Source organism: Coregonus lavaretus, assembly GCF_964263955.1.
Source record: "Coregonus lavaretus genome assembly, contig: HAP1_SCAFFOLD_1630, whole genome shotgun sequence".
NCBI lineage: Eukaryota > Metazoa > Chordata > Actinopteri > Salmoniformes > Salmonidae > Coregonus > Coregonus lavaretus.
In genome coordinates this window covers 1-103,779 of record NW_028160081.1, presented here as the reverse complement: position 1 = coordinate 103,779, position 103,779 = coordinate 1, and the positions used below count along the sequence as shown (strand labels likewise).

The following is a 103,779-nucleotide window of genomic DNA, read 5'->3' as shown; positions in this document are numbered from 1 at the left end:
GACTATTTTTTGAAGTGCGAAGAACCTTTGTTTTTACATTAAATCTACTTGCCTGGAGTATTGCCTTGGGTGTTTCATTTGGGTCCAACCATACCTCCTCTGTGGCTAAGGGGTAGAACCCCCCAGCTCTCCACATCTGAGACCGGAGTTCTAGCCCAGCTTGTGACAACTTCTCAGTAAAAGGCACATGACAGCCCGCTTGGAGTTTGCCAAAAGGCACCTAAAGGACTCTAAGACCATGAGAAACAAGATTCTCTGGTCTGATGAAACCAAGATTGAACCCTTTGGCCTGAATACCAGGCGTCACGTCTGGAGGAAACCTGGCACCATCCCTACGGTGAAGCATGGTGGTGGCAGCATCATGCTGTGGGTATGTTTTTCAGCGGCAGTGTGACTAGTCAGAATTGAGGGAAAGTTGAACGGAGCAAAGTACAGAGAGATCCTTGATGAAAACCTGCTCCAGAGCGCTCAGGACCTCAGACTGGGGCGAAGGTTCACCTTCCAACAGGACAACGACCCTAAGCACACAGCCAAGACAGTGCAGGAGTGGCTACCGGAAAAGTCTCTGGATGTCCTTGAGTGGCTAGCCAGAGCCCGGACTTGAACCCGATCGAACATCTCTGGAGAGACCTGAAAATAGCTGTGCAGCGACGCTCCCCATCCAACCTGACAGAGCTTGAGAGGATCTGCAGAGAAGAATGGGAGAAACTTCCCAAATACAGGTGTGCCAAGCTTGCAGCGTCATGCCCAAGAATACTCAAGGCTGTAATCGCTGCCAAAGGTGCTTCAACAAAGTACTGAGTACAGGGTCTGAATACTTATGTAAATGTCATATTTCAGTTTTTTATTTGTAATAAATTTACAAACATTTCTAAAAACCTGTTTTTGCTTTGTCATTATGGGGTATTGTGTGTAGATTGATGAGGAAAAAAATAATTTAATCAATTTTAGAATAAGGCTGTAACGTAACAAAATGTTGAAAAAGTGAATGGGTCTGAATACTTTCCGAATGTACTGTACATAATGGAAAACTTCCCATTAAATTTCCCAGAGAATTTGGACCACTATGCGTTTACCGATTCCAATAGAAATCTTACTGTGGACTTGAAGAGCATCTCAACATGCAGCCCAGACACTTGTCCAAGGTTAGCAGAGATGACCCTTCTGCTGGTTCCTGAAGAAGCTCTGAAAGTCCTGGACCTGAAGAACTGGTCATTTTGGTAGAGCACAAAACCAATGGAGTTGTTTTTGTTTTTACTACGTATAACTGAGTGGAGTGAAGGAGAAAGAGGGGAGAGAGAGGGAGAAAGTGAGAAAGAGAGAGAGGTGGGAGAGAAAGAGAGAGATTGTTGTTCATATCAGGACTTCATATACACAACGAGCAGTTAAGCACTCTTGGTGAAAGCTGTATAAGGGAATTGAAGCTTGAGTTTATAAACTATGTTTGTAATTATACCAACATTGGCTCACCTGGTGGGAATTTGATAACAATCTGGACAACGGTAGCACCTCCTTTGTTAGCTATCAGTTCAGAGGTATTAGTGATGAGATTTATTCTGTTGGCCACAAAATTACCAGATCTTCCTGGAGGAGATTAATTTGATTTAGACATTTTAAGCTGAACAATATAGTGTTCGTTCTGTACCACAGGAGGTTGGTGGCACCTTAATTGGGGAGGACGGGTTCATGGTAACGGCTGGAGCGGAATCAGTGGAATGGTATCAAATACTTCAAACACGTGTTTTCCATGGTTTCCATGTGTTTGATGCCATTCCATTCGCTCCGTTCCAACCATTATTATGAGCCGTCCTCCCCTCAGCAGCCTCGACTGTTCTGTACTTGTCTGTAGTACAACAAATCAAATCCATACCAAACCTTATTGACCAACAGTAGAGGAGAAACATATGAAAAATAAGATTTTAAGAAGTTTAACCAGTCTGTTAACACAGATACAGTGGGGAGAACAAGTATTTGATACACTGCCAATTTTGCAGGTTTTCCTACTTACAAAGCATGTAGAGGTCTGTAGTTTTTATCATAGGTACACTTAAACTGTGAGAGACGGAATCTAAAACAAAAATCCAGAAAATCACATTGTATGATTTTTAAGTAATTAATTTGCATTTTATTGCATGACATAAGTATTTGATCACCTACCAACCAGTAAGAATTCCGGCTCTCACAGACCTGTTAGTTTTTCTTTAAGAAGCCCTCCTGTTCTCCACTCATTACCTGTATTAACGGCACCTGTTTGAACTCGTTGCCTGTATAAAAGACACCTGCCCACACACTCAATCAAACAGACTCCAACCTCTCCACAATGGCCAACACCAGAGAGCTGTTTAAGGACATCAGGGATAAAATTGTAAACCTGCACAAGGCTGGGATGGGCTACAGGACAATAGGCAAGCAGCTTGGTGAGAAGGCAACAACTGTTGGCGCAATTATTAGAAAATGGAAGAAGTTCAAGATGACGGTCAATCACCCTCGGTCTGGGGCTCCATGCAAGATCTCACCTCGTGGGGCATCAATGATCATGAGGAAGGTGTGGGATCAGCCCAGAACTACACGGCAGGACCTGGTCAATGACCTGAAGAGAGCTGGGACCACAGTCTCAAAGAAAACCATTAGTAAAGCACCATGCCGTTGTGGATTAAAATCCTGCAGCGCACGCAAGGTCCCCCTGCTCAAGCCAGCGCATGTCCAGGCCCGTCTGAAGTTTTCCAATGACCATCTGGATGATCCACAGGAGGAATGGGAGAAGGTCATGTGGTCTGATGAGACAAAAATATAGCTTTTTGGTCTAAACTCCACTCGCGGTGTTTGGAGGAAGAAGAAGGATGAGTACAACCCCAAGAACACCATCCCAACCATGAAGCATGGAGGTGGAAACATCATTCTTTGGGGATGCTTTTCTGCAAAGGGGACAGGACGACTGCACCGTATTGAGGGGAGGATGGATGGGGCCATGTATCGCGAGATCATGGCCAACAACCTCCTTCCATCAGTAAGAGCATTGAAGATGGGTCGTGGCTAGGTCTTCCCGCATGACAACGACCCGAAACACACAGCCAGGGGAACTAAGGAGTGGCTCCGTAAGAAGCATCTCAAGGTCCTGGAGTGGCCTAGCCAGTCTCCAGACCTGAGTCCAATAGAAAATCTTTGGAGGGAGGGGAAAGTCTGTATTGCCCAGCGAAAGCCCCGAAACCTGAAGGATCTGGAGGTCTGTATGGAGTAGTAGGCCAAAATCCCTGCTGCAGTGTGTGCAAACCTGGTCAAGACCTACAGGAAACGTATGATCTCTGTAATTGCAAACAAAGGTTTCTGTACCAAATATTAAGTTCTGCTTTTCTGATGTATCAAATACTTATCTCATGCAATAAAATGCTAATTAATTACTTAAAAATCATACAATGCAATTACAGACCTCTACATGCTTTGTAAGTAGGAAAACCTGCAAAATCGGCAGTGTTTCAAATACTTGTTCTCCCCACTGTATAAACTATCACTTTAAATGCCAGTATGTAGGTTCACTAGCAGTCCCACCCACCAGTCGGAGCAGTAAACTGGATCCCTACTGTGTCACTTGGTACTTGGACAGACAGGACTACCAGGTTGGGCTGAACCAAGGACACGTCACTCTGCTGGTCCAGGGAAAACTCCTCCAGGGTCTCTGTGAGTCTGGGAGAGAAACACAGAAAAACATTAGTTTACATGCACCCATGCAGACACGCTCAGACACACGTACACACATAAACTCAAACATATGCAGCACACACACACACACACCTCTGGACAGCGTCTCTCTGCTTTGCACTCTCATTCCTGGCATTCAGCAGCTGACTGATGGTAGTTACAGCTGCCACTGCGATATCCTGCAACATAATCAAAACCAGGGAATTACCCACAAGTGTTCAAATCACTGCAATAACAACCTCACGTTTCTCTCCAGAACATGTCATAGTCACAACTTGATTCCAAAACATGTTATACCTCTGTGATATTTACAGACTGAAGCAGAGTGTTAGCTATCTGAGCTGCTGTGGTGATGTTGTCAGCTGATAGCCGCTCTGGTTGGGAGGTCAGGATCTGAGTACTGAAGGCTAGCTGTGCTAAATCACCTGAACTGCTGGAGATCTGAATAGGGAGAGAGAATGATTTTTATTTAGTGTAGTATTGTATTGTTTTTGTATAAGTGGCAGGAACATGTTGAACTGTGAGTATATTTGGATATTAAAATTGACAATACTAACTACGTGGCTCAGTTGGTAGAGCAAGGCAATTGCAACGCCAGGGTTGTGGGTTCGATTCCCACGGGGGACCAGTATGAAAATGTATACACTCACTACTGTAAGTCACTCTGGATAAGAGTGTCTGCTAAATGACTAAATGTAATGTAAAACACAAGAAAGAAAAAAAAACTGTTAAGCAGAATAAAGGAACAGAATACATGAGCTGAAGGTAAAAGCCAGTTGATACTGATCTTCAAACTGTAAGATCGACTCCTCATAATGATAACTATAACTGACCCAAAGAAAGAAGAACGCAAAATTGAGACTTGTCATAAATCAGGATCATAAATAAAAAATAATATTGACTTACATTTCCTTGAATGTCACTGAGGGTCAATTCACAGTCCAACTCCACAGGATAACCAAACATCAGAGATCCAGTGTCATTCGAACATTCTGCGAAGGCTGCTGGTAATCCGGCTGGAGGAACCAATATAAAAAGATATTCAAGATTTTGTGTTACCTTATACACCATTAATTAGGACTGTAACAGAATAATACATTTTGTCAGTTTAGGTGAATAAAAGTAACATACCACTGGCTGTATTCTCACCACACTCCTCTTTTGAATAAGCAGACAAGTCAACCATTGTTATTGGGAAGGAGAATCCATCCTTGATGGTTGAATTGCAGAAATTCTCTATCGAAGTAAAATACATTTCAACATGGACCAAATGTATGACTAAACATGAAATATCCATTCTGAATGTGAGATCCAAGGAATAGTGTTGTGGACTCTGAATGTGAGATCCAGGGTTAGGTATAGTGTAAGTGTGTGGATTTACCCTCTGAACAGGTCTCTCCGGTCCACTCATCAGGACAGATACAGTCTCCACTCTCCAGCTCACCACCATTGATACAGACCAGAGGAGGGGTTGTGGTGGGAGAGGTGGTTGTAAAATTGGTGGTGGGAGAGGTGGTTTTGGGGGTAGGGGTAGAGGTGGTGGGGAGAGTGGTACTGGTGATAGGGGTAGAGGTAGGGGCAGCAGTAGCTGGTTCAAGTTTTTCATTGATGGTTGGAACGGCAGAGGATGTGGTGAGATCCCTGTGTAGCAAAGAGACTGCCCCCCAAAAAATATTTACCTCAGTAAACCACATAAACAAGGGTACATAGTGTCAATTGCTATAAGCATAGCAGATGATCCATGTTGTTCCAGTTTCATTGTGTTTCTGCACCAGTGTAGAAATGTTTTCTACTGTACTTTATGAGAGAAAGAAGTCTTTATCACTGCCAATAAACGGTAGACATTTGATAGCAAAAGCTACTCTGTTATCAACTGTATCTGAGACCTGACAGTAGTCTATTCACAGTATGTAAACAGCTTAACAGTACATCTAAATAGTGTTTGGATAAAAATAAACTCTGAAACAATGTCTTTATTGATGTTATTGTATCCCTCGCAGCAAACAGACAAAACATCAGTCAATCATTGTCTATAAACCAAACTTTAAAATTCATAAACCAAACTGTAAAAACGGTAAAGTCATAAATTGGTAATACTCAATTGATAAGTTAAATGCGTCATACATTTTTGCACATCTGATAACTTGCCCTAACTTGATAACTTGCTCCAGAGCATTCAGGACCTCAGACTGGGGTGAAGGTTCACCTTACAAGAAGATAACGACCTAAGCACACAGCCAAGACAATGCAGGAGTTGCTTTGGGACAAGTCTCTGAATATCCTTGAGTGGCCCAGCCAGAGCCCGGACTTGAACCCGATCGAACATCTCTGGAGAGACCTGAAAATAGCTGTACAGAAATGCTCCCCTTTCAAATTGACAGAACTTGAGAGTATCTGCAGAGAAGAATGGAATAACTCCCCAAATACAGGTGTGCCAAGCTTGTAGCGTCATACCTAAGACTCGATGCTGTCATATCTGGCTAAGGTGTTTTAACAAAGTACTGAGTAAAGGGTCTGAATACTTAAGTAAAAATAATATTTCAGTTTTTTATTTTTTAGTAATCAGCAAAAATGTCTAAAAACCTGTTTTTGCTTCGTCATTATGTGGTATTGTGTGTATATTGATGAAGAACAAAAACAATGTAATCGATTTTAGAATAAGGCTGTAACGTAACAAAATGTGGAAAAAGTGAAGGGGTCTGAATACTTTCCGAAAGCACTGTATGTCATGGAAAGGGCATGTGTTCTTAATGTTTTGTCCACTCAGTGTACATCTGAACATCTTAAATCACCCTGAATAATTCAAATGTAGTGCAAGTCTTACCTGTAGCAAAGACAGCCATAATCCATAGCTCCTTCATCTCTGCTGTTTCCAGGCATGCAGTGTAAGCAGACTGCACATTATTAGGACGTCTATTGGTCTTATACTGCTCTGTTCTTCACCTGTCAGGACCAGTCAACCAATAGCATTACCCTTCTCTATGCAAAACATTCTTGGTTGCAGCTGGGAAGGTACAGAACTTGTTTCGGAAAAACATAACAACTTTTTTCCACTAGAGCAGGTGTAATTAGATTTCCTGATTAGAGGGGAATAATATTTTTGAAAAGCAATGGAACTGGCTTGGAGGTCTGGATTAGAATTTGAGGGCACTAGACGGTAGACTTCTCTTGAACAAGGTTTCCCAAACTCGGTCCTGGGGCCTACCTGGGTGCATGTTTTGGTTTTTGCACTAGCACTACACAGTTAATTCAAATAACCAACTCATCGTCAAGGTTTGGTTATTTGAATCAGCAATGTAGTGCTAGAACAAAAACCAAAATGGGAAACCCTGTTCTAGAGCATGGGTACTATGCTGAGGTGCATGTAACACAAAGCTCATCGTATACTGAGAGTGAACAGTTCCAATGAAAGGCAGTTGTTTCTAAAGGAACCATGGTAATAGGAAAGATGAACCCAACTGCAGAGATGACAAATGGTGCCTTTTAATTGTTGTGATTAATTCATGTAATTAATGAAATAGACAATAGATGCAAAGCTGCCGCAGCATACCCATTTTATTGTTATTTAACAATGTACATGTCATTTAGAAACAATGTAATTGTTGAGTGCTGTCAACATGAACATGTGCATTGACACCAGCACACAACCATATGGACTCAATCTGACCACTGCTCTTCCCTTCTCTTAACCCTTTCCCTGTTCCTTTACAGTTCTGGAAGGCTCCTCTCATTAAGGCCACATCATGCCCTGACCTAGTCATGGGGAGGTCCCAGTAATATCTCCTTCCTCCTGAAGTATACAGTCCTTCACTACTTCACCCACAAATCTAAAAACATTGGATTCACAACCGGGAACATCTCCACACCCCCGTAGATGAGCGGCGCTATGCAGAAGAACCCAGCACTGGTCATGGAGATCACCAGGTAGCTGATGTTGTTTTTGGGCAGGGCCATGAAGCTGAAGAGGGAGGGGATGATACTGAGCAGGTAGGGGTACTCCCACTGGTAGGGAGCAGCCACCACGCTGTGGGACACCAGGTTCAGCTGGCTCACTGTCACCTGGGCAGCTAAAAGGAGCCAGATCATGTGCACATAAAAAGGGCAGACGAGCCATGTCAGCCCTTCGCTCACTGTTACCAGTCAGTGTACATCCTGAGAACCCTCCGCTGATGCCAAACATGAGGGATGGATCGCACACAACAGCTCACTGAGATGTGTTCACTTACTTTGACTCTAACCGACATGCAAAATAAAAGTATGCAAAATAGAAGTATACAGTCTGTCACTATTTGCAGTCCAACCAAGGTGCATGGCCCTAATGAAGGCTCAAAGGCTGAACTCATTGTTTTTAATAATAAAGAAACACTTTTTATTGAACTGTCACTTTTTTTGGCAAAATGTATAGTAGTTCTCCAAGAATGTAGCCCTATATAATATAATATGCCATTTAGCAGACGCTTTTATCCAAAGCGACTTACAGTCATGTGTGCATACATTTTTACGTATGGGTGGTCCCGGGGATTGAACCCGGGACCACCCATTAATAATAAAGAAACACTTTTTATTGAACTGTCACTTTTTTCCCTATAATTGTGGGCAAAATGTTTAGCAGTTCTCTAAGAATGTACCCCTAAATGAACCTTATGAAACAAATGAACCTTGAATTCTTGAAATTAGACATACAGTCTATAAGCGAAAGTGAATATGCTAAAAGTGTTTTTATAAACATCTCTACCTATCTGCACATTAATGAGGAAAACCGGTGAACAGTTTAGATGGACCATTCCACTATCCATAAGAAATCCCCCTTTAGAGGAAGAGTATTGGCGCCACAACATGGCAGTTGAAGGTAGAGACAGAGGAGGCTTCGTCAACATCTAATCATATTTTATTTGTCACATGCTTCGTGAACAACAGGTGTAGACTAACAGTGAAATGCTTACTTATGGGTCCTTTTCCAACAATGCAGAGTTAAACATCAAAAATAGACATAGTGACAGAAGGAATAAATACACAGTGACATGCATACTTCAATGCATTGAGACTTACTAATGGTGGGAATGTGATACACCGCTGGGTACCTAATGAGTAGTGTTGCAAAATTCCAGTAACTTTCAATAAATTCCCTGGTTATCCAAAAATCATGGTTTGAGGATTCAGGATTTCCTGCTTATTCCTTCCTGACACAGGGAAACCTCCAACCAGGATTTTGGGAAAACCATGTAATTTATTGTAAATTCATGGACTATTGCAACCCTACTAAGGAGATATCCTAACTGTCATATATAGTGACAATAATAGTGCCTGTTGAGGTAGAGGAAAACCAAATCATATGTAAATAAGAATTAGTATAAACTCTACATCAGACTTTGTTTGAGGAGCACAACGCAGATATACAGTACAGTGTGAACTTCATAATTCCTGGTGACATCAACATCACCCCTTTAGGTCACAGTCATTCTTTAGGCAACTACTGTACTCTTGTTTTTCCTAGGTCTAGTTTAGGCTAGTATCGATTGGATATGGGCCCGCGAGCCCATTCATTCCGGCCCAGAATAATTCATTTCATTCTTCTGATTATTATATATTTTTTTTTTATCTCAAACGACAGTGAAATGACTCAAACCAAATCGAAATTGTGTTGAAATGATAATGGATCAACATTTATAGTCTCTTCACTCTGCCCAGCTTGCTAAAAGTGATCTTAACAAAACCTAGACATTCAGGCAGCCTGGAAAATTCCAAAAGCGCTGGATAGAGGACTATCTTTAGCAAATGTTGACTGTGAGGAAGTATAATATCTAAAATACATCGCTGTCGGCTCACCTGACAGGTACTCGCCACCCTGTGCCTTCTATGAGCCGGACGACACTGTAATCGCTACTCCTTCTTCCAAGCGGGCTATCATGTGCCTTTTACTGAGGAGTGGCTTCCGTCTGCAGGGATGGTTGTCCTTCTGGAAGGTTCTCCCATCTCCACAGAAGAACTCTGGAGCTCTGTCAGAATGACCACCGGGTTCTTGGTCACCTCCCTCACCAAGGCCCTTCTCTCCCAATTGCTCAGTTTGGCCAGGCGGCCAGCTCCAGAAAGAGTCTTTGTGGTTCCAAACTTCTTCCATTTAAGAATGATGGAGGCCACTGTCTTCTTGGAGACCTTCAATGCTGCAGAAATGTTTTGCATTCTTCCTCAACCTTTCATACCTCCCTCTGACATGCCTTCTTTCTTCCTCAGCCTTTCATACCTCCCCATGACATGCCTGGTTTAGTCCTCATCCTTTCATACCTCCTTCTGACATACCTGTTTTCTTCCTCAGCCTTTCATACCTCCCTCTGACATGCCTGCTTTCTTCCTCAGCCTTTCATACCTCCCTCTGACATGCCTGCTTTCTTCCTCAGCCTTTCATACCTCCCTCTGACATGCCTGCTTTCTTCCTCAGCCTTTCATACCTCCTTCTGACATTCCTGCTTTCTTCCTCAGCCTTTCAGACCTCCCTCTGACATGCCTGCTTTCTTCCTCAGCCTTTCATACCTCCCTCTGACATGCCTGCTTTCTTCCTGAGCCTTTCATACCTCCCTCTGACATGCCTGCTTTCTTCCTGAGCCTTTCATACCTCCCTCTGACATGTCTGTTTTCTTCCTCAGCCTTTCATACCTCCTTCTGACATGCCTGGTTTCTTCCTCAGCCTTTCATACCACCCCCTGACATACCTGTTTTCTTCCTCAGCCTTTCATACCTCCCTCTGACATGCCTGCTTTCTTCCTGAGCCTGTCATACCTCCTTGATCTCTGGCTGGCGAACCCTCTCATCCTTGCTGTCCCGCAGCATCAGAGCCTGACCTGCTTTGTTGCCTTGTACTACCACAGATGTAATTGGCAGCTGGAGCTTGTTGCCTGAGCTATATAGGCTGGTGGAGCAGAAGCTTTGTAGCCCTTTCCTGCAGTCAATGACCAAAAGTGCCCTCTTTGGCCTCATGGGTGGAATGTTATTAATCATTTCATAATTAATACGTTTTTCATTTTATGAGGATGAAAATCCGGTGTTTCTATGTCAAACAGTTTTGTTATATTTCAGTCTTCTGTGATGTATATAAAGTGTAATATTAGGATGGAAACTCAAAATGGCATAGATTTCAACTCTATATCTGGCATTGTACAGGTGTCTTCTTTTTTTAAGCCCATAACCATGTGTGTGTGGTGTATACTTTTGTTTGAAGGTAGATTTGTTACCAACCAAGACAACCAAGAATCACTCTGTGTGACCCTGATTTAGCCCACTGCAGTAAAAGGTTCATACATTTTAAGTGCGGCCTTGGTAAAGAACGAACGTGGCCCGCAGGGAAAATTATGTAGTTTGACATCCCTAGGCTACACTGTCTAAAGATATTTTCTGAGATATTGTGTAAAGTAGTGTAATTTCTCACAAAAAATACTGAAACAAACATTCGATTCAAAGAGAATAATCACAGTTTTATTCAAAACAGTTATATTTCAAAAAACACATACAGTATGTATATACAGTATGTGCATAGCCAAAAAATTCTTGGACAACACAACTTCTGAGGGAATTTACAGTAAAAATACATTGATACAAAATGGTGTGTATTATTCTGTATATTATAGGAAATAGTGGCGGTATATGAGATATTTTACAACAGAGGTTGAACTTGCAGCCCATCAGTTAGATGTCTGTGAGGAACAAGGTAGAAATGACAGATCAGTGTCCTGCTGTGTGTATGATTCTACTTTTTCACTTTGCTCGCCTCGCCATAGACTGTACTTCTTGGTGTGAAGAGGGATCCCAGCGCTAGAGACAGATTTCAAAGCACTTGACATCTTTTTCTTGACAATTGCTGTTCTTGCTGTGAACAGAATGAAAACCTGCAAGCCCTGTGGAGTGAAAACAAAAACACAAAGACATTATCAAGTATTTTCAGGAATAAACACGTACAAACAAAAGGTAGCGTTTCTATAAAGAGCAGCAGAATTTATTAATGTTTAGTAGGTGTCTAGTTTTCAATCATGTCTGGATTCTGTGGTACAATAGTACACTAGTCTTTATATTTAACATTTGAGTCATTTAGCAGACTCTCTTATCCAGAGCGACTTACAGTAGTGAGTGCATACATTTACTACCTGAGTGGTGGTGAGTACACAGAAGGAGATGTTGAGTATGGTGTACATGGTCTGGTTCTGTGTAATGAGCAACAGATAGCCCAGGATCCAGGAGAGACCGAGCACCACAGCCAGAGAAAAGCTACTGAGGAACTTCTTCTTCATCGATGTGTGTCTTGTACTGGGAAATATAACCAACATGCTTAGATTGCGGTCATAGACTGCTGTAATGCTGTGGTAAAATAACATTATGCTTCCAATGACTGAGTGGGTTAGAGAATGGTGCTCATCAAATTGTATAATTTGCTTACTTATGACTGAATTAATAATAAAAAAAAGCATGCATTTTATTTATAAAAAGTTTTAATTGAAAGACAATACAAAATTAACAAGCTCATTAGTAGGCATTTAAATCAAGACTGATCTTAATGACTACAACGTTCTACTTTGTGCCCCCAAAATGCCCCCTTTAATGTTACCTGGTTATATGTGGGTTGGTCTTGGATGTGGTAACTACAAAATATACCAACACCACCATGTTGAAGATAAGCATGAACGCCACAGGGATCAGGAACCCCCAAAACATTGGCAGCTTGAAGTCAAAGTTCCCCTTTGGATCGAGGGCAGCAAGCCAGCAACTGAAAGGTCAAATGAATGAGTTAGAGAGTGGGACTTTGTGACAGACAAAACAGGACACCAGTGATTTGAATAATGTGGTATAAAGTAAACATGGTGGGTGGCATAAGTAAATAAGAAACCTTTCAACACAATGGATCATTCTTTTAGCCATCGTTAAAAGAATGACAGGTAAAACAGGGAAAACCTTTTACAGTATGAGTTATAACATTTTATACAGCAATTGCCCCACATATATATTGGTAGTACAGTACAGTATAATACAATAGAGTTCAGTTCAGTTCATGTGAGCGATATCCATCACTTCCAGCTCGTGGCATCAGCCAATCAGACTGTTCCCATGCACCCCACACTCTGCCCATGCACTGACCATGCACCCTGTGATTGGTCAGATGCTCCAAGCTAGCCCAGCACTGGCTAGTCGGGTCCGCTGCATGCACTTTCTAGCGTATCAGTATTAGCCGGGCCTGAACTGTGTTTTTTTCCAGTGTCAGAGCGTAGACACATGTGCATGGGATGCGTGATTACAAAAATCATCCCCATGTGCATCTTCTCCTGTGTGTGAATAAAGTTCCTGTGTGTGTTAACTTTTTGGACTGCCTTACTCCTCTCTCACCGGGGGCGGTATCAGTGGGTCACAAACCAGGAAATACAGTGAGGGAAAAAAGTATTTGATCCCCTGCTGATTTTGTATGTTTGCCCACTGACAAAGACATGATTTTAATGGTAGGTTTACTTGAACAGTGAGAGACAGAATAACAACAAAGAAATCCAGAAAAACACATGTCAAAAATGTTATAAATTGATTTGCATTTTAATGAGGGAAATAAGTATTTGACCCCTCTGCAAAACATGACTTAGTACTTGGTGGCAAAACCCTTTTTGGCAATCACAGAGGTCAGACGTTTCTTGTAGTTGGCCACCAGGTTTGCACACATCTCAGGAGGGATTTTGTCCCACTCGTCTTTGCAGATCTTCTCCAAGTCATTAAGGTTTCGAGGCTGACGTTTGGCAACTCGAACCTTCAGTTGGTCCTCTGTAGCTCAGCTGGTAGAGCACGGCGCTTGTAACGCCAAGGTAGTGGGTTCGATCCCCGGGACCACCCATACACAAAAATGTATGCATGCATGACTGTAAGTCGCTTTGGATAAAAGCGTCTGCTAAATGGCATATTATTATTATTATTATTAGCTCTCTCCACAGATTTTCTATGGGATTAAGGTCTGGAGACTGGCTAGGCCACTCCAGGACCTTAATGTGCTTCTTCTTGAGCAACTCCTTTGTTGCCTTGGCCGTGTGTTTTGGGTCATTGTCATGCTGGAATACCCATCCACGACCCATTTTCAATGCCCTGGCTGAGGGAAGGAGGTTCTCACCCAAGATTTGACGGTACATGGCCCCATCCATCGTCCCTTTGATGCGGTGAAGTTGTCCTGTCCCCTTAGCAGAAAAACACCCCCAAAGCATAATGTTTCCACCTCCATGTTTGACGGTGGGGATGGTGTTCTTGGGGTCATAGGCAGTATTCCTCCACCTCCAAACATGGCGAGTTGAGTTGATGCCAAATAGCTCAATTTTGGTCTCATCTGACCACAACACTTTCACCCAGTTCTCCTCTGAATCATTCAGATGTTCATTGGCAAACTTCAGACGGGCCTGTATATGTGCTTTCTTGAGCAGGGGGACTTTGCGGGCGCTGCAGGATTTCAGTCCTTCACGGCGTAGTGTGTTACCAATTGTTTTCTTGGTGACTATGGTCCCAGCTGGCTTGAGATCATTGACAAGATCCTCCCGTGTAGTTCTGGGCTGATTCCTCACCGTTCTCATTATCATTGCAACTCCACGAGGTGAGATCTTGCATGGAGCCCCAGGCCGAGGGAGATTGACAGTTCTTTTGTGTTTCTTCCATTTGCGAATAATCGCACCAACTGGTGTCACCTTCTCACCAAGCTGCTTGGCGATGGTCTTGTAGCCCATTCCAGCCTTGTGTAGGTCTACAATCTTGTCCCTGACATCCTTGGAGAGCTCTTTGGTCTTGGCCATGGTGGAGAGTTTGGAATCTGATTGATTGATTGCTTCTGTTGACAGGTGTCTTTTATACAGGTAACAAGCTGAGATTAGGAGCACTCCCTTTAAGAGTGTGCTCCTAATCTCAGCTCGTTACCTGTATAAAAGACACCTGGGAGCCAGAAATCTTTCTGATTGAAAGGGGGTCAAATGTTTATTTCAATTCATAACATTTTTGACATGAGTTTTTCTGGATTTTTGTTTTGTTATTTTGTCTCTCACTGTTCAAATAAACCTACCATTAAAATTATAGACTGATCATTTCTTTGTCAGTGGGCAAACGTACAAAATCAGCAGGGGATCAAATACTTTTTTCCCCTCACTGTATGTTGAGCCGGGTCGCTCAAGTACAGTATAGTATAGTACAATACAATACAGTACAGAGAAGTAATACAGTAGTAGTATAGTACAGTATTGACTCACAATTCCTCCTGCCTGTAACCCAGTGGATCATCCACTCTGTAACTAATTCCTAAGGTGAGGGCCACCACAACCGCAGGCAGTCCTAAAGGACAGAGAATGTTGTTGTTATGTCCTGGTAGATTAGCATGCAGACATATACAGATTATATACTACACATACATCCTCTAAAGACATAACATCACTATACAAGTTGCTTTGAAGTTCTATTTTAGGCTAAATAAAATATAACCTAGCATTCGTTTTGGTTCAAGGAGCCCAGGACTAATGCCAGCCAAAGCTTCTGAAACAACTAAATATTTTATTTTTCTCCAAGCTGTCCTACCCCATCCGATGGCCACAGTATAGGCTGTGAAGTGTGACGGGCTGGTGGCCAGGCTGTTTCTGATCATCAGGAAGACATGTGTGGCGTACAGCGTGTTCCAGGTGAACGTCCCCAACAGGAAGTACTGCAGCAGGACTGTGACTGCAGTACAGGGGCCTCTGTCCCGCTCTGTGTGTGTGTCGGACGGGGGGAGAATGTTGTCCTCCTGTATTTCAGGTTTCTCCAGCTGTTTATGAGGGTTGTCCACCCCCAACATGAAGAGGAGGGTGAAGATCAGGAGACACACGCAGACGCTCACTAAAAGGACCGTTGGGTTGGTTTTGCGTGATTTCCTGGGGATAGGTGATAGACAACACTATGTTAGGGAAGTTAGATGCCTTGCTTTGGATGTGTTGGTTCATTAATAGTGGGTTTCATATTGGTTTCACCTATCAAGTCGTGTTGGATCAGACAAAGGGCTTCTTTACACTATTGAGATGCACCCAATATGTTGAATTGGTTCTGGAATACTGTAGGATCTTACCGGGTCACGATCTGGAATGTTATTGTATATTTAGAATTGGTTCTGGAACCATGTAGGATCTTACCTGGTTGCAATCTGGAATGTTATTGTATATTTAGAAATGGTTCTGGAAGCCTATAGGATCTTACTTGGTTGCGATCTGGAATGTTATTGTATATTTAGAAATGGTTCTGGAACCCTGTAGGATCTTACCGGGTCACCATCTGGAATGTTATTGTATATGTTGAATTGGTTCTGGAACCCTGTAGGATCTTACCTGGTTGCGATCTGGAATGTTATTGTTAAACTCAACCCTATGATGGACATGGAGCATCCCAATGTGGTGATCCAGTTTTGAACTTCAGCGTACTTAAAATCATTCCTGAATGACTGTAGAAAGAAAAGAAAAAAGAAAAATGTAACACTAAGTTTGTCACAGTCATACTGTATAAAGTTATCTCCCTCATGTGTCTGGATATGCTGATGTAAACTATAGGTCAGCGGTTCCCACACTAGGGGTCGCGACCTGATGTGGGTTCGCCTGATATGAAAATGGGATCGCAGGAGAATTTTCAAAATCATAAAAAAATATATATAATAGTAATTTGTATAAAATATTATAATATTGTCTTTGTATCTCAAAATCATTGTAATGTGGTTAACCTTAAAAATCTAAATGAAAATTATTCAAATCTAAAACATAAAATTCAACCAGAGAGCAAAATTCAACCAGAGAGCGCCCTTAGATCGTGGGAAAAGGCCGCACTTGACAGCTCCACTTGAATCATTCCCACTTAAGATGACCACATTTAAAATACACAAATGCGGGACAACAGGATGATTTTGTGGGACAGTGTAACCTATCCTATACCTAATTTAGAAATAGGCCAATGTATCATCGCTGTCAATTGTGAATGATAATTCTTCACGTTTTATTTTTTTGCCCGCACTATAAAAACGGTTATGTCGGTCTGCTAATACAGGACTAGTAAAGGCCCAATGTACTACTTTAGTGAAAATATGTATTATTATTATTTTGTCATTGTGATTTTTCAGGAGGTGCTGCAGCACCCTACTTCCCACTGCTATGATTATATCTTTCAGTCTAATGTGGCTGTTTACCTACTTTTCTAGCTCTTTGTAAGTAGTTAGGAGGCCTAACTATGAGATATTGTTGAACTTGCAGCCAATCAATTAGATGTTTTATACAATCTGAGAGTAACAAGGTGGAAATTAACTGTCATGAGCGCAATGTGACTGCAAGAGACAGGTTGGAATGTCTGACTGAAATACTGGACAAATCAACGTTTTTTCTACAATTGGTGGCGTTTGAATTTGTTGATAAAATGCGGGACATGATTGTTTAGTTGCGGGACAAAGGGCCAAAATGCGGGACTGTCCCGCACAATCTGGGACATGTGGTCACCCTATTCCCAGGTGAATGGCTAGGCCCACTACAGAATGAAACCACACACTATTTCAGAGATATTACCGCCACAATCAATATGGTGAAAACAAGGTGTGGGGAGGCCGAGGCACAGAAACACTAATCAATACCTTTGTCAGATAACACTGTAAAATGAAGAATTTATGCTATAGCTAGCAATCCAAATGAAACCTACAGAACCACTCAAATACTCCCCAGCTTATGCTTTCCAAATGGACGTTAGTTGTGAGGGCCGAGATGCCCATGCATATACTTTTGTTCGCTACCTGTCGGGGGATGCTATTCACGAGGACGTATTGTTCTGTCTCACGATTCTCAAGCATGAAACTGTACAGAGGATGCGCTGCATGGCTATACTGAAGAAAAACAGATTCCATGGTAACGAATGGTAAAACAACAAAAAAAAGACTTGACTTTCTGTGTAATGAAAAGAAAATGTGTCTCCTTCCCTTTGTAACTGACATATTTGGGAAACTGAACGAACTGAACGCAAGCATGCGTGGGGAAATACAAAAACATTCTACAGGTGAGTGACCGAATCAGTGGATTCAGAGGAAAGACTTCTTATTGGAGAGAAATCTGTTTGACTGTGATCCTGCCTCAGTTGACATGCCTGTAAGTGAAATCGAAAGCTTATCGAGCCGTCATATGACCGAATAATGCAGATAACGCATTTTGGTTCCTCACTCAAAGGGAATACCCTGCCGTCTCCTTCTGAGCATTAAAACTCATGGTACCCTTTGCCCTCTAATATCTGTGTGAGGCTGGATTTAGTGCACTCGTCTGCATTAAAACCAAATATCGATCCAGGTTGGAAGTGAAACCGGAGATGAGGTGGGCACTGTCAACCACACCCCCTGACTTTGAGGAGCTCTGACGCGACATGCATCATGTCTCTGATCTCATCATCTCATTAGTGGTGATGAGATAAGAGATATTATGTCAGACCACTTTGCTATTGACTGTCATAGCCCCACATTAAAAGTATGTGATGGTGAGTTGAGAAGACAATCAGAAATACTGTTAGTATGTTTTGCAATTAACTGTCATAATAAAAAAGTAAACATAGGCTCTTAATTACAAAAAAACGAATTCACATGTTTGGGGTCATGAGAGTTTTCAGATGGTGACGTGGGCCAAAAAAAGTTTGGGAACCCCTTCCATAGGTCAAAGTGTGGTCAGGAAAAGGGAGCCGAAGGCAGCTAGCTACTCACCATGAGCACAGCGAAGTTAGTGGTGTGATTACAGAAACATTGCAGGCCGTCTTCTGAGTGGTTGACTTTGGAGCAGCCATAGGTGCTCCAGTCTTTCAACGTGTAGTTCCACGACACGCAGGCAAAGTCATAGAGGGAGGCGTTGGGGACAGCCTGAGAAGTGAGAACAGAAACAAACTCTCTGTAAAATGGATAACTTAGATCAGGGGTGTCAAACTCATTCTAGTGTCTGCTGGTTTTTGGTTTTTCCTTTCAATTTAAGACCTAGACAATCAGATGAGGGGAGTTCCTTACAAGAGAGGAGCAAAAACCCACAGCCACTCGACCCTCCGTGGAATGAGTTTGACACGTGACTTAGATAATGGAAAACTTCCCATTACGTTTCCCAGAGAATTTGGACCACTATGTGTTTACTGATTCCAAGATAAATCTTACTGTAGGCTTGAAGAGCATCTCAACATGCAGCCCAAACTCTTGTCCCAGGTTAGCAGAGATTACCCTTCTGTTGGTTCCTGAAGAAGCTGTGAATGCCCTGGACCTGAAGAACCGGTCGTTTTGGTAGAGCACAAAACCAATGGAGTAGTTTGTGTTTTTATTACGTAAAACTGAGTGGAGTGAGGGAGAAAGAGAGTGAGAGGGGGTGAAGAGAAAGAGAAGGGGGAGAGAGAAAGAGAGGGGGAGGAGAGAGAGAGAGATTGGTGTTCATCTCAGGACTTCATATACATGAGTAGCTTGACTTTGCCTTGTAGACTTAACGTGGAAGCCACATTACTTCTCAATAGTTCACTTATCCATATCCCATGTGACTCAATTTGGCATTGCTGACCTGTTTTTGGCGACCACAACGAGTAGTTAAGTGCTCTCGGTGAAAGCGCTACAAGGAAATTGAAGCTTGAGTTTATATACTGTTTGCATACCAACATTGGCTCACCTGGTGGGAATTTTATGACAATCTGGACATCGGTAGCACCTCCTTTGTCAGCTATCAGTTCAGAGGTATTGGTGTTGAGATTAATTCTGTCGGCCACAAAATTACCAGAACTTCCTGGAGAAGGAGATTAATTTGATTTATAAATGTAAAGCTGAACAACATAGTGTTACTTCTGCACTAGTCCGTAGTACAGGCCTCCTGTAGCTCAGTTGGTAGAGCATGGCGCTATAAAGAAAAATGTATGCACTCACTAACTGGAAGTCGCTCTGGATAAGAGCGTCTGCTAAAATAACTAAAATGTAAAATGTAAAACAAATAAAAAAAAACGTATTGATCAACAGAGGAGAAACATTTGAAAAATGAGAAGTTTTAACCAGTCTGTCAACACAGATATAAACTATCACTTTAAATGCCAGTATGTAGGTTCACTAGCAGTCCCACCCACCAGTCAGAGCAGTAAACTGGATCCCTACTGTGTCACTTGGTACTTGGACAGACTGGACTGCCAGGTTGGGCTGAACCACCAAGGACACATTATTCTGCTGGTCCAGGGAAAACTCCTCCAGGGTCTCTGTGAGGCTGGGAGAGAAACACAGAAACACATTAGTTCACATGCACCCATGCAGACACGCACAGAGACACACGTACACACATAAACTCAAACATATGTAGAAACACACACACACCTCTGGACAGCATCACTCTCCTGTGTAATCTCCTCACTGGCATTCAGTAGCTGACTGATGGTAGTTACAGCTGCCACTGCGATATCCTGCAACATGATCAAAACCAGGGAATGACCCTCAAGTGTTCAAATCACTACAGTAACAACCTCACGTTTATCTCCAGAACATGTCGTAGTCACAACTTGATTCCAAAAGATGTTATACCTCTGTGATATTTACAGACTGAAGCAGAGTGTTAGCTATCTGAGCTGCTGTGGTGATGTTGTCAGCTGATAGCCGCTCTGGTTGGGAGGTCAGGATCTGAGTACTGAAGGCTAGCTGTGCTAAATCACCTGAACTGCTGGAGATCTTAATAGGGAAAGAGAATGATTTATATTTATTTTTTCAACAGAACATTGTATAAATGTCAGCAACATGCTGACCTGTGAGTACATTGGGATATTAAAATTGCCAATACTAACTATGTGGCTCAATTGGTAGAGAATGGCACTTGCAACGCCAAGGTTGTGGGTTCAATTCCCACACGGCAAAAGTATGAAAATGTATGCACTCACTACTGTAAGTCGCTCTGGATAAGAGCGCCTGCTAAATGACTAAATGTAAAAATAAAATGTAATCTAAAACACAATAAATAAAAAAAGAATGTTCCTCATCAACTGTTAAGCAGAATAAATTAACAGAATACATGAGCTGAAGGTAAAAGCCAGTTGATACTGATCTTCAAACTGTAAGATCGACTCCTCATAATGATAACTGTAACTGACCCAAGGAAAGAAGAACGCAAAATCGAGACTGGTCATAAATCAGGATCATAAGAATATTGACTTACATTTTCTTGAATGCCACTGAGGGTCAATTCACACTGCAGCTCCTGAGGAGGACCAAACTTCGGAGAGCCAGTGTCATTCAAACATCTTGCTGAGGCTTCTGGTAATCCGGCTGGAGGAACCAAGACAAAAAGATACTCAAGATTTTGTGTTACCTAATGCAACATTAATTAGAACTGTAACAGATGAATACATTTTTGTCATTTTAGGTGAATAAAAGTAACATACCACTGGTTGTCTCCTCACCACACAATTGTTCTGAATAAGCAGACCAGCCAACCGTTGTTCTTGGGAAGGATAAATCAGCAATGATGGTGGAATTGCAGAAATTCCCTATCGAAGTAAAATGCATTTCAACATGGACCAAATGTATGACTGCAAACATGAAATATACATTCTGAATGTGAGATCCAGGGAATAGTGTTGTGGACTGTGCATGTGACATCCAGGGTTAGGTATAGTAGTGTAGTGGTGTGTACTGTGAATGTGAGATCCAGGGTTAGGTATAGTAGTGCAGTGGTGTGGACTGTGCATGTGACATCCAGGGTTAGGTATAGTAGTGCAGTGGTGTGGACTGTGCATGTGACATCCAGGGTTAGGAGTAGTGAAGTGGTGTGTACTGTGAATGTGAGATCCAGGGTTAGGAGTAGTGTAGTGTGAACGTGAGTTCCAGGGTTAGGAGTAGTGAAGTGGTGTGTACTGTGAATGTGAGATCCAGGGTTAGGAGTAGTGTACTGTGACCGTGAGTTCCAGGGTTAGGAGTAGTGAAGTGGTGTGTACTGTGAATGTGAGATCCAGGGTTAGGTATAGTAGTGTAGTGGTGTGTACTGTGAATGTGAGATCCAGGGTTAGGTATAGTGTAAGGGTGTGGATGTACCCTCTGAACAGGTCTCTCCGGTCCAATCATCAGGACAGATACAGACTCCACTCTGCAGCTCACCACCATTGATACAGACCAGAGGAGGGATTGTGGCAGTAGAGGTGGTGGTGGGGAGACTGGTACTGGTGATAGGGATAGAGGTAGGGTAACCAGTAGTTGGAAGTCCAGTAGCATTTCGGTAACCAGTAGTTGGAGGGTCAGGGGTTAAAGGGGCAGCAGTAGCTGGAGTAGTTAAGTCAATGGTGGTTGGAACGGCAGAGGATGTGGTGAGATCCCCCTGTAGCAAAGAGACTGCCCCAAAAAATTAAAATAACTCTGTAAACCACATAAACAAGGGTACATAGTGTCAGTTGCTATAAGCTTAGGATATGATCCAGACTGTTCCAGTTTCATTGTGTCTGCAGCAGTGTAGAAATGTTTTCTACTGTACTTTATGAGAGAAAGAAGTCATTATCACTGCCAATTAACGGTTGACAGTTGATAGCAAAGGCTACTCTGTTATCAAATGTATCTAAGACCTGACAGTAGTCTATTCACCATCAAGTGTCTGCATTTAAAAAAAAGTCTGAAACAATGTCTTCGTAGACACTAACATATCCTTCGCAGCAAAAGGACCAAACATCAGTCAATCGCTGACTAAAAACTCAACTTTAAAATCCATAAACCAAACTGTAAATACTCTAAGGTCACATATTGGATATAATCAATAGATAAGTTAAATGCATCATACAACTTTGCACATCGTAAGTGAAAGCAATTTTCCTACACAGTTCTCAATCACACAAGAAAATTAACAACAGCATCATACACTGAGTATACCAAACATTAGGAACACCCCACCCCCACCCCCCCTTTGACCTCAGAACAGCCTCAATTCATCAGGGCATGGACTCTACAAGGTGTCGAAAGCATCCCACAAGGATGCTGGCCCATGTTGATTCCAATGCTTCCCACAATTGTGCCAAGTTGGCTGGAAGGTTGGCGAATCATTCTTGATACACACGGGAAAGTGCTGAGTGTAAAAAACCCAGCAGCGTTGCAGTTCTTGACACAAACCGGCACCTACTACCATACACCGTTCAAAGGCACTTAAATATTTTGTCTTGCCCATTCACCTTCTGAATGGAACACAATCCGTGTCTCAACTGTCTCAAGGCTTAAACATCCTTATTTAAACTGTCTCCTCCCCTTCATCTACATTGATTGAAGTGGATTTAACAATTTACATCAAAAAGGGATAATAGCTTTCACCTGGATTCACCTGGCCAGTCTATGTCACGGAAAGAGCAGGTGTTCTTAATGTTTTGTACACTCAGTGTACATCTGAACATCTTAAATCACCCTGAATAAATCAAATATAGAGCAAGTCTTACCTGTAGCAAAGACAGCCATAATCCATAGCTCCTTCATCTCTGCCATTTAAATACATGCAGTGTAAGCAGACTGCACATTATTAGGATGTCTGTTGGTCTTATACTGCTTTTCACCTGTTACAGAGTTTGCAGTGACATGCAGATACCAGTTAATGATTTACTATTGAAATTAAGGGGAAAGTACTGTACATTGGCTCCAACACAACCCACATTATCAACAGGATCAGTAAAGACAATGAAACAAATTCTTTGAAAATAGATCAGGTATGACAGGATGAATAAAATGGATGCACATGGATGGATACTGTGAGGACCAGCCAACCAATAGCACTGCCCTTCTCTATGCAAAACATTCTTAGTTTCAGCTGGGAAGGTACAGTACATGTTTTGTTAAACAGACCAACTTTTTTGCACTAGAGCATGTGTAATTAGATTTTTTTAAAGCAATGAAACTGGCTTGGAGGTCTGGATTAGGATTTGAGGGCACTAGAGGGTATACTTCTCTAGAATAACGTTTCCTAAACTCGGTCCTGGGATAGGAAGTGAGTTAAACAAACTGGGTGTGGGTAGACAATTCCACTTAAAGCCCCCAAAAGGCTCTGACTGCATGTGTGGGAGCCATTGCGGTCCTCCTGATGAGTTCAGATTTGTTGTGGTCCCCGACCCTATCAAAGTTGTCCATCACTGGTCTAGTGGGAGTTTCTACCATATTTATTATTCCATACCCCCGTAGATGAGTGGAGCTATGCAGAAGATCATGGAGATCAACAGGTAGCTGATGTTGTTTTTGGGCAGGGCCATGAAGCTGAAGAGGGAGGGGATGATACTGAGCAGGTAGGGGTACTCCCACTGGTAGGGAGCAGCCACCACGCTGTGGAACACCAGGTTCAGCTGGCTCACTGTCACCTGGGCAGCTAAAAGGAGCCAGATCATGTGCACATAAAAAAGGGCAGACGAGCCATGTCAGCCCTTCGCTCACTGTTACCAGTCAGTGTATATCCTGAGAACCCTCTGCTAATGCCAAACATGAGGGACGGTTCGCACACAACAACTCACTGAGATGTGATGACTTACTCTGACTCTAACCGACATGCAAAATAGAAGTTTGCAGTCCAACAAAGGTGCATGGCCCTAATGAAGAACTCTTTGTTTTTTATAAAAAATAAACACTTTTTATTGAACTGACATTTTCTTCCCTATAATAGTGTGCAAAATGTATAGCAGTTCTTTAAGAATGTACCCCTAAATGAACCTTATGAAACAAATGAACCTTTAATTATTGAAATTAGACATACATAAGGGACAGTGAGTATGCTAAAAGTGTTTTCATAAACATCTCTACCTATCTGCACATTAATGAGGAAGACTGGTGAACAGTCTTGATGGACCGTTCGACTACCCATAAGAAACCCCCCTTTAGAGGAAGAGTATTGGCGCCACCACATGGCAGTTGAAGGTAGAGACAGAGGTGGCTGCGTCAAAATCAAATCACATTTTATTTGTCACATGCTTCGTAAACAACAGGTGTAGACTAACAGTGAAATGCTTACTCATCAGTAGCTGTGCGTGGGTAAAATCACTGTGGAAGCCAAAGCCATATTACAACCTATGTGTTGTGATAATTGCGTTGTTTGCTTTATAACCTGTTAGGCCGAGACAATAAGACACAGTGGCAGAATAAATTCAACCACAACTTTGTTTTAATCACAAAACCGGATAGCTCTGTCCAGTGAAGTCCACAAAGCATATTGCGTGTACAGTAACAGACAGTTACATGACCTACAACATGGTCAAGCAAGTTAATGTTTCCGACATTTTCGGACCACTAAACAACTATTGCATTAGAACCACAGAGAGTTACTGCAAGTCGCAAAGAAAACATGAGCTGCCTCCACTATTTCAGCACCATTTCAACTTCAACATTTGAACATCATCAAATCACCTCCGTTTAGTCTAATACAGTGACAACTAAAAGATACCAAAAACAATTTAGTCCAATCAACGTACGCTAAATATGATGTGGCTGTCCATTGTTCTGATTTCTGTGTGCGTTTGTGCAAGTAGAAAACATGTTGACTCACCCTACTTTTAGAGAAACGCCAATTCCATCCTCCTCTCTTTCATGTTGAGGAAACGTTCTCACTGTCATACAGTACACGCTTTTATTTTTTGTTGTCCTAGGGCCTAGGCTATCTGGCTAAAATGCTTGCTCGCTAGCCTAACTCCATTCATGGGCAACGTTAGCTAGTTAACATTAGCCTTCTACATATTAGTTAGCTACATATTGAACTTCCATCCTCTCAGGCCAGGGGGCACAACAATGTATGAATTAATGGTTGGATCAGAATCGCCATTATAAATGATTGGTCATTACAGAGAATAAGTAAAACCACTAGTCCTAATCTTTATCTCCATCCATGGCTAATTTAGGAAAGTGCCAATTTTAGCTAACTAGCCACTAGAGGACAACAACACAACGAGATGCAACAGTTCAAATTTCTGACAATGACGTTTGCGCTCAATGGGATTTAATAGGAGTGACGCCAATATCCAAGCTGGCTTCCCTTGACACTTTTTTTTTGGTGCGGCAGTATGGATCCAGATAGCTGCCAACAGGTTTAACTTAAGTATCGTTAGGATCGTAAGAAATCCATGCCTGAAACGTAAACGTGACATTTCATCTGTGAACATACAAACACCATGTTACAATTAGGGACTAACATTTTAGGCTTGAACAAAAGTTTTGGCAGTTTCATCTCACCAACAAAAAACGTAACGACATGTGACGAGGGATACGCGAACAAGCATAACACAGTAAACCAAAACGGAAGTCAGGGAAACCAGAAATAGGTATCCTGCACGTTTTCAACTTAAAAGTCTCCATTTGTAGTGCAAACTGAGTCCACATGCTCCCGCTGGAGTAGCTGTGTGAGAAGAGCGACATGGTGCTGGGCTGCCTAAATCTCATGTAAGGATTGGGTTGTTAATTATTACTCCTCAGTTGAGTTTACTTCACATTTAGGTAGCTAATGTAATGGATTTGTTTGCCAGCGCAAATCTAGATAGCACTAGCTAGCTAATGACACGTTGCTAGCTAACTAACTAGCTTACACAGTCGATCTCGGCTAGTGGCATTTGATATGGCCTAGCAAGTTAGCTCATGTCACTGACAAACTACCAATTACCCTTATGGTAATGGACACTAGCAAGGAGGATAACCTTTCCTGTCCACAAGGTCGCCCTAGTCAAGGATTAATCCAGTACCTAGGTATAGTAATAAGTTATTGATTGGCGTTACTCATTTTTCTATTGAGTTATCAAAGAGTAAGTTAGCTCGCTAAGTATCCTGACGCAAGTTTAGCTGACATCAATAATAACCTTGTGCCACTCTGTCTTCAGGTTCTACTGAGAAATTACATATTGGAGATGCTTCAGACCAGGCTTTTGGAATTCACCTGCAATCAAGAGCTCACTTTTGTCAGTGCTTTGTCTAACGTCATTCAGATCCCTGAATACGTTTTAGGAGCTTTGACGGAACTGCTGAACCGTGTCAGAGGTCGAGAAGTTGGAACAATATCGTCATATTTGGAGACATCGATGGATTTACGAGTAAGGAATTGGTTTCCCTTATCGATTAGTACCGGAATAATGTTTGATGTTTGGTTAAATTTAGTGCATTGCCTGGCAGATGAGGTGCTCTTCTACTATACTGGTCTGAGACACACTTAACTGATTAGTGTTTTGTTTTTTGCATGCCTAAATGGTCATGTCTTGACAGTGTGGAGCGCCTGTGGCGTGACGTTTGGTCATGTCTTGACAGTGTGGAGCGCCTGTGGCGTGACGTTTGGTCATGTCTTGACAGTGTGGAGCGCCTGTGGCGTGACGTTTGGTCATGTCTTGACTGTGTGGAGCGATGTTTGGTCATGTCTTGACAGTGTGGAGCACCTGTGGCGTGACGTTTGGTCATGTCTTGACAGTGTGGAGCGACGTTTGGCCATGTCTTGACAGTGTGGAGCGCCTGTGGCGTGACGTTTGGTCATGTCTTGACAGTGTGGAGCGACGTTTGGCCATGTCTTGAAAGTGTGGAGCGCCTGTGGCGTGATGTTTGGCCATGTCTTGACAGTGTGGAGCGCCTGTGGCGTGATGTTTGGTCATCTGTGTCCTTCACCTTCTATGACGTCTTGCACACACTTGAGGAAGATGGCCTACTATGCATCTCCAGCCATGTACACATCTGTGCACACTGGGTGTTTCTTCCAAGACTGCAGGAGGCCCTGACTTGTTTCTCTGATACATAGGACAATCACCCTCTACGAGGTGAGGAGGATTATTTAAGATATTGTTTGAAGAGGTAGGGTTTCAGATGTTTTCGGAAGATGGGCAGGGACTCTGCTGTCCTAGCTTCATGGAGAAGCTGGTTCCACCATTGGGGTGCCAGGACAGAGAAGAGCTTGGACTGGGCTGAACAGGAGCTGCCCTCCCGTAGGAGTGGGAGGGCCAAGAGACCTGAGGTGACAGAACGGAGTGGGGTGTTGGGGTGTAGGGTTTGAGCATAGTCTGAAGGTAGGGAGGGGCCGTTCCTCTTGCTGTTCCGTAGGTAAGCACCATGGTCTTGAAGTGGATGCAAGCTTCAACTGGAAGCCAGTGAAGTGTGCGGAGGAGCGGGGTGACCGAGAACTTGGGAAGGTTGAAAACCAGGCGGGCTGTTGCGTTCTGGATAAGTTGCAGGGGTCTGATGGCACAAGGGGGGAGCCCAGCCAACAGCGAGTTGCAGTATTCCAGACGGGAAATGACAAGTGCCTGGATTAGGACCTGCGCCGCTTCCTGTGTGAGGTAGGGTCGTACTCTACGGATGTTGTAGAGCATGAACCTGCAGGTGCGGGTCACTGCTTTGATGTTTGCAGAGAACGACAGGGTGTTGTCAAGGGTCACGCCAAGGTTGTTGAATATTATTGCATCAAAATACTGGCCCTTTTCAATCCAATGTAGACTTGTAGAATTTTTGTCATTACTATTGGAGATTCATTTGGCAAGAAAAAAAGATAAGCACGAGGGATTACTTGACTTATAGTAAAACTTACTATGCTAAAGTTACCTAGCATTGGAACAATGGATGTAACCAGATTAGTTTGCTAAATGTAACAACACTTTCATGTCTCAAACCATTTTACTGTAACCTACTGGACTCAATTTACCATTTTAAACATTGTGAAACCCCTGCCCACCATAGCAAATTGCCTGTGTGAAGACATGATTAAACTCAGCATAGGTTCTCGTGTGCAGTTGGTAACATGACAGTTTTTGAGCAAGCACTTACTGTAGGAAAACACAAACTGTAACTAGGGATGCACACAAGACAGTCATGATCAAAGAGGACATTGATGATAAAATCTCTCCTTTCTCTTGGTAGTAAGACCACGTGAGCTTGGCCGCTCAACCACTGCATGACGGTTGGGATGGTTACTCGCTCATATTGTCGTTTGCCTTCCATTGGTCCTGAAAGACAAGATTCATTCATTTCTGGCTCCTATGCATAGTGTTTACTGTGCTGGGTTGGGCCTGAACGGCAAATATGATACATTAGTTTTCCATTGTAAAATGTAATAATTCTCTCAAACAATATTACCTGCCAAACCAAGATATCATTAAGCAAAGTACTGTAATGTAGTTGGTCACACCTGTACACTTGTTTTCCTGCATCTCATCCTCTGGCTGCATCTCATCAGTTTGACCTAAAAGACAGAATGCAGACATTAATTCATACATCTATTCATTTATTCAAAGACTCAGATGCATGGTTCTTAAGGTTGGTAAAGTGACTGCGTCACAGGTCGGGAGACAAACATCCACAAACGCATGGTAAAAACCATGCTTTAAGTAAATATGCCATTTTGTATGTCTTTACATCAACAAATCACAGAATAAAATAAATTTAGTGATGACGATTGTTTAGGGACAATGCTTACAACGTCAGTTTCAATTTTTTACTGATTATTGCTCATCGGTAGCATTTAAATAGGCGCAAGAAAAGCTGCGATGGCTGTAGAAATGTTAATCAGGGAACATTGTACCTTGTCAGGTAGCTAAAGTGACTTTTACTATAAACTATTGCTATGTAGATAGTAACACACCTTCTCCCTCATTCTCCTGTGTCTCATCTGCTGGCTGTGTCCCATCAGTTGGACCTAAGACAATGATATCGCTCACAACTCAGGAATTCAGGCTAAGATGCATGGTTCACTAAGTTTTTAACAAACAAAATGTTTAGTTTCCATAACTACATTCACAATAATTCTATGTCAGCAAGTTGTATGGCTTTGTAGTTTGTTGCTCTCTCTCACACCTGCTCCATCTTTCTCCTGTATCTCATCTGCTGGCTGTCTCCCATCAGTTGGACCTAAGACAGAAATAAGATCATTCATTCCTCAGGATTTTCTCCCAGATAAATGGCTCAGTATAAAGAAGATTGAATTGTGTTGTAGATCACAAACCTGTCGACTCAATCTCTTCAAGAAGTCCTGCATGTGGTTCATGATTTGAGATTCAAGATGCCAGTGACAAGTTCCCTTTCCACTCAGAACCGGCACAAAGCAGGATAGGAGGAAGTCAGCATCTGGCTCCTAAAGGTTCAAAACAGTTATTCAGACCTACAGTACACTAGATTTTAAGTTTACGGATACACACAACCTATGGCATGTGACTTGCATTCACTGACAAGATTAACTATCAGGTCTGAAAAAGAACCACACACACACATACGATTGGTCAAAACTCTCAGCAATTAGATTTGATCAGGCTGAAGTCCTCACTGCATGGTCTTGCCCAGGAACAAAGAGCTCTCTGCAGATGTTGGCATGTGTTTGGATGATGGCCAGCAGCTCGAACAGCTGAAGCCCTTTCCTGATCTGGTTTAGAATAGGGATCAGCCGCCAAAGTAAAACATTGAAAGTAATTAAAGACAGGAGTACTGATGAAATTGTTGTTTGATCATAAATGAACTAATAGACGTGGGGATATCATCTTAGTACAGTACCACTCCTGAGGCGCTTTGTCAGTACTGGCACTGATGTGATGATACTGACCTGACAATGCGGTCGCTGTTTCTCACAGCAATTGTGCCAGTGTATCCACAAGCCAGTATGTCACTTGTAAGCTCTGACAATGTGTTTTCAGTAGCCTCTGAAACCTGAACCAATTTCGAGTTAGTGTTGTGTCACGAATACAGAAGCAAAAACATTTTATAACTGATATAGTAAATCTTACAAGGATACTTCAGACCTTATAAAAACTCACAGCCAATCCTATTCTTAAAATCAGCTATATTAAGTAAAAAGAAAAAACATTTCAAAAGTATTACAACAGGGTCTTGCCCTTTCAATTAGGATCCTGTACTCTGCATCGGTGACATCAGCCTCTCTACGTGTAACCTGATCCATGTCTCCTGTCTCTATACTGGTAGCACCACTCACACATGAAGCAGGGGGATGGTCTTCCCTGAACCAGGCTTGCAGAGAATATTTCTCCAATGGCTCTACAATCAACCAAAATCTTAGAACGTAATTTAATGGCGTTGGATTGAAATGGGTACCCCAACAACGTTTGTAGAATTCATATAAATTATTATTTGTTATAACTACATATTTCTCAGTGCTTGAATTTATCAAAACAATGAATGTCAGAGGTGCATACATACTTGACATTTCCACTGTCTAAATCACTGATTGAGTATATTGGGTTTTTCCCCATTCCTTCAGGGCCCTCAAAAATGCACTCCTCAATCTCTGCGATAATATCTGGAAGTAGACAATCAAACCACAGGGAGAAGCTTATTTAAAAGAAGCAATTTTAGTGGTCCTTCCCATCTATATTCAATGAAAACAGACAACACATCATACACTGCTCAAAAAAATAAAGGGAACACTTAAACAACACAATGTAACTCCAAGTCAATCACACTTCTGTGAAATCAAACTGTCCACTTAGGAAGCAACACTGATTGACAATACATTTCACATGCTGTTGTGCAAATGGAATAGACAACAGGTGGAAATTATAGGCAATTAGCAAGACACCCCCAATAAAGGACTGGTTTTGCAGGTGGTGACCACAGACCACTTCTCAGTTCCTATGCTTCCTGGCTGATGTTTTGGTCACTTTTGAATGCTGGCGGTGCTTTCACTCTAGTGGTAGCATGAGACGGAGTCTACAACCCACACAAGCGGCTCAGGTAGTGCAGCTCATCCAGGATGGCACATCAATGCGAGCTGTGGCAAGGTTTGCTGTGTCTGTCAGCGTAGTGTCCAGAGCATGGAGGCGCTACCAGGAGACAGGCCAGTACATCAGGAGACGTGGAAGAGGCCGTAGGAGGGCAACAACCCAGCAGCAGGACTGCTACCTCCGCCTTTGTGCAAGGAGGAGCAGGAGGAGCACTGCCAGAGCCCTGCAAAATGACCTCCAGCAGGCCACAAATGTGCATGTGTCTGCTCAAACGGTCAGAAACAGACTCCATGAGGGGGGTATGAGGGCCCGACGTCCACAGGTGGGGGTTGTGCTTACAGCCCAACACCGTGCAGGACGTTTGGCATTTGCCAGAGAACACCAAGATTGGCAAATTCGCCACTGGCGCCCTGTGCTCTTCACAGATGAAAGCAGTTTCACACTGAGCACATGTGACAGACGTGACAGAGTCTGGAGACACCGTGGAGAACGTTCTGCTGCCTGCAACATCCTCCAGCATGACCGGTTTGGCGGTGGATCAGTCATGGTGTGGGGTGGCATTTCTTTGCGGGGCCGCACAGCCCTCCATGTGCTCGCCAGAGATAGCCTGACTGCCATTAGGTACCGAGATGAGATCCTCAGACCCCTTGTGAGACCATATGCTGGTGCGGTTGGCCCTGTGTTCCTCCTAATGCAAGACAATGCTAGACCTCATGTGGCTGGAGTGTGTCGGCAGTTCCTGCAAGAGGAAGGCATTGATGCTATGGACTGGCCTGCCCGTTCCCCAGACCTGAATCCAATTGAGCACATCTGGGACATCATGTCTCGCTCCATCCACCCACGCCACGTTGCACCACAGACTGTCCAGGAGTTGGCGGATGCTTTAGTCCAGGTCTGGGAGGAGATCCCTCAGGAGACCATCCTCCACCTCATCAGGAGCATGCCCAGGCGTTGTAGGGAGGTCATACAGGCACGTGGAGGCCACACACACTACTGAGCCTCATTTTGACTTGTTTTAAGGACATTACATCACAGTTGGTTCAGCCTGTAGTGTGGTTTTCCACTTTAATTTTGAGGGTGACTCCAAATCCAGACCTCCATGGGTTGATACATTTGATTTCCATTGATAATTTTTGTGTGATTTTGTTGTCAGCACATTCAACTATGTAAAGAAAAAAGTATTTAATAAGATTATTTCATTCATTCAGATCTAGGATGTGTTATTTTAGTGTTCCCTTAATTTTTTGGAGCAGTGTATGAGCACCTCCTTTCATTTTTTAAAAGTGCCATTATCTATCAAATGGGGCGATCATCATTGGCACTTGATGATGTTAGGAAGTGTTTTTTGAGAGCCCCGGTGTCTACACCAGGTCCTGTCAGGTAGGTGACTTTCAAGTTGCTTTCAAGTTGCTAGCTCGTAAACTTTTTTTTCTGCCTCTTCCATTGACTCAGCCCTCGTTGAAGGAGGTTCTCTCTGCTGACGCTGATCCGGAACTCTCCGTCTGTACTGACTCGCTGACTGATGCAGCTCAACACGTCACCGACACTGAAATTAAAACTATCCTGCTTACAACCTCGCAAAAGCCAGACAGTGTGTTGTAGTAGATGACAAATGCACCACTCACCCTCTAGTGATTGGGAGATATTCCCCACCTCCTGTGCAATATACCTTCTGGCACTTAGGGTAATATCTCCCGTAATTACATCTCTGGTGGGTGAGTGCCCATTCTAGCCATTGCATCCTGGAAATGTCTCAAAATTCTTGTTTGTCCCTTTATGGATTTCTTATTATCTTACCATGATATCACTTGCACATGGGGTCCATCTTGCACTTCGGTTCTACATAAAAAAGTATGTCATTATAAGGGAAAATCTGCCTTACAATCAAATCTATCTTGTGTGTGATGATGCAAGTCATTACCTCTCACAAAAACTGGCATGAACCTCAAGGTTAGCGATGGGACACATTTTCAGACAGATCGGACACGATGCCTGTACCTGTCGGGGTAGAGTTCAGAGTGAAATACACAGCTTTACTTAGCCTGGTAAACCAGACTGACCACTCCACTCACATTTTATTGCGCATAATTTGTCAGTCTGGCCTCTGTGCTTGAAACCATGTTGAGCCTAGGAGCGTTGCCAAATGAAATCACAGATAATAGGATCAGCGTCCATTAAGAACAATGACTCATGAAGTGCACGACAGCACCACTGGTCAGCCAGCAGTTAGTCAATCATGCCTAACCCCATAGCATATCAGAGCAGGCTGATGGGCCCATATACGGCAGAGCTTCTTCCAAACAGTTGTGAATAGGTGATAGGCTAGACTGATCAATGTCTCAACAATGTGAGTTCGCAAGATCAGATTGGTCTACCGGGCTAAGCAGTTAATGAAGTGACAGCGATGTATTTAACTTACCACTCTACAATCCATTACATCAGATTCCATCTCTGCCACTCCAGCAATGCTGAGATCCTTGTCTGGCTCCTGTAAGGATGCGCAACAGTGTCTGACAAAAGTTAATGTCAGTCAACATAAGCCTGGTGAATTCAAATAACAACAATAACACTGCTTTGTACCCCAGTCCCCAGTCTTACCGTACTGTGACCTGCAGACCCACAGGACTGGCAGCAGCTGTACAGGCATTAGTTTACCACACTTGTGGCAATTTGCCTCGGGCATTCTAGCAAACTCAGGTGCATCTGGTGGGAGAGGACTTGTGTCGATTTCTTCTTGAATCAGTGCAATGTAGAGAATGGTCTTTCCACCACCTGAGGCCGATCGCAGGAGTCTCCCAGAGTAGCCATCGGATTCCGGTGGGACAAGGGCAAGGTGTCTCTGGCCGGGTCCCCCTTTTTGAAAAACAAAAGAAAATCAAAATACAGGGGCCAGGGCACTACAATGCCACTGTAAGGTATGCCCCTGCTTATACGCACCTGGTATTTGAAACTAAGAAAACTCAGGCCCTGATTTACAAAGCTGTTTGCGCCTTTTTCTGGCGTAGACGAGGTGCATTTTGCCCGAGGAACGTGTGGTATGGACTAAAGAGTACATAAGCAGTTTGGCCATGGAAAGCGCAGTTTGCCAGATTCTCTCCTTTAGACATGCATTTAAGGGAGGATCGCGCAAATAACAGGTGGAGATACTATAAGTGTGGTTCTTTACATATTCCGCTGAATTCACTAAACTGACAAATTGCCATTGCCAGTTTTGTGGGAAAATATTTCCGCCTCTAAAGAGGAGGTGTAAATTGGCACAATCCTTTCACTGATTGTGGAATTAGCTGCACACTGCGAATGCTGCGCATACTCTCACCACCCCGCAGCCAAGTGACAACCTGTTGGGGTTATCAACTACAAAGTAGTAGCACATTGGGTACATCTGGCTGCTGGACCCCACTAGCCTCCATTATAGTGATAACATATGCTAAATAACCTGAATATTTATGTTTTTAACACATTGATAGGAGGGAACTATTTTTACACACAGTGAACTGTGCCTTTACCAAACAAACCTCAATGCAGTGCAATTCTTACCTGATGACTTGTAGAACAACCAACCGCCTAAGATCGAGGCTATTCTGGGGTACTTCTCTAACAGGCTTGATATCTAAAAGCAAAGAATTTGCAATCAAGCATGTTTTTCACAAGATAGGTTCCTCAATAAAACTGAATTGAATTCAATTTGTTGTGGCGAACAATGAACCATGCTGCACTTATCTCAGCGTGAGAACTCATCACAGACTGTGTTTTAACCTTTTCCTTATCCCTGCCTGCATTAGGGCAAGCTCATCTGATGTTTTGGGGGTCTTCTCAGTCTTGCAAGCCAGCAAATACACTGCGACTAATGACTAATCCAAAAAGGTTAAGACATCAAGTAAAATGAATACACTGGAAAAGACCCAACACTAATGCTAGTTTGACCCTATATGTGGATGCTGTGACTTCAGGGGTGTCCTAAATGCTAAGAGGCAAACATTGACATGTTGGTCTGCAAATAGTCCTGAAGCAAATCAAATCATTTCAAAACGTGCATGTATTATGACGTAACTACACTAGCTAAATGCCCTCCGTATAGATTTTTTTTTTTTTACCTTGCCATCTCTCAATCGACACTGTGCTGGAGTGAGGGTGGTTGTGGTGGTACAGTGTTAGGAAAAGCATTTATGTCTTTGGAAAAGGCATTAAGCAATTTCATTTCAAGGTCCAGCCTGTTGATAAAGTTCATTAGATGGCAAGGTAAAAAAAAAACGACCCTGCCACAAACAGTGCCCTTTCCTCATGCCGTTTTTCTACCATACATGAATAATAATCTTTACTGACCTTATGTTTTAGTTTGGTTTTATAACATTTTTGACTGTTTGTGTTAGCTATATCTATAATTAACATGATTCACGAGTCTTGTAACTAAAATGGCTAGCTAGCTTCTTGGACAGGCATAGAAAATCATCTACAGAGTAACAGACTGCCCAAAAAATCTAGTTAAATTGGTAGTTAGTTTATAATAGCCTACTCAACTCACCAGAGCCCTCACATTCCCACTCCAAGTTGCTGCGTCTTCGTCCATGGCTTACAGTTACAGGTGTGTAGCTACTTCTCATGCACGCAGTCGCTCCGCGCTCTAAAATAAAATTGCATTTTGATTCAAGGCTATAAGGGAATCAGAGGTCTCCTCTAAGTGCTACCTGAAGCCCGTGAATGACAAACATGACCACATCTTAGCCCATTTAATCCCATTCTTTCCCAGTACATGCCAGTATGCAAATCATATGCCATAATGACTCTATTAAGTCAAATGTATTGCTTTTTTTAAACATTCAAATGTGTTTTTATACTGCGCCCCTACAATACAAATAGAACAGAATACATTTGAAATGCTTGTCTAATGTAACTAATTGACAACTAAACATTGAAGACTTCAGAAAAGGCTAAATAAGTAAGTAACACTTAAATAGTTAATCACACATTCCAGTTCCTACCACAATGATTTTAATATTTACTTTTCGGTTGTCTCCCGTTTCTTTACATTCAGTCTTTTAAGTCCTTTAATACTGTAGAGTACTATCATGATGTGGGAGACAGCTAGCCTCCTATGAACCCACATCATCCAATTAACTACATCAACTCCCTCATACACATCATTTAATTGGCATGACCTTGGTATCCTGCTGGATAAAAGCCCCAGTTACCAATAAGTATCAGTGTAAAGGATATTCTGCTTGTCCCGCTCTGTACACAGACTACACTATAAACACCAGGCTAAATACTACATGCTACACTATAAACACTATAAGCTCCACACCTAACTGGGACTTCATCGGGTTCTCAAGTGGGCACTCCCCTTCACCGGTGTTTCGTTGATAAGCCAAACACTTTGGGGGCTTGACGGCAGAACCAGCGTCCTGGAACAACCCCCTCGATCCAACGTTCAACTCAGCCCTGACTCCCTACTGTCTGCTTGGGTCTGCCACCACTCATTCCTCTTCAGCCAGATCCAACGAGATGCCACTTCTGCCTGCTTGCCCAGCCACTAGCTTATTCCTTGCTACTCCCCAGGGCTCTCCAGAGTGATTGGCCTGTGAAGCCCCTGCAGCCGATCTCAACTGGTAGATTCCAGGCTCTCCATCCATTCTGCTGACTCAAGGATGAGGGACTGGTATTTCTCTCCTCCCAGGGCGCTGTGAGCTCGATGAGGACCACCTGCTTGGTGTCTCTAGACCAGACAACGATATCTGGTCTGAGGCTTGTGCTGGCTATCTCTGGAAATCTGAGCTGCTTCTTGAGGTCTGCCCGCATCTCCCAGTCGCCTGCTGTGGTAAAAATCCCTTTGATCCTTGTGCTTTTTGCTGAGCTCTCTCCTGACCTGAGGAAGTGGGAGAAACAGGGGCCCTGGGTGAGATGTTTCAGCTTTCTGCTTGCTTGCTCCAGTCCCGCGGCCAGCTGAGTCAGTATTTGGTAATGCCACCACCTGAATTTTCTATCGGTCCGACCTGCTTGGCAGGAGAAGAGCACATGCTCCAGATTGGCTTGTCGTCCACATAGTGTGCAGCTGTCTGGGCTGTCTGCCAACCCCGACGTGTGAATTTTTGTTGCTGAATAGAAAAACCTTGTACACAGAGCAAAGCAGAAGATTAATCCGCTGCCCTTCCATGTTCAAGATGTCTTGCCAGCTGAGTGCCCTCTCTCTCATGCTCCCCCAGCATTTTTTTCATGGCTACGACTCTGACATGCCTGCTTTCTTCCTAAGCCTTCCCAAGCTCCCTCTGACATACCTGCTTTCTTCCTCACCCTTTCATACCTCCCTCTGACATACCTGCTTTCTTCCTCAGCCTTTCAGACCTCCCTCCGACATGACTGCTTTCTTCCTCATGCTGACTAGACCGGCGCCCGCGTCCGTCCGCGTGCCCCATCGCGGGCATGTTGATTTTGTCCATCCACACCAGATGCGATCAGGACACGCAGATTGAAATATCAAAACAAACTCTGAACCAACTATATTAATTTGGGGACAGGTCAAAAAGCATGAAACATTCATGGAAATGTAGCTAGCTAGCTTGCTGTTGTTAGATAATTTGTCCTGGGATATAAACATTGTGTTGTTATTTTACCTGAAATGCACAAGGTCCTCTACTCCAACAATTAACAGATAAAACGGTAAAAGTTAGTTTTCTAGTAATCCCTCCTCCTTCTTTCGACTTTATATGGCGGTTGGCAACCAACTTTAAGGTGCATTACCACTACCAACTGGACTGGAGTGTGGACCTCAGTTAGTCTTTCAATCACCCACGTGGGTATATGTGCCTAAAAACCAATGAGGAGATGGGAGAAGCAGGACTTGCAGCGCGTCATGCGTCACAAATAGACCACGTTTCATTTTAGCGCCTGGCTACACAGACGCGCACGAGCAGTTTGGATGCAATGATTGAATTACATGTATGTGTACATTTATTTTGCAACGCTCTCACACTTAACGCAAGCATTGTGGTCAGCATGTCAGCCTTTCTGACATCCCTGCTTTCTTCCTCAGCCATACCTCACCCACAACGCACCTTTGGATCTGCTTTCTTCCAGCTTGACCTGGTTGTGCATCCCAGACCCAGCCTGTCTTGGTTTACCGACCCAACAATGTCAGCGTGTTGCAGCTGTTCCTCCTTCTCCCTGAGTGCTCCGCTGTTTTACCACTTGCGACCCGTTCTGACCTCGATTTCTGCCTGGCGAACCCTCTCATCCTTGCTGTCCTGCAGCATCATAGCCTGATGTGCTTTGTTGCCTTGTACTCCTCTACCACAGATGTAATTGGCAGCTGCAGCTTGCTGCCTGTGTTCTACAGGCCGATGGAGCAAAAGCTTCTTAATCCATTTTAAGCGCGTCCCTCCAGACCTTGGTAGTGACCAAATGTGGCCCACAGGGAACATTTGTTTGACACCCCTGGGCTATATTGTCTAAAGCCATTTTCTGAGAGATTGTGTAAAATAATGTCAAAAAATAAAAATTATAAATCACTAAAATATTGGAACAAACATTTTTATTCTCACTAAGAATAGCGGAAGAAAGATGTGCTTAAAAGAGAATAATCACATTTATTAAAAACAGTCAACTTTCATAAAGAACATATGTACATAATGTATTTACAAACATGTGCATAGCCCAAATTTTCTTTTGATACATATAAATGGTGTGTGTATTATTATAGGCAATAATGGAGGTCTATGAGATATTGTACAACAGAGGTTGAACTTGCAGCCAATCAATTAGATGCTTTATACAATCTGTGTGTAACAAGGTGGAGATCAACCCTTTAAGAGGCAGCTCAACTGAGCGGTTGACTACCAAATTAAAATGAAATTAAATGTGAATTTTGTTTTGCATATTTTATCATGCCATTTAGTAAAATGACTATGCGGTTTTCATTATTGGACTCCTATATCTTTTTAAACACACATTCAAAGATGGTTAAAAACCAGGATGTGAACGTGAGCAAAACTGAACCTCAATCACACATTTTCAGTACTAATTGTGCATTAAAAAAAAAAAATCTGTGCCAGTTAAAGGGTTAATTGGTTGATGGAATAGTGTCCAGCTGTGTGTATGATTCTACTTTTTCTCTGCGCTTGACTCGCCATAGACTGAACCTCTTGGTGTGAAGAGGGATCCCAGCGCTAGAGACAGATTTCAAAGCATCTGCCATCATTTTCTTGACAATTGCTGTTCTTGCTGTGAACAGAATGAAAATCTGCAAGCCCTGTGGAGCGAAAGCAAAAACGCAAAGACATAATCAAGTATTTTCAGGAACACACAAGGACAAACAAAAAGGTAGCGTTTCTATAAAGAGCAGCAGAATTTATTAATGTTTAGTAGCTGTCTAGTTTTCAATCATGTCTGGATTATGTGGTACAATAGCACACTAGTCTTTATATTTAACATTTGAGTCATTTAGCAGACTCTCTTATCCAGAGCGACTTACAGTAGTGAGTGCATACATTTACTACCTGAGTGGTGGTGAGTACACAGAAGGAGATGTTGAGTATGGTGTACATGGTCTCGTTCTGTGTAATGAGCAACAGATAGCCCAGGATCCAGGAGAGACCGAGCACCACAGCCAGAGAAAAGCTACTGAGGAACTTCTTCTTCATCGATGTGTGTCTTGTACTGGGAAACAAAACCAAGATGCTTAGATTGCGGTCATAGACTGCTGTAATGCTGTGGTAAAATAACAGTATGCTTCCATTGACTGAGTGGGTTAGAGCATGGTGCTCATTAAATAGTATGAATTGGTTACTAATGACTGAATTAATAAGAATGAAATGATAATGCATTTGATTTATAACAAGCTTTTTATTGAAAGACAATATGAAATTAAGAAGCTTATTAGTAGGCATTTAAATCAAGACTGATCTTTATGACTACAACGTTCTACTTTGTGCCCCCAAAATGCCCCCATTAATGTTACCTGGTTATATGTGGGTTGGTCTTGCCTGTTGTAACTGCAAAATATACCAACACCACCATGTTGAAGATAAGCATGAACGCCACAGGGATCAGGAACCCCCAAAACATTGGCAGCTTGAAGTCAAAGTTCCCCTTTGGATCGAGGGCAGCAAGCCAGCAACTGAGAGGTCAAATGAATGAGTTAGAGAGTGGGACTTTGTGACAGACAACACAGGACGCCAGTGATTTGAATAACGTGGTATAAAGTAAACATGGTGGGTGGCATAAGTAAACAAGAAACCTTTCAACACAATGTTTTAACTTTTTATATTGCTCTTGGCCAATTATTAGCATGCATTATAAACATGCACACGAACATTGATAGGGATAACCTTTTACAGTATGAGTAATACCATTTTATAAAGCAATTGCCCCACTTTAATTTAAATTGAATCTATTATAAAATAACCACAGAAGAGGAAGTAAATTGCAATACAGCACAGTACTCAGGTGTAGTAGTGGTAGTACAGTACAGAATAGTAAAATACAGTGCAGTACAGTATAGTAAAGTATAGTATACTACAGTATAGTCAGTACAGCATAGTATAGTATAGTATAGTATAGTACAATACAGTACAGTATAGTATGGTAAAGTATAGTATAGTACAATACAGTACAGTATAGTATAGTATATTACAATACAGTAAAGAGAGGTAGTACAGAAGTAGTATAGTACAGCACTGACTCACAATTCCTCCTGCCTGTAACCCAGTGGATCATCCACTCTATAACTAATTCCTAAGGTGAGGGCCACCACAACCGCAGGCAGTCCTAAAGGACAGAGAATGTTGTTGTTATGTCCTGGTAGATTAGCATGCAGACATATACAGATTATATACTACACATACATCCTCTAAAGACATAACATCACTATACAAGTTGCTTTGAAGTTCTATTTCAGGCATATTAGAGCCTGAAAATATAACCTAGCATTCGTTTTGGTTCAAGGAGCCCAGGGCTAATGCCAGCCAAAGCTTCTGAAACAACTAAATACTTTATTTTTCTCCAAGCTGTCCTACCCCATCCGATGGCCACGGTATAGGCTGTGGAGTGTGACGGGCTGGTGGCCAGGCTGTTTCTGATCATCAGGAAGACATGTGTGGCGTACAGCGTGTTCCAGGTGAACGTCCCCAACAGGAAGTACTGCAGCAGGACTGCGACTGCAGTACAGGGGCCTCTGTCCCGCTCTGTGTGTGTGTCGGACGGGGGGAGAATGTTGGCCTCCTGTATTTCAGGTTTCTCCAGCTGTTTATGAGGGTTGTCCACTCCCAACACGAAGAGGAGGGTGAAGATCAGGAGACACATGCATACGCTCACTAAGAGGACAGTTGGGTTGGTTTTGCGTGATTTCCTGGGGATAGGTGATAGACAACACTATGTTAGGGAAGTTAGATGCGTAGCTATGGATGTGTTGGTTCTTTAATAGTGGGTTTCATATTGGTTTCACCTATCAAGTCGTGTTGGATCAAACAAAGGGCTTCTTTACACTATTGAGATGCAATATTTTGAATTGGTTCTGGAACCCTGTAGGATCTTACCGGGTCACCATCTGGAATGTTATTGTATATTTTGAATTGGTTCTGGAACCCTGTAGGATCTTACCGGGTCACGATCTGGAATGTTATTGTATATGTTGAATTGGTTCTGGAACCCTGTAGGATCTTACCTGGTTGCGATCTGGAATGTTATTGTTAAACTCAACCCTATGATGGACATGGAGCATCCCAATATGGTGATCCAGTTTAGCACTTGAGCATATTTAAAATCCTTCCTAAACGACTGTAGAAAAAAAGAAAAAAAGAAATTTTAACACCAAGTTTCTGTCACAGTCATACTGTATAAAGTAATCTCCCTCATGTGTCTGGATATGCTGTGGTAAACTATAGGTCAGCGGTTCCCAAATAGGGGTTGCGACCACATGTGAGGTCGCCTGAAATGAAAATGGGGTCGCAGGAGAATTTCCAAAATCCCGCTAAAAATATAAATGAAAATTATTCAAATCTAAAACATAAAATTCAACCAGAGAGTTCCCTTATATCTTGGGAAAATACCATATTTTACCGTTGCACTTGAATCATTCCCACTTAATCTGACCACATTTAAAATACACAAATGCGGGACAACAGGATGATTTTGCGGGACAGTGTAACCTACCCGATACATAATTTAGAAATAGGCCAATGCATCATCGCTGTCAATTGTGAATGATAATTCTTCATGTTTTGCCAGTGAAATGTCCAAACTGCGTCTGATTGCCAATCGTTTGATCTCAATCAGATTCATGGGAATATGCATTTAGATCTTCTTGAATTTCATGCGCAAATTAGAGCAGATGATGTTAAGAAACTATATAGCCTTCCTGTATTTTGTTTCAATCAAAGCATATTCTGCCTAGTGACGTGCGCTGTTGAGTTTAGGCTGCAATATAATTTTTGGGGACTATTCAGCTAACCATCCTAAATCTCATGAAGTGGTGTTTTTAGTGTGACAGTAACGTTATACTATGCTATTATATGTTATGTAAAATACTAATTAATCAATACGTGATCTTCCAAAACATTGATTCAACTTTTATCTAACTTTACTAAACGAGCACCATTGTGAGAAGTGGCAGAGTGACGCTCCGGTGTCCTCTGGCAGCACTACACCCCTGCAGTCCTCTGCACCGAACGAGCAATTGAAGTGTAGCCGACTCATTTGCCTTGAACAACATTTGGTGATACAGAAACGAGAGACCACGTGTGGCTGTTTTATGAAAATCTGGGACTATTTGGCCAATGAAACATTTCAGGTTGGTCTCAGGGAATGTAATAAAGTTAGGATGGGAGACTTTTAAAACGAGATTGAGTGAAGTAGCAGCAAATACAGTATGTTGAATGAGCAACTAATGAGCATGGAGAGCCTGGGGGGATGCTGAAAAATGGTTTTTGCCTACGCTACAAACGGTTATATCGGTCTGCTAATACAGGACTAGTAAAGGCCCAATGTACTACTTTAGTGAAAATATGTATTATTATTATTTTGTCATTGTGATTTTTCAGGGGCTGCTGCAGCACCCTACTTCCCACTGCTATGATTATATATTTCAGTCTAATGTGGCTATTTACCTACTTTTCTAGCTTTTTGTAAGTACGGTAGTTAGGAGACCTAACTATGAGATATTGTTGAACTTGCAGCCAATCAATTACCGGTAGATGTTTTATACAATCTGTGAGTAACAAGGTGGAAATGAACTGATTTGAGAAATATTTGTTGACTAAAGGCCTATGTCTGGTCTTGTATTGAGCAGAATATCAGATCTCAACAAGGATTGGAGAAGTGTTTAACATCACCATGGCTACCACATCCTTATGATATTTTTTCATAAGCACAATGTGACTGCAAGAAACATGTTGGAATGTCTGACTGAAATACTGGACAAATCAAAGTTTTTTCTAAATTGGTGGTGTTTGAATTTGTTGATAAATGCAGGACATGATTGTTTAGTTGCTTGACAAAGGGCCAAAATTCGGGACTGTCCCGCACAGTCTGGGACATGTTGTCACCCTATTCCCAGGTGAATGGCTAGGCCCACTACAGAATGAAACCACACACTATTTCAGAGATATTACCGCCACAATCAATATGGTGAAAACAAGGTGTGGGGAGGCCGAGGCACAGAAACTTACATCGATGCCTTTGTCAGATAACACTGTAAAACTATGAATTTATGCTATAGCTAGCAACCAATAGGAAACCTACTGAACCACTCAAAAACTCCCCAGCTTTCCAAATGGACGTTAGTTGTGAGGGCCGAGATGCCCATTCATTTATTTTGTTCGCTACATGTCGAGGGATGCTATTCACGAGGACATATAGAGCATTAAACTGTACAGAGGATGCGCTGCGTGGCTATATTGACAAAAAACAGATTCCATGTGAACGAATGGTGGGCAAAAAAACAGACAGACTTTGTTGACTTTCTGTGTAATGAAAAGAACATGTGTCTCCTTGCCTATTTAACTGACATATTTGTGAAACTGAACGAACTGAACGCAAGCATGCAGTGGAAATACAAAAACATTCTACAGATGAGTGACCGAATCAGTGGATTCAGAGGAAAGATTTCTTATTGGAGAGAAATCCGTTTGAGTGTGTTCCTGGCTTCGTTGACATGCCGGGAAGTGAAATCGAAAATCTGATCAAGCCGTCATATGACCGAATGCTACAATCAACGAATGTTGGTTCTTGACCCAAAGGGAATAAATACCCTGCCGTCTCCCTCTGAGCATTAAAACTCATGGTACTCTTTGCCAGCTCATATCTGTGTGAGGCTGGATGTAGTGCACTCGTCTGCATTAAAAACAAATATCGATCCAGGTTGGAAGTGACAGCAGAGATGAGGTGGGCACTGTCAACCACACCCCCTGACTTTGAGAAGCTCTGACGCGACATGCATCATGTCTCTGATCTCATCATCTCATTAGTGGTGGTGAGATAAGAGACATTATGTCAGACCACTTTGCTATTGACTGTCATAGCCCCACATTAAAAGTATGTGATGGTGAGTTGAGAAGACAATCATAAATACTGTTAGAATGTTTTGCAACTGACAGCCATAGCCCCATAGCCCATCTTAATTACTACAAAAAAATCACATGGTTGTGGTCATGAGAATTTTCAGATATCAAAACGGAGTTGTGGGCCAATAACGTTTGGAACCCCTTCCATAGGTCAAATTGTGGTCAGTTAAAGGGAGATGAAGGCAGCTAGCTACTCACCATAAGCACAGCAAAGTTAGTGGTGTGATTACAGAAACATTGCAGGCCGTCTTCTGAGTGGTTGACTTTGGAGCAGCCAGAGGTGCTCCAGTCTTTCAACGTGTAGTTCCACCACACGCAGGCAAAGTCATAGAGGGAGGCGTTGGGGACAGCCTGAGAAGTGGGAACAGAAACAAACTCACTGTAAATCCTTCAGCAAAAGACACGCATTCACAGTTTTCCTCATTTAAAAAAAATAATGAAGTCAATTGTGAAGTATAACAGGTCATTAAGTAAATGTGGGAAATAAATAATTACAATTATGATAGATCGTATTATAGACAATGCAACATATGCTTCCTTGTTCGCTGGCCAAAATATACTTCCTTGTTCTAATGTCGGATAAGCGTCAATGGATAACTTAGATCAGGGGTGTCAAACTCATTCTAGTATCTGCTGGTTTTTGGTTTTTCCTTTCAATTTAAGACCTAGACAATCAGATGAGGGGAGTTCCTTACAAGGGAGGAGCGAAAACCCACAGCCACTCGACCCTCCGTGGAAAGAGTTTGACACGTGACTTAGATCATGGAAAACTTCCCATTACGTTTCCCAGAGAATTTGGACCACTATGTGTTTACTGATTCCAAGATAAATCTTACTGTAGGCTTGAAGAGCATCTCAACATGTAACCCAGACACTTGTCCCAGGTTAGCAGAGATGACCCTTCTGTTGGTTCCTGAAGAAGCTCTGAAAGTCCTGGACCTGAAGAACCGGTCGTTTTGGTAGAGCACAAAACCAAGGGAGTTGTTTGTGTTTTTACTACGTAAAACTGAGTGGAGTGAAGGAGAAAGAGGGGAGAGAGAGTTAAAAAGAGAGAGGGGAGAGAGAGAGAGATTGTTTTTCATCTCAGGACTTCATATACATGAGTAGCTTGACCTTGCCTTGTAGGCTTATTTCATACTTTACTTATCCATATCTCATGTGACTCAACTTTATTGGGCAATCTAAATATTTGGCACTGCTTACCTGATTTCGGAGATGACAAACAGTAGTTATGTGCTCTCGGTGAAAGCTCTACAAGGAAATTGAAGCTTGAGTTTATCTACTGTTTGCATACCAACATTGGCTCACCTGGTGAGAATTTTATGACAATCTGGACATCGGTAGCACCTCCTTTGTCAGCTATCAGTTCAGAGGTATTGGTGTTGAGATGAATTCTGTTGGCCACAAAATTACCAGATCTTCCTGGAGGAGATTAATTTGATTTAGCAATTTAAAGCAGAACAATATAGTGTTACTTCTGTACTTGTCTGTAGTACAACATATCAAATCCATACCAAACCTTATTGACCAACAGCAGAGGAGAAACATATGAAAAATAAGATAGAAGAAGTTGAACTAGACTGTCAACACAGATATAAACTATCACTTTAAATGCCAGTATGTAGGTTCACTAGCAGTCCCACCCACCAGTCAGAGCAGTAAACTGGATCCCTACTGTGTCACTTGGTACTTGGACAGACTGGACTGCCAGGTTGGGCTGAACCACCAAGGACACGTTACTCTGCTGGTCCAGGGAAAACTTCTCCAGGGTCTCTGTGAGGCTGGGAACGAAACACAGAAAAACATTAGTTTACATGCACCCATGCAGACACGCACAGACACACACACATAAACTCAAACATATGCAGAAAAACATACACACACCTCTGGACAGCATCACTCTCCTGTGTAGTCTCCCCACTGGCATTCAGCAGCTGACTGATGGTAGTTACAGCTGCCACTGCGATGTCCTGCAACATGATCAAAACCAGGGGATGACCTTCAAGTGTTCAAATCACTGCAATAACAACCTCACGTTTCTCTCCAGAACATGTCATAGTCACAACTTGATTTGAAAACATGTTATACCTCTGTGATATTTACAGACTGAAGCAGCTTGTTAGCTATCTGAGCTGCTGTGGTGATGTTGTCAGCTGATAGCCGCTCTGGTTGGGAGGTCAGGATCTGAGTACTGAAGGCTAGCTGTGCTAAATCACCTGAACTGCTGGAGATCTGAATAGGGAGAGAGAATGATTTTTATTTAGTGTAGTATTGTATTGTTTTTCAACAGAACATTGTATAAGTGGCAGCAACATGCTGAACTGTGAGTACATTGGGATATTAAAATTGGCAATACTAACTATGTGGCTCAGTTGGTAGAACATGGCACTTGCAACTACAGTGTTGTGGGTTCGATTCCCACGGGGGACCAGTACGAAAAATTACGAAAATGTATGCACTCACTACTGTAAGTCGCTCTGGATAAGAACATCTGCTAAATGACTAAATGTTAAAAAAGTAATGTAAAACACAATAAATAAATAAATAATGTTCCTCATCAACTGTTAAGCAGAATAAAGGAACAGAATACATGAGCTGAAGGTAAAAGCCAGTTGTTACTGATCTTCAAACTAAGATCAACTCCTCATAATGATAACTGTAAACCAAATCAAATTTGATTTGTCACATGCGCCAAATACAACAGGTGTAGACTTTACAGTGAAATGCTTACTTACGAGCCCTTTCCCAACAATGCAGAGTTAAAAAAGTATGAAAATGTGCACCCCCCAAAAAAAGGAAGTAGTAAAATATACGTTTTGGGCTCCGGACAAGGCATCGCAGTGCTAGAGGCGTCACGACGGATCCAAGTTCGATCCTGGGCTATATCACAACCGGCCGTGATCGGGACCTCCATAGGGCGGCGCACAATTGGCCCAGCGTCGTCCAGGTTAGGGGAGGGTTTGGCCGGGGGGGTTGACAAGTATGCCGTCATTGTAAATAAGAATTTGTTCTTAACTAACTTTCCTAGTTAAATAAAAGTTAAATAAAAAATTAAAGAAACACAATAAAATAACAATAACGAGGCTATAGACAAGGCGTAGTTTGACAGTTAGACAGTAGGTAGTTTGAGGTAGTTGAGTTGGTTGAGGTAATTGACCCAAAGAAAGAGGAATGCAAAATCAAGACTGGTTATAAATCAGGATCATCAAAAATATGCCTATTTACTTACATTTCCTTGAATGCCACTGAGGGTCAATTCACACTGCAGCTTGTGAGGAGTACCAAACATCGGAGATCCAGTGTCATTCAAACATCTTGCTGAGGCTTCTGGTAAACCGGCTGGAGGAACAAAGATACTCAAGATTTTGTGTTACCTAATGCAACATTAATTAGGACTGTAACAGATGAATACATTTTTGTTATTTTAGGTGAATAAAAGTAACATACCACTGGTTGTCTCTTCACCACACAATTGTTCTGAATAAGCAGACCAGCCAACCGTTGTTCTTGGGAAGGAGAACCCATCCTTGATGGTGGAATTGCAGAAATTCCCTGTCGAAGTAAAATGCATTTCAACATGGACCAAATGTAAATATACATTCTGAATGTGAGATCCAGGGTTAGGTATAGTAGTGTAGTGGTGTGTACTGTGAATGTGAGATCCAGGGTTAGGTATAGTAGTGTAGTGGTCTGTACTGTGAATGTGAGATCCAGGGTTAGGTGTAGTGTAGTGGTGTGTACTGTGAATGTGAGATCCAGGGAATAGTGTTGTGGACTGTGCATGTGAGATCCAGGGTTAGGTATAGTAGTGTAGTGGTCTGTACTGTGAATGTGAGATCCAGGGTTAGGTGTAGTGTAGTGGTGTGTACTGTGAATGTGAGATCCAGGGAATAGTGTTGTGGACTGTGCATGTGAGATCCAGGGTTAGGTATAGTAGTGTAGTGGTGTGTACTGTGAATGTGAGATCCAGGGTTAGCAGTGGAGGCTGCTGAGGGGAGAACAGCTCATAATAATGGCTGGAACGGAGCGAATGGAATGGCATCAAACTATGTGTTTGATGTATTTGATACCGTTCTACTGATTCTGCTCCAGCCATTACCACGAGCCCGTCCTCCCCAATTAAGGTGCCACTAACCTCCTGTGAGGGTTAGGAATAGTAATGTAGTGGTGCGTACTGTGAATGACTGTAAGTCGCTTTGGATAAAAGCGTCTGCTAAATGGCTTATTATTATTATTATTATTAATGTGAGATCCAGGGTTAGGTATAGTGTAAATGTGTGTTTACGTACCCTTTGAACAAGTCTCTCCGGTCCACTCATCAGGACAGATACAGACTCCATTCTGCAGTTCACCACCGTTGATACAGACCAGAGGAGGGGTTGTGGTGGGAGAGGTGGTGGGAGAGGTGGTGGGAGAAGTGGTGGTGGGGGTAGGGGTAGAGGTAGAGGTGGTGGGGAGAGTGGTACTGGTGACAGGGATAGCGGTAGGGTAACCAGTAGCTGGAGGACCAGTAGTATTTAGGTAACCAGTAGTTGGAGGACGAGTAGTATTTAGGTAACCAGTAGTTGGAGGACCAGTAGTATTTAGGTAACCAGTAGTTGGAGGACCAGTAGTATTTAGGTAACCAGTAGTTGGAGGACCAGTAGTATTTAGGTAACCAGTAGTTGGAGGACCAGTAGTATTTAGGTAACCAGTAGTTGGAGGACCAGTAGTATTTAGGTAACCAGTAGTTGGAGGACCAGTAGTATTTAGGTAACCAGTAGTTGGAGGACCAGTAGTATTTAGGTAACCAGTAGTTGGAGGACCAGTAGTATTTAGGTAACCAGTAGTATTTAGGTAACCAGTAGTTGGAGGACCAGTAGTATTTAGGTAACCAGTAGTTGGAGGACCAGTAGTATTTAGGTAACCAGTAGTTGGAGGACCAGTAGTATTTAGGTAACCAGTAGTTGGAGGACCAGTAGTATTTAGGTAACCAGTGGTATTTAGGTAACCAGTAGTTGGAGGACCAGTAGTATTTAGGTAACCAGTAGTTGGAGGACCAGTAGTATTTAGGTAACCAGTAGTTGGAGGACCAGTAGTATTTAGGTAACCAGTAGTTGGAGGACCAGTAGTAGCTGCAGGGTATTCAGTAGTTGGAGGACCAGTAGTATTTAGGTAACCAGTAGTATTTAGGTAACCAGTAGTTGGAGGACCAGTAGTATTTAGGTAACCAGTAGTTGGAGGACCAGTAGTATTTAGGTAACCAGTAGTTGGAGGACCAGTAGTATTTAGGTAACCAGTAGTTGGAGGACCAGTAGTATTTAGGTAACCAGTAGTTGGAGGACCAGTAGTATTTAGGTAACCAGTAGTATTTAGGTAACCAGTAGTTGGAGGACCAGTAGTATTTAGGTAACCAGTAGTTGGAGGACCAGTAGTATTTAGGTAACCAGTAGTTGGAGGACCAGTAGTATTTAGGTAACCAGTAGTTGGAGGACCAGTAGTATTTAGGTAACCAGTAGTTGGAGGACCAGTAGTATTTAGGTAACCAGTAGTTGGAGGACCAGTAGTATTTAGGTAACCAGTAGTTGGAGGACCAGTAGTATTTAGGTAACCAGTAGTATTTAGGTAACCAGTAGTTGGAGGACCAGTAGTATTTAGGTAACCAGTAGTTGGAGGACCAGTACTATTTAGGTAACCAGTAGTTGGAGGACCAGTAGTATTTAGGTAACCAGTAGTTGGAGGACCAGTAGTAGCTGCAGGGTATTCAGTAGTTGGAGTGTCGGTAGTTGGAGTGTCGTTAGTTGGAGTGTTAGTCGTTGGGGTGTCAGTAGTTGAAGGGGCACTAGCTGGAGGGGCAGGGGTTAAAGGGCTAGCAGCAGTTGGAGGGGTTAAAGGGGAAGTAGTATTTGGAGAAGTTATGTCAATGGTGGTTGGAATGGCAGAGCATGTGGTGAGATCCCTGTGTGGCAAAGAGACTGCCCAAAAAAAAATATACCTCAGTAAACCACATTAACAAGGGTACATAGTGTCAGTTGCTATAAGCATAGGAGATGATCCATGTTGTTCCAGTTTCATTGTGTCTTCAGCAGTGTTTTCTACTGTACTTTATGAGAGAATTAAGTAATTATCACTGCCAATAAACGGTTGACATTTGATAGCAAAGGCTACTCTGTTATAAACTGAATCTGAGACCTGACAGTAGTCTATTCACAGTATGTAAACAGCTTAACAGTAAATCGAAATAGTGTTTGGATAAAAATAAAGTCTGAAACAATGTCTTCATTAATGCTATTGTATCCCGCGCAGCAAACAGACAAAACATCAGTCAATCATTGACTGTAAACCAAACTTTAAAATGAATAAACCACACTGTAAAAACAGTAAGGTTATATATTGGTAATAAGCAATTGATACGTTAAATGCATCATAGATTTGTTAAGCAATTTTCCTACACAGTTCTCAATCGTAGAAGAAACTTAACAACAGCATCATACACAGAGTATACCAAACAGTAGGAACACTTTCCTAATGTTGAGTTGCACCCCCTGCCCCCCCACACACTTTTGCCCTCAGAACAGCCTCAATTCGTCAGGGCATGGCCTCTACTAGGTGTCAAAAGTGTTCAACAGGGATGCTGGCCCATGTTGACTCCAATGCTCCCCACAGTTGTGTCAAGTTGGTTGGATGTCCTTTGGGTGGTGAACCATTCTTGATACAAACGGTTAACTATTGAGCGTGAAAAACCCAGCAGCGTTGCAGTTCTTGACACAAACCTGTGCACCTGGCACCTACTACCACACCCCGTTCAAAGGTACTTAAATCTTTTGTCTTGCCTATTCACCCTCTGAATGGCACACATACACAATCTATGTCTCAAGGCTTAAAAATCATTCTTTAACCTGTCTCCTCCCCTTCATCTATATTGATAGAAGTGGATTTAACAAGTGACATCAATAAGGGATAATAGCTTTCACCTGGATTCACCTGGCCAGTCTGTCACGGAAAGAGCAGGTGTTCTTAATGTTTTGTACACTCAGTGTACATCTGAACATCTTAAATCACCGTGAATAAATCAAATATAGAGCAAGTCTTACCTGTAGCAAAGACAGCCATAATCCATAGCTCCTTCATCTCTGCTGTTTCCAGGCATGCAGTGTAAGCAGACTGCACATTATTAGGATGTCTGTTGGTCTTATGCTGCTCTGCTCTTCACCTGTTACAGAGTCTGCAGTGACATGCAGGTACCAGTTAATGATTTACTATTGAAATTAAGGGGAAAGTACTGTACGTTGGCTCCAACACAACCCACGTTGTCAAAAGGATCAGTAAAGACTGACACACAAATAGATCAGCTATATGACAGGATGAATAAAATGGATACACATGGATGGATACTGTGAGGACCAGCCAACCAATAGCACTACCCTTCTCTATGCAAAACATTCATTTTTTTTTTCATTTTTTTTTTTTATTGGGGGTAGATCAGCTTAATATTGCAGATAGATTGTAACTTCCATCAATGTAATTGTCTGTATCACTTCCAATCCCCCATGTTTTTTATATATAGACTCCCCTTTATTACTTTTCAACCCCGCCATCCTTTCCCTACTTGGGGTAAATTAGTCAACATCAATGCCCAGGCCTCTACTTCCAGCCTTTACTTACTATCTACACCTTATGGACACAGTCATTTTTACAATAATTCTATTTTATTTGTTTTTGCTCCTGAACTACTTCTACTCTCAACCTCTCCAATCATTTTCATGATGTCCATCCGGTTTGCTTCTATATGCCATATCTTTCTAACTGTGCTCTTTCCCAAAAGCTCCCAACATACAACCTATATACTTTATTATGGACACAGTATGCTTACATTATTAGTTATCTTGTTATTATTTGTTGTTATTTGTTATTAGTCCCATCCTTCAACTCCATTCAACACCTCCCATCTATCTCTTAACACCATCCATATAGGATTACTATTTGCCATATATATTTCAACAGTACTGTGATATTTTACAAAAGTTCTGAACCTTTATTCTCATTGCTTCTACAGATTGTGAATTAAAAATAAACATTTTTGCTAAAAGTATTATTATATTATTGATCGATTGACTATGACTTTTCAGATCACCCAGTAATGCTATCTGCAAGGTTAGCTCCAGGTAAATATTGCAATCCTTTAGCCATTCCTGGACCTGTGTCCAAAAACAAGCTACAAATGGACAGAACCAAAACAAATGATCTAATGATTCTGTCTCTTCACAGCAAAATCTGCAGAGCTGGGAAGATTGTATCCCCCATATAAATAACATTCTATTGGTAGCAAGAATTTTATATAATCATTTAAATTGAAAGATTCTAATTTTTGAATCCGGTGTCGTTTTGCGTGTCAGTTCATAAACACTATGCCATGGGATCGGTACGTCAAAAATCTCTTCCCAACTATTTTGCAATCTATATGGGACGGCTGTCAATCCTTTGGTCCTTAAGTGAAACTTATATACTTTTTTATTTATCACAGTTTTCCTTAAACAATTATGTTCTTTAATGCAAGGCCGACAGACAAGTTCCTTACTTTCTCCCCCTTCCACTTTCCTCTTCCACTTTTGCGGTAAGGCTGCAATTATTTGGTTGTAATTTTGGGTAGAGCAGACATTTCCATATGTTTTTGTTAGCTGCATGTGCGACATAACTCCACCAGTCCTACCGATGATATCATTTACGAAGATTATACCTTTTTTAAACATTCTGTCAAAAAATAAAGTTTTTTTGTCAATTAGTATATTTGAATTTAACCACAATATTTGTTGCATTATTTGTTCTGTCGTTTCTGGAGGATTAAATTGAAATTGCAACCATCTTTCTATGGCTTGTTTTAGAAATAGTGTTATTTGGGAGATTATTTCCTTTTCAAATAACTGAAAATGAGTGGTTGTAATCTGAATAAAGGGGAAAAGGCCATTCTTGAACATTGGGTGAGACAATCTTACTAATTTGCTTGAGAACCAGTTCGGATTTAAGTATAACTTTTGTATGACTGAAGCTTTTAGTGATAGGTCTAATGCTTTAATATTTAATCATTTCTGTCCTCCGAATTCATATTCATTATATAAATAGGCCCTTTTAATTTTGTCTGGCTTGCCGTTCCAAATAAAATTGATTTTTTTTTTTTCATATAATTTAAAAAACTGTTCGCTAGGTGTAGGCAAGACCATAAGCAAATAGGTAAACTGGGATAATACTAAAGAGTTAATCAGGGTGATTTTTCCACAAATGCTAAACATTCTTGGTTGCAGCTGGGAAGGAACAGTACATGTTTTGGTAAACAGACCAACTTTTTTCCACTAGAGCAGGTGTAATTAGATCTCCTGATTAGAGGGGAAGAATAAAACAAAGCAATGGAACTGGCTTGGAGGTCTGGATTAGAATTTGAGGGCACTAGAGGGTAGACTTCTCTTGAACAAGGTTTCCCAAACTCGGTCCTGGCTCCCCCCTAGGTGCACATTTTGTTTTTTGCCCTAGCACTAACAGTTAATTAAAATAACCATCATCAAGATTTGGCTATTTGAATCTAACAAGATTGAACTGACTCAAACTAAATCAAAACTGTGTTGATACTGTCTCTTCAGTTTGTTCAGCTTGCTAAAAGTAATCGAAACAAAAGCTAGACAGTCAGGGAGCATCGAAAATTCAAAAAGCGATGGATAGAGGACTATTTTTAGCAAATGTTGACTGCGAAGAAGTATAATATCTAAAATACAATGGGAGTCATGTCACCTTTATTCGCCAAACACATTTGCATGTACAGGAATTTGACTCTGTGAAATGGTGCTGCCATAATAAACAGAATATACACAGACCATAAACAAACATAATATACAGACAATATATATACATACACAGTGCATTCGGAAAGTATTCAGACCCCTTCACCTTTTCCACATTGTTACGTTACTGCCTAGTTCTAAAATTGATTACATTCATTTATTTCCTCATTAATCTACACACAATACCCCATAATGAAAAAGAGAAAACATGTTTGTAGAAATATTTGCAAATTTATAAAAAAAATAAAACATATTTACATAAGTATTCAGACCCTTTGCTATGAGACTCAAAATTGACCTCAGGTGCATCCTGCTTCCATTGATCATCCTTGAGATGTTTCTACAACTTGATTGGAGTGGTAAATTCAATTGATTGGACATGATTTGGAAAGGCAGCTACTTGTTTATATAAGGTCCCACAGTTGACAGTGCATGTCAGAGCAAAGACCAAGCAATGAGGTCGAATGAATTGTCCGTAGAGCTCTGAGACAGTATTGTGTTGAGGCACAGATCTGGGGAAGGGTACCAAAACATTTCTGCAGCATTGAAGGTGCCCAAGAACACAGCGGCCTCCATCATTCTTAAATGGAAGAAGTTTGGAACCACCAAGACTCTTCCTAGAGCTGGCCGCCCGGCCAAACAAAGCAATCAGGGGAGAAGAGCCTTGGTCACAACATCTCAGGGGGGTTTGTTGACAGAACCAGCATCCTGGAACTACCCCCTCGATCCACAACTCAACTCAGCCCTGACTCCCTACTGTCTGCTTGGCTCTGCCACCGCTCATTCCTCTTCAGCCAGATCCAACGAGATGCCACTTCTGTCTGCTTGCTGATGCCAGCCACTAGCTTATTCCTTGCCACTCCTTCAATAACGAGCGGCCCCAGGGCTCTCCAGAGTGATTGGCCTGTGAAGCCCCAGCGGCCGATCTCAACTGGTAGATTCCAGGCTCTCCATCCATTCCGCTGACTCAAGGATGAAGGACTGGTATTTCTTGCCTCTATCCTCTCCTCCCAGGGCGCTGTGAGCTCGATGAGGACCACCTGCTTGGTGTCTCTAGACCAGACAACGATATCTGGTCTGAGGCTTGTGCTGGCTATCTCTGGGAATCCGAGCTGCTTCTTGAGGTCTGCCTGCATCTCCCAGTCGCCTGCTGTGGTAAAAATCCCTTTGATCCTTCTTCCCTTTGCTGAGCTCTCTCCTGACCCGAGGAAGTGGATGAAACAGGGGCCCTGGGTGAGATGTTTCAGCTTTCTCCTTGCTTGCTCCAGTTCCGTGGCCAATTGAGTCAGTATTTGGTAATGCTGCCACCTGAATTTTCCATCAGTCAGACCTGCGTGGCAGGAGTAGAGTGCGTGCTCCAGATTGGCTGGTCGTCCACATAGTATGCAGCTGTCTGGGCTCTCTGCAAACCCTCACGTGTGAAGGTTTGTTGGTTTGGAAGAAACATTGTACAAAGAGCAAAGCAGAAAATGTATCCACTGCCCTTTCATGTTCAAGATGTCTTGCAAGGTGAGTGCCCTCTCTCTCATGCTCCCCCAGCATGTCCAGCTGCCCTGTTTTTTCATGGCCACGGCTCTGACATGCCTGCTTTCTTCCTCAGCCTTTCATACCTCCCTCTGACATGCCTGCTTTCTTCCTCAGCCTTTCATACCTCCCTCTGACATACCTGCTTTCTTCCTCAGCCTTTCATACCTCCCTGACATACCTGCTTTCTTCCTCAGCCTTTCATACCTCCCTCTGACATGCCTGGTTTCTTCCTCAGCCTGTCATACCTCACTCAGCACCACAGCTCTCCTTTGGATCTGCTTTCTTCCAGCTTGACCTGGTTGTGCATCCCAGACCCAGCCTGTCTTGGTTTACCGACCCAACAATGTCAGCGTGTTGCAGCTGTTCCTCCTTCTCCCTGAGCGCTCCGCTGTTTTACCACTTGCGACCCGTTCTGACCTCGATTTCTGCCTGGCGAACCCTCTCATCCTTGCTGTCCTGCAGCATCATAGCCTGACGTGCTTTGTTGCCTTGTACTCCTCTACCACAGATGTAATTGGCAGCTGCAGCTTGCTGCCTGTGTTCTACAGGCCGATGGAGCAGAAGCTTCTTAATCAATTTTAAATGCGTCCCTTCTGCCCTCGGTAAAGACCAAATTTGGCAGAGAAAATTACTTTGACACACCTGGGCTACACTGTCTAAGTTATTGTGTAAAATAGTGTTTTTTCTCACTAAGAATACTGAAACAAACATCTGCTTAAAAGAGATGAATCACAGATTTATTCAATACAGTTACATTTTATAAAGAACAAATGTACAGGATATACAGAATTTGTGCCAAAAACATTGTTGGACAACAAAACTTCTGCGGGAATTCACAGTAAATATACATTGATACAACATTGTGTATATTATAATGCATATTATAGGATAATAGTGGAGGTATATGAGATATTTTACAACAGAGGTTAAACTTGCAGCCCATCAGTTAGATGTCTGTGAGGAACAAGGTGGAAATGACAGATCAGTGTCCAGCTGTGTGTATGATTCTACTTTTTCACTTTGCTCGCCTCGCCATAGACTGAACTTCTTGGTGTGAAGAGGGATCCCAGCGCTAGAGACAGATTTCAAAGCACTTGACATCGTTTTCTTGACAATTGCTGTTCTTGCTGTGAACAGAATGCAAATCTGCAAGCCCTGTGGAGCGAAAACACAAAGACTTTATCAAGTATTTTCAGGAATAAACAAGTACAAACAAAAGGTAGCGTTTCTATAAAGAGCAGCAGAATTTATTAATGTTTAGTAGCTGTCTAGTTTTCAATCATGTCTGGATTCTGTGGTACAATAGTACACTAGTCTTTATATTTAACATTTGAGTCATTTAGCAGACTCTCTTATCCAGAGCGACTTACAGTAGTGAGTGCATACATTTACTACCTGAGTGGTGGTGAGTACACAGAAGGAGATGTTGAGTATGGTGTACATGGTCTCGTTCTGTGTAATGAGCAACAGATAGCCCAGGATCCAGGAGAGACCGAGCACCACAGCCAGAGAAAAGCTACTGAGGAACTTCTTCTTCATCGATGTGTGTCTTGTACTGGGAAATATAACCAACATACTTAGATTGCTGTCATAGACTGCTGTAATGCTGTGGTAAAATAACAGTATGCTTCCAATGACTGAGTGGGTTAGAGCATGGTGCTTATTAAATAGTATGATTTGGTTACTAATGACTGAATTAATAATACTAATAAAATAATAGATTTTATTTATAACAAGCTTTTCATTGAAAGACAAAAAATGAACAAGCTCATTAGTAGGCATTTAAATTAAGACTGATCTTTATGACTACAACTTGCTACTTTGTGCCCCCACAACACCCCCATTAATGTTACCTGGTTATATGTGGGTTGGTCTTGGATGTGGTAACTGCAAAATATACCAACACCACCATGTTGAAGATAAGCATGAACGCCACAGGGATCAGGAACCCCCAAAACATTGGCAGCTTGAAGTCAAAGTTCCCCTTTGGATCGAGGGCAGCAAGCCAGCAACTGAGAGGTCAAATGAATGAGTTAGAGAGTGGGACTTTGTGACAGACAAAACAGGACGCCAGTGATTTGAATAACGTGGTATAAAGTAAACATGGTGGGTGGCATAAGTAAACAAGAAACCTTTCAACACAATGTTTTAACTTTTTATATGGCTCTTGGCCAATTATTAGCATGCATTATAAACATGCACATGAACATTGATCAGGATAACCTTTTACAGCATAAGTTTTACAATATTATAAAGCAATTGCCCCACTTTCATTTAAATTGAACCTATTATGAGAACCACTGAAGAGGAAGTAAATTGCAGTACAGCAAAGCACAGTACTCAGGTGTAGTTGTGGTAGTATAGTACAGTATACTACAGTACAGTACAGCACAATAGAGGACAGATAAGTAGTACAGAAGTAGTATAGTATTGACTCACAATTCCTCCTGCCTGTAACCCAGTGGATCATCCACTCTGTAACTAATTCCTAAGGTGAGGGCCACCACAACCGCAGGCAGTCCTAAAAGACAGAGAATGTTGTTGTTAATTCCTGGTAGATTAGCATGCAGACATTTACAGATTATATACTACACATACATCCTCTAAAGATATAACATCACTATACAAGTTGCTTTGAAGCTCTATTTCAGGCTAAATAAAATATAACCTAGCATTCGTTTTGGTTCAAGGAGCCCAGGTCTAATGCCAGCCAATGCTTCTGAAACAACTAAATACTTTATTTTTCTCCAAGCTGTCCTACCCCATCCGATGGCCACGGTATAGGCTGTGGAGTGTGATGGGCTGGTGGCCAGGCTGTTTCTGATCATCAGGAAGACATGTGTAGCGTACAGCGTGTTCCAGGTGAACGTCCCCAACAGGAAGTACTGCAGCAGGACTGTGACTGCAGTACAGGGGCCTCTGTCCCGCTCTGTGTGTGTGTCAGACGAGGGGAGAATGTTGTCCTCCTGTATTTCAGGTTTCTCCAGCTGTTTATAAGGGTTGTCCACTCCCAACATGAAGAGGAGGGTGAAGATCAGGAGACACACGCAGATGCTCACTAAGAGGACCGTTGGGTTGGTTTTGCGTGATTTCCTGGGGATAGGTGATAGACAACACTATGTTAGGGAAGTTAGATGCGTAGCTATGGATGTGTTGGTTCATTAATAGTGGGTTTCATATTGATTTCACCTAAAGTCATGTTGGATCAGACAAAGGGCTTCTTTACACTATTGAGATGCACCCAATATGTTTTATTAGTTCTGGAACCCTGTAGGATCTTACCGGGTCACGATCTGGAATGTTATTGTATATTTAGAATTGGTTCTGGAACCCTGAAGGACCTTACCGGGTCACCATCTGGAATGTTATTGTATATGTTTAATTGGTTCTGGAACCCTGTAAGATCTTACCGGGTCACAATCTGGAATGTTATTGTATATGTTGAATTGGTTCTGGAACCCTGTAGGATCTTACCGGGTCACGATCTGGAATGTTATTGTATATTTAGAATTGGTTCTGGAACCCTGAAGGACCTTACCGGGTCACCATCTGGAATGTTATTGTATATGTTTAATTGGTTCTGGAACCCTGTAAGATCTTACCGGGTCACAATCTGGAATGTTATTGTATATGTTGAATTGGTTCTGGAACCCTGTAGGATCTTACCGGGTCACCATCTGGAATGTAATTGTATATGTTGAATTGGTTCTGGAACCCTGTAGGATCTTACCGGGTCACGATCTGGAATGTTATTGTATAGGTTGAATTGGTTCTGGAACCCTGTAGGATCTTACCGGGTTGCGATCTGGAATGTTATTGTTAAACTCAACCCTATGATGGACATGGAGCATCCCAATGTGGTGATCCAGTTTAGAACTTCAGCGTATTTAAAATCCCTCCTGAATGACTGTAGAAAGAAAAAATTAATGTCAACATTAAGTTTGTCACAGTCATACTGTATAAAGTAATCTCCCTCATGTGTCTGGATATGCTGATGTAAACCTTAGGTCAGAGTGTGGTCAGTTAAAGGAAGATGAAGGCAGCTAGCTACTCACCATAAGCACAGCGAAGTTAGTGGTGTGATTACAGAAACATCGCAGGCCGTCTTCTGAGTGGTTGACTTTGGAGCAGCCAGAGGTGCTCCAGTCTTTCAACGTGTAGTTCCACCACACGCAGGCAAAGTCATAGAGGGAGGCGTTGGGGACAGCCTGAGAAGTGAGAACAAAAGACATGCATGCACAGTATTCCTCATAAAAATAAAAAAGTCATTAATGAAGAATAACAGGTCATTAAGTAAATGTGAGACAAAATAAATTACAATTATGATAGATCAAATTATATACAATACAAAATATGCTTCTTTGTTCCTTGTGGCTGATAAGCGTCAATGGATAACTTAGATCAGGGGTGTCAAACTCATTCTAGTGTCTGCTGGTTTTTGTCTAGGTCTTAAATTGGAAGGAAAAACCAATCAGATGAGGGGAGTTCCTTACAAGGGAGGAGCGAAAACCCACAGCCACTCGACCCTCCGTGGAAAGAGTTTGACACGTGACTTAGATAATGGAAAACTTCCCATTACGTTTCTCAGAGAATTTGGACCACTATGTGTTTACTGATTCCAAGATAAATCTTACTGTAGGCTTGAAGAGCATCTCAACATGCAACCCAGACACTTGTCCCAGGTTAGCAGAGATGACCCTTCTGCTGGTTCCAGAAGAAGCTGTGTAAGTCCTGGACCTGAAGAACCGGTCGTTTTGGTAGAGCACAAAACCAATGGAGCGGTTTGTGTTTTTACTAAGCAAAACTGAGTCGAGAGAGTGAGTGAGAGAGAGAGACACATCATTATAACACTACATATAATAATAATACATAATGACATTTGAAATGTATCTATTCCTTTGAAACTTTTGTGAGTGTAATGTTTAGTGTTAGTTTTTTGATTGTATATTTGCTTTGGCAATGTAAACATATGTTTCCCATGCAAATAAAACCCTTTGAATTGAGAGAGAGAGAGAGAGAGAGCGAGCGACATTGTTTTTCATATACATGAGTAGCTTGACTTTGCCTTGTAGGCAAATTGGAAGCCCAATTACTTCTCATTAGTTTACTTATCCATACAGTCAGGGAAAAAAGTATTTGATTTTGTACGTTTGCCCACTGACAAAGAAATGATCAGTCTATAATTTTAATGGTAGGTTTATTTGAACATTGAGAGACAGAATAACAACAACAAAATCCAGAAAAACGCATGTCAAAAATGTTATAAATTGATTTGCATTTTAATGAGGGAAATAAGTATTTGACCTCCTCTCAATCAGAAAGATTTCTGGCTCCCAGGTGTCTTTTATACAGGTAACGAGCTGAGATTAGGAGCACACTCTTAAAGGGAGTGCTCCTAATTTCAGCTTGTTACATGTATAAAAGACACCTGTCCACAGAAGCAATCAATCAATCAGATTCCAAACTCTCCACCATGGCCAAGACCAAAGAGCTCTCCAAGGATGTCAGGGACAAGATTGTAGACCTACACAAGGCTGGAATGGGCTACAAGACCATCGCCAAGCAGCTTGGTGAGAAGGTGACAACAGTTGGTGCGATTATTGGCAAATGGAAGAAACACAAAAGAACTGTCAATCTCCCTCGGCCTGGGGCTCCATGCAAGATCTCACCTCGTGGAGTTGCAATGATCATGAGAACGGTGAGGAATCAGTCCAGAACTACACGGGAGGATCTTGTCAATGATCTCAAGGCAGCTGGGACCATAGTCACCAAGAAAACAATTGGTAACACACTACGCCGTGAAGGACTGAAATCCTGCAGCGCCCGCAAGGTCCCCCTGCTCAAGAAAGCACATATACAGGGCTGTCTGAAGTTTGCCAATGAACATCTGAACGATTCAGAGGAGAACTGGGTGAAAGTGTTGTGGTCAGATGAGACCAAAATCGAGCTCACCGTATTTGGAGGAGGAGGAATGCTGCCTATGACCCCAAGAACACCATCCCCACCGTCAAACATGGAGGTGGAAACATTATGCTTTGGGGGTGTTTTTCTGCTAAGGGGACAACTTCACCGCCTCAAAGGGACGATGGACGGGGCCATGTACCGTCAAATCTTGGGTGAGAACCTCCTTCCCTCAGCCTGGGCATTGAAATTGGGTCGTGGATGGGTATTCCAGCATGACAATGACCCAAAACACACGGCCAAGGCAACAAAGGAGTGGCTCAAGAAGAAGCACATTAAGGTCCTGGAGTGGCCTAGCCAGTCTCCAGACCTTAATCCCATAGAAAATCTGTGGAGGGAGCTGAAGGTTTGAGTTGCCAAACGTCAGCCTCGAAACCTTAATGACTTGGAGAAGATCTGCAAAGAGGAGTGGAACAAATCCCTCCTGAGATGTGTGCAAACCTGGTGGCCAACTACAAGAAACGTCTGACCTCTGTGATTACCAACAAGGGTTTTGCCACCAAGTACTAAGTAATGTTTTGCAGAGGGGTCAAATACTTATTTCCCTCATTAAAATGCAAATCAATTTATAACATTTTTGACATGCGTTTTTCTAGATTTTTTTGTTGTTATTCTGTCTCTCACTGTTCAAATAAACCTACCATTAAAATTATAGACTGATCATCTCTTTGTAAGTGGGCAAACGTACAAAATCAGCAGGGGATCAAATACTTTTCCCCCTCACTGTATCTCATGTGACTCAACTTTATTGGACAATCAATATTTTTGGCACTGCTGACCTGATTTCGGAGACAAAGCGCTCTCGGTGAAAGCGGTACAAGGAAATTGAAGCTTGAGTTTATACACTGTTTGCATACCAACATTGGCTCACCTGGTGGGAATTTGATAACAATCTGGACATCGGTAGAAACGCCGTTGTCAGCTATCAGTTCAGAGGTATTAGTGTTGAGATGAATTCTGTTGGCCACAAAATTACCAGATCTTCCTGGAGGAGATTAATTTGATTTAGCAATTTAAAGCAGAAAAATATAGTGTTACTTCTGTACTTGTCTGTAGTACAACAAATCAAATCCATACCAAACCTTATTGACCAACAGCAGAGGAGAAACATATGAAAAATAAGATAGAAGAAGTTGAACTAGACTGTCAACACAGATATAAACTATCACTTTAAATGCCAGTATGTAGGTTCACTAGCAGTCCCACCCACCAGTCAGAGCAGTAAACTGGATCCCTACTGTGTCACTTGGTACTTGGACAGACTGGACTACCAGGTTGGGCTGAACCACCAAGGACACAACACTGTGCTGGTCCAGGGAAAACTCCTCCAGGGTCTCTGTGAGGCTGGGAGAGAAACACAGAAAAACATTAGTTTACATGCACCCATGCAGACACGCACAGAGACACACGTACACACATAAACTCAAACATATGTAGAAATACATACACACACACACCTCTGGACAGCATCACTCTCCTGTGTAGTCTCCTCACTGGCATTCAACAGCTGACTGATGGTAGTTACAGCTGCCACTGCGATGTCCTACAACATGATCAAAACCAGGGAATGACCCTCAAGTGTTCAAATCACTACAGTAACAACCTCACGTTTATCTCCAGAACATGTCATAGTCACAACTTGATTTGAAAACATGTTATACCTCTGTGATATTTACAGACTGAAGCAGAGTGTTAGCTATCTGAGCTGCTGTGGTGATGTTGTCAGCTGATAGCCGCTCTGGTTGGGAGGTCAGGATCTGAGTACTGAAGGCTAGCTCTTCTAAATCACCTGAACTGCTGGAGATCTGAATACGGAGAGAGAATGATTTTTATTTATTTTAGTATTGTTTTTAAACAGAACATTGTACAAGTGGCAGCAACATGCTGAACTGAAGTACATTTGGATATTAAAATTGTCAATACTAACTATGTGGCTCAGTTGGTAGAGCATGGCACTTGCAACGCCAAGGTTGTGGGTTCGATTCGCACCAGTACGAAAAAGTATGAAAATGTATGCACTCACTACTGTAAGTCACTCTGGATAAGAGTGTCTGCTAAAATGTAAAATGTAATGTAAAACACAAGAGAAAAAAAAAGGGGGAAAAAATCATCAACTGTTAAGTAGAATAAAGGTAAAAGCCAGTTGTTACTGATCTTCAAACTAATCAAATTTGATTTGTCACATGCTCCAAATACAACAGGTGTAGACTTTACCGTGAAATGCTTACTGACGAGCCCTTTCCCAACAATGCAGAGTTAAAAAGTACGAACATTTGCACCCAAGGAAATAGTAACACTAAATAACAATAATGAATCTATATACAAGGAGTACCGGTAGCGAGTCAATGTATTATGATACGAGGTAGTTGTGTTGGTTGAGGTAAATGACCCAAAGACTGGTCATAAATCGAGACTGGTCATAAATCAGGATCATAAAAAATATGCCTATTGACATACATTTCCTTGAATGCCACTGAGGGTTAATTCACACTGCAGCTTGTGAGGAGGACCAAACATTGGAGATCCCGTGTCATTCAAACATCTTGCTGAGGCTTCTGGTAAACCGGCTGGAGGAACAAAGACAAAAAGACACTCAAGATTTTGTGTTACCTTATACAACATTAATTATGACTGTACATTTTTTTTCATTTTAGGTGAATAAAAGCAACATACCACTGGTTGTATCCTCACCGCACAATGTTTCTGAATAAGCAGACCAGCCAACCGTTGTTCTTGGGAAGGAGAATCCATCCTTGATGGTTGAATTGCAGAAATTCCCTATCGAAGTAAAATACATTTCAACATGGACCAAATGTATGATTGCAAACATGAAATATACATTCTGAATGTGAGATCCAGGGAACAGTGTTGTGGACTGTGAATGTGAGATCCAGGGTTAGTTATAGTGGCGTAGTGGTGTGTACTGTGAATGTGAGATCCAGGGTTAGATGTTGTGGTGGATATTTTAATCAATAATGAGGAGAGACCAGGTCAATCACCAATCAGAATATTAACTTTATTAAAAACGTATCGATAAGGAAGCTGGTCACAATACCCACACCAAAGTGATAGAGTGAGAGCCCAACGAACAGGAAATGCTGGCGTCTTATATAGTGGACCTAAACATGCTTAGTCATGGCTGGTTCCACCCCTCCCCGGCAGATCAGGAACTACCTTTTCCTCTTCTTGTGGCTATCTGTATCAGGTCATAGCGCACAAACAAGTGATAACGTTAGCTCCCTTACTGCCCATATCTCCACACAGCTGTGCCCTTGGAATATAGTAAAAGACAGGATGAACTGAAAAACTGTGGTCACTCTGAGGCTCTGTCTTATGCCGTGTGACCAGGTTACTCAGAAGCAAAGAGAAATTGAAACAATACAGGTGTATCTGTTCCTCAAGTTTATCTCTATCCCATGTCCTTGACTACATTTACATTACATTTTAGTCATTTAGCAGACTCTCTTATCCAGAGCGACTTACAGTTAGTGAGTGCATACATAATTTTTTTACTTTTCATACTGCCCCCCCCGTGGGAATCGAACCCACAACCCTGGCGTTGCAAACACCATGCTCTACCAACTGAGCTACATCCCTGCCGGCCATTCCCTCCCCTACCCTTGACGACGCTGGGCCAATTGTGCGCCGCCCCATGGGTCTCCCGGTCGCGGCCGGCTACGACAGAGCCTGGATTCGAACCAGGATCTCTAGTGGCACAGCTAGCACTGCGATGCAGTGCCTTAGACCACTGCGCCACTCGGGAGTCACGCCCAGACCTGCTGCAGGGAGCTAGAGGGAACCATCCTTATGAAAAGCACAGCATTGGTAGTTAAGAAATGTCTCTACTATTGTTAAGCATATTAATTAATTGTTAACTATTAATATTAAACAAATCAGGTAAATATGTGATTTTTCTCCCACAGAGTAGCGTAGTGCTGTTTACTCTGAATGTGAGATCTAGGGTTAGGTATAGTAGTGTGGTATTGTGGAGTGGAGTCTGAATGTGAGATCTAGGGTTAGGTATAGTAGTGTAGTATTGTGAAGTGGAGTCTGAATGTGAGATCCAGGGTTAGGTATAGTAGTGTGGTATTGTGGAATGGAGTCTGAATGTGAGATCCAGGGTTAGGTATAGTAGTGTGGTATTGTGGAATGGAGTCAATGTGAGATCCAGGGTTAGGTATAGTGTAAGTGTGTGGATGTACCCTCTGAACAGGTCTCTCCGGTCCACTCATCAGGACAGATACAGACTCCACTCTGCAGCTCACCACCATTGATACAGACCAGAGGAGGGATTGTGGTGGGAGAGGTGGTGGGAGGGGTGGTGGTGGTGGTGGTGGGAGAGTTGATGGTGGGGGTGGTGGGGAGAGTGGTATTGGTTCCACCCACTGTTGTGCTTGGAAGTGAAGGATGTGCAATAGTTGGAGTGTCAGTAGTTGGAAAGTCCGTAGCTGGAAAGTCCATAGTTGGAGCTTTGGTAGTTTGAGTATGGGTTGCTGGATTGTGGGTTGCTGGAAAGTCGGTAGTTGGAGAGTGGGTAGTTGGAAAGTCCGTAGTTGGAATGTCCGTAGTTGGAATGTCCGTAGCTGGAGTGTGAGTTGCTGGAAAGTCGGTAGTTGGAATGTCCGTAGTTGGAATGTCCGTAGTTGGAAAGTCTGTAACTGGAAAGTCCATAGTTGGAGTTTCGGTAGTTAGAGTATGGGTTGCTGGATTGTGGTTTGCTGGAAAGTCGGCAGTTGGAGTATGGGTTGCTGGAGTGTCGGTAGCTGGTGTGTCGGTAGTTGGAAAGTTGGTAGTTGGTGTATTGGTAGTTAGAAAGTCAGTAGTTGGATAGTCGGCAGTTGGAATGTCCGTAGTTGGAAAGTCCGTAGTTGGAAAGTTGGTAGTTGGAGTTTTGGTAGTTGGTGTATTGGTAGTTAGAAAGTCAGTAGTTGGATAGTCGGCAGTTGGAATGTCCGTAGTTGGAAAGTCCATAGTTGGAAAGTCCGTAGTTGGAATGTCCGTGGTTGGAAAGTCTGTAACTGGAAAGTCCATAGTTGGAGTTTCGGTAGTTAGAGTATGGGTTGCTGGATTGTGGTTTGCTGGAAAGTCGCCAGTTGGAGTATGGGTTGCTGGAGTGTCGGTAGCTGGTGTGTCGGTAGTTGGAAAGTTGGTAGTTGGTGTTTTGGTAGTTGGAAAGTCAGTAGTTAGATAGTCGGCAGTTGGAATGTCCGTAGTTGGAAAGTCCGTAGTTGGAGTGTGGGTTGCTGGAAAGTCGGTTGCTGGAGAGTTGGTAGTTGGAATGTCCATAGTTGGAATGTCCATAGTTGGAATGTCCGTAGTTGGAATGTCCGTAGTTGGAATGTCCGTAGTTGGAAAGTCCGTAGTTGGAATGTCCGTAGTTGGAAAGTCCGTAGTTGGAATGTCCGTAGTTGGAATGTCCGTAGTTGGAAAGTCTGTAACTGGAAAGTCCATAGTTGGAGTTTCGGTAGTTAGAATATGGGTTGCTGGATTGTGGTTTGCTGGAAAGTCGGCAGTTGGAGTATGGGTTGCTGGAGTGTCGGTAGCTGGTGTGTCGGTAGTTGGAAAGTTGGTAGTTGGAGTTTTGGTAGTTGGTGTTTTGGTAGTTGGAAAGTCAGTAGTTGGATAGTCGGCAATTGGAATGTCCGTAGTTGGAAAGTCCGTAGTTGGAAAGTCCGTAGTTGGAGTGTGGGTTGCTGGAAAGTCGGTTGCTGGAGAGTTGGTAGTTGGAATGTCCATAGTTGGAATGTCCATAGTTGGAATGTCCGTAGTTGGAATGTCCGTAGTTGGAAAGTCCGTAGTTGGAAAGTCGGTAGTTGGAGGGTCGGTTGTTGGAGTGTTGGTAGTTGGAGGGTCAGGGGTTAAAGGGGCATCAGTTATTGGGGTAGTTATGTCAATGGTGGTTGGAATGGCAGAGAATGTGGTGAGATCCCCCTGTGGCAAAGAGACTGCCCAAAATATTAAAATAACTCTGGAAACCAAATAAACAAGGGTACATAATGTCAGTTGCTATAAGCTTAGGAGATGATCCAGACTGTTCCAGTTTCATTGTGTCTTCACCAGTGTAGAAATGTTTACTGTACTTTATGAGAGAAATAAGTAATTATCACTGCCAATAAACAGTAGACATTTGATAGCAAAAGCTACTCTGTTATAAACTGCATCTGAGAACTGACAGTAGTCTATTCACAGTATGTAAACAATTGCTTAACAGTAAATCTAAAAGTGTTTGGATAAAAATAAAGTCTGAAACAATGTCTTCATTGATGCTATTGTATCCCTCACAGCAAACAGACAAAACATCAATCAATCATTGACTCTAAACCAAACCTTGACTCTAAACAAACCACACTGTAAAAACAGTAAGGTCATATATTGGTAATAATCAATTGATAAGTTAAAAGCATCATACATTTTTGAACATCTGGAGAGTGACAGCAATTTTCCTACAGTTCTCAATACAACAAACTTAACAGCATCATACATCTGAACATCTTAAATCACCCTGAATAAATGAAATATAGAGCAAGTCTTACCTGTAGCAAAGACAGCCATAATCCATAGCTCCTTCATCTCTGCTGTTTCCTGGCATGCAGTGTAAGCAGACTGCACATTATTAGGACGTCTGTTGGTCTTATACTGCTCTGTTCTTCACCTGTTACAGAGTCTGCAGTGACATGCAGGTACCAGTTAATGATTTTCTATTGAAATTAAGGGGAAAGTACTGTACATTGGCTCCAACACAACCCACGTTGTCAACAGGATTAGGAAAGACAATGATGCATATTCTTTGAAAATAGATCAGGTATGACTGGATGAACAAAGAGAATATACATGGATGGATACTGTGAGGACCAGTCAACCAATAGCATTGCCCTTCTCTATGCAAGACATTCTTGGTTGCAGCTGGGAAGGTACAGTACATGTTTTGGTAAACAGAACAACTGTTTTCCACTAGAGCAGGTGTAATTAGATCTGATTCAAGGCTTAGAATTTAAAAAAAAAAAAGCAATGAAACTGGCTTGGAGGTCTAGATTAGAATTTGAGGGCACAAGAGGGTACTTCTCTAGAGCATGGGTACTATTCTGAGGTGCATGTAACACAAAGTTCATCGTATACTAAGAGTAAACAGTTCAAATGAAAGGCAGTTGTTCCTAAAGGAACCATGTTAATAGGAAAGATGAACCCAACTGCAGAGATGACAAATGGTGCCTTTACATTGTTGTGATTAATTCATGTAATTAATGAAATAGACAATAGATGCAAAGCTGCCGCAGCATACCCATTTTATTGTTATTTAACAATATACATATAATTTAGAAACAATTGAATTGTTGAGTACTGTCAACGTGAACATGTGCATTGACACCAGCACACAACCATATGGACTCAATCTGACCACTGCTCTTCCCTTCTCTTAACCCTTTCCCTGTTCCTTTACAGTTCTGGAAGGCTCCTCTCATTAAGGCCACATCATGCCCTGACCTAGTCATGGGTACGTCCCAGTAACATCTCCTTCCTCCTGAAGTGTACAGTCCTTCACTACTTCACCCACAAATCTAAAAACATTGGATTTGTAGAGGCATTGTCCAACGCAGGGATGGGCAACTGCTGGCCCGGTGTAGGCCTGCGGATACATTTCCAAATATGAAAGAAAAAAAATTAGGAACTCAGTCGGGGTCTCAACTTACTGTTGAGAGTTAGAATAGTAGAATACACAAGGTACAATTTCAATACCAGATATCATAATAAAAACTGCACATTTCTCTCCGCCCCCTTACAAATGATTAGAATTGCAGCAAACTTGCTTTAAAACGGCAACATTTTTTCTCCGCCCCATGGCAAAATGTGTAGAACATTGAGACACACACACACAAAATTCCACTTAGGGCCCCCAAAAGGCTCGGGCCGGTTCTGACTGCATGTGTGGGTATGGATGTGGTTACGCAGACCCGCGAGCCACTGCGGACCCTCATGATGAGTTCAGATGTTTTGTGGTCCCCACCCCCATCAAAGTTGCCTATCCCTGGTCTAGTGGGATTTTCTACCATATTTATTATTCCAGTCATTTCCTTTCAAATCAGTGAAGGGAAGTGAACAAGTGCAAACTTGTGGAGGAAGGAGAGATAATTGGAACGTATGGCTAAGACTGGAGGTAGCTAGTGTACTATCCTTTGCAGGACAGATTATGGCAGCCAGCTCCATAGATCAGGACTGAGATATAAAGAGGATGGGTTTCTAAAGACAGCAGGACAGGTCAACATTTAACCCTGGAGTCTCAGATTGACAACTCAAGTCTTAATCTGTCCACAGGCTCCAGAGCCAGGAGATGGGATAATGGAGGTGAGAGGGTTTACCAGGAAGACGACAGGACAGCCTCCTGAGTGGTATAAAGGATTCCAATTAGTCCTACAACTATCAATTAGGGATGGGGGGGGGGGGGGGGGTTTAGAATTCAAATATATATGGAAGATAGGCCTAGAAGCAGTGGCAGACAGTGGCAGGCAGCAATAGTTGTTCTTTGTCAGTTGTTTAAATAATGAAGTCCTCCTCTGTCCTCATTTCTTCTTCTTGTCTTGTGTGGAGGTGAACCAGGCGTCCAGCAGCTTCTTGCTGTAGTAGATCTGCCAGCCGTGCACCTGCACCGCCATCACCATCACCAGGTACATGACGGACACAGCAGAGAAGCCGAAGATGAAGCGGTAGGCCTTGCCGTGACGGTACAGCTGCTGGGCCACCGGGAACATCTCCATACTCCCGTAGATGAGCGGCGCTATGCAGAAGAGCCCAGCACTGATCATGGAGATCACCAGGTAGCTAATGTTGTTTTTGGGCAGGGCCATGAAGCTGAAGAGGGAGGGGATGATACTGAGCAGGTAGGGGTACTCCCACTGGTAGGGAGCAGCCACCACGCTGTGGGACACCAGGTTCAGCTGGCTCACCGTCACCTGGGCAGCTAAGAGGAGCCAGATCAGAAGGTGGACGATGTTTAGCTTACGGATCTCCGACTTGAGGGCGACACTGATGAGAAAGACAGAGGAGAAGCACAAGAATATGTGGTGTTTCAAATGGGTCACTGTGAACAAAACCGGTCATCTTGTTCTTACGAAGGCACTTAACCTTAATTGCTCCTGTAAGTCACTCTTGATAAGAGCGTCTGCTAAATGACTAAAATGTAAATGTAAAAACATTCAAATGAGAGCGAACCTCATCTGGTAGTGTGAGGCCACTCTCTCGCGGTGCTGAAAGTCACTCCCATCTGTGCCAGTAGCTCGAGGTCCAGCTCGGGAAGCCATGGCTACCGCCTGTCCAAAAAACTCTGGAAGTAAAACATGTCATTCATTGTGTTGAGAGAGCTTTCCAAGGTGCTCATTAGTGCTCATTAGCTATTTCACCACCGCAGATAAGTATACAGCATTCACTATCACTCTCGAAGACATTGTAACCTAATGGTTGATAGCAGTCTAATTACATTAGACAACTAGCCTTTAAAATAATATGACTACTACGATTTGTATGAAATTAGCAATACCAATGAATTATCAAATTGTATTTGTCACATGCATTGTAAACAGGTGTAGACTAACAGTGAAATGCTAACTTACAGGCTCTTCCCACAATGCAAAGAGAAAAATAGAAAAATAATAGAAATATAATAACAGAAAGAATAAATACACAATGAGTGATGATAACTTGGCTATATACACGAGGTAACAGTACCGAGTCAATGCAATTGAGATAGATATGTACAGTTTAGGTCGCAAGTTTAAAACTATAGTTTTGGCAAATCGGTTAGGACATCTACTTTGTGCATGACACAAGTAATTTTTCCAACAATTGTTTACAGACAGATTATTTCACTTATAATTCACTATCACAATTCCAGTGGGTCAGAAGTTTACATACACTAAGTTGACTGTGCCTTTCAACAGGTTGGAAAATTCCAGAAAATCATGTCATGGCTTTAGAAGCTTCTAATAGGCTAATTGACATCATTTGAGTCAATTGGAGGTGTACCTGTGGATGTATTTCAAGGCCTACCTTCAAACTCAGTGCCTCTTTGCTTGAAATCATGGGAAAATCAAAAGAAATCAGCCAAGACCTCAGAAAAAAAATTGTAGACCTCCATAAGTCTGGTTCATCCTTTGGAGCAGTTTCCAAACGCCTGAAGGTACCATGTTCATCGGTACAAACAATTGTACGCAAGTATAAACACCATGGGACCACGCAGCCGTCATACCGCTCAGGAAGGAGACGCGCTCTTTCTCCTAGAGATGAACGTACTTTGGTGCGAAAAGTGCAAATCAATCCCAGAACAACAGCAAAGGACCTTGTGAGGATGCTGGAGGAAACGGGTACAAAAGTATCTATATCCACAGTAAAGCGAGTCCTATATCGACATAACCTGAAAGGCCGCTCAGCAAGGAAGAAGCCACTGCTCCAAAACCGCCATAAAAAAGCCAGACTACGGTTTGCAACTGCACATGGGGACAAAGATCGTACTTTTTGGAGAAATGTCCTCTGGTCTGATGAAACAAAAATAGAACTGTTTGGCCATAATGACCATTGTTATGTTTGGAGGAAAAAGTGGGTTGCTTGCAAGCCGAAGAACACCATCCCAACCGTGAAGCACGGGGTGGCAGCATCATGCTGTGGGGGTGCTTTGCTGCAGGAGGGACTAGTGCACTTCACAAAATAGATGGCATCATGAGGAAGGAAAATTATGTGGATATATTGAAGCAACATCTCAAGACATCAGTCTGGAAGTTAAATCTTGGTCGCAAATGGGTCTTCCAAATGGACAATGACCCCAAGCATACTTCCAAAGTTGTGGCAAAATGGCTTAAGGATAACAAAGTCAAGGTATTGGAGTGGCCATCACAAAGCCCTGACCTCAATCCTATTGAAAATATGTGGGCAGAACTGAAAAAGTGTGTGCGAGCAAGGAGGCCTACAAACCTGACTCAGTTACACCAGCTCTGTCAGGAGGAATGGGCCAAAATTCACCCAACTTATTGTGGGGAGCTTGTGGAAGGCTAGCCGAAACATTTGACCCAAGTTAAACCATTTAAAGGCAATGCTACCAAATACTGATTGAGTGTATGTAAACTTCTGACCCACTGGGAATGTGATGAAATAAATAAAAGCTGAAATAAATCATTCTCTCTACTATTATTCTGACATTTCACATTCTTAAAATAAAGTGGTGATCCTAACTGACCGAAGACAGGGAATTTTTTATCAGGATTAAATGTCAGGAATTGTGAAAAACTGAGTTTAAATGTATTTGGCTAAGGTGTATGTAAACTTCCGACTTCAACTGTACATATAGGTAGGGGTAAAGTGACTAGGCAACAGGATAGATAATAAGGAGTAGCAGCAGCATATGTGATGAGTCAAAAGGTAGCTATTTGGTTAACTATTTAACAGTCTTATGGCTTGAGGGTAGAAGCTGTTCAAAGTCCTGTTGGCAGTCTGTACTGCTTGCGGTGTGGTAGCAGAGATATCAGTCTATGACTTGGGTGAATTAGGTCTATGAATTAGGCTAATAGATTATTTGATTAAGCATAAATACAGAAATGACTTGCCCAAAGCATAGCTGATCCTCCTAGTTTTCCTAAAGGTTACCCACTGAACCTGACAGTGGACACATGAGGATGATGGGCATGTGGATTAACACTTACTTAGCTGCCCTCTGCTTGCCTGTCCCCTTCTGCTGGCTTATCAGATAAGGCCAGGCCAGGATGATTTCTAGTTAGCAAGTTAAGTATTTAAATCCCCCCTGTGGACTATTTAGAAAGAGCCCAGTAACGCTTGTGTTAAAACATTCATCAACAGGCCTGATACCAATACAGGTGTTTAAGGCAGTCTAGCTAGCAAGCATCATCAGCTATTAGTATGCAGTTTCTAAAGCGACCAGCTGCTTGTAAACTAAACAATCATGATCACAGTTCGTCCTGGATTGTATGTGAGGAAATGCATGACAATGTAATGTTACTAGTCAAAATGTAAAGAGACACCCAGACAACTTTAACGTTACCAAGTTCGCTAGCTAGCCAGTTTGCTAACTTAGTGGTACTGCTAGCGTAACAGTCTCATCATTGCCGCGGACACTTTGCAAGAGCAAACGGCAGCTAAAGTTTGGTTTGCTAGACATACGTTAATGTAATACTTACTGTACGTTCAGTACAACAGTAATCGTTAAACGTTCAATTAACAAACGTATTTCGACTAAACTCGGCGGACATTTCTCCTTTCTCCCGTAGACATGCGCTACACCGAAGTGTTGACTATTCCGTCTGTGATTGGACAGATGACTGAACGGAGAGTAGTTAGGGACAATCCAAAAAGTTCTACTACAGTTGAAAACAGAAACGCTCATTGCGACAGGTTATGATATCACTTTTCCACCGAAACTTCACATTCCTCTGTCCCATGTCCTCCTTCACACTTCCCACATCTTGGATTCTCCCTCCTACACACTGCTGCAACATGCCCATAAACGTGACATATATAACACCGCAGTGTATTCTATGATATCCGTTTGTATTGTAACTATATGAGATAGATGCAAAATTATTGGTCTGTGAAATATAAATGATTCTTTATGTAAACATTTAGCAACAAATGCATTATTACATATTGCATTTTGTGAGTGTATGCAGTGTTGTGCAGGTATTGACAAAAATGATGATGATGATGATGATGATCTTCTTGAAAAATGTGAGTAACCAACAATGGTATGTGTTGGAGCCTTGTTCACACTGCAGGCCTTAATGCTCGAATCAGTTTTGTTTTTGAAATTCGTTTTGGAATACTCTGTCCAAACAGCAAGTTACAGGTGACCAAATCTGATATGTGTGTGTTCAGAGAGCAGTCATTTGCTGACATGGCTATGCTAATTGTCATAGTAACGACGGGTGTGTGCGCAGTGGTGTAGGCTGATTGGTGGTGGTGCTCTGGTTCCTATCTTTCAAAAGTTATGTAACAGGATAAGGTGACAACAATGCCTGCCGTGGACGTTTACAAGTTGCTTTAAATGTTCAAAATCATAGTGTAAGAACACTTTCAAAACCTCAAAGGATGAGATGATCCAACTTTTAAAATAAATCATTTTTGGCTTGCAACAGCAGTCAACTAGCTAGCTAGGTAGCTGTTTAGCTTTCTAGCACATTCACTAATTTGCTTGTAAACAATTAACAAGCTAGTTGGCTACCACATGTTCTTGTCAAACTATCAACAGAGTAGCCAGCAAGCAACAAGATATGCCAAATAAGTTTAAAAACCACTTGACGGCAAATAAATCAGATTTGAACGTTCAGACTCAAGTCGCATTGGCCAGGACTCAGATTTGTATCTGATTTCAAACCACCTACGAAGGTGGTTTGAAATGTGGCTTGAAATATCCGATTCCATGTGCTTTTTGGCGGTTCAGACTGCAGGAAAAAGAACAGATTCAAATCGGATATGCAAAAAAATAGGATTTGAGTCACTTACATTTTACATTTACATTTTAGTCATTTAGCAGACGCTCTTATCCAGAGCGACTTACAGTTAGTGAATACATATCTTTTTATACTGACCCCCCGTGGGAAACGAACCCACAACCCTGGCATTGCAAACGCCATGCTCTATCAACTGAGCTACATCCCTGCCGGCCATTCCCTCCCCTACCCTGGACGACGCTGGGCCAATTGTGCGCCGCCCATGAGTCTCCCGGTCGCGGCCGGCTGCGACAGAGCCTGGATTCGAACCAGGATCTCTAGTGGCACAGTTAGCACTGCGATGCAGTGCCTTAGACCACTGCGCCACTTCAAACTGCCAATGTGAACTAGGCTTGTGTGCAGGCCCATTGCAACAAGTAGCAATCAAAGAAGAGAACACATGCACACATTGTTTTAATCACTTCATCTTTATTTAGAAAAACAACAATAGTGCCAAAAACGTTATACTAAGTTCTTCATTTGGTTATATGTTTAGCACCATTGTCAGGTTACATTTATTTTTTCCTTCAAGGCAGTCTCAACAGGGATGCACATTTACAATTTCAGGCAAAATCAGTAGTTAAACAAATAAATTACAGAGAGGAATACTGCCACATACCTTAAATTGAATGTGCATATTGGAAATGTTGACTATACACCCCTTCAAACTCTCATAACTCATTTATTTTTAATGCACAACCGATTAAATGGGCAGCTTGTAACCAAAGGTCTTCACTATGTTGCATATCAATATAATTTTATTTTACGTTCCAAACCATGAAACAAGCTAATTTTCAAATATGATATCAATAAATAAAAATGGTAGACACTTCTGCATAATCTGGAACAATGTGAATAAATTGATGATTAAAAATAAAACAATCTGTCGTGGAGGAACTATGGGATAGGAAAAATCATATCGTTAAAGAGGAACAATGCATGGTAATACATACCGTGAATGTAACCGTGTTACTTATGTGCCAAAAGCATAATCTGGTACGAAATAAAGACATTAGAATGTCTTCTGAAATGTCCACACATGGAAGAATTATCTCCGAAGTAGAATTGTGTACTAACATTAGGTATGCATGACAGATAAAGCTGATGCGTTGATGCTTGCTTATGAAAGCTGGGGTAGACGGCTAGCCATTTAGTGGCATAATAATAATAATAATAATAATAATAATAATAATAATAATAATAATATGCCATTTAGCAGACGCTTTTATCCAAAGCGACTTACAGTCATGTGTGCATACATTTTTACGTATGGGTGGTCCCGGGGATCAAACCCACTACCCTGGCGTTACAAGCGCCATGCTCTACCAATTGAGCTACAGAGGACCACATCATGATGTGGCTGTGACTGTTGGAATGCAAAGAATGGATATACTGAGAGCACATAACATAAATCTGACATGAAAAATAAAATACAAACAAATGGCATATATTCACATAAGGAGAAGAACATGTTGGGAAAAAGTAATAATTCCATCCTAAAAAGAGTTCTCTCTTTAATAAAAAAAAGAACACATTGCTTCCAATGTAATATGCTGCTATCTACAGTAGTGCCATACCATGTCAGCAACCATGTTTTCTCTATAAACACTATCAATCATGTGAGGTGGATGCCACTGCTACAATTAGGATAGTCAGTATTCTCAATAATTAGCAACATTTTTACCCCCTATTAACCAACAGAAATTGTAATTTACATAATTATCTGAATATCTACAGTTGAAGTCGGAAGTTTACATACACCTTAGCCAAATACATTCAAACTCAGTTTTTCACAATTCCTGACATTTAATCCTAGTAAAACTTCCCTGTCTTAGGTCAGTTAAGATCACCACTTTATTTTAAGAATGTGAAATGTCAGAATAATATTAGAGAGAATTATTTATTTCAGCTTTTATTTCTTTCATGCTTTTTTATGGAGCAGTGGCTTCTTCCTTGCTGAGCGGCCTTCCGGGTTATGTCGATATAGGACTCGTTTTACTGTGATTATACAGTGGGGAAAAAAAGTATTTAGTCAGCCACCAATTGTGCAAGTTCTCCCACTTAAAAAGATGAGAGAGGCCTGTAATTTTCATCATAGGTACACGTCAACTATGACATACAAATTGAGGGGAAAAAAATCCAGAAAATCACATTGTAGGATTTTTTATGAATTTATTTGCAAATTATGGTGGAAAATAAGTATTTGGTCACCTACAAACAAGCAAGATTTCTGGCTCTCACAGACCTGTAACTTCTTCTTTAAGAGGCTCCTCTGTCCTCCACTCGTTACCTGTATTAATGGCACCTGTTTGAACTTGTTATCAGTATAAAAGACACCTGTCCACAACCTCAAACAGTCACACTCCAAACTCCACTATGGCCAAGACCAAAGAGCTGTCAAAGGACACCAGAAACACAATTGTAGACCTGCACCAGGCTGGGAAGACTGAATCTGCAATAGGTAAGCAGCTTGGTTTGAAGAAATCAACAGTGGGAGCAATTATTAGGAAATGGAAGACATACAAGACCACTGATAATCTCCCTCGATCTGGGGCTCCACGCAAGATCTCACCCTGTGGGGTCAAAATTATCACAAGAACGGTAAGCAGAAATCCCAGAACCACACGGGGGGACCTAGTGAATGACCTGCAGAGAGCTGGGACCAAAGTAACAAAGCCTACCATCAGTAACACACTACGCCGCCAGGGACTCAAATCCTGCAGTGCCAGACGTGTCCCCCTGCTTAAGCCAGTACATGTCCAGGCCCGTCTGAAGTTTGCTAGAGTGCATTTGGATGATCCAGAAGAGGATTGGGAGAATGTCATATGGTCAGATGAAACCAAAATAGAACTTCTTGGTAAAAACTCAACTCGTCGTGTTTGGAGGACAAAGAATGCTGAGTTGCATCCAAAGAACACCATACCTACTGTGAAGCATGGGGGTGGAAACATCATGCTTTGGGGCTGTTTTTCTGCAAAGGGACCAGGACGACTGATCCGTGAAAAGGAAAGAATGAATGGGGCCATGTTTCGTTAGATTTTGAGTGAAAACCTCCTTCCATCAGCAAGGTCATTGAAGATGAAACGTGGCTGGGTCTTTCAGCATGACAATGATCCCAAACACACCGCCCGGGCAACAAAGGAGTGGCTTCGTAAGAAGCATTTCAAGGTCCTGGAGTGGCCTAGCCAGTCTCCAGATCTCAACCCCATAGAAAATCTTTGGAGGGAGTTGAAAGTCCGTGTTGCCCAGCGACAGCCCCAAAACATCACTGCTCTAGAGGAGATCTGCATGGAGGAATGGGCCAAAATAACAGCAACAGTGTGTAAAAACCTTGTGAAGACTTACAGAAAACGTTTGACCTGTGTAATTGCCAACAAAGGGTATATAACAAAGTATTGAGAAACTTTTGTTATTGACCAAATACTTATTTTACACCATAATTTGCAAATAAATTCATAAAAAATCCTACAATGTGATTTTCTGGATTTTTTTTCTCATTTTGTCTGTCATAGTTGACGTGTACCTATGATGAAAATTACAGGCCTCTCTCATCTTTTTAAGTGGGAGAACTTGCACAATTGGTGGCTGACTAAATACTTTTTTCCCCCACTGTAGATACTTTTGTACCCGTTTCCTCCAGCATCTTCACAAGGTCCTTTGCTGTTGTTCTGGGATTGATTTGCACTTTTCGCACCAAAGTACGTTCATCTCTAGGAGACAGAATGCGTCTCCTTCCTGAGCGGTATGACGGCTGCGTGGTCCCATGGTGTTTATACATGCATACTATTGTTTGTACAGATGAACATGGTACCTTCAGGCGTTTGGAAATTGCTCCGAAGGATGAACCAGACTTGTGGATGTCCACCATTTTTTTTCTGAGGTCTTGAAATACATCCACAGGTACGCCTCCAATTGACTCAAATGATGTCAATTAGCCAATCAGAAGCTTCTAAAGCCATGACATCATTTTCTGGAATTTTCCAAGCTGTTTAAAGGCACAGTCATCTTAGTGAATGTAAACTTTTGACCCACTGGAATTGTGATACAGTGAATTATAAGTGAAATAATCTGTCTGTAAACATTTGTTGGAAAAATTGTTTGTGTCATGCTCAAAGTAGATGTCCTAACCGACTTGCCAAAACTATAGTTTGTTAACAAGAAATTTGTGGAGTGGTTGAAAAACAAGTTTTAATGACTCCAACCTAAGTGTATGTAAACTTCCGACTTCAACTGTACATTTATCTGAGGGTTTTGCCTAATTAATTTCTGGGGTAAATAAAATGTGTTGCAGCGAGATTGATTTATGTTTTTTTGCACCCATGTAATACTGCAATACAACCGCATAAACATACTATAGCATATAGCACTCACACATTCATTGGATACTTCTGAGCCGAGTAGTAGTTTTCACCATTGTCATCATGTGTCACTATTGAGTTCAAAAGTTTAAAATGAACACTAATAAAACAGCTATGTAGTGTGTTGTGGTGTGGATGCCCTTTTGTTGTTGATGATTTTTTACATTGGGTACAATAAATATCCGGAGAATGAAGAGTGGACATATTGACCGGCATAAAGTCCTGCTGCCTGGTCAGATGGAAGCTGTATATGCACAGTGTCTCCTTGCTGTAAGGGGAGCACAGCACTCCCTGACGCCTGGTCCAGGATGCCCTTTTTGTACTCATCATATGTGTACATCACTGGCTCATTGTTCTTGACCAATGCCACCCACACATTCGCTCCTTTGCAGTGGACGTGGTAAGCAAAGTAATAGATTCCCGGTATGGTACAGCTGAAGACGCCGGTTTGAGGGTTGTAGTCCTGATGGCCGTTGTACAGGAGCTTGTCGAAGACAACAGGGGAGCCTACGGGGGGAAAAGGATTGGTGAGCTGAGCCGTGAATGCTGGCATCTCCAGGCCGTTCCTGTCTCCTCCATTCTTTGGTTTCTTGTAACTGCCTTGTTTAAGACCATCCAGACCAGGACCCATCTCAGGAAGGATTTCACCAAGACCAGGGGGTTGGATGGGGGGTCCGGGTGGGCCAGGGGGACCAGGTTGTCCTGGTTGTCCAGGCTGACCAGGGGGTCCACCATTGCCAGGTTTCCCTTGGGGCCCTAAATGGCCTGGAACACCAGGTTTACCTACGCCGGGGTAGCCAGGTTTCCCTGGTGGACCAAGCTCGCCTTTTGGCCCGGGAAGACCGGGAGGACCAAGTGGTCCACCTGGACCAAAATTTCCTGGGATTCCCTTGGGTCCCTGGTGACCTTTTTCTCCGGGAATTCCACCTTCTCCCCTCGGACCGGGCATTCCAGGAGCTCCAGGGAGGCCAGGTAACCCTTTGTGGCCGTTATCCCCTTTCGGACCCAGTGGCCCTGGTATACCTCTCGGTCCTGGTTGGCCACCCTCTCCAGGATACCCACCCTGTCCAGGAAGCCCTGAAGGCCCTGGCTCACCTTTAGGACCTGGCAGCCCCTTTGGCCCTCCATTGCCACCTTCCCCCTTCGGACCTGGGAAACCAAGACCCCCAGGTGGCCCAATGGGACCGGGCGGGCCGGGTGGCCCGTTGGGTCCAGGAAGGCCTTCCTGTCCTGGGAGACCTCCATGACCTTTGTCACCTTTCGGGCCTGGAGCTCCAGGCAAACCTCCATGTCCTTTGTCTCCTTTTGGTCCAGGATATCCTGGCTTTCCATAACCAGGTAGGCCTGGGCCCCCTGGCAAACCTGGTGGACCTGATTCCCCTTTTCCGCCTGGGAACCCTGGTTGTCCTGGCAAACCGTCTTGCCCGGGTTTGCCAATACCTGGTAGCCCAGGTGGTCCTGGTTCCCCTCCTTCCCCTGGTGGCCCAGCAAGTCCTCCTTCTCCAGGTGGGCCTGGTTTTCCTGCCCCCCCGGGCATTCCTGGTAGTCCATTCAGACCTGGTTTTCCAACCCCTGGCAGGCCCCCTTGACCAGGAGGCCCAGGTGGTCCACCAGGTCCTTTCAAACCTGGCAATCCTGGCAAGCCAATCCCTTTGTCTCCCTTGGGCCCAGGAAGACCAGGCAGTCCAGGTATGCCCTTGTGCCCAGGCTCCCCTCGAGTCCCAGGCTGCCCTGGCAGTCCCTGACCCCCTGGCTTCCCGATGCCTGGCAGGCCTGGTGGCCCTGGAAGACCTGGCCCCCCAGGCATCCCCATTGGTCCTACATCACCACCAGGACCAAAGTCGCCCTTCGGACCTGGCTGACCGCCTCCACCAGGTTTACCGGGCATTCCCGGCATTCCGGGTTTCCCTATCCCGGGATACCCTTGGGGACCAGGAGGGCCTGGTTTTCCATGGGGGCCGGGCATCCCTTGACCTGGCATCCCTGGAGGGCCCTGTGGTCCTGGGGGCCCCTGGGCTCCTGGTGGCCCCTCTGGACCAGGACCCTGTAGTCCCCTATCATCAGGTGGTGGGCCTCCAGGGCCTTTCCCATTACTGGGATATGTCTGACCTGTGGATGACAATATCAATTAGCATTTACAATGAATTACTGACTTGAGTTAGTGACTTGAGTATCTCATTGAGCACATAGGAACATGACCAATTAATATGCATGGACATTGGGGTAAGCCCAATGGACTTTCATCCGTAGATGATTGGCCAAATGATTTATCTTTGAAAATGAATAACCAAAAACTGGCTTTAATGTCCCCCTTGGGCACAGGGTGCTGATAGTTGATGTTAAAAGCATGTTACATTTCCCAATTATCAAACATACATTCTTTGTTTCCTTGCTTGATTGTTGAAACTGTCAAAATACACATTTATGTGAAATCTCTTACACTCTTAGAAAAAAGGGTTATTCGGCTGTCCCCATAGGATAACCATTTTTGGTTCCAGGGAGAACTCTTTTTGGTTCCACGTAGAACCCTTTTGGGTTCCATGTAGAACCCTCTGTGGAAAGGGTCCTACATGGAACCCAAAAAGGTTCTAACTGGAACCAAAAGGATTCTACCTGGAACCAAAATGGGTTATTCAAAGGGTTCTCCTGTAGGGACAGCCGAAGAACCCTTTTAGGTTCTAGATAGCACCTTTTTTTCTAAGAGTGTACCTGCAATATGCCATATTTCAAATCAAATCAAAGTCTATTGGTCGCATACACAGATTTGCAGGTGTTATAGCAGGTGCAGCGAAATGCTTATGTTACTAGCTCCAACAGTGCAGTAGAATGTCTCGCAAATATAATACAAATAATAAAAAATCCAATTAACAATCCAGGGGTAGATACAGTGCATTCGGAAAGTATTCAGACCCCTTGACTTTTTCCACATTTTGTTATATTACAGCCTTTTTCAATCGATTGGACATAATTTGGAAAGGTACACACCTGTCTATATAAGGTTCCACAGTTGACAGTGCATGTCAGAGCAAAAACCAAGCCATGAGGTCGAAGGAATTGTCTGCAGAGCTCCGAGACAGGATTGTGTCGAGGCACAGATCTGGGGAAGGGTACCAAAACATTTCTGCAGCATTGAAGGTGCCCAAGAACACAGTGGCCTCCATCATTCTTAAATGGAAGAAGTTTGGAACCACCAAGACTCTTCCTAGAGCTGACCGCCCGGCCAAACTGAGCAATCAGGGGAGAAGGGCCTTGGTCAGGGAGGTGACCAAGAACCCGATGGTCACTCTGACAGAGCTCCAGAGTTACTCTGTGGAGATGGGAGAACCTTACAGAAGGACAACCATCTCTGCAGCACCCCACCAATTAGGCCTTTATGGTAGAGTGGCCAGACAGAAGCCACTCCTCAGTAAAAGGCACATGACAGCCTGCATGGAGTTTGCCAGAAGGCACCTAAAGACTCTCAGACCATGAGAAACAAGATTCTCTGGTCTGATGAAACCAAGATTGAACTCTTTGGCCTGAATGCCAAGCGTCACGTCTGGAGGAAACCTGGCACCATCCCTACGGTGAAGCATGGTGGTGGCAGCATCATGCTGTGGGGATGTTTTTCAGGGGCATGGAATGGGAGACTAGTCAGGATTGAGGGAAAGATGAGCAGAGCAAAGTACAGAGAGATCCTTGATGAAAACCTGCTCCAGAGCGCTCAGGACCTCAGACTGGTGCGAAGGTTTACCTTCCAACAGGACAACAACCCTAAGCACACAGCCAAGACAACGCAGGAGTGGCTTCGGGGCAAGTCTCAGAATGTCCTTGAGTGGCCCAGCCAGAGCCTGGACTTGAACACGATCGAATATCTCTGGAGAGACCTGAAAATAGCTGTGCAGCGACGCTCCCCATCCAACCTGACAGAGCTTGAGAGGATCTGCAGAGAAGAATGGGAGAAACTCCCCAAATACATGTGTGCCAAGCTTGTAGCGTCATACTCGATGCTGTAACCGCTGCCAAAAGTGCTTCATCAAAGTACTGAGTAAAGGGTCTGAATACTTATGTAAATGTTATATTTCAGTTTTTTATTTTTAATACATTTGCAAACATTTCTAAAAACCAGTATTTGCTTTGTCATTATGTGGTATTGTGTGTGGATTGATGAGGGGAAAAAAACAATTTTATCAATTTTATAATAAGGCTGTAATGTAAAAAAAATTGAAAAAGTCAAGGGGTCTGAATACTTTAGAATGAACATGTGTCAGAATCCAGAATATAAATACATGGTGTGTATAGACAGTATATCATTTGGAAGGGAAAATGGTATGTACAGTAGTAGCTATATTATGATGAGCTATGTGGAGAATACAGTATATTAACACACGGTGAGTGAACAACAGTATTATTTTATGTGTATTTTGCCTGCTTCACATGTGATTTGTAAAACATTTCAATGATTGCTTTTACAACCCATGTGCAGGATATTATTTCCTGTGGATGCTAGGAGAGATTACGTTTGCTTTGACGAAAGGAATTTTTTTCTTGGAAAAGCAGTTGAAGTGATTTGAATGTTACTAACATGTCAGTGAGTGGGTAATGGTTTCATGTCAGCACTGCACCATGAACATGGATAGTCTGCCTCTGGTTGTACCAGACTGTCCATGTTCCCTTTCCCTTCAAACCCACATTGGTGGCCATGGCCATGACCCAATTTAAAATCTAAATATTGTTAAAATATGCTATAATTAGAATTGTTTAGCCTACACAAAAAAGGTGCTATCTAGAACCTAAAAGGGTTATTTTGCTGTCCTCAAAGGAGAACCCTTTGAAGAACCCATTTTAGCTCCAAGTAGAACCCTTTTGGTTATATTGTAAAGTGGTTATCCCACTGGCTATAGGGTGAATGCACCTATTTGTAAGTCGCTCTGGATAAGAGCGTCTGCTAAATGACGTAAATGTAATGTAATGTTCCAGGTAGAACCCTTTCGAGTTCCATGTAGAACCCTTTCCACAGAGGGTTCTACATGGAACCCAAAACAGTTCTACCTGGAACCAAAAAGGGTTCTACCTGGAACCAAAAAGGGTTCTCCTCTGGGGACAGCCGAAGAACCCTTTTGGAACCCTTTTTTTCTAAGCGTGTTCATCACATTTCTGTGAAGTAGACCACCTATTACAATCTCACCTTTTCCCTTGCCCTTATTGGGTGGCATCTGTGGTTGTTCGTGCATCTGTGGAAGCATCTGTGGAAGTTCCTGCCCATACTGTGGCAGCACATATGGCATCTCTTTGCCATATGGCATATGTTGTGGCATTTCCTTCCCCAGGTACTGTTGCTGGGGCAGCCCGTCCCCGTTCCCGTTCCCGTTCCCATACCCGTTCCCTAGGGACATTTGAGGTATCTGTTGCATGGGCTGGTGCTGCTGGGGGAGGTGCTGCTGTGGGTGCTGCTGCTGCTTGTGCCCGTAATATGCCGCCCCACGGGCATGGTGGCATAGTACCAGACACAGCTGGAGCGCCACCACCAATAGATGAGAAGAGGGGAGGGGCTTGGCCATGTCCTATAGGAGGGAGAGAGGGCAGGTCAGCAGAATACATAAGCACATTAGCAGATGGGATTTTTAAGACCATAGAATGAGTTAAGCAGATGAGATTTTGAAGACCATAGAATGAGTTAAACAGAGGTGTTCTGACAGATATATTAGAGAAAATGTATGGCAGCAGGCCTAATGCAGTAAGGCAATAATTCCTCGCCGAAGTTTAACGGAATCATGAGAGCTAAGATTAGTGTGCTATTTACAATTTTGTAGTGAGGCCTCAGGATGCACACTAGAACTATATGGCTATACACAGAGAGGGACTCCCAAATATTCTGATAACACTCTACTTTGAAACATTTTAAAAGCCATATTTCTGTGGAACAGATAATAAATAGTTCTGACAAGCTCAATTACATTGATTTGAGTTTGATACTGCCAGCATGGACAGCCAGGCCACTCCTCAAGGGCAGACATTTTTGGCTCTGAAACCATAACACTCTTATTCAGAGGTGGGGTTTTGAGTTACTGGGCAGGTAGGAAAAGAGAGAGCTCCTTGTTGTTGGTTCCTGCTCTAATGGAGAGATGTGTTTTGCATCATTGAGAAGCGAATGTGCAAAACTTCGACCTGAAACTAGTCCAACTCATTACTTCGGAGCTTCACTCAGCACAATTGTTACCGAGCCAGTGGGCCTAGCCCAGTGTAACGAGGGAAGAGGGGATTAATCATACGACTGTATTTCTATATTTTGAAAGTTATATATCTTGAAAACTCGATTGCTGACATGCAAAACATTTTGGGACTATATCAACAATGGACTAATGAAAGAAATACCAAAATATGAGTTTTAACACTGCAGTATGCTTGTTTGGGTTTTAAAGGCAACACTTGGTTCAAACAAGGGGGTAGAGTACATTTGGAGGGACACTGAGCTAGCTGTAAGATTACTGTTGATTAATGGAGGCTGCTGAGGGGAGGACGGCTCATAATAATGGCTGGAACAGAGCAAATGGAATGGCATCAAACACATGGAAACCATGTGTTTGATGTATTTGATACCATTCCACTGATTCCGCTACAGACGTTACCATGAGCCCGTTCTCCACCAACCTCCTGTGTTGTTCATACACTATGACTAGTCTTATTCTCGACACCTAGACAAAACAACTGTGAACAGTGAGGAGTTAGAAGCAACATAGCAGTCTAAACATGACAAAGCCTTGACAGCACATCTATTCCCACTGGGCAAAAACTGGTTGAATCAACGTTGTTTCCACATCATTTCAACAAAATAAATAATGTGATGACGTTGAAGCAACATGGAAAACTGATTGGATTTGCAAAAATTCTTCAATGTAAGGAATTTTGTCGTTTTTTTACACACATTTTTACCTAAATCCAATGGCATGGTGACAGTGTTTGTTGATTTCATGTTGAATTCACGTTAATTGACAACTCAACCAAATGAAAATCAAAACTAGACGTTGAACTGACGTCTGTGCACAATGGGTTGTCAGTACATGCTAAGTACATGCAGTACAAAACTGACATGGCATTTAAGTGACTTCATCAGACCAAAGGAAAAGCAATGACTAAATGGACAATTGGTATGTGTTGTTCTTGTAAACATCAACATGACCTCAGACTACCATACCACCTGAATCAAGTCATTTATGGTTTGACTTGGCAAAAATATCTCTGCTTTCACTAACCATTTAATGCACTGTTTGTCTACCCAATAACCATATGTATGCGCTCAACACTGGATAAAATGACCTCACTCTGTCCAAGTCAAGGTTGTGAATCTCTATGCTTTCATAACAATCAGTCTGGCCAGGCTGTGAACAGGAGAGAACAGCAGTGAATCCATATATAGCCCACAAGCCAGATGTATTATGTCTCAGAAAACAAGCGGGAAGCAGGGGAACAGGATACCATTTGGTTTAATGCTCAGCCAAAATGAATTGCCCTGAAAAGCTTAAATGCTGACTTTTCATCAAGTCTTAGTTGTGACAGACTTTGCTTAGAAACAGAAGGTCGGCACATAGGACCTAGTCAAAGCCACGGAACACTTTGACTTCAGGGTTTTCCCGATTTCACTAATGTCACCAGTCCTGTTGATCAAACATCTTTAGAATGTTTACTGGTAGAAAAGAGATAGAAGAAATAGCAACATTCTGGAATAGAATTAAGCAACATTTCTCATTCACAACCACTGTAGGAGCATACCAGGGACAGCTTGTTGATGGAAGTGATTTATCCCATGAGTCAGTGCAAAATAAGAAAAGCACATAAACACCAAATCACTCCACACTGTTCCTTAACTCTGCCAACTATCAAGCTGTGAAAGCACCATAACACACATCCAGACCTTCGCGCCTTTACTATGACGTCTGGGAAATGAACACATTACCATGTCATTAGACTGAAGGGCGCTACCCACATAAAAAAAGACTACAGTTTACTATAGAATACTACTGTACTTATTATAGAATTCTGTAGAAAACTGTAGTATGCTGTAGAATACTATTTCTATTTCTATTTATTATGGACCCCCATTAGTTCCTGCCAAGGCAGCAGCTACTCTTCCTGGGGTCCAGCAAAATTAAGGCAGATACAATTTTAAAAACATTACAATACAACCACAACAGATTTCACAACACATTAAGTGTGTGCCCTCAGGCCCCTACTCTACTACCACATATCTACAACACAAAATCCATTTGTACATGTGTGTATAGTGTGTATGTTATCATGTGTTCATATGCATGTGTCTGTGCCTGTGTTTGTGTTGCTTCACAGTCCCCGCTGTTCCATAAGGTGTATTTTTATCTGTTTTTTAAAATCTAATTTTACTGCTTGCATGAGTTACTTGATGTGGAATAGAGTTCCATGTATTCATGGCTCTATGTAGTCCTGTGCACCTCCCATATTCTGTTCTGGACTTGGGGACTGAAGAGACCTCTGGTGGCATGTCTTGTGGTCCTCTGTAGCTCAACTGGTAGAGCACGGCGCTTGTAACGCCAAGGTAGTGGGTTCGATCCCCGGGACCACCCATACACAAAAATGTATGCACGCATGACTGTAAGTCGCTTTGGATAAAAGCGTCTGCTAAATGGCTTATTATTATTATTATTATTATTATATTATTATTGTGAGGAATGCATGGGTGTCTGAGCTGTGTGCCAGTAGTTCAAACAGACAGCTCGGTGCATTCAACAGGTCAATACCTCTCACAAATACAAGTAGTGATGAAATCAATCTCTCCTCCACTTTGAGCCAGGAGAGATTGACATGCATATTATTAATGTTAGCTCTCTGTTTACATCTAAGGGCCAACCGTGCTGCCCTGTTCTGAGCCAATTGCAATTTTCCTAAGTCCCTCTTTGTGGCACCTGACCAGACGACTGAACAGTAGTCCAGGTGCGACAAAACTAGGGCCTGAAGGACCTGCCTTGTTGATAGTGCTGTTAAGAATGCAGAGCAGCGCTGTTTTATGGACAGACTTCTCCCCATCTTAGCTACTGTTGTATCAATACACACTGTAGTATCCCTCGATCATGTGAAGTACTTAGTATAGAATTTTGTAGTATACTGTAGAATACTATAGTAAATACTACAGTGTTATCAGCAAAAAAAAAAAACGGTAGTAAATACTATAGAAATGTCTGCAAAAACACTCCCCCCCCCAAAAACTATAGTAAATACCACAGTATTTAATTTGCATATACCCTGCACATTCCCCTCCCCCAAATCCCAATTTGTGCTAGCCATAAGTGAGAAACCTACATGCCAAGTATAGACCATATTGTGTTCCCTATGGCTATTGAAAAGAGCAGAAGCTCTGAACTACCTGTTCAGATCCCAGTCCTACCTCCCTACCAACCTCCCTACCTACCTACCTACCTACCTACCTACCTACCTACTAACCTACCTACCTACCTACCTACCTACCTACCTACCTACAGTGAGGGAAAAAAGTATTTGATCCCCTGCTGATTTTGTACGTTTGCCCACTAACAAAGACATGATCAGTCTATAATTTTAATGGTAGGTTTATTTGAACAGTGAGAGACAGAATAACAACAAAAAAATCCAGAAAAACGCATGTACACATTTTTATAAATTGATTTGCATTTTAATGAGGGAAATAAGTATTTGACCCCCTCTCAATCAGAAAGTTTATAACAGCAATAAGGCACCTCGGGGGTTTGTGGTATATGGCCAATACACCATGGCTAAAGGTTGTATTCAGGCACTCCGCGTTGCATCGTACATAAGAACAGCCCTTACAGTAGCAGTGGTATATTGGCCATATACCACACCCCCTCTGGCCTTATTGCTTAAGTATACTACAGTCTACAAAAATACTACAGTAATTACAATAATCTATACGACTCTTTTCTTTTTTACTATAGTAAACTGTAAATACTACAGTATACTTCAGTCCACAAAAACACTACAGTGAATACTACAATAAAGTCCACAAAAACACTACAGTGAATACTACAGTATTCCTACCATGGTATACACTATAGTATTTGTTCATGTGGGTAGGCTGTTGGAGCCACACAAATTAGATGGCTGCCGCCAGTGTTACACAGTCCCCCCGCTTACTGTTAATGTAATGTCAACGTTGTGTCATCTAACATGGGCTCAGCCAGCAGACTACTTTTCGTTATAATTTCAGCTGCAAATTCTTTGTGTATACTGTAAGCACTGGATGTGTAGACACATGAATATGGTTGATATAATCACTCTATTATAGACTGCGAAGGCCGCCAGACTTGGAATATGCATAGAGTAATTTCACACATACAGTATTAATGGATAACATTTGTAGGCCTATAGTGCAACTCACCACATCCATAACCTATTGCATTGTGGGGAAGTGTGCTGTAGACTGGTTACTTTTTAAACTAATCCTTTGACGGAAATTCTTCTGATTCCCTCTGCTAATTTAGCTTAGGTGTTTATAGCAACATCAGCCATTTGTTAAAGAGTTTGGAATTCGTTTTTGACAGCAGAGCTGGATGGATTCTCCTCGCCAGAATAGAAGTCATTAGGTTGATGAGTTACACATGAGAAATCATGGGAATCAAGCCTCTATTATTCCAACCACCAATATTAAAATAATACAATTACAATAAACACATATGAGAAGCATCAAGCAGCTTTGCCGAATGTCAGTGTAGACCAGACCAGAGACTGTGAGGAAGAAAGGCCTGTAATATTCACTCTGTTGATTCTCAGAGCAACAACATGAGTGGAGCTATGCCCATTCCCTTCATTCCATGCAAGACCCACTATCCACTGTAATTACACTATGCTGTGTAAATAGAAAAACTGATCTGCACAGCAAAAATAGAAAACAGTGTGGATTACCCTTACAGAAAAAATCACATGATTTCACATGAAATTCCACATAAGATCACATGACAAGGTGTGTTTTTGTAACGCTTCACATGTGATCACGTGAAATTCAGGGTCCAGTTGGGTGTGGTATATGCAACCTCTATGGTCACTCACCTGCACACCTCTTTAACTTGTTTTTATCTGCACTGGGTCTTTCACTTGTCATTTTTGTCAGAATAAACCAAACTAAAACCCTCTGGTTCTGGGTTGCAGCATGATCTCACAAATACAAGCTTTCTGACATGTCCTCCTCTCTCTTTCTGCTCTGTCTGCCATGGGCATGTTTACAAAATGATGATGGAAAGTTCAACTGTGTGTGTGTGTGTGTGTGTAATATGTTTGGTTATGTGTGTATTTATTCCTCGTGTCACTATTTCCATTTTTTATAAAAATGTTTCTCTTTATCATTGTTTGAAAAGGACCCGTAAGTAAGCATTTCACTGCTTGTCTACACCTGTAGTTCACGAAGCATGTGACAAATCAATTTAGATTCTGACCACAAGAGTGCGCTAAACCCAATCATTTCACTCTCTACACATCTACAGTAGTGGAGAAGATACCACTGATACATATACCGCACACTTTAACTAACATCCTACTTTCACCACTAGGGGGCAGAAATCAGTACAGCACTTGACAGACGCTATGAAGACATCGTTATAAAACCGCATTTGTACCTTGTGTTACAGCAAGTTGTGATTCTGGTGGATTGAGAATTTGTTTTTATTTACATGTAAAAAGAAATTGCGGCCAACAAGCGAGCGCGCGCGCACACACAGTACACAACACACCCTCGCTTCCGTCGAAGGCCAAACACAAACGCCCTCCACATCCTGGACGTGTGTACATTCCTCCTTTCCTCACTCTTTTCTTTTCCCTCAGTCACATCCTTCCCTCCTTCCTCTCTCCGTCGGCCCGTCGCTGAGTACGGAAGAGAGAGTCACGTTTCCACACAGACAGCACATGCTGCTAAATGGGAGATTATTAGAGACGGGAACCTAGGCCGTGACTGTATGTGTGTGTGTGTGTGTGTGTGTGTGTGTGTGTGTGTGTGTGTGTGTGTGTGTGTGTGTGCGTGTGTGTGTGTGGACCCAGGCTGTGTTTCACCACCGCACTACGCTGGGCCGCACTAATCCTTTAAACATGGACCACGTCTAAGGAGATTTGTACAACGCTGCCAAGTGATCGGTGCAATAGTAAATGTAAGGCGTGAATGTATGTACGCATCCCTCACGGTAGTCATTACTGTTCTTTCAGCCGCGCTGAGCGGTGAGATCAAAGCATTGACTAGTGGCATTTCAATCAGTGACGTCACTCCCTCTGAGACCTTGAAGTAGTTGTTTCCCTTGCTCTGCAAGGACTGCAGCTTTTGTGGAGCGCTAGATAACGATGCTTCGAGGGTGACTGTTGCTGATGTGTGCAGAGGGTCCATGATTCAAACCCAGGTTGGGGCGAGGAGAGGGACGGAAGCAAAACTGTTACATTTGTGTAGATGTTGTTGCCATCAACATCATGCTATAGGTGTGAGGAGAAAGCATCTCTCCCTCCCTCCCTCTGTCTGTTTCTCTCTCTGTCTGTCTGTCTCTTTTTCAATTGAACAATTATGCAAAACATGACCGCAATGGATCTACAGCCGCACGTACATTCCTCCATGACCTGCTAACCACACCTCTTGACCTGACAAACAGAAATAGCATGCTCCTCTTACCCTTAGTGTCTCCTCTCCTCAAACCGAAGGGGCTGTCACGGCGACGACCTAACCTCTCGTTCTGTCCTTTGGCCCGCAGGTCTCACTGTACTTCCCTTCTGTGTTTGGTTTTGTTGGGGTTGGGGGTTGCCCGAGGCATGAGACTGCTCGGGACTCTGGCCACAGGTTCGATGCGGTGCGGTGCAGTGCAGTCCAGGGCCCTGCAACACAGCGATGATGAATGAGAGATCCTGGAGCACCATGACTTTTCTCCGAGTTTTAACACTGAGCTGCCATCTCCATTTCACTGCCCCGCTCCAACTTGGCCATCATACAGTACTGTACAGTAGTAGAGGTGGTATCACTCTGGACAGTAGTAGAGGTGGTATCACTCTGGACAGTAGTAGAGGTGTTATCACTCTGGACAGTAGTAGAGGTAGTATCACTCTGGACAGTAGTAGAGGTGTTATCACTCTGGACTGTAGTAGAGGTGGTATCACTCTGGACAGTAGTAGAGGTGTTATCACTCTGGACAGTAGTAGAGGTGTTATCACTCTGGACAGTAGTAGAGGTGTTATCACTCTGGACAGTAGTAGAGGTGTTATCACTCTGGACAGTAGTAGAGGTGTTATCAGTCTTTACAGTAGTAGAGGTGTTATCAGTCTTTACGGTAGTAGAGGTGTTATCACTCTGGACAGTAGTAGAGGTGTTATCACTCTGGACAGTAGTAGAGGTGTTATCGCTCTTTACAGTGGTAGAGGTGTTATCACTATTTACAGTAGTATATGTGTTATCGCTCTTTACAGTAGTAGAGGTGTTATCACTATTTACAGTAGTAGAGGTGTTATCACTATGGACAGTAGTAGAGGTGTTATCGCTCTTTACAGTGGTAGAGGTGTTATCACTATTTACAGTAGTAGATGTGTTATCACTATTTACAGTAGTATATGTGTTATCACTCTTTACAGTAGTAGAGGTGTTATCACTCTTTACAGTAGTAGATGTGTTATCACTCTTTACAGTAGTAGAGGTGTTATCACTCTTTACAGTAGTAGAGGTGTTATCACTCTTTACAGTAGTAGAGGTGTTATCACTCTGGATAGTAGTAGAGGTGTTATCACTATTTACAGTAGTAGAGGTGTTATCACTCTGGACAGTAGCAGAGTTGTTATCACTATTTACAGTAACAGAGGTGTTATCAGTATAGACAGTAGCAGAGGTGTTATCACTATGGACAGTAGTAGAGGTGTTATCACTATTTACAGTAGTAGAGGTGTTATCACTATTTACAGTAGTAGAGGTGTTATCACTATTTACAGTAGTAGAGGTGTTATCACTATTTACAGTAGTAGATGTGTTATCAGTCTTTACAATAGTAGAGGTGTTATCACTCTGTTATAAAAATATGTTCTGAATTTTTACATAGAAATCAACTGTACTAGTTGTTAAGGCTCTGGTCTTGTCCCATCTTGTTTACTGTCCGGTAACATGGTCAGGTGCTGCAAAGAAAGATATAGCAAAGCTGCAGCTGGCTCAAAACAGAGCAGCACGCCTTGCCCTTAACGACACATACAGAACTAACATCAACAACATGCATGCCAGTCTTTCCTGGTTGAGGGTTGATGAGAGATTAACTGCTTTTCTTCTAGTTTTCATGAGAAATATTACTGCGATGAAAATTCCAGATTGTCTGCATAATCAAATAACATTCAGCTCAGACACCCATACATAACCCACAAGGCATGCCACCAGGCATCTGTTCACAGTCCCCTAGTCCAAAACGAATTCACGGCAACGCACTGTATTATACAGAGCCATGATCGCATGGAACTCCCTTCCATCGTCAATTACTCAAGCAAACAGCAAAATGACAGTATCTTTAAAAAATGGATTAAAAAACATATCATGGAACTGCGGGGAATATGAGGGGACACTCACAAACACACACATTATTTTTTAGTTGTATCGTTTGTGTATCGTTGTATTCTAAATGTGTGTGACTGTCCTTGTCTATCCGTGTATCAGGGTTCTGTAACTTGTCATGTTTTGTGTATTTTGTGGACCACAGGAAGAGTAGCTGCTGCTTCTGCAAAAGCTAATGGGGATCCAAATAAACAAATGCACCCAATATTTTACACACAGAACGTTTTTAAAGGACCAAAGAGTATGGTCTGCTTCGTGTTTTCATTTTTGCAATAGAAAAAATATTGCGATACTGGCATCGTCCCGGCCCAAATATACACTACCAGTCAAAGGTTTGGACACACCTACTCATTCAAGGGTTTTTACATTTTAGTCATTTAGCAGACGCTCTTATCCAGAGCGACTTACAGTTAGTGAGTGCATACATTTTTCATATTGGCCCCCCATGGGAAACGAACCCACAACCCTGGCGTTGCAAGCGCCATGCTCTACCAACAGCGCTACAGGTGACTTTTTCTTTATTTGTACTCTTTTTTACATTGTAGAATAATAGTGAAGAAACTATGAAATAACACATATGGTATCATGTAGTAACCAAAAAAGTGTTAAACAAATCAAATTATATTTTATATTTGAGATTCTTCAAATAGCCACCCTTTGCCTTGATGACAGCTTTGCACACTCTTGGCATTCTCTCAACCAGCTTCACCTGGAATGCTTTTCCAACATCATGGTACGCCTCCAAGGACGTGTCAATCTACCTCCCTGCTGAGAGCAAACAGACCAAAACACACCATATTTCATTTCCAACACCTGTCCTACCAACACCCGTAGTCCGTTTAACAATACTGTGCTTTAAATACTCCCCCTGTGGATAGTGAGGGCCAGACACCCAGAGTTAAAGGGAGCCGGGGTACGAGGGTTCACAGCTGGCAGTCACAGCCGGGGTACGAGGGTTCACAGCTGCTGTTTTCCAGTCTCCACACAGCCCACTCACGCATCAACCAATCAGGCAACAGTGTTAGATATTCCAAGGGATTCTAGACGGACCAATGGGTAGAGGGCTGTGGGAGTCGTCTTCTGCTCCTCAATTTGGCCGAGGAGAGAGAACGACGGGCCCCGCTAGGGACTCGATGTCCGGCACACAGCAGATTCAGAATCCAACAACTGAGCCGGGTGCAAGCTCTCAGCTGCAAAAGCAACCTGTTTCCTCCCCACTCCCTGCTCTATTTATTTATCAGATTCACATGGCTGCAATAGAATTCTCACGTTGTTCTCTGGGGCTTGCTATTAGAATAACAAAAGTCGGTCAAACGTCTTTATATTCTTTCAACGGGCTGCCAAAACGTATTTCTCTGGCCCCTTTGTCAATACCTAGACCAGGGCTCTCCAACCCTGTTCCTGGAGAGCAACCCTCCTGTAGGTTTTCTACCTCCAGGAACAGGGTTGGAGAGCCCTGACTTAGACACTAACCTGTGATTTTTAGTGTGGTGCAAAACAACAATCATAATGCAACAAAGGATGTTTCCATTCTACCACAGGATATCTGTTTCCTATCACCTTTGCCAACACTTCCAACTGCAGCAGTGTCTGCTTGGTCCCGAGCCACAACACTTTTATCGCCCCAACTCGGGGGTTTGAAAATAATCACATTTCCATTTCTCCTCTGTATTTCCCTGACTGCTTCCAGATGGTAACTTTAATTCTCAATAAACAGAAGGGGATCGTGAGGAAAAGCATGTTGAATACCAACCATGCTGTTGAGCACAGATATGTGCTTCTTTAATAGTCTGTAGTCAGGTCTGGCATCAGTGTTTCAACGGCACCCCTTGGCCTAATATGCCTTCGCTATGTAAACATGCACCGGTTGTATCCTGTGCGCGTGGCGAATAAAGTTTGAAACTTGAAACATATTCAACACACTGTATATGACGCATATCACTAAAAGACTGGCAATGGAGACAAGCTAAGCTGGAACAGACACACAGTCAAACGGTTAGTGGGTTAAACATATTCTATGGAACAGAGATGGAGGGAGGGAAAAGGAGGGAAGGATTTTCCTTTTTACCACGTTTGGCAGGTATAGGCTTTACTTGATGCCGTTTTGCTTGCGTCAGTTCCAGAAATCAAGCCTGCACAGTTTAAGTTAATTTTCCAATAATGACTGGAGCAGAATCAGTGGAATGGTATCAAATATATCACACACATGGTTTCCAGGTGTTTGATACCATTCAATTTGCTCCATTCCGGCCATTATTATGAGCCGTTCTCCCCTCAGCAGCCTCCACTGACACACACAGAGATACACACACACAAACACACCAAGATCACATATTCATTCTACAAGAGCTCTCTCTCTCTCTCTCTGTAAGTCTCTCCCTCTCTCTCTCTGTGTGGTTCATAAACACCCACGATAATGAGTAGAGTGTTAAACAGAAGAAAAGCGTCTGAATGGGCTCTGTATCAGCAGCAGCATCGGCTAGTGCTATCCGGGATCCTTGGGACGTCCCTACCTTAAACCCTAAACCCTAACCTTAACCTTTACCCTAACCTTAACCATAACCCTTACCTAACACTAACCGTTACCTTAACCGTTTCACATTTCAAGTTCAATGGGGTGACGTCAGAGTTGGAACGTCCAAAAGTATCCCGTTTAGACTTTTTCCCAGCAGCATTCTGGAGTTTCAAAGGGAAAGCCACACCACTGGTTCCACACTACACGCAGGAATGTCTGATCAGCTGACAGAGCCGAGCGGGAGCCAAGCACACATCTGGGGACTGTAAAACCCATCGGGACCTAAGCCTCTCTCTCCCTCTAGTCTTCATCTCATCTGTGTATTCAGGAGCTTGGAACACTACTCCACACTTCACCCAGGTGACCTGGTCTAGTGGTGAATACCCTTGGGGAGCAGAGACAGAGAGGGAGGGAGGGAGGGAGGAAGGAAGGGAGAGAGGAAGTGAGGAAGAAAGAGAGAGAGCGGGAGAGAAAAAGAGAGCGAGAGAGAGAGAAGGAGAGTGACACACAGCGACAGCAAGAGCGAGACAGCCCAAGAAAGAGAAGTAGAGAGAGAGAAAGAAAGAGGGAGGGAGAGAAAGAAAGAAAGAAAGAGAGCAAGACCTGTTAACTCCATCAGACAACTGTATGAGGATGAGGTGGCCGTGAGGTCTCCTGCCCCACTCTGACAGCAGCTGCCTGGGGAGCAGCAGAGGAACCAACTCACTCCTGATCCTTTGTCTTTCTCTCACTTTAACTTTGTTCCCCAGCTCTCCTCTCCTCCTCCTCTCCTTTACTTTCCTCCCTCCTTCTCCTCTCCTCTCCCCGTCCTCTTCTCTTCTCTCCCCTCCTCCCTCCTTCTCTCCCCTCCTCCCTCCTTCTCTCCCCTCCTCTCCCCTCCTATGCTCTCCTCTCCCCTCCCCTCCTCTCCCCTCCCCTCCCCTCCCCTCCCCTCCCCTCCTCTCCTCTCCTCTCCTCTCCTCTCCTCTCCTCTCCTCTCCTCTCCTCTCCTCTCCTCTCCTCTCCTCTCCTCTCCTCTCCTCTCCTCTCCTCTCCTCTCCTCTCCCCTCCCCTCCCCTCCCCTCCCCTCCCCTCCCCTCCCCTCATCTCCTCTCCTCTCCCTGTATGTGCTGTTCATCTGGCCTTGTCCGATGTGATTTATCCCATCACAAACACTACTCCACTCCCAGCTCCCAGCAGCCTAAATACCTGCCCTGCAAAGGTCAGCGCCTCTGCCAACTCTCCCGTTGTCCTGCCCATGTTACGAGCTGATCTGTGTGTGTGTGCCTGGCCTTTAACAGCATTCCTTCACACATAGACGCTCTCTTTGCCAAGCAGGGCTACAGGAGTCACCCTGAGTTATTTGGTCGTAGTTCTCGGCCTCCAGAGGGGGGAAACCAACGGTGATCACAGTGATCTCAGCAGTACACAGTTCACAGAGCAGGGATGAATAGGATGTCGTAATGGATGTCAGGGTCAACGAGGGGTCAAGAGGGTCACAAACAAGCTGACCTGAAGAAGAGAGGCTGACTTTCTGTTGGGAAGGCTTTGGTATCTTCCCAAGACTTGGTGATCTCAGACTAAGACTATTTCCTTTTGTTAACACTGGGAACTGTGAGTTGTCGCATATTTTATGCCATACATTTGTGGAGAGGAATGATTTTTTTGGTAAGCTTGAGCTCTATTGAACGTTTGAAACGCTCCAGGAATTTAACTCCTAATCTAATTTACAATAAAGTTATTCTATTCTAATCCCTACTGCATCTGATCGGAAGACTCACTAAACACAAATACTGCGTTTTGAAATTAGTGTTAGTGTGCCCGTCTGTCTGTAAATAAATAAAAAAACAAGAAAACCGTGTCATCTGGTTTGCTTAATATAAGGAATTTGATGTATAGCATTTACTTTTTTAGTATGACGATTGAAGAGTGGTACTCAGTGATATGTTGTGTTCGATTTGCCCCAAAGATAACGCTTTGTATTCAGGACACAAAGTTAATTTCTTTGTCACATTTTTTGCAGTTTTACTTTAGTGCCTTATTGCAAACAGGATGCATGTTTTGGAATATTTTTATTTTGTACAGGCTTCATTCTTTTCACTCTGTCATTTATGTTAGTATTGTGGAGTAACTATAATGTTGTTGATCCATCCTCAGTTTTCTCCTATCACAGCCATTAAACTCTTTTAATTCACCATTGGCCTCATGGTGAAATCCCTGAGCGGTTTCCTTCCTCTCCGGCAACTGAGTTAGGAAGGACGCCTGTATCTTTGTAGTGACTAGATGTGTTGATACACCATCCAAAGTGTAATTAATAACTTCACCATGCTCAAAGGGATATTCAATGTTTGCATTTTTTTTTTTACAGAGATAAGGTAGTCATTCAAAATCATGTTAAACACTATTATTGCACACAGAGTGAGTCCATGCACTTGTTAAGCACATTTTTACTCCTGAACTTATTTAGGCTTGCCATAACAAAGGGGTTGAATACTTATTGACTCAAGACATTTCAGCTTTTCATTTGTAATTAATCTGTAAAAAAAAAAGTAAAAAAACTTTGACATTATAGGGTATTGTGTGTAGGCCAGTGACACAAAATCTCAATCTTCAGGCTGTAACACAACAAAATGTGGAAAAAGTCAAGGGGTGTGAATACTTTTCTGAAGGCACTGTAATTAAATGCACTATGAATACATCAATTCAGTGGGTGTTATATCCTGATGAGCTACTAAAGAACCAGATACAGCAGCTGTAGTGAAATGGAACAGGGCTTCTCTGCTCCCGGCAGTAGGGCTGATCTGCTAGGGATAGAGTGCTACTGTCCCGTATACGGTAGTGTGCTCAAATCACAGCCACTGCAGCTGTGTGATCCCAGGGCACATTCCCCTAAACCCTATAAACACTTCTTATTCAACGGCATTAGCAGAGAGAAGGAGAGAGAGAGGCCTACTAATTTATGCACTAGAGCAGTCACACAAAATTATGTCCAATAGGTTGACACTAATTGCCTAAACTATACAGGTTTAAATCTCATTTCATTATGGGATTTGTTTGTTAACATTTTTAATTTTCCTCCCCAATAATCACAGTGACCCTTTATAATATACAGTCACTTGACAGTCGCAGGTGAGGGTTGATGTGCAATATTTCGATTTTCTATGTGTTTATGTGTTTTACAACTCAAATGTATCCAACAAAAAGTCCAACAGCAATATGTGTAATGAATTGTATGTGTGATGTCCTGACCTCTGTTTTGAAACATGTCTGTATGTCCTGCCTGTTGTTTTTAAATGTCTGATGTATGTATGTTGTCCTTTTGTATATAATGTTGTCATGGTTACAGCATTATGTTCACCTGCCCCCGGGACTATGGATGGAATTGAGCTGTTAGCTAAATCTGTCCAAATAAACTTAATAAATAAAATAAATAAATGACATCACCAGGTGTGATTTATTTTAAACAAGCAAAGAACACAGTTATACCCATGTCAGAGACTCAATCTCCACTTTTTGTTGTCGAGTCAAAGCTCTGTGAGAGCTCAATAGAGGGTGCTGCCAACTAACTACACCCCAAATCACCTCTTCACCCTGGACAAAGCAAGGGTATCACCCTTAACTCACACAACATATACAACATGTCCAAGCTTAGAAGTTGAATTCCAAAGGATTTCATCCATCCCTCCCTGGGATAGCTGAGTGGCCTAACACAGACCACACTGGGTACTGTGGTTCCACACCTTCAGGGGGAGAGTGGCCCTCTGGGCGGGGTAGAGCCACAACCTGCTGCCCAGGCCTTTTTTGGGCCTCTCTCTCAGGCTGCACAGCACACCCAGGAATGGTCACACAATGAACCTCAGACAACAGAAAAAACCTGCTGCTGTATCTAAACCCTGCATAGGAAGAGAGAGAGGAAGAGAGGGGAGAAAGAGAGAGAGGAAGAGAGGGGGGAAAGAGAGAGAGAGGAAGAGAGGGGGAAAGAGAGAGGAAGAGAGGGGAGAAAGAGAGAGAGAGGAAGAGGGGGGGAAAGAGAGAGAGAGGAAGAGAGGGGGAAAGAGAGAGAGGAAGAGAGGGGAGAAAGAGAGAGAGGAAGAGAGAGGGGAAAGAGAGAGAGAGGAAGAGAGGAAGAGAGGGGAAGGAGAGAGGAAGAGAGGAGAGAAAGAGAGAGAGGAAGAGAGGGGGGAAGAGAGAGAGGAAGAGAGGGGGAAAGAGAGAGAGGAAGAGAGGAGGGAAAGAGAGAGAGGAAGAGGGGGCGGGGAGAGGAAGAGATGGGGGAAGAGAGAGAGGAAGAGAGGGGGAAAGAGAGAGAGGAAGAGAGGGGGGAAAGAGAGAGAGGAAGAGGGGGCGGGAGAGGAAGAGAGGGGGGAAAGAGAGAGAGGAAGAGAGGGGGGAAAGAGGGAGAGGAAGAGGGAGGGGAAAGAGAGAGAGGAAGAGAGGAGGGAAAGAGAGAGAGGAAGAGGGGGCGGGAGAGGAAGAGAGGGGGGAAAGAGAGAGAGGAAGAGAGGGGGGAAAGAGGGAGAGGAAGAGGGAGGGGAAAGAGAGAGAGGAAGAGAGGAGGGAAAGAGAGAGACGAAGAGGGAGGCGAAAGAGAGAGAGGAAGAGAGGGGAAAGTGAGAGAGGAAGAAGGGGAAAGAGAGAGAGGAAGAGAGGGGGGGAGAGAGGAAGATGGAATACAGTTGCCCCCAGGGCCCAGCCTCAGATCTATGGGCCAGGAAGTGAAGGTAAAACTAGGATGCTGATTGGGGCATTAGGGAACCCAATATGAAGCCCAGAGCCATATAGTCATGTCTAAAGGACACAGGGCCTACTGACTTTACAAGGACAGGCCATCAGGCTGCACATATCCTGACTCCTGTAGGTATGTTTTCAATGGGTCTATCTGTGTTCAACAGCCTCTCTCTCTCTCTCTCTCTCGCTCTCTCGAATGATATGAATGTGAATAATATGAATAATATTTGAATGTTAAGCAAAGGATTTAGCACATTACCATCGTAATACATGATCTTGTATTATCTAACAAGACTGGGAGTAAAGCTACTGTGTCAGTTTTCTCTTAGCATTAACACCTCTGACATTCTAAGCCTTGGATTTATACTGAACAGACTGTCTGTTTCAGATGTCCTTTTCTCTTTGGAAAAGGAAGTGCATCATCATCACAAGATTTAGGATTATTCCTTTTTCAGTGAATCTCTCAGTGAAGAAGGTTACCAAAGTCCCAATGACTACTGAACATTTATTGTTGCTCCTATCCCCTCCTCATTTTAACCACATAGCCTTCAGAACAACCCAGATACGTGCAAAGAATCTCGCTCCGTTCCCTCGACAACCCGTGCCAGAACACACAAACTCACCGGAGGAGAAAAATGCAGACATTGAAAGCACCAAATAGTCAGGTGGTACCAAGCCTAGAGAGTGATAATACACTCCTGATAAACATCCAGTTCACAAAAAATCCTCCAAATCATAATAATAATATCAGCCATATTAATCCTGACAGACCAGACCTTGCTCCAGTAAACCTATAGGATGTCCTTACCTTGCTCAGTGTGTGTCTGTTGAGAGGAACTATCAGAAGTGTGTTACAGACCTCTGAACAGAAGTAAACAGCATGGACTAGGCTTTTATGTGCAGGTGGGTGGAGCTACTGGGGAGGAGTACCCCTCAGAGAAGGTGGGCAGAGGGAGAGGAGAGATAGTCCTCTGGATAGAGAGTGAGAGAGGGAGAGAGAAAGAAGAGAGGGGGAGAGAGAGAAGAGAGGGGGAGAGAGAGAAGAGAGGGAGACAGAGAGGGGAGAGGTATTCTCCTGAGTAGTAGGGAGAGAGAGTCAGAGAGAGGGAGAGGGGAGAGAGAAGAGAGGTGGAGAGAGACAGTCCAAGAGAGGGAGAGAGAAGAGAGGTGGAGAGAGACAGTCCAAGAGAGGGAGAGAGAAGAGAGGTGGATAGAGAGAAGAGAGCTGGAGAGAGGGAGGGAGAAGAGAGGTGGAGAGAGAGAGGTGGAGAGAGGGAGAGAGGAGAGGTGGAGAGAGAGAGAGAAGAGAGGTGGAGAGAGGGAGAGAGAAGAGAGGTGGAGAGAGAGAGAGAGGTGGATAGAGAGAGAGAGAGCGAGAGAGAGAGAGAGAGAGAGAGAGAGAGAGAGAGAGAGAGAGAGAGAGAGAGAGAGAGAGAGAGAGAGAGAGAGAGAGAGAGAGAGAAGAGAGAGAAGAGAGGTGTATAGAGAAACATGGCAGGTCATTCAAAGGAAATAAATCCAACCTCTCTCTTACACTAACATTACTCCTGCCATGTCATCATTGCAACAACACCAAACCACCTGTAAGGAGCTTCTCCTTGATTCTCATTTCATTTCATCTGTTAAACCCATTCTTTGGCGTGATGATTTCCTACAGATAGAAGCTTGGTTTAGTGGAGCGGTGGTGTTTAGGTGAAGTATGTCTCTTCAATAGAAGTGTTGCCCTCTGGAGATCTGAGAGCTATATCTCCTAGTATCTGTCCACTGGGCCGGCTGCTGATCTCTAGCACAGTACAACTCAGTGGTGCATCTGCTGCAGAGCTTCAAATCAAAAGGACACAACGAGTGAACAGCTGGTTCAGATTTGATGCAGTATTGAAAATATGTTTTTGTTTGTGTTGTAATGTTGCCGTTTGCCATGTCCTCCCCGCGCCATTCCTGTTTATCTAGAAAACATTATCATAACCACCGCCGATTTTATTGTCAACTGCATC

General features: G+C 42.8%; 5 protein-coding genes across 5 annotated transcripts; all 5 read right to left on the bottom strand.

Annotated features, from left to right (window-relative positions):
- Positions 1-11,241: 11,241 nt before the first annotated feature.
- On the bottom strand, positions 11,242-37,742 carry LOC311122183 (adhesion G-protein coupled receptor G7-like; the record flags this gene model as incomplete). Its single annotated transcript, XM_084196578.1, has 19 exons — positions 11,242-11,582; positions 11,829-11,988; positions 12,287-12,445; positions 14,934-15,015; positions 15,256-15,587; positions 16,035-16,147; positions 18,419-18,571; positions 18,854-19,023; positions 19,350-19,463; positions 19,795-19,928; positions 20,036-20,121; positions 20,240-20,383; positions 20,865-20,974; positions 21,091-21,195; positions 21,740-22,039; positions 23,841-24,029; positions 28,794-28,847; positions 36,972-37,195; positions 37,621-37,742. The coding sequence occupies 19 exons, from the start codon at positions 37,740-37,742 to the stop codon at positions 11,370-11,372; spliced, it is 2,964 nt and encodes a 987-aa protein (XP_084052704.1). The 3' UTR covers positions 11,242-11,369.
- A 1,147-nt stretch (positions 37,743-38,889) lies between these two features.
- Positions 38,890-55,827, bottom strand: LOC311122182 (adhesion G-protein coupled receptor G7-like; the record flags this gene model as incomplete). The annotated part of the gene is made up of 16 exons (XM_084196577.1): positions 38,890-39,574; positions 39,822-39,981; positions 40,283-40,441; positions 41,010-41,091; positions 41,340-41,671; positions 41,987-42,099; positions 45,081-45,233; positions 45,719-45,888; positions 46,191-46,304; positions 46,530-46,663; positions 46,767-46,852; positions 46,971-47,114; positions 48,112-48,221; positions 48,330-48,434; positions 49,251-49,996; positions 55,442-55,827. 16 exons carry the CDS (start codon positions 55,825-55,827, stop codon positions 39,386-39,388), a joined length of 3,183 nt encoding a protein of 1,060 aa, XP_084052703.1. The 3' UTR covers positions 38,890-39,385.
- Positions 55,828-56,933: 1,106 nt separating this feature from the next.
- On the bottom strand, positions 56,934-68,766 carry LOC311122185 (adhesion G-protein coupled receptor G7-like). The gene is made up of 17 exons (XM_084196580.1): positions 68,713-68,766; positions 68,005-68,124; positions 66,382-66,564; positions 64,853-64,957; positions 64,637-64,746; positions 63,841-63,984; positions 63,637-63,722; positions 63,390-63,523; positions 63,051-63,164; positions 60,853-61,022; positions 60,274-60,426; positions 60,013-60,125; positions 58,980-59,311; positions 58,658-58,739; positions 58,072-58,230; positions 57,614-57,773; positions 56,934-57,373 (listed from the first exon to the last, which is right to left on the bottom strand). Exons 1-17 carry the CDS (start codon positions 68,747-68,749, stop codon positions 57,161-57,163), a joined length of 2,415 nt encoding a protein of 804 aa, XP_084052706.1. The 5' UTR covers positions 68,750-68,766; the 3' UTR covers positions 56,934-57,160.
- A 669-nt stretch (positions 68,767-69,435) lies between these two features.
- Positions 69,436-74,479, bottom strand: LOC311122184 (protein jagunal homolog 1-B). The gene is made up of 3 exons (XM_084196579.1): positions 74,353-74,479; positions 71,384-71,495; positions 69,436-71,197 (listed from the first exon to the last, which is right to left on the bottom strand). Exons 2-3 carry the CDS (start codon positions 71,470-71,472, stop codon positions 70,735-70,737), a joined length of 552 nt encoding a protein of 183 aa, XP_084052705.1. The 5' UTR covers positions 71,473-71,495; positions 74,353-74,479; the 3' UTR covers positions 69,436-70,734.
- A 5,699-nt stretch (positions 74,480-80,178) lies between these two features.
- On the bottom strand, positions 80,179-85,558 carry LOC311122180 (uncharacterized protein; the record flags this gene model as incomplete). Its single annotated transcript, XM_084196576.1, has 2 exons — positions 80,179-82,127; positions 85,186-85,558. 2 exons carry the CDS (start codon positions 85,556-85,558, stop codon positions 80,179-80,181), a joined length of 2,322 nt encoding a protein of 773 aa, XP_084052702.1.
- Positions 85,559-103,779: the final 18,221 nt, after the last annotated feature.

Coding starts and splice junctions, on each gene's coding strand:
- LOC311122185 (XM_084196580.1), bottom strand. CDS start 68,749: ATGAAGGAGCTATGGATTATGGCTGTCTTTGCTACAG. Junction 63,165..63,389: donor CCAGTTTACTGCTCTGACTG/GTGGGTGGGACT, acceptor AATCTCCTCCAG/GAAGATCTGGTAATTTTGTG. Junction 57,774..58,071: donor ACCAACCCACATATAACCAG/GTAACATTAATG, acceptor TATATTTCCCAG/TACAAGACACACATCGATGA.
- LOC311122184 (XM_084196579.1), bottom strand. CDS start 71,472: ATGGCTTCCCGAGCTGGACCTCGAGCTACTGGCACAGATGGGAGTGAC. Junction 71,198..71,383: donor GCCTCACACTACCAGATGAG/GTTCGCTCTCAT, acceptor CTTTCTCATCAG/TGTCGCCCTCAAGTCGGAGA.